Source organism: Zootoca vivipara, chromosome 3 (assembly GCF_963506605.1).
Source record: "Zootoca vivipara chromosome 3, rZooViv1.1, whole genome shotgun sequence".
In the NCBI taxonomy this organism is placed as follows: domain Eukaryota; kingdom Metazoa; phylum Chordata; class Lepidosauria; order Squamata; family Lacertidae; genus Zootoca; species Zootoca vivipara.
The window spans coordinates 92,246,952-92,366,769 of record NC_083278.1 but is presented as its reverse complement, the minus strand read 5'-3'; the positions used below and the strand labels follow the sequence as shown (position 1 = coordinate 92,366,769).

The 119,818-nt window shown below is 44.3% G+C and overlaps 1 protein-coding gene across 1 annotated transcript; it reads left to right on the top strand.

Moving 5' to 3' along the window:
• The first annotated feature begins 13,598 nt into the window (after nt 1–13,598).
• On the top strand, nt 13,599–98,280 carry TGFB2 (transforming growth factor beta 2). Its single transcript, XM_035111355.2, has 7 exons — nt 13,599–15,346; nt 74,956–75,119; nt 88,409–88,541; nt 88,657–88,767; nt 90,761–90,935; nt 93,237–93,390; nt 95,310–98,280. The coding sequence occupies exons 1-7, from the start codon at nt 15,001–15,003 to the stop codon at nt 95,466–95,468; spliced, it is 1,242 nt and encodes a 413-aa protein (XP_034967246.1). The 5' UTR covers nt 13,599–15,000; the 3' UTR covers nt 95,469–98,280.
• Nucleotides 98,281–119,818: the final 21,538 nt, after the last annotated feature.

Sequence of the window (119,818 nt, the reverse complement as noted above, 5' to 3'; positions counted from 1 at the left end):
GATTTCTATGCTACGTGATGCATCCCTTTAGAAGCCGATTGGAGTTTCAAAAACAATTTGTTGCGAAACAACTGTTTTTGTGTTTCTTTTCGAAAGCTTTGTTGGGTAAATAGCAAACAAAATAAAACAAGAGAAACAACGGTGTGTTAAACTGCAAATAAAATTTGGCAGATCCTTCAGCAGATACAGCAAGAAATAAAAGCCGCCGTAATCCAGTGCAAGGCCCAGTGTAGTGGTTGGGTTTTTTAAAAATACAAATAAAAGCCATCTAGACATGTGGAAGCTGTTTGGCCTAGCTAAAGGATATCTTTTGAGTCCTGCTCAGAATTTTCTCATTTCTGGAATGAAAATGATCCCAATGGATTGGGGGGCAATGATAACAACAGAAAAACTGAAGGGAGGAAGGTAACAGAACTTGGCATTCTTGTGCCTGTCCCATCTCCCGTCTGAGATCCTCACCCAATAGCAACATGATGCCTGGAGAACACACTCTTTGCTGAGGCTTCCCCACTCCTCTTCTGCAGGGCCATGGAATTGGAGTGAATTGCTCCCACTCCCTTTTCTGGCCAGAAGTCATTGAATGGGTTTGTCTTGGTCTTGGTGCCTGGCCACTGCTTGATGTGTCTATCCACTGAGTGGAAAGATCCCTCTAATTCAAGGAACTCTCTAAGAGTCGAAGGACAGTAGGATGAGCAAGATTAACCTCCTTCCACTGCAGAGTCTTTGCCTTGGTTCAAGTAGAGCAGGGCTGTCCAGCTGGTCGATCGCGATCTACTGGTCGATCGAGGGGTGCCCCTGATTGATCTTTGACCCCCAGTTTTTGCTGAACAACTCTGGCTCCCTAAGAAAAGCTCAACAACTAACTTTGGCTCCCCAAAAGAAACTCAACAACTCCAGTCAATACAATGGGTAGACCACTGACAGTGTTTTGGACATTCCTTTAGTAGAGGAAGCAGCTGGCCACTTTCATTCAGCCCTCCAAATGTCCACCCCAAACAATTCAGTGATTCCCACCTCCCCCCCCCCCCACTGGTGGCAGATACGGTGACACTGGGTGCTTTTTCCTGTTCCAGGGGGTACTTTTTTCATTGTCGTTAAAATGTGTGGCTCTTACTGAAACAACTTCATGGTGAGTGCCAGCACCTATTTTTTTAGGGGGCGGGGAGCACTGGTGACACTTTACCACGAGGTGCTTGTACAGGGAGTTACAGTGGTACCTCGGGTTACAAACGCTTCGGGTTACAGACTCCACTAACCCGGAAGTAGTGCCTCGGGTTAAGAACTTTACTTCAGGATGAGAACAGAAATCGTGCTCTGGTGGCAGCGGGAGGCCCCATTAGCTAAAGTGGTGCCTCAGGTTAAGAACAGTTTCAGGTTAAGAACGGACCTCCGGAACAAATTAAGTTCTTAACCAGAGGTACCACTGTATTTTGAGTGACTGTTGTGGTTCACCTCAGAGGTAAGCTGCAACAGTTACTCAAAACAACTCTACCACCAGAGGGCTGCTACCCGTTGTTAAAATGTAAGATAAGACTCAGGCGTCTCCCAAGTTTGGCTACGCAGCTTTATGATAGACCAATACAGTTAAAGATTGTAACAGGTTTTTTCTTGGCTCCCATCTGTCTCTGGAGACAAGGAAGGAGCGTGCCTTTGGGGGTGAGGTCAAGCCGTTGGACAGTTGTAGCTCCTGCTGTGGCTGTAGAGACAGACTGATGTGGGAGAGACCTACTTTGTTGCAACTGGGGCAGGTGAAGGTGTCCAGTTGTGCTGCTGCAGATGTACCAGGGGCTGCCTATTGTACCGGTTAAGGATTAAAAGCAACAGTTATTTTGCATTTAAATCTAGAGCCCATGACCCCCATGCTCACAAGCTTTGAAACCCACTTGCGGATCACACGATAATGAAGTAGATGGATGGGAATGTCTGTTATAATAATAGGCCTTCATGCTTGATAGCTAGGAGTTTTGGATGGACAAATTTTCTACAATTTTCCTACTGTAACCTATTTGAAACTAGATTCTCTAGGTTTGCTTTTTTTATATATTAGCTTGAAAACAGCCTCCTGCATCTTTAATCATTTAGTGCCAATATGGCGCTACTGATTTAAACCGCAAGAAACTTGCTCTCAATAAACAAGCCTGCTTTTGAATTCAGTAGAAAGGCACCAATTATACCTAGTGAAATCCTTGTTTGATGTTCCTAATGCATGGAGGGGTGAGGTTAATCTTCCTCTTTAGTAGGGCACCGAAGGAAAATTACATTTGAGCATCTGGATGGGATGGTAAATTGCCAGGTATTGCAGTATACGTCTCCTATAGCAGCAGATGCAAGCGCTCTTTAATTCGTGATATATATTTTTTAACTAAGGGCTTGGGGCAGGTTACAACCGTTCTTACAAGCAAAACGATTAAACGGAAACAGCTGAAATATAAAACATCAGAGTAAAACCCCAGACAACGTCAATACCAGTATTCCAAATACCAGCTTCAGCTTTTGACCAACCCTAGGGCAACCCAGATTCCACTTTGTAGCACTTCTTCAAGGGACGATTTCTGTGTGAACAGTCAAAAGATGGAAAGGGGACACACACATCAAAAACACCCTTTTTGCACCCTTGCTTTGCCGGCTTGATGCATGGATGGTGTGGTCAAAGCAAGGCAGCCCCCTGGCAATGTGGGGAAAGTAATTACGAGTTTGAGTATAAGCAGTCACTCACATATACATGCAGTGCATCGAAATTATACTTTGTTAAATTTCTAGAATAGAGAGAGTCGCTTTGTGTGGCCCTTTTCTCCCAAGCCTCCATGATCCATCCAGGAATACCCTACTAATTTTAATGTGAACTGTGCTATTTTTATGGTTTTGCTCTGACCTATAAGTTTGGAGCCTGTTACTGTATTACAATTTTTCCCCGATGCTGTTTTATCACTAGATGACACTTGGGTGCCTTCCAACTATAAGATTCTTCTTTTTTTGAAATAATTCTTTTTTATTGGTTTTACAAAATAATTAACACAATTAACACAATTAAAATTTGAAAAACTCAAACAAGATTCTTCCGAATATTAGGTCTCCCCTCCATGGGTCCTTTAAATATCTTAATCAGCTGCATATTATAGTTCACCCGAATTATAGTTCTCCAAAATCCAACTCTTAAGATTCTATGTTGGTATTTTTGCATACTGCTTAAAGATTCTTAAATATTAAGCAGCTTAGAAACACTTTTAAATAAATATACTTGTAGTTGAAGGTGCCACAGGACTCTGCTCCTTTACATATTGATCTAAAATAATCAGTTTTTGAAAAGTTGGGCTAGGGCCAAGTTCTTTTAATATCGATCCAACATTAGCTTAGCTTATGCATTTGTGAGGCATGTATAAAAGGTGCTGGGATTTAAAACCCAGTTTCAAGTTGTGAGTTTCATTTGTCTTCTTTCTTGCTGATAATATAGTGGGGCTCTGGGACAGATCATGAATCGGTTCCCTTCACGGATAGGCTGCTCAGCAACAAATAGTTCTTTGCTTTGGATCTTCAAAGCAATAAAATAAAGAGGAATACAATCTTTAAAAAGCAAAGTTAAACATATTTAGAATAAGCCATTTCCCCCAAAAGGAGTAGTTTTAAGAACTGCATGTCTGCATCTCCACTGTAGAGCATAGAATAGATTCTGGAACAGAACCTGATTTCCTAGGAGATGTTCTTCATATAATGAAAGGGTAGTTTGTCTTCATGGTGGCAGTGATTTGAAGCTGCATACCATATATGTCAAAATTATGGTTGATTCTTACGCAGTTTGACTTCTAATACATGCTTACCTAGTTTTACTGAAATGTGTGTAGCTAATACTGCTAATTCTTCTTTGGGGTGGTTTATGAAGCATTCCTTGCTCCATTCAGCATGCCCAAATAGTATTTGACCTCTTTGTTGCTCTCCTGTGATTTCCATCCTTGGGTGGGCCTGTGCATTCCTTACGTGCTCAATTTGGGCTCTGTAATTGGAAGCAAGGGGCTTCCATTGAACCAGATCCTTGTGCAAGTGGAACAACTTCGCTTTGCTTCCTCCCCCCTTCCCCTGGCCTGCATCTTGCGCCACACCCAAATTTGCTCTGGAGACTTGGGGGGGGGCAGGGACCCCAAAAACAAAATTTAAGAAGCATGCATTGGAAGGGGGAAGTCTGTTGGGCAAGAAAAAGTCATTCCGCTAACACAATGGTTTACTTATCGCTATCTTGAATACAACCCAAGGTCTGTAGTGAGCAATTTAGCCACCAGTGAGCCTTGCAGTAACCTTGTGAAATAGTTTCTCATCTGTAAAATGGGAACAACTTGATGTTGACAAGGTGCTGAAACCATTACAAATAAGGCTACGGCTGACTAAGGATTTGGACCAGGGTGGAAAACGAAGGTAGAGAGGGATGTGTAGCTGTGAACCTCTGGCTCCTGTGTGACTGGGATGCAGCGAATTGTACAAAGACAGTGGTGGCACCTGCTGTCCCAGCCCATTTTTGCCCCTTGATGGCTGCCCATGGCTGAGTGCTGCCTCTGAATGGAAAACTTTCCCCATCCCTGATTTAGACCCAGACGTCCGGGGTCCGTGTCCAACATCTGATGGGATGTGGGGGCCACTTCCTTTTTCATCTTGTGCTTGTCTGTTGCCCTGGCACATCATGAAATCAGTGCTGGTCTTTCTGTATTGAGCCAGCTTGAGACCAGTAATTGACTCTTTTTCAGCTCCTAAAAGGCTGTGAATAAATCTTAATTATTTTACTCCTTTCAGCCATTCATTTTGGTTTTTTGTTTAGGTTTTTTAAGAATCTTTCAGCCATGATGCAATCATCTGAATTCCAGGCCATTCCTCCTCCTAATTAGCCTGCTTTCATCATCCTAATAAAGTTATCCAAATGACAAAGTGTAATTTAGATTAATTTGCTTCTCCCTGCAAGTCATGTTATTCAAGTAGTTAGATTTTCCAGCCAGATAGCATGCATGGTTGGTGACAGTAAATGTGAATGTTATGTCAACAGCAGGGAGCAGAAGAATTAAAGAAAGCCAAGTGAAGACCATTTGGGTCAGGAACTGAGCGCAATGAGTGGATCTGAACATTTTCTTTAGAAGACATGAATCCTGTTGGGGATTGTTGGCCATTTGGATTTTGATGAAGCACAGATAAGGATAAACTTTTGTTCTCTTCACTGTTTCCCACAGGTAGACCTGTTGATTAAAAAAAAAACTAAATACTTGGCTGCTTGTGCAAGACTAAGAGTTAATCAGGGAATAATTCACTAGATGTTTGCATAAATGCTGGCTAATTTAAACAAACAATGAAGGATGTTTTGGGGCCAGAGCACAGAGTCAAAAGCCTTTCCATACAATGCAACGTGGTTTGTCATCAGTTTTGCCCAGACTTAAAATCGTATTATGTGACCCGGCAATGGTGCCTGTGGTCCAGTGTAACTTTTCCAAGCCATTGAGTCATGGGAAATGACCTTATTTCACTTTATTAAGCCAAGATAGTAATGATCCTTTTGACTATGCAAACCACCAACCAACCAAGTCTCCCATTAACTATAGTTTCCCATTTTGTTAACTATGGTTAACATCACTGGAATATGCCAGGAGATTAAGCCATGATTTGAAGTTGGCTTAACATCCTGGCTTGTTCCAGAGCTTGGTTTTTCTGCTCCCACCATAAAGGGAGGAACGAAAGAGCTGCAAGGCTGGCCAAAATGCTTGTTCATATCTTGGCTTGTTAAGATGAGAGATGATAATTGAACTCTCCCAGTATGTTGCCCGGCAATGATGCCTACGGTCCTAGGAGAGCTTTTACAATGCATTGCAACCACAAGAGTTGCCATCAGGAGGATGAACTGTGCCTGGATGTGCAAGGCTGCATCCACGTGGGTGGCAGGGATGCCTCAGGTGGAAGTACTTAGTTCGCCCCCAAAAGTAGGTTTGGGGAAAATCTAAAACAACGTTGAAATGTAATAAAGCAATATATTTATGTTGCATTTGGAGTGACTGGTTAAAATAGTTCCTGATACTGAGGTTGCATTTGTGCAAACCTGGCTCAGCAGTTCCTCTGCCAAATTATTCTACTTCCTTGATTAATCAAATCATTCTGCCAGTAATGATACCTTCAATCATTTTGTCCTTTCTGCATTTGAAGCTAGGGAAATATGCCAGTTCAACCTATGGTATTTATTTTTAATGTAATTACATCTATAGAACTGCCTTTCTTCCATGATGGAAGTCAAGGTGGAAGTTACAAGCTAATAATAATAATAATAATAATAATAATAATAATAATAATAATAATAATTTATACCCCGCCCATCTGGCTGGGTTTCCCCAGCCACTCTGGGCGGCTTCCAACAGAAAAATAAAATACAATAATATATTAAACATTATGTGCCTCCCTAAACAGGGCTGCCTTCAGATGTCTTCTGAAAATCTGGTAGTTGTTTTTCTCATTACATGTCTTTAGGTGTCAGGCGAAAACATTCCTATTTACCTAACAATCTATGGCCTTTAAAAAGGTTATGAGTTTTCCCCCAATATTGTTTTAATTTTTATAATTATTGTAATTATTATGCTTTGTAAATTAAATGTTTTAAATGTTGTACGCTGCCATGAGACCTTTGGATAAAGGGTGGTATATAAATTAAATAAATAAATATTTAAAAACTGCAAATTATATGTTGTACTGTAAAAAAAACAAATCCTGCCTTCCTTACACTGTTCACTATCACCTTCTGAGGAAACTCATTAATGTGAGATCAGTTTGTGGAAAACTACATATGTTGCATACAGGGATGTGGATGGCGCTGTGATCTAAACCACTGAGCCTAAGGGCTTGCTGATCAGAAGGTCCACGGCGGGGTGAGCTCCCGTTGCTCGGTCCCAGCTCCTGCCAACCTAGCAGTTCGAAAGCACGTCAAAGTGCAAGTAGATAAATAGGTACCGCTCCAGCGGGAAGGTAAACGTCGTTTCTGTGTGCTGCTCTGGTTCGCCAGAAGCGGCTTAGTCATGCTGGCCACATGACCTGGAAGCTGTACGCCGGCTCCCTCGGCCAGTAAAGCGAGATGAGTGCTGCAACCCCAGAGTCGTCCGTGACTGGACCTAATGGTCAGGGGTCCCTTTACCTTTACCTATGTTGCATAATAATGTTTCCACCCCTATATTTTATTGTGCCTGCTGTAAATGTTGAATTGGCATTTAAGAGGCTGTATTCTGTGAGCTGCCCAGAGAACTAAATGTTGGCCACAAACATTTAGTAAAGGATACAGTAATGTTCTCCCATTATGAACCAGAAAAGGACAGGTCCCTGTTCTGAGAAGCTTACAGTCTATAAAATTTGGCACAAGGGAAAGGGAGCCAAGAGGCCAATAGGTTAAGGTAGGACAAGGGATAGTTTTTTTGAGGATGGGAGATAACAGTATGTGAGAACTACCAACTTCCCTACGTTTACAAATACTTCAAGAGCAGTATCCAATGAAGCAGATTCATTAGAGCAACAATCTCCCTCTCCTTACACCCCTGCCATCAGCTCTCAAGGGTTGGGGGACCCCCAAAATATATACAGCAGTGTATGGGAAAGGCAGGGATATTCCATTGTGCAGCCCTTAAAAGAACTATGTCATAGGAATCCCCCCCTTTGTTTTTCACAGTTGAAGTTTCCAAGGTTACCATCTAAAAACAAATATTTCTTTCAACTTTTGTTCGTGGGGAGGTAGGTACCTGGGCTTAATTTGTCTCTACATTGGTCCCAGGTTTCTAAAAAAAATGAAGAGGTTTGGCCCATCTGAGTTTCTGAGAAATACATGGATCAGGAGCTTGAGTGTTTATAGCTGTTTTGAGGCACTTTCATCAAGCCACGGGGTGAAGTTACCTGCTGTAGGCTGTAGATCAGGCATCCCCAAACTTTGGCCCTCCAGATGTTTTGGACTACAATTCCCATCATCCCTGACCACTGGTCCTGTTAGCTAGGGATCATGGGAGTTGTAGGCCAAAACATCTGGAGGGTCGCAGTTTGGGGATGCCTGCTGTAGATGAAGGTGGTCATTGGTTTCTAAAGTCACATCAATATATTCTGAAATACTGGCACTGGGGGGGGGCTACGAAAACTCCAGATTTCAAGCCAGTTTCCATGTTTAGCAAAATGCAGTGACTGTACCTGCTCAATGTGCATTTCGTTCCTTGGCTCTTGTGTTCCACATGGAGCTCTACCAAAGTCATGGAGCCTGGAGTAAATGTGAGGTTTGAACGAGGGACAGCTGAGAGCCAACTATAAGCTTGGGTGGCCTTTGCAGCTGTTTGCCACTTTATTTTAAAGGTGGATTAATTTGGGAATGCTACAGAACAATCTCTCAGGATTCTAAACCGAAGAAGCAGAACAGCTGAATGAAAGTGAAAATACTGATTCATATGACAGGTTTGGTTTTTGGTTGTTTTTTTTTAAAAAAAAGTGTATATAAAAGAGGTCCTTCCTGTGCCTCTTTTTAGATGAGAGATGTGCTGCTGAGAAGGCAAAGCTATTATTGTCATGAAATGAGAGAAATGCTGGTATCACTGCTCACTATGCCAGCTTGCTGTAAGCTGCTGAGGCAGCATAGCTGAATCAGCCTGGCCTGGCCTCTGTCATGTCTCTTCTTCTCTCCTGTCTCCTGAACCACACTGTGGCTCTTGAATTGTCTAGAGCTGGCCCTATCATTAGGCAGAGTGAGGCAGCCTCCTCAGGCAGCAGTGTGGAGCAGAGCACATCTCTGCTGCTTATGGCAGGTGTGGACAGTTTTGCTTGAACCAGGTGTAGGAGCTTTGCTTCTCCAGATGTTGCTGGACTACAACTTCCAGAATGGTCAACGGCTGGGAATTATGGGGGTTCTAGTTCAGCAGCATCCGACGGGCCAAACATGGTTTATACCATATGGTCTGCCCTGTAGGACCAAGCTAGCCTGGTCCCCTCAGCTATGTTGCCCAGTGTTCCAAGTAAGATTTCACTCCCGGTTTTGTCAGTTTCTGTATGCAGGATGTGGAGTCCCAGTTTATCCTTTGCCCCAGGGCAGCAGATTATCTCTCATAGTCTGCCTTTTAAGACTGGCAAAGAGAGGATTTCTTCCTTGCGCGGCTTTCCACTGTTCAGTTTCCATACCTACCTTTCGAAAGCCAGTGTGAAGCTTTTCCTAGACAAACTTTCACCTCCCTCACTTGAAGCTGTTGGCAGATGGTCCATCCTCTATAATAAAGTCCAAGTGCCTCTGCGTCCAGTCCCTGTGTCCGTGGGATTGCGCTACTGCGCATGTGCCCCATGGACAGCCGTTGGGACTTGGAGCGCAGAGACGGAGCGCATTGGCCGGCGCGTAAGGGAGCTCAGCCTCTCGGCGTTTGGAGCAGCTCTCGCAAGAGAATCCAGAGGACGCGCGAGATAGCTCGCGAGCGAGCGCACTCTGTCTCCACGCAGGCGCACTCACGAGGCCGTTTACTTCTCACGTGGACTTACTTCTAAGCGGCAGCGGCCGTTACAAGTGGCGGCGGGCGAGCAATGTCAGCTCTGCGCATGTCCCCGAGGTTGCTAGAGCAACAGGTCTGTTCTAGCACCCGTTAATTTAACGGGCTTCACGACTAGTTGTTTAGAATTAAGCAGTTGGAATGGTCGTGAGGATGACACCACACCATTGCAGGCAATGATTGGGAAGGCTTCCACATTGCTGCCAAATTTCAACTTATGTCATTACAATGCGGGTTTTGTGTTCTAAAATAGTATTTGTTGGGGAGAGCCTTCTTTCAACTGTTTACAAGAACTATCTTAGTCCCAGCATATAACTTGGAGAGAGAGTGAGAGAGAAAGAACACAAATTACCAAGTTTTTTGAATAAGACTTCAAATCTGCCTTAGGTCTGTAGCTACCTTGCCACAGAGAAGGGAAATTGTGCAATTCTCTGACGCTTGTTGTCATTGTGCAGCGCATGAAAATTACCTCTTAAATTCCAAAACATATTTTTCCTCCAACAATGGTTTTTAGTGTAAGGAACATAGCCAGCCTTTTTATGTAATGACTTGGTCGTCAGCAGAGAAAGAGTCTTACTTTTACGTTTTTCATAGTGCATTTGCACTTAACAATGTAAAAAGAAACCACAAGATTGTTTTTAAAAATCTAGATCACTTAATTTTTAAGTTAACAGGAAACAGAAGATCCTTATGCTCAATAAAGTAACTTTCCAGGTGTCCCTATTTTTGACATGAGAGAGCGAGAGAATAATAATAATAAAAAAGTATGTGGAAAAGGACACCATTGTATTCACATGCAAGTGGTGGAATATGTATGTTAGGAAGTTGACTTTAGAAAAGTACACCTCTTTTCAGAATGCAGAGTGAAAATGAGTTTGGAGCTGTGCTCGGAAAGGGTTTCCAGTACAATTTATACTAATGACTTCAAATGCAAGAGCTGGTCCTCTAGACAGATGATCAGCTGAGAGCACAAGTGCCTTAACATGAAGGGTCTTACGCTTTCAAGGAAAGAGAAGCTGATGGAGAGGGAGGACACAGCATTTTAAGGGTGGTGGGTGTAATTACAACCAGGCAGTCAAACAACAAGAGCTCAGAAATGTATTAAAGTCAAGCCCCAGACTTCTTTTGGGACCTTAGGCCTAAATGTAACACAAACAAGCGAAAGGAAAGTGAAATTAAACTGCTTAATTGGGGAACATATTGCAATGCTATGAATGCTCAAAGCTACGAACATGAGTTTGACCAAACTGCGGGAGGCAGTGGAAGACAGGAGTGCCTGGCGTGCTCTGGTCCATGGGGTCACGAAGAGTCGGACATGACTAAACGACTAAACAACAACAATTGCAATGCAATGGTGGGCTTAGTTTGAGGATACATATGCTGTCCTAGGAGGCATTTGCTTTCAGGGCATCAAAGCCTGCATTGAGGCATCATCCAAACTGAAAAATGTCATGTCAGCCTTCATGTCAAGAGTTATTTCCTTTTGTCAAACTCATATTAGTTACAAAGGAACGAGATCTTTGCATATAATTTCCTGATAGAAATGTAAAAGCGAGTAAACCTCATTCTAGGAGTCAACTCCTAAGGGCCGAGGGGTCTTTGGGCCCCCAATAAAATATTTCACGGGGCTGCCCCCCAAGTTGATGGACATTGTCATTCAAATTATGTCCGTGCTCCATGTTATGTGATTGATTTATGCAGGGCAGGGCTTACTTGCCCCCCCCCAATATTTTATTCAAGTTGGCACCCCTGACTGTAAATTTGCTAGTTTTGAGGTATACCTCAGGATTTATTGTTATAAACATAGTACAGGATTGGGCACATAGGCTTGCCGCCCATCATGTTTGTGATATAATTCAAGTATATGCCATTTGTGCTGTCCTTTCTGAGGGGTCTTTATTTTTGTTGTTGTTTAGTCATTTAGTCGTGTACGACTCTTCGTGACCCCATGGACCAGAGCACGCCAGACACGCCTGTCTTCCACTGCCTCCCGCAGTTTGGTCGTACGCATGTTCGTAGCTTCGAGAACACTGTCCAGCCATCTCGTCCTCTGTCGTCCCCTTTATTTTTAGGGTTCACTTAAGTCTACGAGAGCTCACCTATGGCTTGACATTATCGTACCAAATCAAGCTACTGCGGGATTCTTGTTGTCATGCAAGAAGTATGGCCGTATGACTAAACCTCGGCTGCTATTTTTGAGTGCTGAGATATTTAGGATTCTGCCAAAGATAACAAATAATTGCTCTGGATTCTATGTTTAGGAAGAGGTCAACAGCCACACTGATTCACAGGCCTAATTCATGCACAGACCCTTGGTAGTTGTAGTAGGAGTGGGGGGTTCATGAATGGTTTACAGCCACAATATGCCAGCTTTTTGTCTCTGCGTGGGTGATTTGCTTGCTCTTCCTTTATCCCTCGGTTTGACGGGGACTTTAATACTTTGAACCATAAAGTGCAGCGAGGTGGTTTAAGCTGGAATGTTTCCATGTGATTCTCTATTCTATCTTGCATTTAAATTCTTCCTTGTGTGCCATCAAGTGGTCTGTATGTGATGATCAGGACATACACGTCCGGTAAGGGGAAGCTGTGATCGATCCTTCAGATGTTGTTGGAAAATAAATCTATATCATTCCAGGTAGCAACCATATGCAGACATTGTTCATGTGAAGAGATCTCCCGTGACATTAGGAAGTTTGTAAGCATTCAATAACTGATGGGCCTTATTGCATTTATACTTGGGGCAAGCTGTAACATCCCCCCCCCCAAAAACCCCCACACCACTCTACAAATGAAACCAAACCAATATAAGAACATAAGAATAGCCTGCTTGCTCTGGCCAGTGGCCCATCTAGCCCAGCATCCTGTTCTCACAGTGGCCAACCAGATTCCTGTGGGAAACCAGCGAGCAGGATGCAAGCACAAGAGCCCTCTTCCCTCCCATGCTTTCCAGGAATTGGTATTCGGAAGCATTGCTGCCTCTAGCTGTGGAGGTAGAATGTAGTCATCCTGGCTACTGGCCATTGATAGTCCTCTCCTCCATGAATTTGTCTACCTCTTTTCAACCCATTCAAGCCATCACTGCGTCCTGGGGGAGTGAGTTCCACAGTCTTGGCTATGGAGAAGTGGAAACAGGGTTTACATGCTATGCCAGCCTTCCCATACCTGGTGCCCGCCAGATGTTTTGGAACAACCCACCATACCATCTCCAGTCAGAACAGCTGTGCTGGCTAGAGCTAATGGGAGGTGCAGGCAAAAACATCTGGAGAACACCAGGTCAGGGAAGACTTTTATTGGGATCCTACTGCACAATAACTACCCAAGCAGTGTGTGTGTGTGTGTGTGTGTGTGTGCTCACTGGCATCCGTCTGCCTGGGAGGCAATGGAGAGGTGAGGTCAATTTGTTGGAAGGTTGCAACACCTGCGGTGGCTCTAAAGACGGACACGGGAGACATGTTTTATGTCATATATATGGCTCCTTCCGATGGCAAAAAGAGGTGGGAACCATAGGAGCCAACTCCCAGGAGCCGAGGTCCCTTTGGCCCCCTAATAAAATATTTGAGATGGCTCCCCTCCCCTCCAAAGTTGATGGGCTTTGTCATTCAAATGGTGTGCATGCACATGTCCAATTATGCAGGGCGGGGCTTACCTGACCCCCCCCCCCAAAAAAATTTATTCAAGTTGGCATCCCGGTGGAAACCAACTTTTTGCATAGCCTCTCATCTTTTCGAAGCTGACTTTAAAAGTAGGGGCTCCTTAAATCTCACCGCATTCCTTTATTTCATAAGGGGGGGGGGCAAGACGCGTGAAATAGTGTGCCCATTCTCTCCTTAAAGGAGGAAATTTTTAAGTTGAGAGCTCGCCTGGCCCAAGGAAACTTCTTCCCTTGGCCGTGGACGGGGCTCCCCGTCTCCTTCCCGGGCCCCGGGGTCGAGGGGCGCCTTGGCCCCACCAGTGACAGAAAGCGACGGCCGAGGAATCTTCCGCCGCCTCCGCCGGCAACCCCCGCGCGTCACCTCGTCGGGGAGGCCAAGCACACGCGCGCACACGCGGTGCGGGCAGCCCTTATAAATTCTCCCTCTGCCGGCCCAAGCCCGCGATGTTGCTCTCGGCCGGCGAAAGGGTCTCTCTCTCGTTAGGGCAGGAGCGGCGAAAGGGGCGGACCTGGGGCTGCGCTTCAAGCCGGGGAGGAAGAAGTCCTGGGCAGCAGCAAGAAAGCACCTACTCGGGGGAGGAAGGTGCCAAGCGAAGGAGGAGGAGAGAGACTGCCTGGAAGACTCCGGCTCTTGCAGTCCAGTAGAAAGAAAAAAAGAAAGAGGTTGGGGAAGGAGCAGCTCAGCTCGGTTGACTGTGTGTCTTGAGTTTTTCTTCTCCTCTCCTTTTGTTTTTTAATTGTGGAAGAGGAGGGAGCTCCTGGAAAAGTCGGGCAGCCTGAAGTAGCCAGAGGAGAGGAGGGAGACTAGCTGGCTGCTTGGGGAGCGCAAAAAGCAGCAGGAATAGCGAGAGGAGCAGCCCGCGGGCTCGGGGAAAAGGAGGAGCAGCTCCACGCGGGTGCAGGAGACGGCGGGGAACCCGGCGCAGCCACCTTAAGGCGCCCGGCCGCGCGCCCCTGGCACGGCTCGGCTGCTCCCCCGGCGTGCGCGCACACGCATCCATACAAACACGCACACACGTGGGCGCTTGCCGCCTCCCAGCGCGGTGGGGCGCCGGCCCCTCGGCCAAAGGGGGAGCTGCGGACTGTCTCTGGCAGGAGGAGGAGGAGGAGGAGGACCGGGGGGCGGCATCCCCCCCTGGACGCGCTTCCCTCCGACTACCAGCCGGTGCCATCTCAGTTGAGGAGCGCGAGAGCTCGTGGGAAGCCGGAGATCCACGTCTCGGAAGCCCGCAGTTGAACTGGTGGCCAGTTGCCTCTCTTTTTCTCTCCACCCGCCCAAACCTCTTCAGCTCTCTAAGAAACTATTGACGTGATTATTATTATTCTTTCGGGGTTTTTTTATTATCAGTCTCGCCCCTCTCTCCCCCCCCTTTCTGGCGGAAGCGCAGCCACCATTGCTGATTTGCAATCTGTTTGCTGTGGTGGTAACAACCTGCTTAAAAGAAAATCCTTGCAACCTGTTGCAGCTATTTTCGAAAAAAAGAAAAACCGCTCATCAACCTGTTGCAGTTTTTAATAAGAAGCGACTGCCGGGTTGAACTTGCTGCTTCTGCTGCCACGCCACGGCTGCTCGCGATCTTGCGACCCAAATCCCAGCATTTTGGAGGCCAGAAATCCGGTGCAAGCTACTGTTTGGACTAGCGATCTGTTGCATTCCTCCCCTCTCTCCAAAATCTATAATATATATATATATATAATCTCAGCCTTATTCTCACGCGTCCACATAAGGAAGAAGACCGGAGGGGGGAGGGGGGGAAACCGGTCACTTAATTTTTTTTGGTAGGTGAGAAGGTGAAGAGTGAAAAAGCGCGCTTTTTGGTGCTTTCTCTCTAAACCTTCCTAAAAATGCACTGCTACCTGTGGAGCGTCTTTCTCACCTTGGATCTGGCCACGGTGGCCTTCGCCCTGTCGACGTGCAGCACCCTCGACATGGATCAGTTTATGCGCAAGAGGATCGAAGCGATCCGGGGGCAGATCCTGAGCAAACTGAAACTCAACAGCCCTCCGGAAGAGTACCCGGAGCCCGAGGAGGTTCCTCCGGAGGTCATCTCGATCTACAACAGCACCAGGGACCTGTTGCAGGAGAAGGCGAACCACAGGGCAGCTTCTTGCGAGAAGGAGAGGAGCGACGAGGAGTATTACGCCAAAGAGGTTTACAAAGTAGACATGCAGCATACTTTCCACTCCGCAAGTAAGTGCGAATGCGCGCGCCTGCGCTTGTTTGGGGGCAGAAAACGCGCACGCGGTCACAGCGAGACTTGCTAAGGGCTGCTGCCGGATCAAAATCTCTAGAAAACAATAACAGTATAGGCTGTCCTGGCTGTTTAAACGCAGCCCAGGGGTACAGCTACCCAAGAATGAAATAAAATTTGGGGTTGCGTCTAAGAATATTTAATAATTTAAAATATTTCTGCATTTTAAATATTTTTCCAGATCTGGTTCTGTGATGCTGGGGTGGAGATGAGATACGGAGAGGGCAAGGTGAATGAAGCACCTTTGCACCAGAGGGAGGTCTAAGGAACTGAAATCTGGGATCTTCGCTGGGGTTTATGTTGAGATCAGGCTCCTGTGTCTTGGGGATCACACCCTCCCCCTTGTTTTTCCGTGTGGGACCTTAGGTGTGGCACATGACACATAGTCTCTAGAAGGGCATTCTCCAGAGCATGTGCAGAGTGCTTTTCCTTTGCCTCTCTACTGGACAGCAAATCCGAGATCCAGAGTTAAGGGCTTCCTGGGAATACTGCGCGACTCCCACCTAAGATTTGTCTCTGGCACCTCTCATTTTGGAATCTAAGCACCGGGGGATCACCCTTCGAAAGGAAGGGGACATCTGGCAATGCTCCTGCCTCACTCCCATAGTTTTTGGCAGTGCCTGGTGCCTTCCGATGCCAGATACATTAATAAGCCTCCTTATCTGTTCTCATCCTCAAATTCCCTCTGTTTATTTTTCAAAGCCCTCCCCTCCGCCCCCACTTTGGGTGGGAACAGTGGCTTCTCAATCTGTTCTCCCTGGATGCTCTCCATCCCGAGTCTTTGCCTGCCCCTAGCCAGGCAGCAATCAGTGTATGTTTCCCCTTAGTATTTTGCCAACACCTGGGTCAGCAAACTTTCCCCTTAATAGGATTAGTTTACTTTGTTAAAGCCACCCCACCCCACGGCAAAGTATTCTCTCAGCTCTTTTCTTATCACCTGCCTAGCCTCCCCCCCCCTTCAGTTCAGTTGGTAGCTTCCAAAGTTGATCACTTCACTTCCCACTGCTGGTTTGTGTCTGATATGAGCAGCAGTCCATTTCAATGTACTGTACCTTGGAGAGAGGGGCACAATCTAGCTCAGTAGTGTATCCACCCCAAAACCAAGTTTCTATTGAAGCTGGCTGCTGCAATTGGTACAAGCAAAAAAAGGACAGATCCTCCAGGAAGTGCCTCTTTAGATCCTATTTTCAATTTAGTCATTCCCATTTGTGGTGACCTTATTTCCAGGTACAAAATGATACTCCCTTAATTCTTTTTTTTTAAGTCCAGCTTCCTGGACGCAGTCTGTGAAGGCTTCAGCTGGAACTGATTATGTGCACTCTTTTCTGAAAAATAAATTAAAGCTTGAAAGAGCTGGCTCTGTGCATTGGGCCAGAGCCACTGTGGTCCAGAGACTTAGTGTTTGGAGGTGGGAGACGTGAATTCAAATCCCACCTCTGACTTGGACTTGCTGGTTTGGCTTTGGCCGGCCGACTCTTGTCTAGCAGCCTTTCTGAGGAATTCTGTGCATTTACTCAGAATATTAAGGCCAACGGGGCTTGTGCCCGAGTAAGTGTGCATTAGATTGCAGCCTTGCTGTGCAGTAATTTACAAGCTTACTCAGAAGTAAGTTCCACTGCGTTCAACGAGACTTACACATAGGATAGCAGCCTTAGTCTCTTCAGCTGTAAAATGGACCCGTTCACATTCCACTGTAGTCAGTTCACCTTTTTGGCCAGCTGGGGTGGGTGGATAGGAAGGAAGGAAGGGAAGAATACATAGAAAATTAAACCCCAATGTCGATCATTGTAGGAAACTTCGTATGAGAAAAAAAACGAGGCAGCTTTACTACATGCCTAGGATAAGTGTTTCTTTTCCCTGATTTGTTTTCCAGTCTTCCCCCCCAACCCCTATAACTTTATTTGATACTCGTATACTTGGTCTGTCTCTGAAAAGCGCATACCTCTTTCCGAAATGCGTAACGCAGCCACCCTGGCAGCTTTAGCCTAGACTTTCTAATTGTAGCCTCTTGTATTTATTTTGAAGGCAACCAAGGTGTAGCTTTTTGAGGCTTGCTGGGGCTTGCTAGCGAGAGTCCCAGGATGCCAGCCAGAGATCTCAGAACCCCCCCTTTCTACCTGTGCTGCTGCCTCCCCCCCTTTTTTATTTGTTAAAAATGACAATCTCTGGAAGAGGACACCGCTGGCAATCAAAGGGTTTTTATTATTGCAATTAAGGCACCATCCAGAATGTCTGTGATAAATGTGCTCCACCTTTGTTGCCCGGAGGGAAGGAAGACTTTGTCAAGTGTGCTGGAGCCAAGTGGGTATGCGCAGCGTAATTTGTAGCAATAATATTGAGACACAGTAGAGAACGGCAAGGCTGCCCCCCCCCACTTAAATAGACGTTTCACCCACCCACACTGATCTTCCGCTGGCTCAATGGAGATCTCTTTGTTTGTTCCGCATGAGTCTGTGCTCTGAGAATGTTTACCAGCCAATCTATAATCTTAGCAGCCTCTTGATCTAGGCTTATCACCTTTTAGCTGGAGGTTTTTTGTTTTGTTTTGTTTCGGACATCTTTCCAACCACACTTCTCCTCCCCGCCCCGTAAAGAGGCAACGCTAGCCTGGCTAAACATTGCCTTCTGGAGAATGTAAACGATCCAAGCTGCGATCCCGGGAATAATTAAAAACCCTGTGAGAATCTCCTCCAAAGCTTCGGCTGTAGGCGAAGCAGCCCTTGGAGGACAAGTGTGGATATTGCAGGTACCCGCCAATAGAGAGCATCATGAGTTTAAGAGCTGAGGCCCCTTCTCCAGCTTCAGCCAGCCTCACTGTGGAAATGCTTGGTTGGGAAGATCACAGTAAGTGGGTTAACTGTTTTTCCACTGTCTAGTTATATACGCTGGGCTGGACAAGCCATTCTAAGGAAGAAAAAAATATATACAGCCAAGAAGAAACATATAATCTGAATGAGTGAATTGAAAATGCAGGGTTGGACTGCTTTGTACAATTTCCTTCAGACTTAGGGGGTGGTGGGTCTCCCCCCCCTTTTTAACTCTCCAGTTCCTGCATTAGTTGAGAAGGCAGTGATGCGGGAAGAGAAAGGCGATCTCTGCAAACACACTGAGGTCATAGAGTGAAAGGCATGGGAAAGAGCCATCATTCAGAGTTCTTTTTTTTAAAAAAAACAACCCCCTTTTTACCACAGAGATGTTAGCATTTGGTAACTGACTATGGCCCAAGTATTGCAAATATGCTCTAATTATACTCACAGTCGGCTATATATCACTAAGCAGATCCCTGATAGGTCTTTGTGGGACATTTGTAACATTCAGTCTAAATATTTTTAGCAATGGAGAGATTTAAAAGGAAAACGCAAAGAGATATTGTATATATCCCAGGGCATATTTTGTCTTAAATATTATCCTTGGCCAACTGTACTATATAAATACAGTAAATATGAATAGCCCTGGCACGTTGCCAATCTCCTGGGATGAATTTTAGTCAAGAAGGTATTTATGGGATATAAATAATACTGTGTCAACATTTAAAGAAGGGATCTGATTAGCTCAGAATTTATTCGTATTAATCTTTTCACGTGCTGTTAGTTTAAGGCTCAAAGCGAAGTTGTGTTAAGGTTTTGCCCGATAGTTTGCACCAAGGGAATCGAAGGGCACTGGGCTTTTTTGCATGATGGTCTGTGGGAGCACAAAAGGAGACAGTGACTCGGGTTGGGCATGGAAATCAACGTGTATCAGGAATTAACAGGCCTAGATTTCTAAGATACAGGCAAGGAAATATCCATGAGTGGCTCGGGGCATCCTTTCATTAGCTGTGCTCTGGGTCTCCCTTACAAGTCTCAAATTTGCTGCAATTGAGGTTACACAAAGTTCACAACTACAGTATAATGGAGGTCAATGGAGGTCAATGGAAAAAGCTTAATGGACTTCCATGGGTCCTATAGCTGTGGATCAAGGGTGGGGAACCTTTGTTCCTCCAGATGTTACTGACCAACTCCCATGGCCAATGGTCATGTTCAGTGCTTTTTTTCTGGGGAGGTGCAGGGGTACGTATGCCCCTAAACATTTTGTGAATCTAAGTTTGGCCTCATCGAGAGGCAGTATTTCAATATGAGTAGGAAAATGAGAGTAGCCCTAAACATTTTTAAGAGAAAAAAAGCACTGGCCATGTTTGGTGAGGTAGATGGTACGGTATTTGTAGTTCAAGAACATCTAGAAGGCCAAAGGTTGCCACGCCTGCTCTAGATAAACACCACAAACATAAATAGCAGTTCTCTTTATCTAGGAATCATGTTGTTGTTTAGTCGTTTAGTTGTGTCTGACTCTTTGTGACCCCGTAGACCAGAGCACGCTACGCCCTCCTGTCTTCCACTGCCTCCCTCAGTTTGGTCAGACTCATGTTGGTAGCTTTGAGAACACTGTCCAACCATCTCATCCTCTGTCATCCCCTTCTCCTTGTGCCCTCAATCTTTCCCAACATCAGGGTCTTTTCCAGGGAGTCTTCTCTTCTCATGAGGTGGCCAAAGTATTGGAGCCTCAGCTTCAGGATCTGTCCTTCCAGTGAGCAGTCACTGGAATCATAGAATTATAGAGCTGTAGAGTTGGAAGGAACCCCAGGCAACATGATTGAGAACCCTGATCTCCCAGGCTTTCTCAACCCCCCTGGAGCCTCCATAGATACAACAGTTGTGAAGCCTTGGGGGAGGGGCTTAACATGTGTCCCTGCAGCCCCACTGTACCTGTGTTCCTCCTTACCTCTGAAGGACTCGTTGCTCTCTGGCTGCAAAACCTGTGTTGATTGTGTGTGGAATTATAATTTTAAGAACATAAGAAGAGATCTTGTTGATTGGGCCAAAGGCCCCATTTAGTGCAGCATCCTGTTGCCACAGTGGCTAACTAGATGCTCTGGGCATCTTGCAAGCAGAAGATGCCTTCATGGCTGGTGATTTGGTAAGATGCCCAGAGAGTAAGCTGTCCTGTATAGTGAGGACGGGCAACCTGGGGCTCCTCTGCTGTAGTTGGACTCCCAACTCCCATCAGACCCAGACAGAAGAGCAAATGGTCGGGGGAATGATGGGAATTATTGTAGCCCACTAACATCTAGAGCAGGGGTCAGCAAACTTTTTCAGCAGGGGGCCAGTCCACTGTCCTTCAGACCTTGTGTGGGGCCGGACTATATTTTGAAAAAAAATATGAATTCCTATGCTCCACAGATAACCCAGAGATGCATTTTAAAGAAAAGGACACATTCTACTCATGTAAAAACATGCTGATTCCTGGACCATCCGTGGGTCAGATTGAGAAGGTGATTGGGCCGCATCCAACCCCCGGGCATTAGTTTGGGACCCCTGATCTAGAGGTCCACCGGTTCCCCATTGCAGTCCTGTAGGATGACCTTAAACAGCTTTTAAATGAGTGAGAAATAAATGCACGCTTGATTACTTGTCCCCGAGTGTGCGGATGGAGTCTATTGAAAGTATTATGTTTGAAATGATGTAAGAGGATATAAAACATGATATTGGAAGGGCGAAATGTGGGGTATTACATCTTTGATGGCTATTATTAACACATGTAGGTCATCATTTGATAGGCAGTCCATAAACATGGATGCATGAATCACAAGCAGAACTGTGTGGGATAGGGCTGGTCTTGGTAGTTTAAGTGCTGATGAAGCAAAATCTGGTGCAGTATTTTGGTTCCAAACATCAGTCATCCATTTGAATGCAATAACAAAGCCTCTCTAGCTTTTAGTGGATGTGAATTGCATCCTCTCCCTCTTTTGGCATTACCGGTAGTTATAGGATCAATTCTCCTCTCCCTCTCTTCCTCTTCCTCCTCTTCTTCTTCCTTTAATAAACTTTACTGTATTTAAAAAAAATAACAGGATTACAGGAGGGGAATATAAAAGCAAATCTCATATCATACATAGGGCATTGAGGATAAGAGTTCATCAGGACAACCAGAGTTTCCTCATTTGGGGCAGATTTTTGTGTATCGGTTCCAAAAGTGTAAGAAAAAAATTCCCACCATGTAGCCGCGTAAAAACATTCCAGATCTTCTGATCCATTAGAGACCTTTAAATTATGGGACTGCATCTTTTACATAATTTCTTTTAGCCCTGAGGTTAACCAGGACCACATTCATGGTTTCAGTGTTAGGATGGAACACTGGAAGGGAAATTAGGATGGCAAGGGAATTTAGTTCCTCCTCCAGAGAATTATCAATGTACCTTTCCAGAGCCTGAGTTGTACACCTTGTTTCTAATAGCTATAAAAAGACCAATTATGTCTTTTCTTTCTCCTTTCACCGAGGAAAAACTTTGCTTTCTGTAATGAGAGTTTTGCTTGAGTAAGAGCTGGGCTTAAGTTTAGAGAATAACTTACCCCTTTGAAGTTTGGACGTTGGGATATAAATTTACAGAGTCCTGAAAAACTGCAACTGTTTATACTTTTCGTAGCAGTTCCACATGAAAGTTAACTAATTTAATGCAGAACAGTTCACCCCCTGCACAACCGTACTCCTTAAATTGAATCTCTAGTCTACACCTCAATTTTATGAGAGCCACTGGTGTGATTTATCCTTCCATTAGCTCTGTTGCATGAATATTTGCTTCACGTCGTCTCCCCCCCTTTGCTGAGTATTTTACCTAATGAAAGAAAACATTATAAACCAGCTACATACAATGGCATGTTTCTACTTTATCAACAAGGATTTGATTTACTAGTGTTTATATGTGTGTAGGTTTCTTGTCTTCAGAGGAATTGGGTTACTAGTACAGTACAGAAGTAGCTGTGGGCTTTTGTTTTCCAGAGGGTTACACAGCCCCGCCAGGGTGGAATGGATAATGGGGGAATTAAGGTATCAGCCCTAATCACACTTACTGGGAAGTAACTGGATTCTGTGGAACTCACTTCCAGTAAGGATTTGGGCTGCGAGGAATTTGGGTCATGGGAATGCGAGGTGGCTGAAGGGAATAGGAGACACTGAGAGTATCACAGCTTCAGAAAGTGTGCTGCTGCTGCTCTGGTGTTTGGAGGAGGGACGTATTGGTGTGGAGTGACATTCCTCTTCTTCATGCGGAAGTAAGATTAAGTGCTCCTTGTAACAGGTGCCCGATAGGTGGACAGATGCATAGCAAAGAACATAGGAAGAGCCTGATGGATCAGGCCAGTGGCCCACCTAGTCAAGCATCCTGTTCTCACAATGTCCAACCAGAAGTATGGGAAGCCTGCAAGCAAGACCTGACAGCGTTCTCCCAATTTGTGAATCAGAAACTTGCCTTGAGGGGCATACTGCCTCTGAAAGTGGAGCTAGAACAGGCATCCCCAAACTGCGGCCCTCCAGATGTTTTGGCCTACAACTCCCATAGATCCCTAGCTAACAGGACCAGTGGTGAGGGATGATGGGAATTGTAGTCCAAAACATCTGGAGGGCCGAAGTCTGGGGATGCCTGAGCTAGAACATAGCCACCATGGCTGGTAGCCTTTGATAGGCGTTATTTTCCACGAACCTGTCTGAATTTATTTTAAACGCATCCAATTTGGTGGCCAGTGCTACCTCTTGCAGGAGTGAATTCTAGAATTTAACTAAGATGCAGAGACTAGACTAGTCAGGAATCTGCTGGAATTTGAGGACATAATTTTTGATCAGCACATTTGAAGGAGATGGGTAAGGTGCAATGAGTTCTCAAGTCTTGCCAAAACAGATTTCGAATCATTAATACATGGTAGCCAGAGTAGTGCCCTCCACAACGGTGTATGGGCAACATGCCCTACCATCATAGCTGCCAAGTTTTCCCTTTTCTCGCGAGGAAGCCTATTTAGCACTAGGGAAAATCCCTTTAAAAAAGGGATAACTTGGCAGCTATGCCTACCATCCCTCTCCGGTGGCCATGCTGGCTGTTACTGATGGGAGCTGTAATCCACCAACATCTGAAGGTCACCAAATTGGCTATGTTTGTATTAATATGTTGCTTAGGAAAGTTGTGGGATCATCTTCTCTGAAACTTTGAATGCCCTGTGAGACAGAGAGGCCACCTTGACAAGTGAGTGAAGCATGGTGTGCCCCACAGTGGCCTGCTGTGTCACTCCATTGCCTCAGATGCTCAGATTTGGTACCTCAACCAGTGGAGGCTGGTCCACTTACTGTTGCTCTCCTTGCCTTCTACCCAAAGGGCAGCAGCCACCACTTCTCAAGGCATCTTCATCAGGTGACTATCCTTTTTCACCATTCTCTGCAGCTGGCAATGCTGCCCATATATTATCATTATAATATTATCATATATAATATTATCATAGAATATCACCGTGCATGACAGTTTACTATTCATTGTTGGCGTTTATACTATACCCTTTTAATAAAATATCTAAGGTGGCTTGCAAGCAAAGAAGCTAACCAATGCTGGGACCTGGATTCTGACCCTCCTGAGAAGTTGCCTGGAGTAACGTTTTGGAGTGGAGACTTAAATGCAGAGACTTGAAAAATGAAGTGCATCTTCTCCCCATTGTCTGCAGTTGGCACTGCTACGCAAAACATGCATTATGACATTTTCACGGGACACCACCACACGTGCCAATGGTAGAACATGTCTTTAATTCTGAGCCTATTGGGGGAATTGGCTTCAGATGAGCTTCTCTCATTTTGGAACAGAGACTTAAATCCAGACACTTGAAAATGAGTCATATCTGGGAAAGGTTTATAGGCTGTAAGTACAATTTGTACCAGAACCCTCTAGTGTAAAAAGTGAAAACTATAGTCACCAGGGACAGTGATCTGCTGAGAGGAAAAGTGCCTTCACATTAAATTGGCTTAGGCTTTTAGAGGAAGAGGGTCAGGGTTCTCCACTGCTCCTTATTAAATTATGAAAAGAGTAATTGGATCTCCAATAAAGAATATCTTAATAGAAATGGTAACATCTGGTGGGTCACAGGTTCCCTATTGCGGTGTTCCAAGATCCCAGCCGTCAAATGTATGAGCTGTCTCTGGGTGAAGTAGTCGTTGTTTTCACCTGGGGGGGGGCTATTGCCTACATGCCACTGTTGGAAAAGGGATGCCAGACTAAATGGACTTGGGGGTCTGCTCTTCTGACTGTTGGGGGTTGATGGACTTTCTCCCTTACCCTGATATCCATAGCTATTCTGCATAACCTAGGTGTGCTTAAATCAGGCATAGGCAAACTCGGCCCTCCAGATGCTTTGGGACTACAACTCCCATGATCCCTAGCTAACAGGACCAGTGGTCAGGGATGATGGGAATTGTAGTCCCAAAACATTTGGCGGGCCAAGTTTGCCTATGCCTGGCTTAAATATATGTGCTTAAAGCTAGGTGTGCTTAAATATGTGCATAGAATTGTAGAGTTGGAAGGTACCCTAAGGGTCATCTAGTCCAACCCCCTGCAATGCTGGAATCTCAGCTAAAGCATCCATGACAGATGACATGCCTGTTGAATCCACTGAGACTTACTCCCAGGTAGATGTGTATGGAATTGGAGCTGTTCATTGTAATCATTAGGATTTAGTCATGATTCGCCAAACTATTCCTATTGACTTTTAAGAGACTTCAGAATGATTTTTTGTGTGGAGTGGGAGCAAGGAGTGTCGGAATCTGCATGACCTGAAGTAACCTTTGTAGCTCATAAGAACCTGACGTTTCATAGAGAATTGCAAGATTCTTTGAGTTTTAACTCATTTCTGAGAAGAATATTGGCAAAATGCCCATCAATATAATGTGTGTATTGTAAAGTTTCTAGAGCTCATGAAGACAGAATAACAGAATAAAAACCTTGCAGTTTCTGCAAAAGCATTAAGAGTTAGAGAGGGCCATCCAATAGCCAAGAAATTCATCGGGCACAACTGTCTTCCATCCTTACCTCAATATCTGACAAAAATATTTATGAAATGACAAATGCTCAAGGGAGGGGAAGATTAAAGTACACAGTTTAAGAACATTTGTCACAATGATTTGTGTAAATAAACATTGACAAAATGCCCATCTACATCGGTGTGTGTGTGTGTGTGTGTGTGTGTGATATAGGGGACTTAAAGTATTGCAGTGACTGTCACACGCACAGCATTCCCCAGGGAACATTTTCGGCAGAGCCTGGGCCACCTCGCAACAGGGGAGGGGGCAAGTTTTGTGTGTACCTCAGTGTCAAACGCAGCAGTTTCCTTTTTATCACAGGAGTGAATGGCAGCCATTCCCTGATACAGGAGAAAGTAAAATTCTGTGCCTAGAGGGGCTCCATTTGTGGTTGGGATTACCCTTGTCCCTGGGAGATCCATTGGGGGGGGGAGGATAGGGTTCCCCCCACCCATCAGTCTTGCTGGGGGTCACCCACTTAAAGCTGTCCCATTCAATTTCATGAAAACCATGAAGACTTGAATTTGCTACCCTGGCGCTCAGTTCTCTAGCCGATTGATGGTGAGAATTGTGGGACTCCGCAGTGCACCCAGCCCCTCCCCATAGCAGGACTTCTTGTACAGCAAGCCCCAATGGAATCTGCTGCTCAAAGTGGTAAAAAATACTTTGGGTCACTTGGTACCACTGTGATGTCAGGTGCCGGCTCGATCCTAGAATCATAGAGTTGGAAGAGACCACAAGGGCCATCCAGTCCAACTCCCTGCCAAGCAGGAAACACTCAAAGCATTCTTGACATATGTCTGTCAAGCCTCTGCTTAAAGACCTCCAAATAAGGAGACTCCACCACACTCCTTGGTAGCAGATTCCATTGCCGGACAGCTCTTACTGTCAGGAAGTTCTTCCTAATGTTTAGGTGGAATGGAATCTTCTTTCTTGTAGTTTGAATCCATTGCTCCGTGTCTGCTTCTCTGGAGCAGCAGAAAACAACCTTTCTCCCTCCTCTATATGACATCCTTTTATATATTTGAACATGGCTATCATATCACCCCTTAACCTTCTCTTCTCCAGGCTAAACATACCCAGCTCCCTAAGCCGTCCCTCATAAGGCATCGTTTCCAGGCCTTTGACCATTTTGGTTGTCCTCTTCTGGACACGTTCTAGCTTGTCAGTATCCTTCTTGAACTGTGGTGACAAGAACTGGACACAGTACTCCAGGTGAGGTCTGAGCAGAGCGGAATACAGTGGTACTATTACTTCCCTTGATCTAGATCAGGCATCCCCAAACTGCGGCCCTCCAGATGTTTTGGCCTACAACTCCCATGATCCCTAGTTAACAGGACCAGTGGTTGGAGAAGATGGGAATTGTAGCCCAAAACATCTGGAGGGCCAAAGTTTGGGGATGCCTGATCTAGATGCTATACTCCTATTGATGCAGTCCAGAATTGCATCGGCTTTTTTAGCTGCTGCATCACACTGTTGACTCATGTCAAGTTTGTGGTCTACCAAGACTCCTAGATCCTTTTCACATGTAACTCTCTCAAGCCAGGTGTCTCCCATCCTGTATTTGTGGCTTTCATTTTTTTTTCCCCAAGTGTAGTACTTTACTTTTCTCCTTGTTAAAATTCATCTTGTTTGCTTTGGCCCAGTTGTCTAATCTGTTAAGGTCATTTTGAAGTGTGATCCTGTCCTCTGGGGTATTAGCCACCCCTCCCAATTTGGTGTCATCTGCAAACTTGCTCAGGATGCCCTCAAGCCCATCATCCAAGTCATTGATAAAGATCCTAATTTTCACCTCTGCTCTAGAGTGTAGACAGAGAACCCAGGAACTTTTTATGCACGATGAATCTAATATCAGAACTCCACCTCCCTTCTGAGGAGTGAACAGTTACCAAAACGCCTCACGCAGCATGGGCTACTAACCATCGACGACATAGGAAATGAAATACTAGGCCCTCCGTTTTTAGTTTTTCTGCTTTCAGGGATAGCGTGATCTGAGAGCAGGCTTGCCCAACTTGGTGCCCTCCAGATGTTTTGGACTACTATGACTGTGCCCTCTGGGGCTGACAGCTGTTGCCATCTGAAAGGGGTCAGGTTGGGAAAGGCTAAGGAGCCCCTTCCAGTTGGCCCGCTGCTGCCTTGGCCTGTACAGTGTCTCTCGCCTCAAAGTCTTTCTCTGTTACAGATTCAGTGGAAGTTCCCAGTGCATCTTTGACAAAACAAGTCATTAGTGAGAATACACAATGTTTCCACTCCCGTTGCAAAACCATATGCTATACTTTGTTCTCTCTCTCTCTCTCTCTCTCCCAACCAAGGCATTTTACAGCATGGGAATGATATGTTCCCCAGGTATTATTTTAATTAAATAAGTGCATCAACAGCATTGTTTAAACTAAACACATTTCTTTGCCCGTTTGTTTAGAGTGTGTAACTCTAACCCAATTGGAACTGTGGGCTGGGGTTGTTGTTGTTTTTTTGCTACTTTTTGCAAAGATGCTATCCATGATTTCTATCACTGTGCTTTTCAGCATGGTTCAGTTTCTAATACCGTAGTTGTTTCTCTTTGTTGACAAAATAAAATTTTCCCACATTATTTTGATTTAATGGCTAAGAACGCAACGTCTGCAGTGGACAAAGAGAGTATAGGAAGGGCGCCATTTAGTGAATGTGTATGATGGGGAAAGGAATGTCAGAATTAGAAGTCATAAATCCGTGCGTCCTCCCTCTCTCATTGCACCCTTGACTCTGTCATGGCAAATCCTAATTATGTCCAGTAACTACAAACTAAAGTGCATCTGTAAATCAGAAATAGACACAGTGTGGTTTCCAGTACTAGCTTGTACACAAGCAAACCATAGTTTGCTCAGCTTAATGTAAAGGCAAACTGTGGTTACATTCTAGTTCATAAATTTATTGGTCTAGCCAAAGGCCATGACAAACTCGTAGCAATAGTATTAATAAAACAATACAGACCACCCATCTATAGTTAGCCTGTGGTTACATAGAATCAAAGAATTATGTCATTGAAAAAGATCTTGGGAGTGCAGCAACCTAACTCAGTGCAGAATCTACAATGAACATATAAGCCCACAGCGTCTCTGACAGATGTCTTTTTGCAAGACAAGAAGGAAGGGAGTGTGGGAATCCATGATTCATTCACGTAACATGAACTGAGCTGAGCTGGTTCCCTAAACTTCATATCTGCAGCGTATTTCTTTTTCCTAGGCTGTAACTGGAATAGCACTTCACTTACTAAATTCAAAAAGATACACCTGCATTTCCTTAATCAGCTCCCAACAAATTGGTACCCATCCTCTTTGCAATAGCTGAATAAACTACAGTGGTACCCCGCAAGACGAATGCCTCGTGCAATGAAAAACTCACAAGACGAAAGTGTTATGCGTTGCGCAAGGTGTCTCGCAAGACGAAGTTTCCTATCGCAAGACGAATAGGAACGCATTAATTAAATAGGTAGACCGGGTAAACCGGGTAAATGGAAAACCGTGCTTTGCAAGATGAAATTTTTGCTATATGAAGCGACTCACAGAATGAATTAATTTCGTCTTGCAAGGTACCACTGTAGTTAAAATTGTCTCTTGGTGTTCTGTGTCTCCCTTTGCCTGGTCAGTCAAGGTTCAGGTATACACTTTGAAGACAGTCGCGCTGCTTCTGGGATTCCCTGCACCTACCAGGTATAGAACGAGCTGTCAGTGAATCCTGGCAGGAGCCTCAGGACAAATGCCACTATTCATATATTGAGAAGTGGCAGGACTGAATGAGCCTAGGATTATGGATGCTTAAGTTTTCAAGCAATGCTTCCATCCCTGTTGTGATTCACTAGAACAGGGGAGCTAAAGTGGTGCCCTTCAGATTCGACTACAGTTCCTATCAGCCTAGCCAGTTGTTAGGGATGGTGGGAGTTTAGAGCCCCAAGAACATCCGAAAGGAGCCACCACGTTAGCTACCCCTGCACCAGAGTGCTATGCCATGCATTTCACTGCTGGGCTTTCCATTCCAGTGACCGACATTGAATACACATCTGCGGAGTCATCAGTTGCTAAAAGTCAGGAGAGCTCTGATACTTGCAGAAGGTTACTCTGTCAGAAAGGAGCAACTCTTTCAGCGGAGGGAGCTCATTGTTCTGCCTGTGGATAGGATCTCCCTTTTGAAATGGGAAGCCCTGCGCGCACACAAGAACATGTGGAAGGGTGGATTGGGGCACTTTGTAACTGCACATACAGTATGTATAACTTTGCAAAGGCAGAAGTAAAGTCAATGTATTGCATAAACTATCCTTGAGTAAGAGTCTGTGGAAAAAACAAGATGATTTATTTACTTATTACCACCCACAATTGCTGTATGCCAGCAACTGCTTAACTTACCATTTGTGGGCGTTTCTCTGGGTGCCCCCACCAAAGAATAATAACAATTAATAATAATAATTTATTATTTATACCCCACCCAACTGGCTGGGTTTCCCCAGCCACTCTGGGCAGCTCCCAAAATAACAACAACAACAACGTGATAAAACATCAAACATTAAAAATTTCCCTAAACATGCCTTCAGATGTCTTTTAAAAGTCAGATAGTTGTTTATTTCCTTGACATCTGATGGGAGGGCGTTCCACAGGGCGGGTGCCACTACCAAGAAGGCCCTCTGCCTGGTTTCCTGTAGCTTCAGTTCTTGCAGTGAGGGAACTGCCTCTCGAAGACTTACAGTTTTGAGGGGCAAGGCAGATGGGGGTCGGTAGCTAAATCCTTGATGGTGGCCACAGCATCTTTGTATGATTATCTCTGGTGTGTGATGAGTGTTGGTATCTTTTTAAAAATACTGTATTCATGTAAACATGGGGTCTGTGATTAATTCTGTAGCTAATTCCCCAAGAACTGGCCGCCAGTATTGTGTCATTGTTCAAGTAGCTTGGTGTCTTTTAAAAAGAGAATTTGCTGTTTCAAGTGATCTCTCCATAATGGCACTACATTAGAGGATAAAACCTTGGAGTGTTCAGAGGACATTTGTCCTACTTGAAAGGCAATTGGTGGGAAGCGTTCACAGATTTCCCCAGTCCTCGGAATCCTGGGCTCCTGGTTGCAAGAATTGCAAGGTCAACCATTGTAATAAGGCAGGACCACTGTTGCTTTCAGCCCACTAGCAGCTCAAACAGCAAGGGGCATGCATACCCCTACAGGACTTGAACCATCCCACAACAAGAACATTTGGCCCCCCAGGCGTTGCTGAACTACAACTCCCAGCAGCCCTTGCAAGCATGACCAATAACTTGGGATGATAGGAGTTATGGTTCAGCACCATCTGGAAGGCCAAAGGTTCCTCGTATGTGTGCTATAAGAACCTGAGAGGGAATTGCAGAGCAAATAGTTTGAGGTACTTCAAGCATGTTATACAGCAGACATGGGGAACCTCTGGGTCTCCAGATGTTGTTGGGACTCAACCTCGCATCAGCCTGAACCAGCAGCTGTAGTCTAACCACATCTGGATGTTTCCTGCTGTAGAGGAAAGCACAGGGTTCTGATCATCTGTAGCCAATGTGACTTGAGGGGAAGATTCCAGTACATAATCATTTATGTACAAGGTCAGTCAGGCCTTGAGGAAGTCATTCCAAAGGAAATTTTAGTATGCTTAACTCTTTTCTACCTTGGCAATTTGTTCCTGTGGTCAACTCCAGAGTAGCAGTCTAGAGCTCTATTTGCATTGTATATTATTTTGCATTAAAGTCAAGCACAGTGGTACCTTGGTTTACAAACTTAATGCGTTCCGGAAGTCCGTTCTTAAACCAAAGCGTTCTTAAACCAAGACATGCTTTCCCATAGCAGCAGGGGACTCAATGGAACACACTCAACAGGAAGCAAAACATGTTCTTATTCCAAGGCAAAGTTCACAAACCAAAACACCTACTTCCGGGTTTGCAGCGTTCTTAATCCAAGTTGTTCATGAACTAAGCTGTTCTTAAACCAAGGTACCACTGTACTTCTTTCCCTGGAAGTATTTAAGCAAACGCTAGATGGCCATCATGTTGCAGATTCCTGCACTGAGCAGGGGAGGTGGGACTAGATGCCCTCTGAGGTACCTTCCCTCTTTAAATTTCTATACACTGTTCGAATGGTGTTTATTTTAAAGCTAAAAGTTTGAAAACAAAATCCTGTTGTTGATAGTAAAAAAAAAATACTGGCTTGCACATTGCATTTCAGTAACCCTGGTAACATTATTCTAAGTCAAATGCAAGAGGAAAGTGAGGGGAGGAAAAATGCTGTGAATTTGACCTTGGCCACGTTTGTTTGGCTCTTTGCCTCACTGTCAAATTCACACTGTACCGACAAATGCCCCATCTGCCCTGACACATCTGCAGGCATTCATTCATAACGCCAGGTTCTCGTAAGGATCCATTTGTTACTTCCTTTCACAATTTTGGATTTCATCTTTTGGGGTTGGATCCAGATCTCGTGATACGAATCTCCACTCGATTTTTCATGTCCAATTGATTCCTTTTTTAAAAAAAAAAGTTGTTGCAGAAAAATCCAAGAGGGAAGTCTTGCCTGGGAGAGAGCACTGTGTTATATATGTTTTAGATAGTACGTGTATATCTGTTTAACAGCATCAAAACATATGTTGTTGCCAAAGCCCAAATTGGAATGTTCTGGGAAAGATAATTTAATTTTTAGCGGTTGGATCAGTGTCAGCGATGGATGGGAATTTCGACACTTCCTGGGGAGAGTCTGCCGGTGGTGATTGTACACACGCAGCAAAATGCAGCAGTAAATCTCTCATTCTTTCAAACTCCCTTTCTCCATCTCATAGAAACCCATGATATTTTCCTTGTTTGGCCAGTGTCAGGGTGTTTACACTGGCATGCTCTCATTCAAAACTCTGCCCTGAAATTTAAAAGGGAGCCCAACTGCTGCCGAAGGCGTTTTGGTTTTTCTGATTCTGTTTTTTTGTTTACATTCAGCATTTGCAAGTCAGCAGCTTGGTCGACTCAGATAGAGTTTTGTGGGTAAAAAAACAGAGCATCTGTCGCACTGCCTTGCCTGGAAGGTAGGGAATTGCAGAAGTCTACGTCTCTTCACAAATATGAGGATGGTATCTGGTCTGTGAGGAATGGAAAACACTGGTGCCATGTTCCAAAGTGTGGCAGGCTTCTGATACTTAACACAGAGGTCCACAGAAATGATTTGCATCCTTATCAATAGAAACAGTAGGGATACCAAGAGAGGCACAAGGAATGTCAGGCACACACAAGGGCTCAGTGCCAAAGTGGGTTTGAGCAGATCCCTAGGTGACTGGTATCTGGGGTGTGTGTGTGTGTTTGTGTGAGGATGCCGGCTACTTCATTTTAAAACAGAAATCCCAAAAAGAGGAGAAATTGTGTGCATGTGCACAGTTGAAAGATTCACAGGACAAACGTTGGCATGTGAGTGGATGCACCAGGAAAAGCAACATGGTCTGTGAGGTGAAGAGGTTATAGCAAGTGGAATGCGATCAAAACTTACATTTCCGCTCAGCCTTAAAAACCTTCAGAGGGAAGCAGTAAATATTCCTACTCCAGTACAACATTATAAAAAGTTTGTGAACTGACTTGAAGCAACTGAGAGAATTGAGATATCTAACAGGCGCATTTTAATAGGCACAAAAGCGATGGGGAGGTGCCAAAGGAAATAAAAAGAGATACTGTACAGTGGTACCTCGGTTTTTGAACGTAATCTGTTCAGGAAGACCGTTCGAGTTTCGAAACATTCAAAAACCGAAAACTCAAGACAGAAAACTCAAGATCGAAGCCGCGTGGCATGTTTGACTTCTGAGGCGTGTTCGAAAACTGAAGCATTTATTTCCAGGTTTACGGCATTCAAAAACCGAAGTGTTCGAAAATGGAGACGTTCAAAAACCAAGGTACCACTGTAACACCTAAGGTGTATCTGTATGCCTTTTAACCATGTGATGTTTAACCATGGTTTAGCACTGTATGGATGAGCCTGAATGAGAACAAGGAAAGTGCTGGGCTTTCTACCTGTCACATGGGCAAGAGAAGGGGTTTGGCCAGGCATCCCCAAACTTCGGCCCTCCAGATAAAAATTCACTTTTGAAAGGATCTCAGCTTAGCCTTATGTTCAAACCTAGGAATACTGGTTTAGAACAAACAATGGTTAGTTCAATAAGCCAGCACTATAACTCATGGTTTGAAGTCATGTTGTTTAGCAACTTACCATTACTAATGCTCAACCAAGATCCTTAAAAAAGTGAAACTAAATACTTGCTGAATTCCTCCCTGCCATGTGGGGTAGTTTGTGAGCCTGATTCTTCACTCGGGCTTGCCTACATAGCACTGAGCTATGGTTTAGCATTATACAAGACAGCGGACAGAGAGTAGAACAGGAGAAGCAGGTTTATGGTGAAAGGAGAATAGCAGACAAAAATGTGGGATCACTGGACTTACATATATCTTGCAAGAAAAGGCCCCAATCTCCCCCCACTTTTTTTTAAAGAAGCACACAAGAGCATCTCCACTAGGCCAGAAAGTCTTGAGCTGCTATCTTAAAAGTAGATACCGTAATCTTCTTACCCATGACCACTAAGTCTGATTCATGCATTATCAGGGACTGTTATACATTTGGCTTCAATTTGTAACCCCCAAACTCAAACAGGTTGAGAATGCCTCTTCTGGGGGATAGTATATTGGCTACGACATGGATGGCGCTGTGGGTTAAACCACTGAGCCTAGGGCTTGCCGATCAGAAGGTCGGCGGTTTGAATCCCCGCAATGGGGTGAGCTCCTGTTGTTCGGTCCCAGCTCCTGCCAACCTAGCAGTTCGAAAGCATGTCAAAGAGCAAGTAGATAAATAGGTACCGCTCTGGCGGGAAGGTAAACGGCGTTTCCGTGTGCTGCTCTGGTTTCACCAGAAGCAGCTTAGTTATGCTTGCCACATGACATGGAAGCTGTACGCCGGCTCCCTCAGCCAGTAAAGCGAGATGAGCAGTGCAACCCCAGAGTCGTTTGCGACTGGACCTAATGGTCAGGGTTCCCTTTACCCTTTACCTTTATATTGACCACAGTAAAAAGCAGCAAGTTCCTCTGTGGTTTTCCATCAATGCATGAGCACAAGGCATTGTCTTTCTTGCCCTCATTCATTTATGGCAGTGCCCATGCAGAGAGGAGGAGAAAGCAAGGCTCTAGACGTTCAAAGCTATGTCTATCTCTTTTCCTCCTGCTGCTTTCAGATATCAGAGTTTGCCCTTTATTGTCATGCAGAACCAAATGGATGCGTGTGAGAGCTCCAAATATGGTGCAATTTTCCCCCCCAGTCCCCATCCCTGTGTGCCCTGCCCCAACCGCTCCTTCCCCTTGCCTTTTGCTCACTGAAAATGAAGCTCAGCAGGGAGAGACTAAGCACTTTCAAGCTGAACATGGTTAGAATCTCTCCCACAATTTGGGATTCCTATTGCACAGGGTTCCTGGTCACAGGGAGGGGAAAAGGAGCGGGTGGGCACTCACACCCCTACACAATTTGAACCCTCACACAACTCCTTTGAATACTGGCAGCACCTTCTACATCTGCTATTCTCAGAATAGTTCCAAACAGCCATTTGCAGTATGGCACTTCTGATTGCACAAAGTTCTGGTTGGTTGTAGATCTGATGCCAACATAAGCGTCGCCATGTCCTCTCCTCCCCCTGGATTTTTGAGCATAAGAACATAAGACCATTCTGCTGGCTCAGGCCCATGTCCCATCTAGTCCAGCGTCCTGTTCTCATAGTGGACAACCAGATGCTTGTAGGATGCCTGCTTGCTGCCCACCTGCGATTCCTAGCAAGTGCCATTCAGAGGCATGATGCGTTTGCAATGGTGTGGCCATTTGCCTCCTGGCAGTAGCTCAGTGGAAACGCTTGTGCTTTGCATGCAGAAGAACCTAGATTCAATCTCTAGCATCTCCATACAGGTCTGGGAGAGATCCTTTTTTGAAACCCTAGGAAGCTGCCACCAGTTAGTGTAGACAATATCGAGCTCTGTTGCACTGAGCAGTGGTCTGAACTTGTATAAGGTGGCTTCATGTGAGTCCTTCACTGTGCTACTTGAGCTGGGATGGGGAATCAATAGGAGTATAGCATCTAGATCAAGAGAAGTAATAGTACCACTGTATTCCGCTCTGGTCAGACCTCACCTGGAATACTGTGTCCAGTTCTGGGCACCACAGTTCAAGAAGGATACGGACAAGCTGGAACATGTCCAGAGAAGGGCAACCAAAATGGTCAAAGGCCTGGAAATGATGCCTTACGAGGAACAGCTTAGGGAGCTGGGTATGTTTAGCCAGGAGAAGAGAAGATTAAGGGGTGATATGATAGCTATGATCAAATATATAAAAGGATATCATATGGAAGAGGGTGAAAGGTTGTTTTCTGCTGCTCCAGAGAAGCGGACACAGAGCAATGGATTCAAGCTACAAGAAAGAAGATTTCACCTAAACATTAGGAAGAACTTCCTGACAGTAAGAGCTGTTCGACGGTGGAATTTGCTGCCAAGGAGTGTGGTGGAGTCTCCTTCTTTGGAGGTCTTTAAGCGGAGGCTTGACAGCCATCTGTCAGGAAGGCTTTGATGGTGTTTCCTGCTTGGCAGGGGGTTGGACTGGATGGCCCTTGTGGTCTCTTCCAACTCTATGATTCTAGAATCTCTTTCAGTCTGAAGGCCACATGACTTTCTGGAGCTGCAAGCCCAGTGGTGGGCGGGGCAATGCATGAGATGCTTACCTTTGTACAGCAGGTGACGTTCTAGCCAGGCAAAATCCAGAAGTTTCTACCCGTTATCCTCAAAAAATCTCTGCATACAGGCAGGGGGGAGGCTGTATCGCAGTTCAGGGATAAAATCTGGCCAGGCCAGGCAAAAGAGAGTGAAATGAGTGCCATCTGGGCTTGGTTGTGCTCCTGTTGAAGAAATGGCACTGTGCATTTGTAGTCACCCTTTCAAGAAAGAGCCCCAGTTGCAAGGTATTTTGGAACACCTTTTTGAAATGTGGTTCTTTGCCTTTGATGAATTACCATCAGAGCTGTAGTTCTACATGAGCTGTAAAAAAAAATAAAGGAAAAATAAACAGAGTGGCAGGTTACTGGTAGCAGCATTTGATTGCAGTTGTCATCTGGTAGCAACATATGGCAGCAAGATGGGAATAGCGTGTGGTTTCAGAATTCAGGGAAATAAGCACAAGTTTATGCACTGTACCTTTCTGGTATTCTACACGCACACTCCTTCCCATAATAAATGATAATCTGACCGTGAAGACCTTCCAAATAAACATGTTTTAATGCCTTTCCATCATTTCTTCTCCCAAAGCTGTTACTCATCTAAGAGTCGAAGTGGGCTGTATATCTGAAAGGCTCTCCAGGAACAAATGCAAACTCGCACCTTTTTTACGTGCATAAGCACTAAATCTTCCAAGAGCTACAAATAGGCAGCTATGATTAGAAAGAAAAGCAAGGATAACATCCGTCAGCCACTTTTGACCGAGAGAAATGGAGTCAGCTGGCAACAGAAGTACGAGCCTCGCCTGGCATCTTGGAAGCAATATGATTTCAGAACGAGGCCTGTGTGCCAAGGAGAAATGTGTTGTTTGGCTTTATATGGGGTAAACAGATGATAATCGTGATGATAGTTGCATGACGTGGTCTATAATATCAAGGAAGTTGCTTGGGAAGTAAACTGATGCAGTGGAAATTGTAGTCACTTTGGGCCATTTGGTTGGATTTGGGGGGTCTTCCATCCAGGTCATAACCTTGCATAATGAATCCTACCAAGGGATCATCCAGTCCAGCCAAGACCATAGCTTCAGATTTGTTACGGGTACAAACAAACCAAGCAGCTTGGTTGCCATTGGTACCTTTTATGAATGACCTATCAGAGCTTCCTGGGCCGCCTCAAAGCAGGACTTCTGGGCATACTGTGATTCAATCCCAGTGACATACAGGGATTTAACCCTCAAACCTGGGTGCAGTGTCAGGGATCAATCCTCTAAGGCAGGCATCTCCAAACCTCGGCCCTCCAGATGTTTTGGACTACAATTGCCATCATCCCTGACCACTGGTCCTCTTAGCTAGGGATCATGGGAGTTGTAGGCCAAAACATATGGAGGGCCGCAGTTTGGGGGTGCCTGCTCTAAGGTATATTGTAATAAAGAAACTGTGTGAGAGAGCACTTCTCTGTTACCATTGATTTAATGACTTCCAGGGATCACCAATGAGGGATGGGTGAGGGAGCATCTCTAAGTCAGGAACTGGTCCTTCTTGGTAGGCATTTACAGCTCATTTGGTAGAGCGTGAGACTCTTAATCTCAGGGTTGTGGGTTTGAGCCCCACACTGGGCAAAATATTATTGCACTGCAGAATCCCAAGGAGACCCTTGGGGTCCTTTCCAACTCTATGATTCCATTGGCATTTCCATCTGAAAAAAGTCATGCTGGTGTATATAGATATATGAATGACATTTTCATGGTTACTCTTTTGGCAGAGCGCAGGATTTTTAAAGTCTAAATATGATGTCCCATGTATCTGAATGGATGTGGGGATGCTTAGTATAAATGGGGGAGGCCCCTATCGTTTCCTGTTCTAGTGGAAGACTGACTAGCACACTGGTGTTTAACTAATCTACTTACGACTGCAGAGAACAGCCTTTGCTCAAAACACTTCCAAAGCAGCCATTTCTATAGCTGCTAATTAACTGACACCATTCCTGTTTTGAAATGGAAGAAAATATTTTGTGCATGTGCGTACGCCAGCCAAGCGTACAACCTGGGAGTCTCCAAAACAGCAAGAAATACAATGTAACTCTGAAATGATCTGGGATTCGCATTGATACAAGGCACCGCCTGCCAACCATGTCATTCTGCCATTTATACACAGGCCAAACAGGTCACTCGTTATACATGGACACAAACCAGTAACATGAATAGCACCGCAGGGGAGCATTTCGATCTTCCAGGAGATTCTGTAGCTGCTGTGCGCCAGCAATAAATTTTTTTAAAAAAGTTTCAAAGGACACGTTGACCTGAAACCGCTGATTTGGAATTCATTAGCAATTTTGACACCTTGAAATTGGGTCTCAGACGCTGGAAATGGCTAGCTCCATACAAACTCAATAATAATGCAAAGGCTGGCTCAGTTTTCTCCCATTGAAAACAATGCCGGATTTTACACTTAAGTAATTTGACACACTTCATTTGAACTTGCACTGGAACCATGATTGGCTTTGCACTAACAGAAATGGTTCTTGTTACCGATTCCTCCCAGAACAGTTTTCCAGGGTGATGCAGCGGGTGGGGCCAGTGAACACCTTGTTCCCCCTCTGGTGTGTGAACAGAAGGTTTTCTTTATGCACAGTTTGTAACTGGATACAACACTGTATAGCCATGAGTGATATAGTAACTAACCAGTAACACTGGGTTCTAGCTCATCCTACTCAGTGTAGACCCCTTGAAGTTGATGGACTTAAATGAGTCATGGCCATTCATTTCAATGGCTCTACCACTGAGTAGGGACTAGCATTGGATGGGCTACAACTCTGTTTCACTGGCAGATCCAAATCTTTAAATAGACTTGTGGAGGAATTCATTGTCATGCAATTCTGATCCTTCCATCATTGCAGATGGAATGATTCTCCCGCTCCCCACTCCTTGTGCTGTTCTTGGGCTTCTCCTGATGGTGGGGGGCATGTGGGGGGGGGGAAACTCTGTTGAGCAAGCAGAAGTCCTTACAAAGGGCTTCTACTGATGGGACCCATTAAGTGACCCCTGCCCTTGTTTTTAATTGAATTTGCATGGCTTATAAATTTGTTCTCTGTATTGTCATGAAAAGTACTGGTAATGCCTGAGATACAGTTCATTTGGAAAATTCACGGTGAAGTTTACAAGCAAGTTTCCCCCTTTTAAACAGATAAATCCAATGTCTATTTATAGTGTACATTGGTTTCTTTGGTGACTTTTGGAAAGAAATTAGAAGCACCAGGATTTTACTGCTGTTAAAATATTTGCATTTTTTTTTGTCTGACTTGGCTTGGGTTTATTCAGCGTTTAGTTAGCCATCACCTACGTTTGTTTTTCAGTTTCCTAGAACTTTTCGAATTTGGTTCTTTGGTTGACGTGCTAAACTTCCCCTAAAGTTTGCTTGTAGTGCGGTCCTCCAACTATAGACACCGGCGGCAAACTTCGTGTTGGTTTTAATGGCGCAGAATAGTAACCTTGGACAGTCCAACCTGCTTTTCTTGAAAATGACTGACTTTCATTTCCTTCTGTAGCCAGGGAATGGTTTGGAAATTCTGTTCTTTGGAGCCCTGGAGAACTCTCCAAAGCCAGCATTACTGCAGCGTGCCAAAGAGAACAGGAGTTCTTCCTGGCAGAGAGCGCGCGGGGAGCGGAGGTTTGATGAACAGAATTTATCTGTGCAACAGAAACCTCTTGCATCATTCTATCTCTTTCTCCATAAGGATGCTACGCTTTCGCCGATGACTTCAACGTTTTCTGTGCACAGATTACTAGACAACCGAGGTCCCGTTTTGAAAAGATAACGGGAAAGCTACTTGGTTCTCCCCCCCACCCTTTTATAAATAGTAATTGAGTAAAAATGTTAAGTTAGCCTGTGCCAAAGGGGCAGGCATCCAGCTTAAGAGTGAATTTCTCCATCCCGAGTGTGATTTTGAGGACTCGTTAAGGGAAAATATGCTATGCCAAGTACCATCAGTATCACCTTGCATGAACTGGCTCTTCTCAAATAGCTGTGCTCAAAATGTCTCGCTTATAGTAGGGACAATGGTATAGTTTGCACATCTCCCTGCCCCCCCTCTCTCTCGTATTGCGTTACTTTAACTCTTTAAAATGCCATGCTAATCAAAGTCGCTCAAAACAAACAGCAACCAAGTATAAGTACATTTCAAGGCAGGCAAAAGCCCCTCGATTCAGAATCATTTTTTCCTATCGTGCTGCCAGTTAGTCATAACTGCACTGCAAGTCAGTTCAGTTTGTGTTTCATGCTTGTGTTTCAAAGACCCTGGTGCTGAAATGGCTAAAATCGCAGCTTCTTTTTTATTATGTGAATAAAAGAACAGGGGAATAATTGCCCCTGAGGGGGGGGGCCTTCTGGGGAAGCCACATTTCAGTGGGGGCAAGCAAAGGAGGGCATGCCCCTGGCTTGCTTTCATGACTGTAAGGAAAAATTTGAACATGCAAATGTAGCCCATGGTGAGCAGGCAAGACTATAGCAGTTGCGGGTTTCAGGAAACCACATGGCAGTATTAATTGCTGAGGAGGGTTTTTTTTGGGGGGGGGAGGGAATCTCTCCCAGGATCTTTTGAGGTCTGGCTAAATTCAGTGCTCTAGAAGATACTGTGTTCAGGGTGTTCTAGAAGAATTAAATGGTAGCTGTAGGACCACCACTGTTTACTGCCAGGTAAGCTTATTGGGGATCCTAGTGGGTGGCACCAGGAGACCAGGAGACCTAGAGAGTACAGTGCAATACTTAACATAGCCCGTCAGCCATGGTGGCACACCAGAAGCTCGATGAAGCTCTTGGCTTCGTTGCCTGACCAGTCTGCAGAAATGGCAAAGGTTTTGCCAAGCACCTGGCAGGCTACATGGCATGGCTAGTGGTTTGCTCTTTGGCTTTGCAAGCCGTGCATGCCTCTGTTAGACTAAAGTAGATTTTGCACTTTCCATCTGCTTTCACGAAACCAACGTATCACACAAGTAGCTGCTATGGATGCAAAGGCAAGCCAATTCCCCCCCCCCGCAGCTATGCTTTTTAAAAAGGCCTTTTCCTTCTTCCTGCTTCATTTTTATAGTGGACCCTCTGGATACGAACTTAATTTGTTCCAGGGGTCCGTTCACACCTGAAAATTACGTAAATAGAAGTGCGCTTCGCACGCACGTGGCGCGATTGAGTGTTTCTGCACATGTGGCGAAACCCGGAAGTATACACTTCTGGGTTTGCCGTGGTCGTAACCTGAAGTTTCCGTATCCAGAGGGATAATAATAATAATAATAATAATAATAATAATAATAATTTATTATTCATACCCCTCCCATCTGGCTGGGTTTCCCCAGCCACTCTGGGCAGCTTCCAACAGAAAAATGAAATAAAATAATCTATTAAACATTAAAAGCCTCCCTAAACAGGGCTGCCTTCAGATGTCTTCTAAAAATCTGGCAGCTGTTTTCCTTTTTGACATCTGATGGGAGGGCGTTCCATAGGGCGGGCGCCACCACCAAGAAGGCCCTCTGCCTGGTTCCCTGCAACTTGGCTTCTCGCAACGAGGGCACCGCCAGAAGGCCCTCGGTACTGGACCTCAGTGTCCGGGCAGAATGATGGGGTGGAGATGCTCCTTCAGGTATACTGGACTGAGGCCATTTAGGGCTTTAAAGGTCAGCACCAACACTTTGAACTGTGCTCGGAAACGTACTGGGAGCCAATGTAGATCTTTCAAGACCGGTGTTATGTGGTCTCGGAGGCCGCTCCCAGTCACCACTCTAGCTGCCGCATTCTGGATTAGGTGTAGTTTCTGGGTCACCTTCAAAGGTAGCCCCACGTAGAGCGCATTGCAGTAGTCCAAGCGGGAGATAACTAGAGCATGCACCACTCTGGCGAGACAATTTGCAGGCAGGTAAGGTCTCAGTTTGCGTACCAGGTGGAGCTGATAGACAGCTGTCCTGGACACAGAATTGACCTGCACCTCCATGGACAGCTGGATGAGCTCTCCCAGCGGCTGCATGTAGATGTTAAAAAGCATGGGGGAGAGGATAGAGCCCTGAGGCACCCCACAAGTGAGAGCCCAGGGGTCTGAACACTCACCCCCCACCACCACTTTCTGAACATGGCCCAGGAGGAAGGAGCGGAACCACTGTATGACAGTGCCCCCAGCTCCCAACCCCACTAGATGGTCCAGAAGGATGTTATGGTCGGTGGTGTCAAAAGCCGCTGAGAGATCCAGCAGAACTAGGAAACAGCTCTCACCTTTGTCCCTAGCCCGCCGGAGACGGGCAACCAGTGCGACCAAGGCAGTTTCAGTCCCATGATGAAGCCTGAATCCCGACTGGAAGGGATCCAAATGGTCCGCTTCTTCCAGGCATGCCTGGAGTTGTTCAGCAACTACCTGCTCAATCACCTTGCCCAAGAATGGAAGATTTGAGACTGGGCAATAGCTGGCCATATTGGCCGCATCTAAAGATGGTTTTTTAATAAGCGGTTTAATAACTGCCTCTTTCAGCGGGTCTGGAAAGGTTCCCTCACAGAGAGAAGCATTCACCATCCCGCGAAGCCCATCGCCCAGCCCTTCCTGGCTAGCTTTTTTATAAATGGGCAAGGATCAAGGAGACAGGTGGTTGGTTTCACTTGTGCAAGCAGCCTGTCCACATCCTTGGAGGTAACAGATTGGAATTGATCCTACACAACTGGACTAGACAGGACTCTAGCACTCTCCCGCCCCGGCCCTGCTCCCATGGTGGAGTCTACCTCTTCCTGAATCTGAGCGACTTTATCTGCAAAAAACTTTGCAAAATCGTTGCAGGAGATCATGCGGCTGCAAAATCGAGATCATGCGGCCCATACGTAAGCAGAGGTGCGACTGTACTTGTAAGCTGCCTCAAAGAACTTTGGATGAGGCAAGGTGAATAAACAAATGAAATGTGCAAATGTTGTGCCCCTGCTTAGCATTGTTATTTGTTATGTTGCCCCCTCAGTCTCTGTATTTAGAACTTCTTTAATTTCCCCTCTGGATCTGCTAGCATTCTGTGGATCTACAGTGGTACCTTGGTTTGCAACCGTTTTGGATTACAACCACGTCAAACCCGGAAGCACGTGTCCCTTTCTTTGGATTACCCCATTTTTTTGTGTGGATTACAACCCCCCTTTTTTGGGGAGGCCCCATTGGGGAAAGCGCGCCTTGGGTTACAACCTGTTTTGGTTTACAACCGGACCTCCAGAACGGATTATGGTTGTAAACCAAGGTACCACTGTACTCTTATGTAGTGCCCTGCATTGATTAGCTGTTCCTGTGGAGAATATCCAGATCAGTTCAAGTTACAGGTAGGTAGCCGTGTTGGTCTGACGCAGTCAAAAAAAAAGGATTTTTTAAATTTTGTTTTGACTAGATCAGTTCAGTTCTCCTCAGAAGAACAGCCTCTTGAGCTGCAGCTTGGAAGTCCTGGCCTTTCATTCTCTTTTCTCCTCATCCATACTATCTCTTTTGTGTCACCGAGACTCAACCACCCATTAACCAACCAAGTATTTGATCAGCTACGCCTACTAGTTGTGTGTCGCTTGAGTTGTGTTATCAACAAAGTTGAAGATGAATCTGCATGAGCGTCTGAATTGCATGTATGTTTAGCTGACAGGATAAAGTGGTTCGCACCCCAATGTGTGTTGATACCAGAACCCTATGTGTGATGGAGAAACTTTTTAAAAATATGTTGTGTTACCCCAGCTGTGGGATGGACCATAGATCTATGTTGAATTAAATCCCTATCACCTTCAGTTAGCCCACATAACTGGGCACCAAGACATGTTTAGATTTAGAAACCTTGTCAAAATGGAGGTGGTCCCATTATCTCAGATGGATGTCTCATGACACTATCTCCCTGGGAAATAAATTAAAAACAAAAGTACTCTTGATTATTCAAGGTTGTTGTATGATGTCTTTGTGTGGGTTCTGGGAGCACCTTTATAAATTTTCTGTGTAGGAGAGTGTTAACTCCACTATCCGTGGGGTGTCCTCTAACCTGGGGATCACTGTACTACTGCCAAGTAGAAGAGAAAATTGGGAAAGAGAACATAAGGAAATCTATTTGCAGTTGTTTATTCAACGTTGGGTGTTTTTATTAGCACACTAGATCAGAAGCAGCAGTCAGTTACTTCAGAATGCTTTTAGTCAAACAGTGTGGGAAGAGAAACCCTACCTCTCCATTTCTTATGCGCTTGGCCTGTGATTTATTATTTTTTAAATGGAAATGTTCTGACATTCTGTCCCCATTAAGAACGAAGAAAACCTTTGGCACACCAGAACTTTCTTTAGGATGGAAATTCCATTTTTGAAGCAGATCTCAAGGGTGTGCGGGGCTATCCAAGGGATGAATCTACCCTGATAGAAGCATAAATGGTGCTGTTTTGATAGTTGCATACTGAATGAATTCAGCAGCTGTTTAAGTTTCCAGCTGCTGACCCAGTAGTCTCACAGAATATCATGCCTGACCTCGAGCTAACCAAGATCCCTGGAGCCTTTGCCTGAAATATTAACTTTTCATCCACTTGAGGGAAAGGGGGGCTGGGCTAGGGGAGGCATTCACGTTCTCTGAACATATCCCTTCAGCCTTATTTGGGGCCTGCACTACTTTGCCTTTACCCGTTCACTTCAAGGGGAGGTTTTTGTTTTCTTTTTCTGTCTCCACTGCTGTGGTCGCCATCTTTCTTTACAAAGGACACATAGTTCTTCTTGTCAAATCAGCAGTGTTCTGTACGTAATTCTTTTAGCGCCGAGGAACATGCCGAAAGGAGGTATTTAGGTAGCTTTGACAAAATGTGCATTGAATTGATCGGTTTGAATGGGCAAAGTGCAACTCGAGGTGGCAATTGAGATTTATAGATAAATAATGAAAAGAGGCCATTTAGGGTTTGTTTTTGGTTTGTTTGTTTTTTTGTTTTTTTACCCAGTGGCCTCCAGTGGTTTTTAGTGGGTAGGCTTGTTTGAATGTGCGTACTCAGCAAATTGTCATGGAAGGATAGAATTTCTGTGGAAATATATATACAAGTCAGGTTGAAGAAATAGGAAAGTAAAACTAGTTTGTTTCCCTCTTTATTCAGTGTTTCCATTTGAACAGATTAGTAAGCCATAGTTTGGTGTTAGATGCTTGAACCTACTGTCCCATGGAATGGCCATGAGGAAGAGAAATGAAGCATCTGCTCCTTTCTTTGACTAAATATGGTTTGTCATCATGTCAAAACTTGGAAATGTGGCTAGTTTTAACTATGGTTTATCTTGACAAGCCAGTTTGAAATTGATTTATTACATTAGCTGTAATATAGCATAGTATACAGGCAGTGACTGGTTTAGGCACATCCAATATGTGCCTGACTGCGCATGTGCACATCACACCAAATCCAGAAGTGACCGGAAAACGTCACGAAAGGGGCGGTGCAGGGTGGAATGGGAGTTTGCAGGCGTTTTCAATGGTGTTTCGAATATACATGATTTCATTTAAACGTGAGGTGCTTTGGAATGTAACACCACATAAATTGGGAGTTGCCTGTAGTATAGTATCAAAATAAATAAAACATTTGGATGTACAACCAGATGCAGTACCCATGACTCCAAGAGCATTGGCTATTCGTCTACAGTTCCCCACGACATATTGTTGTGAACAGGGAATTTCAACTCTGACGAATATGAACTATCAGAGAAAATTGTGGTTCAGAGAGAACCACATTTGAGAACAACTGCCTTAAACTAATGACACACTATGGTAGTTGGAAATGGCATCCCGCCCACTAGCCAGAGTTGGCTCACTGAAGGAGCGTCTCCACCCCCATCGTTCTGCCCGGACACTGAGGTCCAGCGCCGAGGGCCTTCTGGCAGTTCCCTCGCTACGAGAAGCCAAGTTACAGGCAACCAGGCAGAGGGCCTTCTCGGTAGTGGCACCCACCCTGTGGAATGCCCTCCCACCAGAGGTCAAAGAGAACAACAATTACCAGACCTTTAGAAGGCATCTCAAGGCAGCCCTGTTTAGGGAAGCTTTTAATGTTTGATGGATTTCTGTATTTTAATATTTTGTTGGAAGCCGCCCAGAGTGGCTGGGGGAACCTGGCCAGATGGGCGGGGTATAAATAATAAATTATTATTATTATTATTATTATTATTATTATTATTATTATTATTATTACTGAGGTGGTGATCTACCTTTATCTAGTTTTGCGCAAACCTTCCTTGATAGGTCCATAATCACTGAGGTTTTCCAAGGCCTCAAAACTCCTCCCTGCAAAGAGTTTCTAAATCACCAGTGTAATGGTATTTAATGCAACCCTCTAGAAACTACAACTCATATCATCCCTGACCATTGGCCATGCTGGCAGGCACTGATTGTAGCTGGAGTTCAACAACATAGGGATGTTTCCTTTCCCTACCCTAGCAGTCAGGTTCTTGGCCTAAGAAATTTTGCAGGTAACTCACCTGCTGAACTCTGGGGTGCTTCCTGAGCTTTCTCCTGCCCAGGTTTCCTTTACCTCTGCATCTGAATAACTTCTCGGCTTTGAAAGAAGACCATTGTTTTTTGGGAGCAGGAGTTTGACTTCATTTCAAGCATTCCTGAATAAAGCCCAGTGTCGACTGCCCTGCACTCCACAGCACAAAATGTTAGGCACTTGCATCCACATTCAGTTTGCCACCTTATCTTTCGCTTGTTTGCTTTCCTCTTCTGTTTCCTTTAGCCCCCTTGAGTCAAACTCTGGGGTCTCCCTTCTCTTAACTTTCCAGCTCAGTGGGAGCTTTGCTACGGACACCAGTGTGCAAGCCAGCACTTCCCTCTATATTTCTTCAGGCACACTCGGTTTCTCTGACCCACTGAGTGCCAGTGGTGGAGATTAATTCTCTCCAGATGTAGCTGAATTAGACAGCATTTTTCCAGGTCCGGGACATAAAATACACAGGCCTCTATTTGATACCAGAAAAGGGACTTCTGAAACATGCGTCGTCGTAAATATTCATGATGCATCAGATGAATTTCATGACAGCATCATGTGAATTTTCAGAGCACTGCCGTCAGGGGCTCCTTGCTCATAAGTTGGCATAGCTCATCAGCTCTCCAACCTCTTGCACAATTCCATGCTTCCCAGCCTAGCTGACTGAACGATGCCCTTTATATTTCAGTGTATCCCTCCTCACTTCAGACAGTGTAAGCTTTTCTCCAGAGCTGTTTCGTAACCTGAACAGTAGAGGCGGGGTTTTATTTCTCCTGTCAAAGGCTGCACTCCCTTGGGGGACTCTGATTGGGGCTACTTTCTGGGAGTGTACTGTACTGGTTGCATTGCCCTTTCATACACCAGGCCTAGTTTCCGGGCAGCTCACAAAATAAAAACAGTTTAAAGACAACTATAAAAAATATGCAGCGCAGTAGGCAGATTGCAGCATTAAAACAGCTCCGAGCTAAAATTCAGAGCAAGATGAAAGAGCAGGGAATAAAACAGCTAAGAAACAAAAAGTCGCAGCCAGCTTTTGAAAGCCTAGGAAGAGAAGAGTTTCACTTGGTCCTGAAAAGACAATAGCAGTATGATCCTAGACATGTCTACTCAGACGTGTCACTTAGAATTATTTCCAGGCAAGGAGCCACAAGACTTTGCTGCACTCCTGGGTAGTGATACAGAATTACTGTCCAAAAAGGGTGCCAGGTGAGCGTTCCTGGGAAGTACAGGTATATTCCACAACCAGGGTTCCACCACTGGAAAATCCCTTTTAACTTGTAAAAGAGGTACCCAAAGAAGAACTTTGAATATAGATTTCAGGTTCCAGGTAGGTACATGTGGAAAGATGTCTGGTCTTCCGTGTCAAGGTTCTTCTTCTTCTCCCTAAACATGTATTCTTCTAGGCAACAGCAAAAGTAGTTTTTGTGCACAAACTGGCATTGCTGTGTAAAGACGCTAGGAAGTAACTTTTGCATCACTGAGCACAAGAAGCTGCTTTTATGGCCACAGGTTCAATGTCTTTATCTGAATTCTGTGCAGCCGGTTGAATACAGTCTGGCACCAGGCAACCATGTCTGTGCAGTTAGATGCCAAGAAGAGACTCTGCCTGGATGCTTTGAATTCCAAACCTGTTTTCTTGCAAGTGTAATATTTACCAGGTTTCACTTCAGCTGGGAATGCAGAAAGACCATTTGGGGGGTGGGGCGGGGGAGGAGGAGAGCAGGGAGAGAACAAAAGAGTGGCTCTGATATAGATGGAGTTGGTGCTTTTGTCAAATTAGTGCTGTGTTGTTTTCGTTGCAATGTTCACCTCTCATTTACAGCCTCCAGTTGCTGATTCATTTTGTAAAGGAGGAGTGGAAAGGGAGCATTCACTTAGGGACTGTCACCGCTCCTCTGGGAGTGGGGGAAGTGGCAGAAATCTAGATTATATTCATTTATATATCTTCATTTATTGAAAGGTTTGCCTGTCCCAGAATAAGGAATTTGAAACAGTGCCCTGCTGACAGTGGAATAAATTTATTGGATCAAACCATTAAAATCAAAATCCCTATTATGCTGGTATAAAACTCTGTAGGAAATCAGCTTGTATGTGAAAGCATACATTTGCACATAGCACAACTAGCCACAATACTTTCCAAGGATGGAAATGGAGAAGGTAGTTCTTTGATCATCACTGGAACATTTGTGTTCAAAAATAGGATCAGCAAATGAATAATGAGCCCAAGTCATTTTCCGTTCATTTGCTTAGTAATTAGAATCACAACGACTGGAAATGGCTGCCATAAGCTGATTTTGTTTGTGACAGTCTGATGTCACGAATCTTGCATTGTGTTTGACCATCTTTGCAGTTCTAAAAGAAGAAATATGGCCATTTCCCAGGCTTTAGAACTGAAAGGAATTGGAGGAAGTTGCCAGTTCTCCCCCAGACAAGACAAACATATTAGCTTTTTCAAGACTGCAGTTTGTGGAAGGTGCTGCAAAAAATAAAATAAAATGATAAATTGAAAAATAGCTCTTAAAGAACAAGGGATGTTTTTATTGTAAGGAATTAATTAAGGAGGGAAGTGACTCAGTGCTCAGAGGGAGGAACGTTTAGTTATGTATTTATTTATTTATTTATTTATTTATTTATTTATTTATTTTCTTGCCATTATAGACCATCCTTTTTTCCAAGCTGGCACACATGTGGCTTCCAGGTGGCCGCCCATCTGGACACTGACCAGATCCAGATCTGCTTAGCTTCAACAAGGTGGTGGCCTCATGTGCCTTCAGACCATATCCTGGGAATAAGGCTTTTCCAAGGGAGAATGGGTTCATAACTCAGTTGACCCACTGGTCAAGTGGAATAAGTGCCACTGAAATTGACCATACCACTCTAATTACTACCCTACCCCAGAGGTCAAGAACTTCTTAGTTGAAATAGAGCCAGTGCAGGAGAACTTCTCTTTTTTAAAAAAATAATTATTTATTAAGTTTTCCAAATAAACACATTTAAGACATTATACAAAACAAACAAACAAACAAACATTCAAAATACATACATCACTCTTTTTACCAATCTTATTACAGTGGTACCTCGGTTTATGAACACAATTGGTTCCGGAAGTCTGTTCATAAACTGAAGCGTTCATAAACTGAAGCGAACTTTCCCATTGAAAGTAATGGAAAGTGGATTAATCCGTTCCAGATGGTCCGCGGAGTAACCATTCATAAACTGAAGCGAACTTTTCCATTGAAAGTAATGGAAAGTGGATTAATCCGTTCCAGACGGGTCCGTGAAGTACTTAAACTGAAGCGTTCATAAACTGAAACATGGGTGTAATTGGTTCCGGAAGTCTGTTCATAAACTGAAGCGTTCATAAACTGAAGCGAACTTTCCCATTAAAAGTAATGGAAAGTGAATTAATCCGTTCCAGATGGGTCCGTGGCGTTCATAAACCGAAAATTCATAAACCGAGGTGTTCATAAACCGAGGTTCCACTGTATTCTTAACCAAAAAAAACATGCTCCGCCGAGCTTGACTTCCCTCCCTCCCTTCAAAAGGTTTTCTAATCAATTCTTATCTCGCAGTTTCTTTGTATCTAATCTTTAGAATCAATTCGTAGGATTTATTTCACGCCTGCAAGTGTCTTCAAACCTTTACAGTTCATTTCCATATAATCCACAAATTTACTCCAATCCCTTAGAAACCTTGTCTCCCTCTGGTTTCGGATCCTGCTAGTCAGTCTCGCTAGTTCTGCATATTCAATCATCTTTGTCTGCCAGTCTCCAATTGTCGGTAAGTCCTGGGTCTTCCATTTTTGGGCTAATAATGTCCTCGCCGCGGTTGTCGCATACAAAAAAAGGGTACTGTCCTCCCTAGTTATCTCTTGGCCTATCAGTCCTAACAGAAAGGCCTCTGGTCTTTTGGGAAAGGTATACTTAAATATCTTTTTCAGTTCATTATATATCATTTCCCAATATCCTTTAACCTTTTCACATTTCCACCACATGTGATAAAAGTCCCCTTCCTTTTCATTGCATTTCCAGCACATTCTGTTACTCATTCTATACATTTTTGCTAATTTCACTGGAGTTAAATGCCATCTATACATCATCTTCCAGACATTCTCTTTCAAAGCAGTACATGCTGTAAATTTTATTGTTTGGTTCCATAATTTCAACCACGCATCATATTCAATATTATACCCAAAATCCTTAGCCCATTTTATCATTACCTCTTTCGTCAACTCATCTTTAGTATACCACTCTACCAGCAAATTATACATTTTGGACAACAATTTTATTCTGCCCCCTAGCAACTCTGTTTGAAATTTGGACCTTCTCTCCTCAAAACCAATTTTTTTATCTTTCACAAATACATTATTAATTTGATGATATTGCAACCAACTCGTCAAATATACTTTAACCTCTTCATACGGTTTCAATTTCCAACCTTGTTCCGATTGTCTTAAAAATTTTTCATATGTTGGTCTCTTACCTTCCATGTTCACTTTTTTCACTATGATCACTTCCATTGGTGAGATCCACCATGGCGTCTTAGTCTCTAACAAGGCTTTATTTCTTTCCCATACTTCAAATAGCGATCTTCTTATCACATGATTCGTAAATCCTTTATGGGTTTTTTTCTTATCATACCATAGATATGAATGCCAACCTGCTCTGTTGTCGAATCCCTCCAAGTCCAACAAGTCCGTATTTTCCAATGTTATCCATTCTTTTATCCAACAGAGACATGACGCTTCAAAGTATAGTTTCAAGTCTGGCATGGAGAATCCGCCTCTTTCTGTCTTGTCTACCAATATTTTATATTTTATTCTTGGTTTCTTCCCCTGCCAAACAAATCTTTGTAAATCTTTTTGCCATTCTTTGAATTGTCTTGTCCCCTTTATAATAGGTATTGTTTGAAACAGGAATAACATTTTGGGTAATACGTTCATCTTTATAGCTGCTATTCTACCAAGGAACGACAACTTCCTCCTATTCCATATCTCTAAATCTTTCTTTATTTCTTTCCATACCAATTCATAATTGTCATTAAACAGATTTATATTTTTTGTTGTCATCCATATTCCAAGGTACTGTACCTTTTTTTACGATTGCAATACCATGTCTTTGCTGCAAATCTTCCTTCTCTTCTTTACCAAAATTTTTTATCATCATTTTCGTCTTTTGTTTATTCATTTTAAATCCTGCCAATTGTCCAAATTCTTCAATCACTTCTATCACTTCAGCAACAGTGCAGGAGAACTTCTCAACAGAGCTTCACGCTCCGGCCTTAATAGCAGTGCAGACAACTGTGGAAAGCTGCCATTATACAGAGGCAAACCTGGACCCACGTGTTTATTTCACCTGCTACGTTTTTAGATGTACACCTGAAAACCTAACCTGTGCCAAAAGTCAGAGTAGAGTTCAAGTCTCTTTAAGAAGGAACCTTACAAGGGGAAATAGAAGCCCAGTAGGTACTATAGATATTTGCATGTTGGTTGGCATCTGTCTCTCAGGAGGCAATGAAAGAGTGCACATTTTGGGAGTGAAGTTAAACCGTTGGAGAGTTACAGCACCTGCTGTGGCTGTAGAGTCCGATATGGGAGAGACATGTTTTATTGCAGGTGGAGCAGATGAAGATGTCCAGTTTTGCTGATGCAGGTGTACCATGGCATTTTAAACCCAGAAATATACGCTGTTTTGGAAAAAGATAGAAAAACAGGTCCAACTCTGCTTCAAAACTAAAAGCGTGTTGTTAAGTTCTTTGATTTGCTTTCCAGGATGGAAGTCATCTTTTCTGTTACGTGGACTCAGGCAGCCCAGCAAGCAGTGAAGTTAGTCTATATCAGGCATCCCCAAACTGCGACCCTCCAGATGTTTTGGACTACAATTCCCATCATCCCTGACCACTGGTCCTGTTAGCTAGGGATCATGGGAGTTGTAGGCCAAAACATCTGGAGGGCCGCAGTTTGGGGATGCCTGGTCTATATAATATTGTTGACCAGTAAATATTTTAAATTAATTAATACATTTATATCCTGCCATTCAATGCATGTGTTTCCAGCATGACTAAGAAAGTAACATAATCATCATAATCATCATCATTATTTACAAACAAAAAACAATAAAAGCTTTTGGTTAAAAAACAAAACAACTGTCAGGAGCAGGTCAGCAATGACTCACATGGCGCCAGTGAAGTTAACTCTTTATTCAAAGAAGCAAGACACCTCAGGAGGCCAGGCCCAATGAGCACAGCAACTCTTCCTGGTAGATCTTGCCCCAATGTGTGGACTGAAGTTTCTTGTCTCCCCACAATTTCCTAATTCTCCTCCTTCCTCCAGTTCCTTCCCAAGCAAACTGATACTTCGCTGCCTTGCCTTCAGCAGCCTTCCTCACCTCTGCCTTTTGGCGCCCCTCCTCTCCAGTCTCCTTGGGTTGTACAATCCAGAAGACAGGAACCCAATCTGAGAAGACCCTTTCCTAGTCATTGCCAGCCTTACCTCAGACATTTGGGGGGGGGATTCAGGAAAGGGCCTCTGCAGATGATGTGAAGTGCACCAGCAGGTGGATGTAGACAATCATTTGTATTACTGATTCCCCCCCCCCACACACACACCAAGTTGATTCAAAGGCAGCCCCACATACAACACATTGCAGTAATGTCATCTGGAGGTTACCTGACCAGGCTATTTTCTGCCTCCCATTCCAAACAAAGCAGCACCCAGGCTACAGATCAAAAGCAAATTCTTTGTTTCAGGAGGTCCAGGTACCTACTACACACCCAGGCTTCCTTTTCCTCTAGTAAATGTATCGTAATATACACCACTACAAAAGAAATGAGAAATGTGCATGTTAAAATTAAAAATCTTATATTCATAGGGTTTGCAGTTAAACCAACCTCTGGAGTAAGAATTATTTACAGAAACTACTATGATAGAGCTAACACTTTCCTCTGTTCTTTGTTTATGCATTCAGGAAGACCAGTGTTTCCCAACCTTGTGCCTCCAGCTGTTTTCGGACTACAATTCCCATCATTCCTGACCACTGGTCTTGCTAGCTAGGGATGATGGGAGTTGTAGTCCAAAAACAGCTGGAGGCACAAGGTTGGGAAACACTGAGGTAGACAATTAGGTTTGACTGATTTGATTTGGTCCACTTTCAGCTCTAATGAGGGCCCACAGTATGAAGGAATCCACAGCTCTCCTGCTTATCTGTTTGCTTCCTATCAACAGCACATCATTCATTCTATCTCTAGGCCCCTTGTGACTTAGACTCCCATTTTTCTTTGGATCCTCCTTTACCATCTTTTGATCTCCCCCCTCTTCCGTCCCTTTATCTCTCACGTCCCTGCTTCTATTGCCTTGGGTGTGGGAACTACGAAAGAAGTGTGCATGCACACGAAAGCTCATACCTATGACAAACTTAGTTGGTCTCTAAGGTGCTACTGGAAGGATTTTTTTTATTTTGTTTTGACTGCGTCAGACTGACACGGCTACCTACCTGTAACCATGGCCAAGGTTATGCCTGCTTGATGATGTTGGTAAAGAAGCACTGGAGGACTGTGTAGTTCAGTGCATGCAGATCGCCACAGGTTCACACCTAGGCCTGCGAAATAATCTGGAACCATAGAGAGATCTGTAGCTAGCCATTGTAAAGTCCCAGGCGGACCATTGGCCTGAGTCCATTATTAAGGAAGCTTCCTATGCATGCCCCTTCGTGCCGTTGCTAGAAGGATATGGATACTGAAGGATTTGGATACTGTGACTGGATTACGGGAAAGGAATCAAGAAATAATGACCATGGAAGAAGGATAAGAAACTGTGAATTAGAGTAGACAGGTTAAATGGCATGCTGGCAGAGTTTTTCCTCTGCTCTGCGGAGTAGTATTGCAGTACACTATTGAAGGATGTTGGCAGGATAGTATTACATACAGCTTTGCATTATGGACAAATAGAGGGATGCAGTCCAGCAGTTTTTTTTAAATCACTAAAGCTATCTTCTACCCCCACTCCTATCAGCCTTGGTTTTAAAAAAGTTATAAAAATAATTAATTCAGTTTATTAGTTTTTAGGAGAACCCTCAAACTGAAGTTCATTTGGCTATATAGCTAAAGGCTTGAGTTTTCTGTAAATGTAAATTATTACATTAGTAGTAATAATTATTCTCACCATCATGCTGTTCATCATGATTTTATTCATCTATCCATCCCACACACATTTATTTCCAGTTATCCAGATGTCCCTGGAGGTTAATCAAGAAACAGTTAAAATGTTTCTAGGGTTTTATTGTTTAAAAACATTTTACAAAAGCAAGAACATTGTGAGGGTTGAAAGAAGCAGATTTGGGGTGGACTCCCCTGCGCTAAGGTGGAGACACATAAACACAACAGTATAATGAGCCCAGCTGAATTGTGAAATAGCTTGAGAATGTCGTTTTACTGCCATTTCCTTGATTTCAACACTACCAAGTTTGTCATGGATGACGGCTTTGTGGTTCTTGTGACACTGCTGGAGAAAATTGGATTTGGAGAAAGTTTATTTAGCTCTCTAAATAATTCAAAATGTTTTCAATTTGTCTTTCCCCCAGCACAGCATGCTTCAACTGTGCCTTATATTTCATACAATGTAAGAAGAGCAAGTATCTGTCCTCTTCTTATTACCTCCGGGTTTGGTTTGGTTTCCCAGGCGTGATGTGGGAGAGAGTGGTGTTCAAAGCATTTTCTTGGACGTGGAACCACACTTGTAGCTACAAGTCCTTTGACACAGGCAGCTATAATAATGAAGTTGTGAGTGTTTGTTCAAAGAGGGAGCCCACTGTCCTAGGAATACATAAGAAAAACTCAGCTCTATGAAGTAAGTCAGGTTGTCTGATCTTGGGTCATGGCCTGGCAGGGCCACAGACAAGCAACAGGGTTAAGGACAGGTCAGAGGTCAGGTTTTAGAGTGGACAGACAAGGATCCCAAGGGCTAAAGACGGATGTGGTCTAAAATGAGCTGGTGGTCAAATTCTAGAAGCAACCTTGAAGAAGTATCTATATAGTCTGTCAGGCCACTCTTGAATCCCAATGTCACATGGTCTGGCTGGGCTGATGGCGTCACACTGCCCCTTTTGGCCATTATATACTGGTAGGTGATGCTGTTCCTCAGCAAAGATCAGGCCATTAACTCCCCAAGCCTGAGTGCTGTCCTGGTGGCGTAGAGTGTAAGGAGCCTGGATCCTACTCTCGTGCCTTGTTTGTAAGACTTGGGATAAAGAACTCCTGTGAGCCCAGAGTAGCCATCCGCAGATACATTTCTCCAGGGTTCACAGCTTTGCACCTGGACTACATAGGAACTTGCACTGTGCCAGGCCAGACTTATTTTTCCCATCTCCCCAATATTGCCATTTTGACTGGTAGCAATGCTGCAGACTCTGGCAGAGATCTTTTGCATCAGCTGTCAGGGGCCGGAGTCAGGGGCAAGACAGCAATAAAACACCCAGTATCAGTAAAGTTAATTCCTTATTCAAAGAATCTAAAAAAGCTCAGGCCTAGTGATGACAGTAGGTCTTGCCCCAAGAAGGCAGTTGCAGGGACTGAAGGTCCCCGCCTTCCAACCACTCTCTAAGACTCTTGCCTTGGATCCTTCTCCAGCAACCTGAGGCAGCTTCGTCTTGCCTCTCTTTGCTCTGCCCTCTTCATTCCTCTCTGTGTTCTGGGAGACCACAGGTGAGGGAAGCTGGTTTCAGAGGAGGGGGGACCTCCCTGGCTTCTTCAGCACTCTGCCTCTTGACCCCCATCTGGTGCTGCCTCTGATTCTGGACTGCTCTCTGCAACACTCTTCCTGCTCACAAAACCTTGTTACCTCTTCACCTTCCGACACCCCCTTCTCCTAGCCTGCTCCCTCTTCTCTCTCTGACCACTCACCGCCATCCCACCACCAGTCCCCTTCCCTTGGGGGTTCTCCAGCTGGTGCCACCCCAATCCTCTTTGTCCAGCCAGTCCCTGACACCACGCAAGCCTTTTAACTAGAGATGTTGCAAATTGGACCTGGGACCATCTGCATTGAAAGCTTATGTTCTACCACTGAGCCATGATTCCTTGATTGGAATGAGGGCAAGCCCAGAGCACTCCAGGGCCCAGCTTCCTTTGAGGGTAAGGTGGTTTTTTTACTCCTGCATATTCTAAAAGAAAAATGTTCAGGTGAAAGAATAAAGTGGGCTTCTGGTTTTAATTCATTATTTTCTTTAAAAAACCTAAGTTCCTCACTCATCTCCTCCTCTAACGTTTGAAGTCGGGGCTGAGGCATGTGTTCACTTTTGTAGCCGAGAGGAGTGGTGCAATTTCTGGAGACTTTAGGAAGTTCCCTCCCAACCTCCTGGATGGCCCCCAGAATCCTCAAATATTATGACCTACATACTGAACTGAGAATGTTTGTGTAGATTTCGGCTATTTCTAAAAGCAAATCCCAATGCCATGTTCCCTTTCTCTGCCTCATGACTCCTTATATCTAGAACATATAAGCAAATGGGCAGGAAGGAGCCAGCAAAAAGTAAATTGATGATCTTATATAAGCTAGCAAAGAGGGTAGGCACATTACTAGCTCTGTAAGTGGGCTAGTTTGCAGGTAATGCTGAACTATGATTTAGTGCTGTGTGCACGAGCTGGAAAAGGCCTAAGCCTTTTCTCTTTCCACACTGGCCGGAGAAGGAGTTCGTTTGCTGTTAGCTTCACTTTCCATGAATCTTGGCTTGTTGCGATGCACAAATTAGAGACGATGGTTTAAAACAAGCAAGCGTACGTCAGCCTACCATTCAAGAAACTGTCTTGTTAAACTCCCTACAATTTAAGTTGCAATCTTTTGTGCATACGTAATGACAAGTCAAAATTCATGGAAAGTGACACTAAATGTGAACACAAGCCTTCTTCTCTTGGGCACATGGCAGGAGGAGAGGGAGGAGCACACAAATTTGGGGCTTCGTTGAGACTTAATTCCTGTTTGTTTTACCATCTGAACCAGCAGGGATGCTCCCAACAAACCACAGTCTCGTTCTGATCCAACTAATTGTGGTTTGTTGGAGCAAAACCAACCACTATCTTTGGTTTGGGTACAACACTAAGCCAAGGGTCGTGGTTTGTTCCAGCTATACAAGAGCATGGTGGAGTAAAAAGGACCTGAAAGGTGCAGTTGTGGTGAAGCCCTAAGTGTGGTTTCTCATAATGTGCAAATGAAGCCAGAATTGGTCAGCATAGATAACACAGGGACAGATGAACAAATTGTAGTCTGACCTGTTATAAGCTTTCTTTGTTCCTGTTTTCCAGCGGAGAAAGAGAACCCTTGAAAATGTCATTTTAGATGCCATGCCATCAAGCCACTAGGAAAAGGCTTTTACTTTAGAACATTTCTCCTCCTTGCAAATGTGGCAGTGGGTGAATCTAATAATAATAATAATACTTAACATATGTTTAGCACTTTGGAGTGCATTATGTAGTTGTAATCCTTAACAACCCTGTCAAGATTAGGATTACAACTAGATAATGCACACGAACCACTTTGAACACCCGAAAGCACTGTGTAGATGTCAAATATTATTAGATTTACCCACAGTGTAAAGTAAGCCAGTATTATTATTTCCCCACATTGCAGAGGGGGAGAGTGCAACTGCATTTGGATGGTTATATGTCGGTTTAAAAGCCAAGATATAAAGCATATTGCAGTCCTTGCAGCCCCTTTGTCAGGGCCGTCTTAAGCGCCCCTGGCGCCATGGAGTGCCGGATCCCTCCGATGCCCCCCCGCCCCGTTTCCCAGTGCGGTGGGCGGGCGGGCGCAGCACGGCTGCCACAGGTGCAGCTGCGCGTCGAACCGGTGGACCGGCCGGCCGGCCGGCCAGCGGGCAGGCGCAGTTTGCGGCGCCCTCCTGGCGGGCCGGCGCCGTGGTGCCCTGCGCCACCACTCTGCTGCTCCAGAGAAGCGGACACGGAGCAATGGATTCAAACTTCAAGAAAGAAGATTCCACCTGAACATTAGGAAGAACTTCCTGACAGTGAGAGCTGTTCGGCAGTGAAATTTGCTACCAAGGAGTGTGGTGGAGTCTCCTTCTTTGGAGGTCTTTAAGCAGAGGCTTGACAGCCATATGTCAAGAATGCTTTGATGGTGTTTCCTGCTTGGCAGGGGGTTGGACTGGATGGCCCTTGTGGTCTCTTCTAACTCTATGATTCTATGATTCTACCTAGAGCCGGCCCTGCCCTTTGTGCAAAGAAGCAGGGATTCTTCCATTAACCGTAGTTTGCCATTTCATATGAATCAGTAAACCATGGTTAACTGTTTGGAACAAGTCTGAATATTAACTCATGGTTTGAAGTTGGGTAGTAGCCTTCCTGGCTTGTTCTGAAGCTGTAAACCACAGCAATCGTTCAAACAAACTGGGAAACGTTAGATAATGGGAGAAGAAATCCTGGTTGGCTGCCTTGAGCAAAGATTCCAGGTCATAAGGATCAATCATATCTCAGTTTCTGAGCCAATATATGACCATCCATACTCACCCTGATGTTGAGAGAGAGAGAGAGAGAGAGAGAGAGAGAGAGAGAGAGAGAGAGAGAGAGAGAGAGAGTTGCCAAAGGCCACCTAGTGCAGGCATCCCCAAACTTTGGCCCTCCAGATGTTTTGGACTACAGTTCCCATCATCCCTGACCACTGGTCTTGTTAGCTAGGGATCATGGGAGTTGTAGGCCAAAACATCTGGATGGCCGCAGTTTGGGGATGCCTGACCTAGTGAGATCATGGCAGAGTAAAAGTTTGAAATGGGTATTTATGGGTTCAAAGCTCAGTTTCTCAGCCATTACACTACACTAGCTCAATGGCCATCTCAACCAACTTTGCACAACCAAGCTAGAAGATCTACCTTTTGCCAGCAAAAGGAGGGGCGGCTTGCACCCTCCTCCTCCTGTTTCCTAGGAGCAGATAGGAGACAGGGTTGTGACTCAAACACATTAATCCAAGCTGGAAAAGGAGCAGCACTTCGTGGAAGAAGATGAAAGTGTTCTGGATATATATTTTTATTTGATTTAGAGAAGAAGAAGAAAAAGATTCCAGCATAAGCAGAATAGCAAAGTGCATACCTGAGAATTTTCCAAACACAACACACATTGACTTGCATATTTGATTTCGGCAGCGATACATGAGAGCCTGGGATATTGCAGGCCAAGGATGCGAGTCTGATGGTGATTTGGAAGGAGCGTTGCCTTTCTCAGATGTTCTGGCAAAACGTGAAGGACTTTTTGTTGCTCGTCTGAAATAGCAGAGGAGAACATGGACAGCCTAGACTGTGCTAGAAATGCCTCTGCCAGCCTCAGTTGCCAAGAACTTGACTTAGGTGCAAGAGAAGCTGCCTTATACTTTGCTTTATACCCGTTGGGTCTTCTAGCTTAGTATCTTTCCATACTGACTGGCTGTGGCTCTCCAGATTCCCAGCACTGCATAAGAGATGACGTCGATTGAACCTTGGAGCTACTACTTACAAAGTAGATGTTTCGTCACTGAGCTGTAGCCCTTTCCAGAGAGCCTAACTCTCGGGTTAGTAACATCCTAACCTCCCTTATTAACCAACTGCTGTTCATCAGGAGAGGTGTAGTGTCAATCATGGTGGAGAGTCTTCCCACTTCGTATGTGCTTTTACTTGTCCCTGCTGATAAGTCCGGGGTGGGCTCTTATTTTATGCCAACTCCCACCACGGTAGTCGAATTTCAAAGCCTTCTAACTCCTGCCACCATGTATCTAAACTGTGGTGTTTGCCAAAGCCTTAATTTATAACCCAGGAGACGTGGTACAAAACCAGCCCAACTCAAGTTTTAAGTAAATCAAAGGAAGAAGTTGCTTTTTCATTATTATTAACTATAAAGAGAGGGGGAAATGTAAATACTATACATAAATTGGTTACAGTTTCTTTTCAGACTTGCACTTGTAAGGTTACTGTTATAAATGGCAGCTGCTTGCAAATACAAAAGCTTGCATGAGGCTTGCTGTTAAAATCTTAGTTTATCTTCCTATTAAATCCTATATGCTAATTACATACCCTCCAAAATTTCTCTGATCAAAATAGGGATGACCCATTACATAATGATAATTTTACTATTTGTACCCCACACATCTTACTGGGTTGCCCCAGCCACTCTGGGCAGCTTCCAATATATATTAAAACATTGAACATTTTTTTTATTAAAAAAAACACCATTCCCTATACAGGATTGCCTTCAGACGGCTTGGGGGTCCAACATTTCTCCAATGAAAACAGGGGCATCCTAAGGAAAAGTGGGACATTCCGGGATCAAATCAGAAACCAGGACGGCTTCTCTAAATCAGGGACGTTCCTTGGAGGGTCTGTAATCACCCTTAGCCCCTTTTCTCGGGACAGTCAGTCTTCCTAGCAGTCAGTCTCACAGAGGCCTTCTGCTGGTTTTCTATAGCCAAGCTTGCAAGCAGTTCTCTCTCTGGTCCTTGCTGAACTCTTCCTTGCTGCTCACAGCCCTTTGATGACCTCTCTGCCAATCTTCAGTTTAAGATAGTGATTCAGCTCTTTTGTGGGGAAGGCAGGTTATTTTACCAGGCTAGCCTCTTCAATAGTTGCTTTCCTATCTTCCACCTGCTTCAACTCCAGCCTTCTCTCCTAGCTGCTTCTTGTCAGATGGTCACACACTCCCTCTGAGCAGAGTCAGAACTATCCAGCCCACCTACCATTCAACCAATCAGATTTGAGTGGCTTAGAATTCTCCCCCCCCCCCTCATTAGACCAGTTTTCCTATCCAATGAGTGATCAATAATTTCTACCCGGCAAGCAGAAATTGGAGACAGTGGCAATCAGAAGTAAAGATTTACAACCCTCTCCAGAGTGGCTGGAGCCGCCCAGAGTGGCTGGGGGAACCCGGCCAGATGGGCGGGGTATAAATAATATATTATTATTATTATTATTATTATTATTATTATTATTATTATTATTATTATTATTTAACTCGGTGCAACAGGTGTGGTGGGGGTTGAAAAGGTCCAGACATGGGCAACCGAAATGATCTGGAGATTGGACAACCCTTCTGCAAGGGAAGGTTCTGCTGACAGGCTCCCCATAAGTATCTGGTTGGCCACTGTGAGAACATGATGTTGGACTACGTTGAAACTTTGGTCTGATCCATCAGGGCTAGTCTTACGTTCTTTTGCTTTTACCTCCACTGCATCACACAGGTTCTTTACTTATGCTTAGGATTACAGCCCTAAAAGTTTTAACCTTTCTGAGAACATGCTCTTCATTATTTTATTTGTTTATTGCCTGCCATGCCTTCACCACCAAAGCCCATGGTGACTTGGAAAGCTGCTTCAGGGCGAAAGCTACCTGAATTGAGCAGTGTGGTGAGTCGGGTTCACTTGCAAGCTCTGCAGTTGGCAAAGCAATTGCCCCAAAGCTAAGTTTTCCTTGAGGGCATTTCAGCACAGATCTGCTCCACCCACATTCGCGCTAGGCCACTTTGATCCAGGCAACAGGCCCTCAAGATTCTTATCATTACCAAACTCTTTTGGAGACAGTGGCAGAATATGTGGAAGGAGGGGTAGCAAATGTGGTGCCTTCTGGCTTTTGTTGGATTTCAACTCCCATCCTCCCCAGTCAGCACAGGCGACGATGAGAGTTGTAGTCCAAAAACATTTGGAGGACACACCATGTTGGCAGATGGAAGAAGGAAAAATCCATGTTTGGTTGGCAAGAAATTTACAAGCCTTTACAGAGCGGCCACCAATGGACCCTTCTGGTTTTGCGAAGGGGGTGAGAAGGGGCAGGTGTGGGAAATAACATAATTATTAAGCCCTCCAATGAATGCTTTCCCTGTCGTGCTCAGCATGGAAAGTGCAATGTAGTACGGGAGATGCGTAACCTGGGAAAGGCTCCACATTCACCACTGGCCACGCCAAGCCAACTCTCCAATCTGTCACTGCGCCACCAGCAGTGATTGCTTAGTCCCAGATGCATTCCCTGTTCACTGGGCAGGGATATAGAACTTCATTAATCATTCTGTAATCCCTAAAATGCAACATTATCCATCACTCACATGGCAAATATCATAGTCTAGCACAGTGGTGAAGAAAGATGAGACCTAGAAGATGGATAACTTGGGGAAAGAAACATAGTTTTTCTGGAGGAGACTGCAGACAACTTCCCGCTCACAGTTCAAAAATGAGAAAATCCGCAGACCTGGCTTTCTAGAAATGTTTGGATATATTATACTGATTAAGAGTTCCACTCGTAACCAACTCAGGGTTTTGCTTTGTTTTTCAATAGCTGTAAATGTTTTGCTTTATAATGAATCTGTCCTCTTAATCTGGCCCTACTAGAAATTAACTTTATATTGCTAAAGCAAAGGGTGTTTGTTTAGTTGCTCCCCGCCCACCATCAGAAACTGAAATCTTCACTGGAAAATACAGCTCAGACTTATAAAGGGAAGATAAAGCATCTTTTTGCTGTTTAGAAATGACAGGCTTCAGACTAATGGACTGAATTTTTGAGCTACTGCTGCAAAGGTGGCCACCTTGTTTGTTATTGGTTTGTTGTGGTCTGCCAACAGATCACAAATAATACCAGTCAAGGCCCAATCAGCTCTTGCTTTAAAAAAAAGCCCCCCCCCATGAGTCCTGAGATCTCTATTCAAGGGACAACGCAAAAGGAAATGGACTGCATCTTGCACCTCCCCAGTAGCAGAAACACATGTCTGCTGCTAAGGCACTCGGGTAATTTTTAAAATAACAGCAGTTGTACCAGTTACTTGTTATGTTCAATGCCAATTTTCTTCTTAATTGTAGCATTACTTGAACAGTAATGCCCTACATTGTGTATCCTGGTTTAACCTCTTTGTTCTACAAAGCCCCAAATGTCGTAACCTTTCCTTCTAGGGGAGTTGCTCCAGCCCCTTGATCATTTTCCTTTTGAATCTGGACAGTATCGTTTCTCAGTTGAGGCAAGCAGAACCATACAAAGTATTCCAAGTGCAGCCACACCATAGCTTTCTGCAATCTCTTCTTCCTCTTTTAGCTCGTCTTTGGCTCCCTTGTAATCCAAAGGTCCAATGGCCTCCTTTGCTGGCCTCCGTGTGTGTGTGTGTGTGTGTGTGTGTGTGTGTGTGTGTTAACAATGTGTTCCTTACTTCTTCTTTTGCATCCCTTATTGCCTGCTTGCATTACTTCAGCCAAAGTTTGCGTTCCTTTTTGTTTTCCCCATTTGGGCAAGTCTTGGACATTTTCTGAAGGAAGGCTTCTTACCTCTGCTTGTTAGCCCTGCAGGCATCTTCTTGGTCCCAGTGGTTCATTTCCTGATCTGCGCAGCTGAGCTTCTTCTATTGTGGTTTTGAACAACACCCAGGCTTTCTGGAGAGATTTGGCCATCTCCATTTTCCCTTTCACCTTCCTTTTTACCGATCTCATTTTGGGAGAGTTCCTTCTTCTGGAGTGACTGTTGTGTTGGGCTTCCTTGACAATTGGCAAGTTGATTTATTCTCAGTTGAAAAACTAGATCTTAAATTATCTATTAAATGAGCCTTTGTCAATCTGGCGCCTTCTGGATTTTACTGAATTACAACTCCCATCCTTAACCATTGACCATTTTGGCTGGGGCTGAAGGGAGCTGTAGTTCAAAATGTCTGGAGAGCACCAAATTGGGGAGGATTGTACTAAATGTCCTTCTTGCATTAATCCATCAATGACACAATCTTATGCATGTCAACACAGAAGCAAGTCACACTGGGTAGAACAGGGTTTGGTCTTAAGTAGCTTAGATAGACACTATGTTTGATAGGGTTTGCTGCCCAGTAAATGGGCTTAGGATTGCAATCTAAGTTGACTTGCCATATAACTCAGGCATATTTCAGCAAACAATAAAAGTTCCAGATTTATCTCACTTCCATTCTACTACTGTGTTTCCCCCCTCTTACTCACTTTGAGACCACTGCTGTTGCTTTCTGTGGTGGAAATCAAAGAACGCAAAATCACAGTGCTTGCTGGGAATGAGCACAGCCCACAAAAAACCTCAGGAGAACTGCAGGAGAGATGTGAAAAATTGCTGATCAATATATAACTCTGCATGCTGTAGTGTGCTAATGGAGGTCCAAATAGAAGCTTTTGTCAGACCACCCTGAATATCCAGCTACTGGACAGAGAATTGGAAACAGTCTTCAAACATTTCTGCTGTACATTATAATCTAGTGAGGAAAGCCAGCTACAGAAAAGACAACTCTTGCCAAGTTTAATGTAAAGTCCATGTAGTATGATCTGTTGTACCTTTGGAAGATCAAATCATTTGCCTGTTTAACTTTCCAAATGGGAAAATCCTTACTTCCTGTTTTCTTTCCACACTTTCTCATTTCTCTCTCTCTCTCTCTCTCTCTCTCTCTCTCTCTCTCTCTCTCTCTCTCTCTCTCTCTCTCCCCACAAAAACTATTGTGTGAATGCATCAATGGATTATCAGTTCCATCAGTGGTTTGCAAATATTTGGCAACCAGTGCTTAGAAGATACACAGGTTTAAAAGAGTCAAGATGTAGGTCTGTCTGCATCTCAGGATCAAGACAGAACCACAGTGGTGTCCCTTTCCTGAAAGCCCTCTACTCTTAGGGCTGGGTCCACACACCTGCTTTCCCTTACGAAATGATTTCTAGGTCAAAGAAGAGCAAACGTTTTCCCTGTAGGGTCCTGCAAATTTCTTTGTTGTTGCAGTTGGCAGCCCTGAATGGCTTGCAAGTCTGCCTTGTCAGGTGGCAGCCTGGGGCACATGCTTGTGTGAGGTCCATGGGTGAGACGAGTGCCAGCCTGCAGCTTGATGAGACAGGCAGGGACTCTTCAGCGTAAGATCCCTGAAAGCCATGCCATCATCTCCCCTGACCCATCCCGACCAAGCAAATTCCAGCCGCAAAGGGAATAATTGCTTGGGAAGAAGTTGTCGGTGAGCCAATCAGTGTACATTTTGGGGAAGCGAATCTACTAATGAGTCAATATTTCCATGTGACTAGGAAATATGCAAAGGCACCTGAGTAGGAGCAGGGTTTTCTAGTGCTGTGTTTTGCCTGTACATGGCCAGGAACACTGTGTGAAAATTTATTACCTGCTTAAGAAGCATTTATTGTTCAGTGAGACAGAGGTGACTTGGAATGGGGATGGGGGACCCTATCATCCTTTGGTACTGGCTGAGGCCAAAGAGCTTGGGAAAAACAACATATGGATGACCACTTGTCCCCCAGCTGTTTTTTTAGAACATGGTGGAGACCACATCATCAATTCCTGGGTGTTTGCTAATTCTGAAGATGCCTACTCAAAACAACCACTGGGATGTACACAGAAGCCTTTAAAAAAAAGAAGAAGCTCTTTAGCTAAAGTAACAGCAGCTTGTGAATATGGTGAATGTGCCATGTAAAGTAGGGAGCAGCTATTTTTAACTCAAAACAACAGTCCCTGGAAATGTGGTTATTAAATTCGAATGATCTGGTGGGCAGATGCTTTGCTGCCACTGTAAACAGATTAGGGAAGCATCTCTTCAGTTGCCAATCACAGATTTCGCCAGAGAGAAATAAAAACATCCCGTCCTCTTGGGGATGTGGCCTCCCCACCCCCCCCACCCCATTGGAAGACATTTGAAACACATAGGCTGGCATGTGACAATAGGTTTTAAGATACTTGGAGGAGGTTGTCATTGTTTCTCCGTATGCACAAAGTCGTTTCTTTTGTCCCACTGTCACCTCTGGCCGAATCGGTTTTGCGGGTTTCGAAAAAAAGCCAAGTTGAGGATTGGCAAACGAAATCCTTCACCTTAAATTAGTTGTTTCCCTCCCATCATGAATATGTGTGCATGCCCTGAAAACATTCAGGTAGCTGCATTCTCCCTGGCAGGTGCCTGCAAAACAAAAACAGCCTGCACCCAGTACCAGTCAGTTTCATAGAACTACCCAACCCAACCCCAGTATCTCTTTCCTGGGTGGTCACAGCAAGTCTATATACACATTCAAACTAGATGTTACCCCCAGACACTTGTATTATTGCATCAGATATGGGAACCTGTGACCCTTCAGATTCTGCTGGACTACAAGTCCCATCATCCCTGACCATTGGCCTTACAGGATGGGACTGATGCAAGGTCGAGTCCAGCAACATCTGGAGGCGCACAAGCTACCCACCCCTGCATTGCACCCTTTTAAAACAGGGAAACCTGCTTTGCCCCTCTCCCCCCCCCCACTTCAAAGTAGCTCTCCACTACAAGGTTCGCTGATGCAAACATCCTATTGGAACTCATTTGAAGCGGTGAACCCACTTGGGGGAGGGGGGACTTGAAAATGGCAGGCTGGGGGGAATTAAAAATTCTTCCCTCCCCTCTGCTTGTCCAATCTCAATCGCCCCTTCAGAAGTGGTCCTTTTTTAATAAAAGGGACGGCATCACAGGCCGTGATTTGGCCATGTGTGATTTGGCCCTGAATGTGAAATTCAGAATTTTTTGTGGGGGTTGGGTTTTTTGGCTCCTTTTTGGCTCCTTTGTACATATATTTTCATATATGATGCATGCCTGGGACACTTCTCCCCCCCCCCAGCCAGACCTCACAGGAACTCAGTTCCAGCACCTCTCTCAGGTGGGCGTCATTGCCACTCTAAGAGAACAGGGGAGGTGTTCCTGGTGAGTTCTGGCACCTCTTTTTTCTAGAAAAATAGCCCTCTGTTAACATCAGGGTCACAAGGGGTGAACAGTGGCAATTAGCAGTTTTTGAAGTCCAGCTGCGCTCCACTCAGTTCTCATTTCTTGGAGAAGCCTCCTATGAAAGAGGGGAGAAGGTTTGTGACCCTCGCATGCCTCACAGCGAGGAGAGGATCTTGCCGGGAAGACCTGTGGTGACGGCCTAATAACCTCTTCCTTTGGATTTGCCTTCCATGCAAGCAGTATCAGTTACCGTTGTTTCATTGTTGTGGAAGGAGGAGATGTTTCTGGATGGAATCCCATATGCAGATCAGGGAGCAGGCTTTTAAAAACAGAGGGTGGGAAGTAGCTCTTCCACCTTGTACAGAAGTTCTGCTTTGTTTTTGAAACCGTGTGTGTGTGTGTGTGTGTGTGTGTGTGTTATCGGCTGAAACTTAAACAACTGAAAGATCTCTACAAGGCAGAGGTCTAGGGAAGCCAGCCAGAGCAAAGAGAGCTCTGCAAACCACTTTTAATCACAATCAAGTGACTCTTATAAATATTTGCATATATGCCGCATCAAAGCCTCGTACGTTCATGTGATTCAGTCATGAAAGAGAAAGGGGAAAGCAACAGGACCGCCATGGCTTGTGGCTGCTTGGATTAAGGATGGGCAGAGCACCAGGAGAGAGCAGACGTGCGGAGGAAGAGGGGGAGCCCGCCAAAGTTTTAACAAACACGGAAAGAAATAAAAATAAATCTCTGGAACATTTATTGCCCACTTTCGTTGGAAGGCTTGGGTCGGGGCTCTCAGCTTTCCCTCTCTGTGTGTGGATGCGAGATTGCAAAATAGTAAAAAAATAAAAATCAACCCGGATGGTCTGACTCCCTACCCTCCCCCCTCCCGCCCAAATAACAAAGAGAAAGTTGTTTATGTCTCCCCAAAACAGGAAACATATTGAATTAGTTCCACTCACTTAGGATAGTCTGTCAAAGAGTAGCTGGTGTGTCTGCTCTCTAGCAAGAAAAGCTGCACTTGTAGTTGAAATGGACCAGGCGCGCATCAGCTGGGATTCTCATCAAATCTGAAAGATTTCCAGAGGGCATAATGACAATAATGATTTGTTTCGCCATTGTTGTTCATGTAGAACCTTTGTGGCCCAGCACCGTGGCACTTTGCTGCAGTCCAGTGGGTCTAAGCAGCTTCAAATTGTCACTAGAGGTGACTGTACCAGGAGACAAACGGAAGTGGTTGCTCCATATGGGTGCCACCAATGACAGACTAGGAGACAGAGAAAGGACTTGGTGTGCTCTATCAGAAAGTACGAGACAAAGCCCAGTGGAGATACGACGACTGGAACACCAGCGTAGTGTCGTGCTCCTGCACAGCTCTTGTTCCTTTTGCAAGGTTTTTTTTGCACAGGGAACCTTTCTGGCAGATTGTGCCCCTTGTAGATTAGCATGCATTGGAGGGGAAGGGGCCAAGGTAGGCCACCAGCTGGATTTCTGCTTCAGGGGTGGTGACAGAACAAGTTGTGCATGCTTGGGAAATTGCATTGTTGTCCCCTTATAGTTTCAGACTGTGAATATAAGTAGGGTTCACACCAGCATCAATTAGCTGCTTTTAAATAAGAAGCAGTTTGATTAAATTCATGTGTGCATGGGGATGGGGCACTCAACATCTCTTTAAAACAGTAGTAAAGAACATAATAAATCTTTTTTCTTGTCTGCCATTGCATCTGAAAGTGTTGTTCTGTGGAGTTTTTCCAAGTTTTGGTGAACTTTGGTTGCGGTGACTTTGCAGACTTTATAACTCCTGTTTAGTGTGATTTGGGAGCTTCCACTTCAAATACTGAGCCAGACTCATAGCTGTCCGGGGCTTTGACTTCTTACTTGAGGTGTTTTTACCCCAGTCAGTATCACTTGTTGAGATGGAACCATGAACATAACTGATACATATTTCCACGATATATATCAGATTTCTGATGTTATCTTTTAAATATTGTTTTTATGGTACCATTTTATGTATATTTGTTGCGAACCGCTTCGATGTTTCCTTTATGAATTAGTGTATGTGTATATCTATCTATCTATCTATCTGTCATCTATCTATGAGATGTAACCATTTCCTTAGTAATCTGCTGTTGACTGTCCCAGGATCTTTAGAAGCTTCCAAGCCAGATGGACAGGTGAATAGGTAGATAGTCATTTCCCCCTTATATTCATAGTCCACCTTTCCTGAGATGGAGCCCAAGGTTGGGTACCTGTGGTTCCCAAGCAGTCATCCATCCACACATTGACCAAACCCATAACTGCTTAGATTCAGCAAGCTAGCAGCTCCATATGCATTCAGACCATACCCTGGGACAGACGGAAAGCTGGTGCAAGAGTTACCTGTCCATGAGCCAACCACTGTAAGCAGCAGTGTTGAAAAGGGGGGAGGGGTAAATGGATAAACTGGTAGATTGGAAGAGAACATAATACTTGAGGTGGCATCCATTGAAGTAGTTCTGCTAGTGCAAGGATTTTCCCAGGGCAATTGAACTCCCGCCCCCCCTCTCCTCTCCCCTCATGACTTCCGTACCTGCTCCAGATCTGCTCTGGATGGCTTGAGGAACCCACAGAACATATTTAAGGTGGATCAGGGAGAGGAGAGGGCAAGTTCCGTTGCCCTGTCAAAAGACCTTGCACTAGTGGAGCCACTTCACTGGATACTGCCCATGACATAAAGCAGCTGTAAAATCAGAGTTGACTTTCATGCACTTTTGCACTGGAAGCAAAAAAGAGGGACAAAATTAACATGCAGAGCATGCATTTTGGTATTAGCTTCCTCAGTCAGCACCAAATCTCACATGTTAGTCATGTAACACTAATTCCGTATGAGTTGCACCATTGTATTTCCAAGCCTAAATTAAAGTGGCTGCTTTTAACCGTATAATTCACCAGAGCTGCTAGAACTGATAGGCTTCCAATAACATCTGGAAGGCCAAACTTTTGACCTTACCTACTCCTGCTTCCGGTTCGCCAGAAGCGGCTTAGTCATGCTGGCCGCACGACCTGGAAGCTGTCTACAGACAAACGCCAGCTCCCTCGGCCTATAGAGCGAGATGAGCGCCACAACTCTAGAGTCGTCTGCGACTGAACCTAATGGTCAGGGGTGCCTTTACCTTTACTCCTGCTTTATAGCCTTAAATGATCTGGGTGTAAGTTATTTGGTTATTGGCCTTTATTGGCGTAGGTTTAAAAAAATAAAATCATATAAAGGCATCCAAATACATTAATAATACAAACACATACAATATATTAAAAAACTAGATAGCCACCATTGAATAAATCAGGCAACTTTATATTTAGATTTAAAGATCTCGGCTAAATACCCCAAAACAATTTCGGTAGTTTGGGGAGTATCATCCCTAAAGAAATAATTGGATTACAGACTCTTTGTAAATCTATATTTTAAACTGTAAGGGAGTCACTAGGAGATCTCTGCGAAGGGTGTTGAGAAGAGGGCAATCCAAAATTTTGTGATGTATTGTATCTGGTGTCTTCTTATTACAGGAGCAGAATCTGTTCTGGAGGGGACTTTTTTGAAATCTTCCAAACAAAGCAGATGAGGGGGATGCATTTAGATGAGCTTGCTTAAAAGCTCTGCGATGCTATGGAGTATCTAATTTATAAAGGTAATTAGGCATTGCTCCATGGTGGAGCTGCAATCCTAAGTAAGCAGATGAACATACAAAAGGCTGGGGGGGGGGTAGAATTTTTGGATTTCATGGTCTCACAGTCTTTGCTTGGTGACAGAGAAGATTTGTGACTCATCCGATAGAAGAAGGGAATCTATTGCAACCACTATTTGCCTGATAGGGTAATATCAGAAAACCATGTAAAATTATGTGTATCTCTCAATAAAGAAGTTAGTAAACTTTCTGGGTCTGTAATAAAACGAATTTTTAATCAGTATTTGAAAGTCATAACCCAGTCCCTAGATTCTAAGAGATACTGGCCTAACTCTGCACAAGTAGCAAGATAGGAGACGTATTTTTGAACTCTTAGAATTTGTCGGAAGAAAGAGGCCTGTATACCCTCAGTTATCCATAAAGGAGTTGTGAAACGGTTTTTGCACTATAGCCCCTAACCGCTGCAGGCACATCACCATAAAAAAAAATAGAATCATTTAATTCATGCTCCAGAGCATTTAGCTAAGTCGGTTATCCTGTTACTACCTATGGGTCACCCATTTTAGATTGTAATAAAAGGTGATCCCCAAGTCTTTAAAGCTTTTAACTTGTTTGATTTCTTGATCACCAATACACCGTTTAGATGAATGCCAACTCTTTGAAAATACCAAGATATTGGATTTTGAGTAATTAATCACTAGGTGATTTCCTTGGCAGTAATGAAAGAACGTTTTTAGACATCTAAAAGTGCCCAACTCTGGTGCAGGAGAGGAGGACAGTGTCATCAGCATATAAAAGTATAGGAACCACCTTAGGACCTAACCTAGGAAGCTAGCTTTCACAACAAGTAGATGTTGTTTCATTAAATAGATGTCTGGAGCAAGAATACCGGTTTGTTTGACTTCTTTAGTAGTTGTAAAGCTAGGTGATAAGTGGCCATCTGGGGAAATCTTCACCTGACACATAGTATTCCTATGCAGTTTTTTAATCAAGAAAAGTAATCACGGTTCTAGCCCAACAGCATTCAATTTCTCCCATAACAGCCCTCTGGGTATCAAGTCAAAAGCACTTTACAGGTCAATAAAAGCTACATATAACTTTCCCCTTTTGGATTTCATATACCTATCTGCTAAAAAGGCAAGTGAGAGACAGTGATCAATAGTTGATTACTGTTTTGTAAACCGCATCTGTTTAGGGCCAATAATTCTGTTCATTTTAATCCAATCCAATAGATAGTGCTCTAACTGTTTAGAGTAGAGTATACTTATAGTGGACAGAAGACTAATAGGGCAATAATTACACGGCTGCCCAGAATCGCCTTTTTTTAAAAAAAAAAAAAATGAATTGGGATTATTACAGAAGTTAACCATTATTTTGTAACATTTTGTCCATGTCCAGGAATTTGGCGATCACCCCTTCGAATTGTGGGGACCATCTAATCCTTTTCAGAATACTATGAGAGAGGCCTGATCTGAGTTACCAGGCTTCAAGATCTTATTAGCCACATTGTACTGTATACTCAGAAGTAAATGGGGGTGCTCACTTTCTGTATGGACTACAGTAGAAAAGAAGTTAACATCAGAATATAGGTTTAGAGCAGGCATGGCCAAACTTGGCCCTCCAGCTGTTTTGGGACTACAATTCCCATCATCCCTGACCAGGTTTCTTGAAGTAATATACAACCAAAGCTTTTAAGATCATCTATGAAGTCAGGGTCACTGCCCCCCCCCCATCCAGCAATGTTCCAGGAGATGAGGTGAAGAATCCCAATAGGGGCACCTGCTGATTGCCAATCAGGATCTACAATTTGATCCAGAGGTCTATGACCATCCTGAGGGACATAGACATTTATTTGAGGGGCACAAGGGAAGCTTGGGCTAAGTTCCATATCCTCTGAAATCAGATCTACCAGTGGGGTTTGCATTTCAGTCGTGGGGATTCTTGGTTTTCAGGGGAGGGTGACTTTGCACCATTGCTCTCTATTTGATGGGCCACTTTCACTTCTGTCAGCCTGCCAGCACTTGAAGATATCAACAGAGGCCTCAAATTGTCGCCGAGTTTGTGGGTATGAAAGACAAAGAGAAGGCCTTTTCTATGGTAGCCCCACATCTCTGAGTCACGTAACCAACTGCACTGGGACAAGTTTTATCCCTACAACTATTTAGGAGACCCCCTAAGTTGCTCTGTTCTCCTAATGCTAATTTTTGTTATTGATAACTTCTGTCTTTCAGATTTTTTAGGGTTGTGTGTTGTTACCGCATTCATGATAATGGTTTTGTTGTTCTAACCATAGCTGCCAAGTCTCCCGTTTTTCACGGGAAACCCCCGTATTTAAAACTGTTTCCCGCTGTTATCCCGAATAGAGAAAAATCCCGTAAATCCCCCGGATTTCCTACCTGCCAGGGAGACTCCTTCTGCGCATGTCTGGACATGCGCAGAAATGATTTCGGGTGCCGCTCTGCCCATATCTGGGCACTGGAAGTCACTTCTATGCATGTCTGGTCATGTGTAGAAGCGACTTCCAGTGCCGCTCTGCCCATGTCTGGGTACCAGAAATCGGCACCGGAAGTTGCTTCTACGCATGTCCAGACATGTGTAGAAGTGACTTCCAGTGCTGCACCGCTGCTGATCCCAGATTTTTCTTACCGGGAGTTGGAGGGTATGGTTCCAACCGTGGTTTCGTATACTTTTTTAATAAAAAAACTTGAGATAGTTTCCCCAGCTTTAAAGGAGTCTGAGAAACATTTTAAGTAAATATAATTAATTCTGAATCCTTGACTGAGGAGCTCATAGTAATTGCTAGGTATTTTTGTGGTCAGTCTCTTTTGACCATGTAGCACAGGCATCCCCAAACTTTGGCCCTCCAGATGTTTTGGACTACAATTCCCATCAACCGTGACCACTGGTCCTGATAGCTAGGGATCATGGGAGTTGTAGGCCAAAACATCTGGAGGGCCGCAGTTTGGGGATGCCTGATGTAGCACGTTCTACTTTACTAGTACTTAATTCAGAGAGATCCTTCAGAGAGCAGCTTTCCCCCCTATGGAGTTCCAGATCTGTTTTTTGGGGACATTTGAAACATTCTGGAATGTCATGGGGTAGGGCAGGGCAGTTTGGAGCAGGGAAATTATGTGCGGAGAAAGGGTTAAATTGGGCACCCCCCAAAGTGTGGCCCTCCAGATGTTTTGGCCTACAACTCCCATGATCCCTAGGTAACAGGACCAGTGGTCGGGGAAGATGGGAATTGTAGTCCAAAACATCTGGAGGGCCGAAGTTTGGGGATGCCTGGGCTAAATCTTCCCTCCCTTGCCACTTCTGCAATCCTGATCACCTCTCCTCAAGGAGCACTTCCTGTTTTAGAAATTGCCATGGAGACAATATGGCGCGCTACCATCTAATATTGACAATGGCTCTTAATCTAAAGTGAGGCTCACTTGAACATTAAAACACTTAACATTTTAAACCAGCAATTAATATTTAAGTATAGCTACACAAATTGTTAAAAGGAGGCACCTACATTGTTACTCTGGTGCGTGCAGAAATGATTTTTTTTTCAGTTTCATGATGAAATACAACTGGTTATCCCCCCTTCTTTAGAGGAGAGGGACTTTATTGCTTTGTGTAAAGTCTTAGATTTGTTATGCAATTGTCTGTTTCCTTTCCTCTTCTTTGAGATTCAGTCGGACTATTTAAAAGACAAAACATATTGTCAAGAGTTTGGATATTTTTTCCTCCAGACTTTTTTTTCTTTCTTTCATAAAGCTACCCACAGCAAACTGCTTGTCATTAAATTCTATTTTCTTGGCAGCTGCTATTAAGCGTATGCAAGTCTGGAGTCATTTGTGAAACATCAGCTGTCATGAGTTTCTTCCAATTTATAATCATCCAGGATTTTCCACGTTGCTTTCAAAGAACAGGGTTAAATGCATGCCCTGAAAGAGAGTTGGAAATGGCTCGCTGATCTCTATTAATCTGCTGTTTCTATAATCAAACACATGTGTTTGTTTATCTGGTTAAATTGTTAATGATATCGAAATTGGCTGCTGGAAGCTGAATCATCCAGCAGACATTTCCGTCGCTGTTTCTTGAGTCTGCCTTGTGCTGTGGCCTGTAAAAGAACAATATATTCATAATTTTAAACCATTACACTAACTTCTTGCAGATCTCATCTCAACAAACCACCCCATCCCCTATTTTAGACGAGTGAGATTTGATGTCTCGGCGATGGAAAAAAATGCTTCCAACCTGGTGAAGGCAGAATTTAGAGTCTTTCGATTGCAGAATCCAAAGGCTCGGGTCTCGGAACAACGGATAGAACTGTATCAGGTAAAACTGTGGTGATCATTGCTATCTCATGACTGTTACCTGTTGTGACCCTTTCTGCGCAATGTAGAGTTCGGCTGATTTTAATGTACGCCCTCTCTTAACAGGGAACTGTGAGAAATGTAGTTCATGTGAGGCAGTTCTGGGGGATCTGCAACAGAATTCTCACTAGCTCACCAAACTACAATTCCCAGGATCCTTTGGGAGATGCCAGACCAATGAAAATAGTATAAAGAATAAAAACAGTATAAAGCAGATCTAAGTTTGTAGTGTACGTGTTAACATGTTCAAGCATCTCTTGCACGTTTTCTGTCAGCTATAAGAGAAATGGGAAGAACAAATTGAACATGTAGCCCAGGCAATTCAGTTTCACACTTAACTTTAGAAACCACAGTTTAAGCCTCAGATGTGAAAACAACCATTATCTGTTGAATTCTTTTGATTGGAGCTCATTGTCTCCCTCTTGCTGGGCTAGATGGGTCTTTGCTTTGATCCAGAAGGGATTGTCTTATGTTCTTGGGAGCTGGAAAAGAAGGTTTCTCCTTAAGACGCCTTTACGGTAGAATTAAACAAGTGGTATTAGGTGGTCTGAAACTAAGTAGCTGCGTGAGTATTTTATTAAGGAACACTGCACTATATTACTGAAGAGATGCCCTTAACAAAGAAATGGTGGAGTCTTGTCAACCCCATGCATGCAGAAGGTCCCAGGTTCAAACCCCAACATCCCCAAGTATGGCTGGAAGAGAACCCTTCCTCAAACCCTGGAGAGGTGCTGACACCCAACATAGTCAATGCTGAGCTAGATATACCAATGATAGTATAGGGCAGCTCCTATATTCCTCTGCGTGAATAATGCTTCTTTCTTCACTTGTGTCTTGCTCCTGTTGGCATGGTGATAGCACAGCACCCCTGAACAGTGAGGTTTAGGGCGAGCACTTTATAAGAATCCTGAACTAACGGTAATATCAAACATAGTATTAATGAGGGCTGCACCCATGTATAATAATATAAACACATATAAATAATATCATACATTTATATTATACTCAGAACTATGCCCCGCTGATTTCTACAGTTAAGCAACGATGGGATCCCAACTTTACAGCTGTGTCTTATAAACTTTTACTCAGAAGCCAGTCCAGTTCTTATTCCCAAGGACATGTGCTCAGGATTGGAGCCTTAGTTTGTTAAAAATCAGAGCTGAAAGCTGGGTGGAGTCTTTATCTCATCCTCAACCCATCTGACCCCATTTTGTCGTCTTTGATTATTGATGCTGCTATACATTCCTGGGAGGTTGTTTTATTTTTGTTTCTAACCATTCCGTCACTTAACTGACTTTAAAAGAAGAAGAAGCATTGACTCACTTATTTGTTTTTTTAACACATTTATACCCCACCCTTTAGCAAAAAAAATAAAAATAAGAAAGACTCTTAGAACAGCTTACAAAAAATCAGTGCTGTACTAAATTAGTTCCTGCCCTCTCAGGCTCACAATCTAAAAAGACATGGCACATAAGGAAAAAGGAGTGGGTGGGAGGAGGAAAAAGCAAGCTTCAGAACAAGTGCTTTAAACACAGTTATATGATTCTATTCAAGCAGATTTCGGCCGTCTAAAGTAGCAGCTCCTTGCCAGTGTCAGTGGTTGTCTTTTCCGTGATAAAGTGCAACCTCCCCCCCCCCCCCGGACGCACTCTTCCTGCCCCCTGTTCAGATCCAGGAGCAGAGTCAGTGACAGTGTCCAGGCCAGGAGGGCAGTTCTTGCCATACATTCACTGAGCCTCTTGGGCTTGCTGATCAGAAGGTCGGCGGTTCAAATCCCTGCAACGGGGGGAGCTCCCGTTGCTCTGTCCTTGCTCCTGCCAACCTAGCAATTCAAAAGCATGCCCAAAAGTGCAAGTAAATAAATAGGTACCACTCCGGCAGGAAGGTAAATGGCGTTTCCATGCGCTGCTCTGGTTTCGGTATTCTGTTGCACCAGAAGCAGCTTAGTCATGCTGGCCACATGACCTGTTTGTCTGTGGACAAACGCCAGCTCCCTCAGCCTGTAAAGCGAGATGAGCGCCGCAACCCCAGAGTCGTCTGCAACTGGACTTAACTGTCAGGGGTCCTTTACCTTTTTCTCTTTTTTTACTCCCCCTGAAACCAGCAACAGGGACATGGCATTTTCAGCTTAACTTCACTTTGATTTTCTGTGCGTTTGTGTTTAGCCATTTCCCTCAAATGATGTCTGTGAAATGATTAGTTGAAGTTAGGAGCCTGCCTTACACTCTTACATCTTCAACCAGATAATATTAACAACACCACCCCAGAGCTAATAGGGGGGAAGGGGGGCTTTGGGGAGGTAGGGGGTTTGTGTGGATAGGCAGGGTTGGTGAGCGAAGAAAGCAGGGTTACAGCCCCTGCTGTGTGTGGAAGTGTCAGTGGCTTAGAATCATAGAGTTGGAAGAGACCACAAGGGCCATCCAGTCCAACCCCCTGCCAAGCAGAAAACACCATCAAAGCATTCTTGACATATGCCTGTCAAGCCTCTGCTTAAAGACCTCCAAAGAAGGAGACTCCACCACACTCATTGGTAGCAAATTCCACTGCCGAACAGCTCTTACTGTCAGGAAGTTCTTCCTAATGTTTAGGTGGAATCTTCTTTCTTGAAGTTTGAATCCATTGCTCCGTGTCTGCTTCTCTGGAGCAGCAGAAAACAATCTTTCTCCCTCCTCCATATGACATCCTTTCATGTATTTGAACGAAGAGCTGTTCGGCAGTGGAATTTGCTACCAAGGAGTGTGGTGGAGTCTCCTTCTTTGGAGGTCTTTAAGCAGAGGCTTGACAGCCATATGTCAAGAATGCTTTGATGGTGTTTCCTGCTTGGCAGGGGGTTGGACTGGATGGCCCTTGTGGTCTCTTCCAACTCTATGATTCTATGATTCTATGTCATTCTAACCTCAGAGCTACACAGCATTGTTGTTAAGGAATCATAGAAGGGACACAAGGGTCATCTAGTCCAGCCTCCGTGATGCAGGATTCAACTGAAGCTTCCAAGACAGATAGGTGGCCACCCAACGTCTGCTTAAAAACCTCCAGTGAAGGAGAGTCCACAACCACCCGAAGAGGTCCATTCCACTGTCGAACAGCTCTTACTGACGGAAAGTTATTCTGGATGTTTAGTTCCTTTCTTGTAACGTGAAGCCATTGGTTCGAGTCCTACCCTCCGGAGCAGGAGTAAACAAGCTTGCTCCATCCAGGCAGGGTGCACAGGATTCCCCTGTCCCTCATAATAGTAAAGGGTCGTGTGAACACCAAAACATATTAAAGAGCCTCCCACCGCCCCGTACCCTTCCTGTGTTTGTCTCTTCCCATTAATGGGAGCTTACATAAGAGACTGTCCTCAAAACATAACTTCTAACAAAAGACCGAGACTTTAGGTAATATAAGACGGATAAAAGTCCTTTAAAAGAGGGAAGGGGGAGGGAAATAAAATGATTAAACAAACAAGCTCAAGCATCCACCAGTGTCTCTTGCTATGTTTTGAAAGATTGATGCCAAATGCGGGATTTATTGGAATTTGATCAGATAAAAATTTGAATGTTGTGGGAATGTCTTTGAACCCGTCGACTTGGCGGCCCCTTTGGTAGCCTTCACCACATCTTTATTTTATTAAGGTGCTTCTGTATTTAGAAATAAACCACTGCTCCCATTTTTCCTTTTATGAATAGGCATCCCCAAAAGGCACCCTGGCAGAGTAGGACAAGGGGGGGGGCTGTGGTGGGGGGAGGGGAGGAAGCAGAGCGGGGCACAAATCCTATCCGTTGTTTGGAGTGGTTGCAGCGAGGTTGTTTTTATGGCAGTTTATTAGCTACAGACTATAAAACAATAACGTCTTCAAATGACTTCCTATGGAAACAGTGCCATGTTTTGGTAACACATCATAAAGCATCATGAGGAATGGAGCTGAAATTCTGGGTTTTATTACTACTGTTATCTGAGGCTTTAGCCTGCTTAGGTACCTGATAGGCTGCTGGAAGGGAGGAATGCAATGATATGATACAGGGGAGGAGGAGGAGGAGGAGGGGGGTCGCATTGAGCTGCACTGGGCTTCCAGCGGCAGCTCGGACCCCAGGGGGGACATTATATTACAAGGAAGGACTTGAGGAGGCAAAAGGTTTAAGGCATTTTTCTGCTCTCAGTTACACTGGTGTGGGATTTCGTATCACCAGTACGATTCCTTCAGATCCTGCTGAAATAGACGGGAAGAGATCACCCAGGAGGAGCGGGATTGCAGGATGGGCTCCACAAAGAGCAGAATAAGGTGGAATGGTTCGCATAGCTGCCAAGTTTTCCCTTTTCTCGCGAGGAAGCCTATTCAGCATAAGGGAAAATCCCTTTAAAAAAGGGATAACTTGGCAGCTATGGGTTCGGGGTGTGAGTTGTAGAATGGATTGTACCACTTGGAAGTGGGTGGGGGCCATCTTTTTTTGAATTCTCCCTGCACCAGCAGGGAATGGACTGGCTGGATGCAGAGGAGTGGTGAGAGGTAAAAGGTAAACGTAAAAGACCCCTGGACGGTTAAGTCCAGTCAAAGGCGGCTATGGGGTTGCAGCACTCATCTCGGCTTTCAGGTCGAGGGAGCCGGCGTTTTTCCACAGACGGCTTTCCGGGTCATGTGGCCGGCATGACTAAACCACTTCTGGTGCAGCGGGACACCGTAATGGAAACCAGAGCGCACAGAAACATCGTTTACCTTCCTGCCACAGTGATACCTGTTTATCTACTAGCACTGGTGTGCTTTCGAACTGCTAGCTTGGTAGGAGCTGGGACAGAGCAATGGGAGCTCACCCCGTGGTGGGGATTCGAACCGCCAACCTTCCAATCAGCAAGCCCAAGATGCTCAGTGGTTTAGACCACAGCGCCACCCGCTGGTGGGTGGCACCAGCTGGGGAACCCACAAAGAAGAAGGCTCAGAGCCAGGGGATTAGTGATGGGTCGACGATGAGTGGTCAGAATCTGAAGAAGTAACAGGATTTAGTGAGCAGGAAGAGGCTGTGGCAGAGGGCAATCCAGAATCAGAGGCAGAAGTGTAGCCAAGAGGCAGAGATGACGCAGGCTGCTGAAGAATAAGCCTTCTGGAATAAGTTACCAGCTGAAATTAGACAGGCTATACAGGGGCCTTGTATAGAAATCAAGATTGCTGGTTGCACCCACTTATCATCTTAAATGTTTGCTACTATTGCTCCTTAAGATATTGGTGTTAATGCAGCTGTGAGACTTGGCAGCTGTCCACAGGATTCCTCTTGTGTAGCCTCACTTGTTTGTCACCAAAATGCTGATGACTAAGCTCTGTCTCTTGGCTACATCCAGTCTTCCTGCAAGCAAATGTATGTGACTTAGAGGAAAGCCAAGACAGGGTTGTGCAAGAGCCATTCCACACCAGGCTTTATATTGGGCATAAAATCTAGCATCAAATTATCACCCTAGTTTATTTATTAATTCTCCTGTTGGGATGCAATGGCACTGAATGGTGACCTCCAAATATTGGAAGAGGTGTGTCAATCAGCACCCCTAAAAACAAAACAAAAAAGTGGGCTTGCTCTGGTTTAGTGGCTTTGCCTTCTATGGCTTGATGTTTTAATAAAACACACCCCGCCTCAGGCGAGCTACAGCTAAATGCTCGTGCCTTTTTTTTGCCAAGGTTTATTTGTTTTGCTTTGCATGACATCTTCGTTCCTGACAATCTCAACATCTCCCTAAACTTCAGGAAATTGCACCGAGCATTTCGGCATTTTCCTGGGGTGAAACTTTGTTTGTCTGTTTTTTGCTTGACGGTACTGAGACCGCTTTGTGCTGAAGTGTAAAGTGAACAAGACAGAAACGAGGGCGAGTTGTTGGGAAGCCTTCCCAGCTTTGTAGACATTATTTTGCTCCACTAGCTAGATCAGAGGTAGCAGCCAACCAATGTGTGGTGGCCTCCAGATTTTACTGAACTACATCTCCCATCATCCCTGACCATGGGCCATGCTGGCAAAGGCTGATGGGAGTTGGGGTCCAGCAACAACATTTGGAGGGCATAATATTGCCTACTCCAGAGCCCAGATGGTCAGTGACTTCTTTGCAGTGTATTCCCACAATTGATAACTCATTCCATTACCATGAGATTATCCTGCAACATGATTAAGGAAAATGTTTTGCATGGATCTCCACTTGTTGAGGTGCGTGGGTGTTACCAGATCATGGAGGTTAGTGAGAAATAACCTCATTCACATGGAAGAATACTGATGTCATGTGGTATTTATTTGCTTAATTTTCAGTTTCAGCAAATTCATACAGTAGTTTCTAAGCGGTGTACAATGAAGATACAAAAGAGGTGCAAAGGATAAAATGTGTTAAAATGTACTGTTAAACTGGGGACGTGGGTGGCGCTGTGGTCTAAACCACTGAGCCTAGGGCTTGCCAATCGGAAGGCCGGCGGTTCGAATCCCCGCAACAGGGTGAGCTCCCATTGCTCAGTCCCAGCTCCTGCCAACCTAACATTTCGAAAGAACATCAAAGTGCAAGTAGAGAAATAGGTACCGCTCCGGCGGAAAGGTAAATGGCGTTTCTGTGCGCTGCTCTGGTTTCACCAGAAGCAGCTTAGTCATGCTGGCCACATGACCCAGAAAAACTGTCTACGGACAATCGCCGGCTCCCTCGGCCAGTAAAGCGAGATGAGCGCCGTAAACCCAGAGCCGTTCGCGACTGGACTTAACTGTCAGGGGCATAGCTGTCAAGTTCTCCCTTTTTTAAAAGGGAAATTCCCTTATGCTGAATAGGCTTCCTCGTGAGAAAAGGGAAAACTTGACAGCTATGGTCAGGGGTCCTTTACCTTTACCTTTTTACTGTTAAACCAGAAAAGCTTACTTAAAATGCCTGTTGAAATCTTTAAAAGTCTTCATCAGACACCTGATGTTCAAAAGGGAAGGGACCTGTCTAAAAGGACCAGCTTCTCAGGATGACTGAGGGGGCCCTGATGTCACGCATGGAGCCAGGGGGTGGAACCAAAAGCCCTCTGAACAATGTGGGGCTCAAAGTGCCTCAGCCCACAGGAACTAGCACCTATGGTAGAGCTTTTCCATTTGTTTGTCACGCAACACGTTAGTATGTCAACTGCAGTGTGTAGGTATGTTGCACAAATGCTCCCCACACTCCTCCTGGGGCTGGACAGGGTTCGTTTAACTTTCGGTTTGCTAGTAAAACTGAATTACTGTGTCATGAAATGATGCGAACTGAATTACAGTGGTACCTCGACATCCGAATGACTTGACTTCCGAAGGTTTCGACTTACAAAGTCGGCCAACCCGGAAGTCTTTTCGCCGCGTGCACGTTCTGCGCCTGCGCAGAAGCGGCGCACGCGGTCAGCGCCTGCGCAGAAGTGCAAAATCGCGCTTCGCGCATGCGCAACACAGACGCTTCAACAACTGAAGGATTCGACTTATGAAGAGCGGCGTGGAACGGATCGCCTTCGTAAGTCGAAGTACCACTGTACTGTGTCACAAAATGCCTGTCCAAAAAGTGTGTCGCCAACTTGAAAAGTTTGGAAAGCTCTGACCTACGGACCTGTGTGATCTCAGCCGGGAGAGAAATCCAGAGAATTAGGCCCACAAATCTGAATACACAGTTTCTAGTGGAGATGAGCTGTGCGTCTGACCCAGGGGTCCCCAAACTAAGGCCCGGGGGCCTGATGCGACCCAATCACCTTCTCAATCCGGCCTGCGGACGGTCCGGGAATCAGCATGTTTTTACATGAGTAGAACGTGTCCTTTTATTTAAAATGCATTTGTGGGGCGTAGGAATTCGTTCATTTCCCCCCCCCAAAAATATAGTCTGGCCCCCCACAATGTCTGAGGGACAGTGGACCGGCCCCCTGCTGAAAAAGTTTGTTGACCCCTGTGACCCATGAGAGACTACTAACAGTGACTCCCCTGAATAGCTCAGTTATCAGGCACCAGACAGGCCTTATGATGTCCTGGACCCAAGATTTTACCTTGAACTTGGCCTGGTAGCATATGACAAGCCCATATGATTGTGTTACTGTTGTGCTATGGTTGTTGAAGTACCACTTCCTACATTTTCTGCCACACAGGTAGTTGTCATGTGTTAAGGATACAGCCTTGCAGTTCCAGCCCCTCCTCATTCTTTATTGCTCTCTACACCAGGGGTCCCCAGACTTACCGGGCTTCGGGCCGGTGCCCGCCGGGCCGGAGAGTAGGGGAGTGTGCGCGCAGCGGGCCGGAGGGCGGGGGAGTGCGCGCCCGTGCGCATGCGCACACGCACACGGTCGGGAAAAAAATAGCTGAAAATCGCTTGTGCACATGCGTATGGGCCTCCCCCGACCCGGAAATGCATCGGAAATGACCTCTTCCGGGTCGGGAGAGGCCCATACGCATGCGCACAAAGGATTTTCGGCGATTTTTTGCCGATTTTGAAGATCGCCGCCGCGTGCCTTAGGAGCGGGCGGCGGCAGCGGGCGGCGGGGGTCGTCGCGGGCCGGATTGGGCGGCTAATTGGGCCGCATCCGGCCCGGGGGCCGTAGTCTGGGTACCCCTGCTCTACACTTTCCATATATACCTGCCTCTTAAACACACTCTCTGGCAATATCGAGAGTAATCGTTTCCAACGTAGACTAAAATTAGACAGTATAGTGTTGTAGCCGGCAATGAAAATGGGATATTGTTGGCAAATGTGGCTCTTTGATCAGACTGTCCACTCCAGGAAAAAACTGACACAGAGCCGTTCTGTATACGTAGTGTTACCTTTGCAGGTATTAAGAGCTGGCAGTGAAAAGATGGGGCGCCCAAAGGAAATAATAATAATAATAATAATAATAATAATAATATATTATTATTATTATTATTTATACCCCGCCCATCTGGCTGGGTTTCCCCAGCCACTCTGGGCGGCTTCCAACAGAAAAATGAAATAAAATAATCAATTAAACATTAAAAGCCTCCCTAAACAGGGCTGCCTTCAGGTGTCTTCTAAAAATCTGGTAGCTGTTTTTCTCTTTGACATCTGATGGGAGGGCGTTCCTCAGGGCGGGCGCCACCACTGAGAAGGCCCTCTGTGGATGGAGACAGGAGACCCACCAGCCCATTGTAGTTTGTCAGCAGATCTCTGCACACTTTGAAACCCATTTCTCGCAGTCATGAGGGCTAGTAACATTCAATTTTTTAAAACGTGTCTGATTTTTACTATTGTTCAACATGGGTGCAGAGGATGGAAGCAACCCTGTTGTGACTGTGTGAACTAATGTGGCTGCTACATCCACCCAAGCCGTAATTGGGTTTGGGCTGTGTCTCCAGTATGTTCTCTTTATTTGCAAACTTGCATGATGAACGTGCTTGGCAATTTCTCAGGAAGCGGATCACAGAACTATAGGCTTTAAAACATTTGGCAAGTCATATGTACCTTTTGTATTCTGGCAAGAACTCTGCACCTCGTACAATAGTTTATAAGGACCACATTCTGCTCTCAATTATTGCCAGATCCAAACCTCGTTGAAGCCAAGGGAAAGACCCCTGTTGGCTTCCGTGGCTGCAATGCCATTCCCCTTTGCAATCGCACACCATTACGCAAGGCTGGCCGGGAGATGAGCAGGACGTGGATGGTTTGGCAGGTAGGCCTGGTTGCCTAAAAAGGCCTGCTTGAACCCCTGTTGAATGACGTCCGTGCAAAATGTGCTGGAGTGGCTTTGCAGCGAGTGATGGACAACCTGAGTCACTTTCCCAGAAGAGAGAGAGAGAGAGAGAAACACATAAGATTAGTTGACACCAGAGCTGAAAACTCAAGTTTTTCCCCTTCCTTCCATGAAACATAAATGGTTCTCTGCCACCCCTGCTTTATCTTCATAACAGCTGGGATAGTTTGGGTGGTTTTGAGATGCATTTTAAATAAAAGGACACATTCTACTCATGTAAAAACACGCTGATTCCCAGACCGACCACGGACCGGATGTAGAAGGCAATTGGACCACATCTGGCCCCTGGGCCTTAGGTTGCCTGCCCCTGCACTAGATGGTCCCTTCCAACTCCACACTTCCATGATTCTTCTAACCCTCTGAGGCAGGTTATGCTGGGGGTTAGAGCTTGGCCCAAGGTTATCCAATGGGCTTCAGGGCTGAGTGGGCAGCTGAACTGGGATCCGCTCCCATCATAGTCCGGTGCTCCAAGCACTGCAACCCAGGTGTGGCATGGGCCAGCCTTTAGCAATTAAGATGGTAGGTGAAGGTACTCGCAAGTTAAACTTACCAATTTGTTTTGAACACGTTTTCCCCACCCCTGTGCATATAAAATCTGAAAATCTGTCAGTTTCATGTAACGTTTGTATTACCTTTTCATGCTGTTTGCCTACATTTGATGATGATGGTATTAAATTATTATTATTATTATTAATTTTATTTGTATGCTGCTCATCTGACTGGGCTGCCTCAGCCATCCTGGGCAGTTCCCAACAAATTATTAAAAACACATCAACCATTAAAACAGTCTGTGAACCAGAAAATCATTGTGTGGTTTCAATGCATATGTGTGGAGTATATTGGGTCCACAATGCACAGAGGGCATCTTTAACCCCCCACCAACCACATGCTGCAGTCCCAATGAAAATCCTTGCACACACAAAGCTGATATTAGTTCTGGATTTCATTTGCACCACAGTATTGGGGGTGGGGGGGGAGAGAGAGGTTAAACTCCTCCTCTCTTTGCACCATTATCCTGACAGGGATAAAATCTTGAAATGCAGCCACACAGCAGATGCTCTCTAGTTTGTCCTTGATGTACCTTATTGGAAAGTTTACTAGATCGATAGAATCAACAGTTCCCTAGTGCCATCTGCTCTCTCTGTGTGCATGAGTCAGTGTTTATGGTGCGCCCAATGTAACTTAGAAGTCGACTTGTAGTTTAAAGTTGCATTCATGTCTGTTTATCAATGGCGCTGGGTTCAGAAGAGCATTCCTGGGGATGTTTGCTCACCTTGGCGACCTTAAAGAATGTACAGCCGAACTCTGTATTCTCATGATACACTGCTAACAAATAGTCGGTTATATAACCAAATAACCATCACCTTACAGCAGGGGCCAGCAAACTTTTTCAGCAGGGGGCCGGTCCACTGCCCCTCAGACCTTGTGGGGGGGGCGGACTATATTTTGAAAGAAAAAAATGAACGAATTCCTATGCCCCACAAATAACCCAGAGATGCATTTTAAATAAAAGGACACATTCTACTCATGTAAAACCTGTTGATTCCCGGACCATCCGCGGGCAGAATTTAGAAGGCGATTGGGCCGCATCCGGCCCCCGGGCCTTAGTTTGGGGACCCCTGCCTTACAGTATAGGTTTTTGAGGTTTGTATGAGGTCATCATTTTGTACTTTGGGTGTGAAGCAGAGGGAGGGGTGGTGGTTCCCATAATGGTGGTTGTGGGTAGGGGGATGGGGCACTAAGGTGGGGACACTATGTGGGGAGACTCAGATGCCTACAGGCCATCCCACTAGGCAGGCACCTTGTGGAATGGCTGCTGTGCCCTCTGGCCTGCTAGTATTCTATTGGTTCACAATGAAGTCTCATGCATCCACCTTTTGATTGTAGATGGAGGCGACTTGGCATGTATTACTGAGATCTGGATGGAACTTATCTAACCCAGCTTTGCCCACATAGGTACTTGGTGCAGTACGGATTTGTCACTCTTCCTTTTTTCAGCGTTAAAGTATCTTATTTTGGTATTGCATCGTATTGCAGTTGTAGCTCATTGTACTTCCCTTGACACATAAGAAGGGAAATTTGCATGCATGGATGTTTCACTTTTCACTGCAAGTTAAAACATGTCAATGCGACACTGGTAGTGCAGGTCAGGATTGCCAGTTTTACAAGAAAAAGCACTGGGAAAGTTGGGATGTCACAACAAACCATGGTTTATCTTGACAAGAGCGAGCAGCTGTGGGCCTTGGGTTGGTGTGTTCTGTTCCCCACCTCTTCTTCCAATGCAGTCATGAGGCGGAGGTGGGAAGGTCTTGTTTCCTTTTTAGATTTCATTTTGCCTGAATCCGACAAACTGTGGTTTGAAATTGGCTTGTTTTAACAAACCACGGTTACATTTAGGGTTTGGACAGCACACAAAAGTGTGGTTAATTTTTTTAAAAAAAGTTAGAGACCCCGACTCACTTTGTCTCTTTCCCATCAGTGTTCTGTAATGGTTAGCTACGGTTTGGGAGACTAGGGTCTAAATCCCCACTTGGTGACCTTGGGCTAGTCACTTCCTCTCAACCTAGCCTACATCATAGGGTTGTTGTAGAGATTAAACAAGAAGGTAGGGAACCATGTATACCTTGAGTTTTTTGGAGAAAAAGATAGGATGTAAATGAATGGACCATGGTTCAAACTGTTAGTACTATTTGCCTCAGCTGATCACTGTGGGACAGGGGAGTATCTAGCCCATGAAAGGCATTTCCCAAGCCCTGTGCAATGCAAGCCTGCCACCTGCCACTAAATCTGGCTCTGGGCAATGGACAATGGTATCTGGGCGCAGATGCTGCTACACTGTTAAAGCTAAGCAGGTCATGTCTTAATGATGGACATTCTGCTAGTAAATAAATCAGTGAAAGCAAGACCAGCGTTTTTATTTTCCAAGATCTTATTGAATTCAATGAATCACATTGTCCTGTGGAGAATTTTATATGCTTTTTGAAAAGCTAACACACTCTGGGTTATATCAGAAATACGTAAAGCAGGTCAACACAAGTGAAAGAGGATGTAGTCTGGGTTTGAAATGTGCTTTTATTTTCCTCCAGTGTCCCGGCAATGATGAAATTCTAACCCACTTTGCTGTGGTTTGTAGTAACTTCTGGCCTTGAAAGCCTGGATCTCAGTTCTGTTACCTCTTTGTAATGCACAGAGAGATTGAGCCAAAGAATGGGATGAGCAAAGAATCTTGGAGCCATGAGTTAAAGCTACTCTGATCTTTAAAACCCTAACCATCCTGCCATATTCATTGCAACACAGGAACATACACAGCAGCCCAGATGAAAAGCAGGATGCCACCAGGTCTGGTTGCAACATGAAAATTTGCAGGCTCAATGTTGGAATCCAATTTCATTCTATATATTTATATCCATATCTACTGTATGTGATTGTTTGTAACCTGTTGGGTGCTGCAATTATTTTCTGTACCATTGCCATCTTGTTTTGAACTAGTTTTGAGCTAGTTTTTCTTCTCAGTGAAATCCTGAAAGCCCATAACCAACAGAATGCATGTTGTCTTTTCTCGTTTGCAGGTTCTGAAAACCAAAGATCTAACATCACCTATGCAGCGCTACATTGATAGCAAGGTAGTTAAAACCAGAGCTGAAGGCGAGTGGCTATCTTTCGATGTAACTGATGCAGTACACGAGTGGCTCCACCACCGAGGTGACCGTATCCTAAGCCTTTGATCATTTAGAGCCTGCCTATGCTAAATCTAAATAGTTTCAGGTCTGCACTGGATCTAAAGGCAATTTCCCCTCCCTTCCCTTGTGTTTTGCAGACAGGAATCTTGGATTTAAGATAAGTTTACACTGTCCATGTTGCACGTTCGTGCCTTCAAATAATTATATCATCCCAAATAAAAGTGAAGAGCTAGAGGCAAGATTTGCAGGTAATGACAAAGCATAAAAATTAAAATTGTTATGTGATAAGTAAGAGGAGTTTTTACAGTACATGGAAAATACAAAAACCCAGTTCATTGAAAAGATTGAGATCTGTGTGTGTATTATGTGCATGTGTGTGTGTGTAGAAAGAGTGATATTGGTCTCCTTCCTGAAAGAAAGCTCACCACATTTCTCTAGTGCAGCTAAGAGGGAAAGCTCATCATAACACCAAAGTTTATTGAAGCCAAATATTATTTGGATGATAACTGGGATTCCCAAAAGCGTGATGCAAATTCCTGACTGGCTCCAAAATCCAAGTGGATGCGTCAACTGAATCAAGTGGAAGCAAGTGGATCGTGGTTATTGAGTACTAGCAAATGAGAACAAAGGAAACATTTGTGGATATATTTTTTTAAAAAACTGCAATCCACAAGAGCATGGTGGAATACTATAATAATAATAATAATGATAATAATTTATTATTTATACCCCGCCCATCTGGCTGGGTTTCCCCAGCCACTCTGGGCGGCTTCCAACCAAATATTAAAAACAGTACAGCATCAAACATTAAAAACTTCCCTAAACAGGGAAGATTGTCTTCAGTTGTCTTCTAAAAGTAAAATAGTTACTTATTGCCTTGACATCTGCTGGGAGGGCGTTCCACAGGGCGGGTGCCACTATTGAGAAGGCCCTCTGTCTGGTTTCCTGCAACATGGCTTCTCGCAATGAGGGAACCGCCAGAAGGCCCTCGGTGCTGGATCTCAGTGTAATACATTGGAATTAAATCCATCTTGCAACAATAAAGGAACCCATAAATCGATTTAACAAAAAATTACAACAAAATTGAGAGGAATCAAACTCAGGGATAATTTAAATTGCCTGAGAAAGCAAGATGAAGGGTCCCCATCCCATTGTCCATCTTAAATCATGCCCTGAGTTTGTTGCTTTTGCGTGTAGCTTAATTTACAGGGCCTCAAATAATGGGATCTGGAAGGATGAGTGTGTGTTTGTGTACAGAGATTGGGTTGTTGTTTTTCCTTTAGTGATGATACTTGGGTGGGTTTCGGTATCCTGTCGAAATTTATTTCCTGTTATCTTCTATTGCAATCTAACCCCATACAAACCAATGAGTCAGACTATTGTTTTCAGCCTTAGACTGCAGTCCTAAGCATACATATTAGGGTGTTAGTCCTATTGTGCTCAGTGGGACTTGCTTCTAAGTAAGCATGCTTAGGAGTGGACTGCACAGCATTTTTAGCTTGGATGAGTAGAATATATCAGAAGCATAGAGTTAATATTTGAATTAAATAAATATCTAAATGCATGTTGTACTGAAATAACTGCGAAAGAAAAAAAACTTTAATATATTGTATTACAACTGACTCAGTGACTAATCATGAATGCAGATGAAGTTTATGATATAGTTCATCCCCTGGCATTGTTATGTGCTGAAATTGCATTTTATTTTATTTTATCTGATTGAGGGCAGAATACCACAGCTTGACAGATTAGGAGCATGCCATGGGTTCACACAGCCTCCATCTTCTGCTGTACACCAGTTCCAACTTCCGTTTCTGGGTTGTTCTAACCATAGTTTGCCATGATATCCTACGCCGAACCATGATTAGTGCTAACCTACAAAGCATGGTTTACAAACACGTTTCAAATCATGGTTTGGGGCTCAGCATTAACCGTAGTTTCTACAACTCAGACGTCATACTATAGTAAAATAAAGATGAGTGTTGGTGTGTGATGAAGGAAGGCAGTGCTATAGAACTCCCCAAACAAAGGTTTGGAAGGTTGTCTCAAAGGAGCCACAGCAATCAGCATAATGAGAACTTCTTATGAAATTTACATATGCATATCAGCATGCGATAAATGCTCCCACCCAATGCCAGTTCCCCCTGATTTTTTTCCTGTGGTTTCTTGTAAAAGGTTGGTTTATATAATTTGTTCCAGAAGAGCAGCACAATATTTATTACCAAAATGTATTTTTTAAAGGTATTGATGACTACTACACATATCCCAGTGGTGAGAAATCTTTAAAGCCCAGTAGGAAAAAAAACAGTGGGAAGACCCCACATCTTCTGCTAATGTTATTGCCCTCCTACAGACTTGAGTCGCAACAGTCCAGTCGGCGGAGGAAGCGTGCTCTAGATGCTGCCTATTGTTTTAGGTAATTATGGATTGAGGCGTTGTCTCTGCCTGTCTGCCTGCATGCATAGAAATAGGTTAACATTCATAGAATATAAATACAGCCCCATAATTCATTGATTCTGTAAAAAAATGATAATGCCTCTTGCTGGGTATGAACAAAGAGCAGTAGTTGAACACCCGGGTTCTTATAGTCTTCTTACAACTGATTTAATGTATCAAAATCTGAATTTTGTTCCCAGTAAATTCCTTTATCTCCTACTGGCCTTAGTTATAATGAAGGGAGCACATTTACTTCCCACTACCCCCACCCCACCCCTGCGCAGAAAACAAAAAAAACTGCATAGACATTGTGGCCAAGTTTAGATGTAGCAGGAAACAGTATTTTCTGGCAATATGGAATGACCTGTGATGAGCTTTGGGCTTGCATAGTACATTTGTATCTCTCTCCTACCCCATAAGCAAACTGGTTTGCTCTAATAGCCCACCCACACTTCTGAACCCAGAGTTCTGAAACAACAGTTTGAACCTGGTATATCATCACTAACCATAAGTTAACTAAACCATCGTTCCCTGAGTTCTGGTGTCATGGGAAACAAGCTAAGCTAGCCCACATCCTATGCACACCTGCTTAGGAAAAAGTCCCGCTGAGCTTGTGAGATTTTCTTTTTTAATACAGTGCACAGGAAGGCGCTGCAGTATGCCAAGAGAGAACCCCTGGTGTACCCCTAAAACTTAAGTGAATAAAAAAATATGAAAGTCCTGTAAGTCCCTCCGCAGAGCAGGCGGCCCACTGCATCTCTGAATGATTTGCTGTTCTAGTCTTGCTTCCCTCCGACCAACCTCCATTGGAGACGAATAATGCTGTCATGTTTCTGCGTTGCATTTGTTTGAATCATCCATTCACTCCTGATGGAAAGAGTAGGGATTTAAGAAGGCATTGATTTCCGTTCCGACCCATGTTCATCGCACGCAGCACTGTTTCTGTTCTCCTGCAGTTCAGTTTCTGATTTAAAGTCATCTCTCTGCCTGCTGTGGTGGGACTTTATGGAATTAATAATGTAAATAATTATTTGCTGGATTGATTACTGGCCATTTCCGCTCCATTTTCCATTGCCGTGAGATTGCTTCAACATCCCTAGCAGCGAGATAGATCAGAATCAACAGTTTTTGGAGGAGATGTACCCAGAGGAATGACTCATGCAGAAACACCATTGGGCAAGTTTCAGATGAACTGCCTCGTGTATTAAAAGTGGGCATGAGAAGGCCGTGGAGTCACCACAGGCTAGCTGTACCTCCTTTTTTAAAAAAATTATAATTTTTATTCATTTTTTACATTAACAACAAACAAAACATACATACAAATAACACATAATTTTTTTCATGATTATTCACATTGTTATTTTAATGGTATAGGGGTGAGCTCCCGTTGCTCGGTCCCAGCTCCTGCCAACCTAGCAGTTCGAAAGCACGTCAAAATGCAAGTAGATACTGTAAATAGGAACCGCTACAGTGGGAAGGTAAACAGTGTTTCCATGTGCTGCTCTGGTTTGCCAGAAGCGGCTTTGTCATGCTGGCCACATGACCTGGAAGCTATACGCCGGCTCCCTCGGCCAATAATGCGAGATGAGCGCCGCAACCCCAGAGTCGGTCACGACTGGACCTAATGGTCAGGGGTCCCTTTACCTTTACCTTTAGCTGTATCTCCTAGGGGCCAGTGATGCTTCCATCATCCATGGCTACACATTTGGCCCATGTGAAAAGGACCCTACTTGCATATCATATGGAACTCAATCAACCAAGGAGAGGATCCTGGTAGGTCCAGAGTCCACTCCCAGCCCTCTGGTTTCAAGTAGGAGTTCTGCAGGGGCCTTTTCTCGCGTTTACTGAACAGGTAACCAACTGGAGGTTACAGGGATGGCCCACATGCTTTTATCTATTTCATTAACAGAATTTATATACCACTTCCCCAACAGAAGACCTAGAAGTGACTTAGACTGGACAATATAAAAGATTTGTTATATGATACTAATAAAAGTCTTTAAAAATGCAAGGGGGTTATTACTATTACCGCAGGGATAGCAAACATGGCACCCTCAGATGTTGTTGGACTCTAGCTCCCATCATCTGGTCTAACCCCCTGCAATGCAGGAATCTCAATGAAAGCATCCATGGCACATGGCCAGCCAGGTTTGATGGAACACTGCATAGGGCTTACCAAGAATCTCTGTCTAGAGTTGCATTGAGCTCAGCTTCTTGCTCCCCAGCCCAGTTTTGGTGGTTGTGACTCTAATAATATGCTTGTCTGCAATTGCATTTTCAGGAATGTGCAAGACAACTGCTGCCTGCGCCCATTTTATATTGACTTCAAGAGAGATCTGGGATGGAAATGGATACATGAACCTAAAGGATACCATGCAAATTTCTGCGCAGGAGCTTGTCCTTATTTATGGAGCTCAGATACTCAGCATAGTAGAGTAAGTCTCTTCCTTTGCGGGGGGTGGGGTTAGAGTTGTTTCCTGATAGAATATTAACGCTATATTGGGTGGGGGTGGGTGCAGAAAAGCAGGATTTTTGATAATAAAAATGAGTTTTTCTTTGTCCTCCCCCTGTAAAACAAAAACAAAAACCTGACAGCTAATGTATTATACTAGTGTATTATTGACATAATACATTTCCAATGCAATAAAATTTGGTGCTGCCAAAGTTTTTTTAAAAAAATAACTGGTGCAAGATGTCTAGTCTGCACACCAACTGAACATATTTCAAACACAGGTCTGCCTTAACAGCTTGTATTTTTAAGTCCAGTTGCACAGCACACTCTGGCAGAATATCCTCCATCTCCCATCGCGGGTTTTATGGGATTATGGGAGTTATAGTCCGGCAACATCTGGAGGACCACAGGTTCCCCAGCCATGCCCTAAAACAGTCAATGCCCAAGCAGGGCCAGGGCGATTTCATTCCGACCTCAGTGCCTTCTCCCTGCTCAAGCAGATGCCTGAGGAGTAGCAGCAACAGTTTCCTGGGCCTGTCCTGTTCTAAAATCAGTTTAGGCCCTTCTGTAGGCCAGGTTTTGATCCTCCACACAGCCCTAATGCACTGACTCCACCCATGGAAGTCATTCTAGGGCAGGCCTGCGCAACTAATAATAATAATAATAATTTATTATTTGTACCCCGCCCATCTGGCCGGGTTCCCCCAGCCACTCTGGGCGGCTTCCAACAAAACAGAAATTCTAAAATACAGAAATCCATCAAACATTAAAATACAGAAATCCATCAAACATTAAAAGCTTCCCTAAACAGGGCTGCCTTGAGATGCCTTCTAAAGGTCTGGTAATTGTTGTTCTCTTTGACCTCTAGTGGGAGGGCATTCCACAGGGTGGGTGCCATTACCGAGAAGGCCCTCTGCCTGGTTCCCTGTGGGACTTCTATGTTGCGCAGGCCTGTTCTAGAGAAAGGAATTCTCCTGGGCGGCTGTGATCAGGATTGGGTGTGTTCCCATGTGCTGGCTTGTGAAAACCCAGCACAGAATCTAGGGTCTGGCACACACTTTGGCATCCTGAAAATCTTGGCTTTTGTTGCTAACACAAAAGCCAGCTTCTCTTGGTTGCAGAGAGAAAGCTCGAAAGATTTGGGGCAGCGCCTGCTTATTTGAGGAGCTAAGGAAAGGTTGGGAAGGGTGGCTCTCGGTCTGCCCTTTGTAATTCCTCTGCCCCCCATTCTACACCTCAAACCCCCTTGCCATTTTTTTCTCTGCTCTGTCCCAGTGCCACCTCAGCCCGTTCTCTGTGTCCTATTCCAGTGCCATCCTACTCTCCTTTTTAAACAGAAACAGTTTAAGCCCAGGTTTCAAGAGATCAAAATGCTCACAGGAAGCTGCCTCATCCAGAGTCAGACCATTGGTCCATCTACCTCAGAGTGGGGAACCTTTTATGGCCAGATCCTTACCTCTGCGTGATGGAACCTAGCACCTTCTGCAGAGCACATGCTCTGTTCCTGAGCTATGCCCCTTTCTAAACTGAAAGTGGGTATAAATTATTGTGGAATTCACTGTTAATGGAGGTTAGAACTCTCAGTGGCTATACGTCACAATGGCTATATGCTGCTTTTAGTATACACATGCATAAAAAGCTGTTGGATGGCAGCTATGCGAGAGGGCAGTTGGCCCCGTGTCTTGCCTGTGCTCTTCCCAGAAGCAACTGGTTGTCCACTATGAATGAATGAATCAATTGATTATGGCCCACTATGGAAACAGGATCCTGGTCTGATAAGCCTTTGATCTGATCCAGCGTCCCAGTTCTTAACGTTTGTAAAACCAAGCTGAAACCCATGGAACAGCTGTGCTGCTGAGCATCTGGAGGAAATGCCTTCATCTCTCTTTCCTCTCTTTCCAGGTTCTCAGCTTGTATAACACTATCAACCCAGAAGCCTCTGCGTCTCCATGCTGTGTATCCCAAGATCTGGAGCCCCTCACCATCTTGTATTACATTGGAAAAACGCCCAAAATCGAACAACTTTCTAACATGATCGTAAAGTCTTGCAAATGCAGCTAAGGGATATTCTGAAGCGGCACAGCAAGTGCATCCCCCCCCCCCCCCGGAAAAGAAAGGAAGAAAACAAAACATAAGAAGAAGAAGAAATGTAAAGAAAAACATAGGGTCTAGCAGTGATTTAAAAAAAAAAACAAAGGAGAAAAAAGCGGTACTAGTCCAAATCGTTTGAGAGTTTGTTTCATTGTTTTGTGTTTTGTTTATTAAAAAAAAATCACCTGAAGCAAAAACCGTGAAGGCCTTATCCTACATTTCAACTACTTGGTTAGTGAGATAGACAAGAAGGAATTTTCTTTTTAAAAAAAACAAAAGCAAAAAAAAAATACTAACAAGAAAGAAAAGAAAATGAAAAAAAAACCTTTTAAAAAAATAAACACTGGAAGAATTTGATAGAGTTCTTATGTGAAAGGAAAAAAACAGGAAAACTATCCCATTCAGTGGAGTTGCTGTATCTGTTCCATGGCTTACTTGACCTCCGTGTTACGCCATAGATGCTCTACCCATTCCCTGTAGTTCTTAGAAATTAACAGCGCATTATTTATTTTTGTGTTATATGATCAAATGAGGGTGCATGTCATTGCCATGGGAGGGGGGACGGGATGAGGGAGCAAAACAAACAAACAAAAAACGGGCAGACCAAATAAACTGCAAGAAACCTGGTTTAATCCCTTAGGAACCTGAGCTCAAAAAAAGAAGAAGATTTTTTTTAAAAAATCCTGCAAACCATGATTTGCTTAGCTCAGTTCAAACAGTAGTTCGCTATTTTTAAGGAAGTCTACCTTAAAAAGAAAAAGCCACATACACCGTTGTTTTTCTTGCCAAGAGCCTAGGAAGGCTTTATACAAAGCCTCGCACCATTTGTTTTTATACTGAAAAGCTTAACAATAAAGGACATTTTTGTTTCAGTCTCAAAGACAAGTCTATTAGGATTCTTTTAAACATGCAAACATACCACCACCAACGACTGTAAATGAACTAAACCGTCAAGTTTAGTAAACCAGTGAAATATTTAACATGTACTGGTCTAATCTTCAGACCCTAATATGTTGCTGTACAGCTATTGCTTTGGGATTGTTTGTTTTATTTGTGTTTGTGCGCGCGGTTTTTTTTTGTTTCTTTGTTTTGTATATGTAACCGTACCTATAGTATTACAATAGGTGGGTAGTAAGAAGCCAGCTTAATTGGAAACATATCTGTAGATCTCTATTGTAAACTATTAAAAAATTAAGTACTTTATGTGTAACGTGTAAATTTTCACCATATTTTTGTACTCTGTTAATACTGTCAACTCTGAAGAGTTTGAACTTAGGGGCTCTTGTTTATCACTTGGAATTGTCTGTTTCCCTCTAGCTGGCCAGTATGAGAGAAGCCCCTGTTTTTTTGTTTTCTCCCCCCCAACTTGCACTACAAATACATGTTTTGTAATATTTGCTATACATGAGCTTTGTATGTGGTTTTTCATCCTGACGATATAAGCTACCTGACTCCAATTTCATTCTGTTTCAGAAGAAGAAAATAAGGTAAGAGTAAAAACAAAACAAAACTAACAGAAGGCGAGGCAACCCCCCCCCCCTTAGTCATACATTTGAAACCGGGAGGCTTCAAAATGCTGAAGTTTTAAATCTCTCTTTGGGTGCTGGAACAGAAGGCAATTTTTTCCCAGATGGCAGGGACAACACAGAAGCAAAGACTTCTGGACTTATAATTGATCTGCTTGTATAAGCATTCATTGGCCTGATCAGGCTGTAGTCAGTTCAGCCAGTCAAAATGAAAAGAGGAAAGACACACACTACACCCCTATTGTGATATAGCAGGCGCAGGGGGGTTGAATCTTGGCTCTGCTGTAGCACCCACTGGGTGACCTTGTGCTAGTCACCTTTTCTCAGCCGAGCCTACCTCACAGGGTAGTTGCAAGGATATAACAGGCATGTGTGCCGCCTTGAGCTCTTGAGAGGAAAAACCATCCCATTTTGCAATACCAGACAGTCCTGTATTTGAAGGGCTGCTGGAATAGGCTTCTATTTGAAGGAGTCCTCTGCTGCGCTGGTCCAGGCCAAGCTTGGCTTAAAGAGAAAAACAGGAAGGAAGACTCGGGGGCCCATAAAGATGCCCAATAACTCTTAGCAGCTGAGTGCAGGGTTCTACACGTTGGCAATATGTATTGTATGTCTATTTAAATTAGAAATTATTTCCAAAATTTGCATCGCGACATAAATTAACACATGCAAAGTCCATGCAAATCTCTTGTCTTTTTTGTGTGTGTGATGTGTAACCTAGCTGCTAGATGGGGAAGGAGAAGCATCTAGTTTGCCTGGGAATATTTCAGGTTTGTTTTTAAAGAAAAGGTTTGCAGCTGGCTCAAATGGGGGAATGGCATTTGTATACCGCACAGTTGTGCTCACACTTCCCCACATAGCTCAAACCTGCTTCCCTGCACACACAGCCCCAGCTAGGTTTGTGCATCACATGCCCATGTCTTTAGTCCTAAATAATCCAGGGTGTGTTTAAAAAAATCACAATAGTGCCTTTAAATTGATGCAGTCAAGGGTGTGTTAGGTTTCAAGATCGAGGTTTGATTCATACTTTCAGGAAGGTTTGATAGTTTGAGAGGAACACAAGCCATGCATATTGGGGCTCACAATAAGGTAAATAAATTCAGCCACAGGGTGCATAGGTAAAGGTAAAGGGACCCCTGACCATTAGGTCCAGTCGTGACCGACTCTGGGGTTGTGGCGCTCATCTCGCGTTATTGGCTGAGGGAGCCGGCGTACAGCTTCCAGGTCATGTGGCCAGCATAACAAAGCCGCTTCTGGCAAACCAGAGTAGCACACCTAAACACTGTTTACCTTCCCGCTGTAGTGGTACCTATTTATCTACTTGCACTTTGATGTGCTTCCGAACGTCAATAATAAATAAATAATAAATAAATAAATTCAGCCACAGGTTGCATTAGCTGTATGCTATAATCCACATTAAAACTACATTCCTTTTTAGGCATTGTCGACATCAACCAACTTTCAGACATCCACTGTTACTTTAATGATATGAATGGTTCTGCGTTAGTTCTCTATAACAGTGCTTCTCAACCTTGGGTCCCCAGATGTTTTTGGCCTACAACTCATATGATCCCTAGCTCACAGGACCAGTGGTCAGGGATGATGGGAGTTGTAGGCCAAAAACATCTGGGGATCCAAGGTTGAGAAAGGCTGGTCTATAGGAATATGGTAATGAAATGAAGATGTCATTTCCCTCTAAGAAAACAGTCCAGAAATAGGACTTCCAGATATTTTATTTGGAAATGGGGATTTGGTTGGGTCTTACTTGTGTGATACATTAAGCAAGTACATTTACTCTAACTTTCTTACATAAGAGGATTACTTGCACTGGGCCAAATCATGATATATGCTGAATCAGTTCATGAAACACTGAAACCGAGGTACAAGTAAGTCCTCTTCCCAAGAACCACTCACACGTTGAAGCCATGTTCGCATGATAAAGCCACACCAACCAGCCCTGCCCCCAGTATCCTGCACGCTGACTTGGCTGCTCTTGGCATCCCTAGTACAGCATGAGCACCGGGAAGTCGGGGAGGAGTCGCTTGGCATGACTCCACTCGCACATTGATTCAATGTGTGGGTAGTTCTTGTGAGGAGGGCTGTTGTTGCAATAAGAATGACTGGAAACTGAAACAAGTTTTCCAGAATAATGGCCACACTCTCGTTCTCCGGAGGCTCATAAGCTTTGGATCAAATGTTACAGCTCTCGTGTGGAGACTGCCAAAAAATGGCTCGAGAAACATTGCACTCCATGCCGGCTGTGATGTTTTGAAAGCTGCTTTCCTCATGGTTCAACCAAATAATGTGCAAATGCTCAGAATCAACACTGTGCGAGTTGGCAGCTGCAGAGGCTGATGTGGAAGCTCTTCACATTCCTCAGGACAACCTTTTGAAAAGTGGTTTCCAACTGTGATGGCTGCCATGTGGATTCCCACATTCTCCACGTGGAGCTGGAGGTCTAAGTACAAAATCCCCAAGAGAAGACCAGAAGGACATTTCTATTCCAACTCTAGTCTTGGCAGTAACTCTTACTGAAGTCAGTGCAGGTTACCTGGAATAGGTATCTAATAGCTCAGTTTCTAAAGAAGCCTGCTTCTAGCAACAGGGTTAAATTCCACACAAAAAACGGTTTATTACTACAGATCTTGGATTGTCGCATTATATCAGTGGATATAACTGAGATATTTGAGGCAGCTTGGTCGTTCTGTCTTGGATGTTCTCCATATAGAAGAGGTCTGCTGGATTCTGTAATGCTTTATTTTCAAGGACTGGCACAGAAGTACAGTGGTACCTCAGTTTTCAAACGTCTCTGTTGACGAACGTTTCAGAACTCGAACGCCGTAAACCCAGAAGTAAATGCTTCCGTTTTCGAACGTGCTTGGGAAGTCAAACAGCTTCCAGTGAGGTACCACTGTATTTTTCACAATTTTCTCTATTAAATTTGCAGGCCGCCCTTTGCGCCTCGGTTTTCAAAAATTTCAGAACTCGAGCTTTTCTTCTGGGACGGAAGAAAAAACCGAGGTACCACTGTATGTAATCAAAACCATTTGGATGCTTTAAAATTTGAGAGATTCCCCCCCCCTACAGCTGAGATGGGGTCCCTGAGGCCCTGCAACCATTTCTGCGGGCTTCAACTCCCATCAGTTCCAGTCAGCACTGCCAGTGGTGAAGGGTATTGGGAGTTGTAGTCCAGTAATATCTGGAGGGTCACAGGATAGCTCCACCCCCTCCTGCTCTGTTGACATGGAGACAATGGAATCTCGGCTCCTATGCCATTAAAGAAAAGTTTAAACAAGTTGCACTTCAACTTGTGATCTCCAATTAACATATGTATGATTCTCAGACTGAACCAGGACATGAGATTCTGAACTGGGTATGAATTTGCTTTCTCTTGTGAAAATGGATTTATGTGGAAGGCCAGTCTCAATGGGACCAAAATGAGGTCCCACACAAGTCCATAGCCATCCTGACATCTCACTGCTCGTGAAGGATACAGTATATGCATTTTTGCCTAAGTGACCCAAGCAGCAAAATGTACTACTATAGTCCAGGCTTCCTCAAACTCAGCCCTCCAGATGTTTTTGGCCTACAACTCCCATGATCCCTAGCTAGCAGGACCAGTGGTCAGGGATGATGGGAACTGTAGTCTCAAAACATCTGGAGGGCTGAGTTTGAGGAAGCCTGCTATAGTCCATAGAATAGAAGACTTTAGATCAAGGCGGGGGGCATTTCACAGGTTTATATTAGACCTTGAGCGGAATCCCCTTTATTTAGTTTAAAACTGAAATGAAAATGATTTGCTGAAGTAGAGACAAGGAGAATAAACCTTTCTGAAGCAATCAAAGTGTTACGTATTTTTGCTATTCTTTTCCGATTCAGAAAAGCAAGAAGCTAATTGCGCTTTGCTGGAAATGGCTTTCTGGCATGACTTAACAACTGATAAAAAAATATCTATGAGTGTCACAATTTAAAATGGAAAATTAAATATCATAATAAAGGCAATGGCTGTTTTAGGCAAGAAACAGGGCAGGGTTCAGGATTCATGGCCAGCACAGCTGCTTTTTAACTGGGAATGCAGAATGTGCATGGTTGCATGTGCCCTGACCCTTGGCAATCCCCTCTTCCTGGCATTGTAATGTTGGAAGTGTAGTGGGATTATTGCCCATCGCTTGCGCATGACCTCAGTGTATAAAGTGCTTCTTAATTACAGGAGACTGTCAGTGTGGAGAGAGCCAGTGTGGTGTAACGGTTAGAGTGTTGAACTAGGACCTAGGAGACCAGGGTTCAAACCCCAACTTAGCCATTAAGCTTTCTGGCCACAGCCTCTCAGCCTAACCTATTTCACAAGGATGTTGTGAGGATTAAATGAGGACGGTGAGAACCACGTATGCCATCTTGAGCTCTCTTTGGAGAAAAGGTGGGATGTAAACACAATAAATAAATAAATAAATAAATAAATAAATAAATAAATAAATAAATAAGGTATGTTTCAGTTACCCTACATTATTCCATACTCTATACTAACTGCTGGGCTCAGCTACAGAGCATAATAATAAAAGTATTTTCCACCTTCTCATGAACCATATTATTTTGAGAGAGAGAGTTCTGCAACCTGGGCAACAGTGCCAGGAAGGTCTGCATTGAGCACATCTCCTAAGGTGGTTGGAAGCAAAGGACACAGACATTGAACACAGTGCACAAACAAGTTGATGCAGGAGATGGTGTTCTAAGTGAGCACTTCTTGTATTGTATCCTGTCCTTCCTTCAAGAATAGCAGGCAATGTACATGGGGGCTTCAATTTGTCTTCCCAAAGGTTAGTTAGCTTGAGAGCCCACAATTAACTCAGTGAGCTTCATAATTGTGTTGGGATCATAGCCAGACACCGGAGAGACCTGTCAGGAGTAAGCATGGAGTAGAACAATGGTACCAAAGAGTATGCGAAACAGCCTTATTAGAAAAACTAACCAATAAACTGAAACTGACACGGGGACAAATCAAAGAAGATGCCTTCACCCCAGTATAGCTCCCCTTTATCACATCACAGCCCAACAAGACAACGACAAGAATCCACCAACAGCATATGAATCCATATGGCTAACCTGATTCAAAAACACCCACCCACCCACCCCACTCACACCTGAAAACAAAGTTCACCACAGCCAATCACAAACAAACAACCACACCCTAGGCCAACCCCAACCTCTCTCACCACCAAAGGAACACAAGCAAATAGTAAAGAAAACCCGCACAAACGATGCTGACACAAAACCCCACACATACATAAGAAGAATAGAAACATTGCCACCCCCCACTCACCATGCCTCTTTCCCCCTTTTAATAATAATAATAATAATAATAATAATAATAATAATAATAATTTATTATTTATACCCCGCCCATCTGGCTGGGTTTCCCCAGCCACTCTGGGCGGCTTCCAACAGAAAAATAAAACACAATAATCTATAAAACATTAAAAGCCTCCCTGAACAGGGCTGCCTTCAGATGTCTTCTAAAGGTCTGGTAGTTGTTTTCCTCTTTGACATCTGTTGGGAGGGCGTTCCACAGGGCAGGCGCCACCACCAAGAAGGCCCTCTGCCTAGTTCCCTGCAACTTGGCATCTCGCAACGAGGGAACCGCCAGAAGGCCCTCGGTGCTGGACCTCAGTGTCCGGGCAGAAAGATGGAGGTGGAGACGCTCCTTCAGGTATACTGGACCGAGGCCTAATGTAACACTAATGTCTCAACAAATGAAACTGATATGTAGAAAATGTAACTTGAAAAAGAGACATGGCACATACTTCTGTAAACCAAGAAATCTTTAATCAAAAATATGTTTAATAATAATAATAATAATAATAATAATAATAATAATAGTGTTGGGATCAGTGATGTAGTGGTCACTGGTTATGTGAGGTCACGATTCCTTACTATTTCTGCAGGAGGGACCCTCTCACCAGCATTCTAGAGGCATCCAATCAGCATTTAAAGAGGAGCTTTATACTCAAAAACTTAGCACATAGGAACACTGAAAACACAAGGTGCTTCAGTTTCAAGACAATGTACAACGTTATGTACAACGGAACTACATGGAAAACACAACTTAAGTCACTCTGAAAGAAGATACAGGAGCACTCCAAATCATTTGCTCATGTATGACCACAGAAAATAATAGATCCCATTGAAGCACAGGGAGATCTGCACTGATTTTGCAATGCATTTCCTAATCTTAGAAGATTGTATATAGTATATATAGCAGACGGTTGCCTGTTCCAAGACATCGAAGCAAGGGATGGAGAGAAACTTCGATATTCAGTTCCGCCCCAAGTCACGATGAGAGAAAACAACAGCTAGGGAGTGAAAGAGACATCACCATGGATATAATAGTTTTCACGCACAGGGCAAAATAAAGATAATAGTTTGAGTTCCTCACTTGAAGCTTTATAAATGTATATATTGTAGCATCAGGAATAGAAATTAATTATGTAGCTGTTGGACTAAGGGATTATTATTATAACTGAAATGTAACAGACATTCATTAAGATTATGGAACGCAGTGATATAACATCAGAAATACACCCAAACCGTCATGCACTTTAACTAAAATGTATTAATTGGAAGTTGATTGGCACTTTGATAATTGTGTAATTCGGGAATTAATTGTTTTTCTTGTAATTTGGCTATTATTGGGGGTATATTGGAAAACTAATTAAAAAAATCTTAAAAAAGAAGAAGATTGTATATAACCTTAGAAAGGATGTGGCCATGTACCACGAAGGGATTCTCCACTTCTGAATTTGCAGGGCTTTTTTTCAGCCGGAACTCGCCAAAACTCAGTTTCGGCACTTCTCAGGTGGGGGCCATTGCCATTATAAGAAAACAAGGGAGGCATTCATGGTATGTTCTGGCACCTCTTTTTCTAGAAAAAATAGCACTGTGAATTTACCACTACAGGTTAAGATCATGTCCAAAACTGTATACGCTACAAAAAACATGCAATACATATAAGTGGGGGAGGGGACTTTCATAAAGTGAACAGAATGTACCCGGAAAAGAGTTTATGATGTAGGATTGGAAATACGAGAACTGTCCCATCAATGTGAACAAGCAGCTATGTGTTATTAAAAGGTGGGTGCATGTGCCAATTTTTCTGCTAGCAGTGCTTGTCTTTTCACTTTCCCTACACTCCTTCTATATTGGTTGAGTCAATATGTCGTTAATAAAAGTAAAATATTTGATATGGAGGGTGGGGGAGGAGAACCTAATTGTATAAGTGCCTTGAAAACTTTCTTTTTCCAAAGAAGAAGAAGAAGAAGTCCAGAATCTGCCTCTTAGATCAGACAGAACAAAGTCTATCAGGAGCCATGAGTTCTGGGAGAAAATAAACTGCAAGGTTATGTAATTATATGTGGTTATAAAGTAGATGTGAAGTCATGTAGTTGGCTTGTCACTGGGTATGGGTGTAACAGTAATTTCTTCATCTGTATATAAAATAAAATAAAACGGAACAGAAAACTATGAGAACTCCCAATCAAATTTGATATGCTAGTTTAATGAAGTAACCTGCTGGAATCCAAGAGTGAGTCTCCGGGGAATAAAAGAAACCACACTGTGTTGGTCCAACAATCTAATCTTCCCTTTGAATGAACCATTTAATGCCAAACCAAAAAGTTGGCAAGAAAGGTCCAGTGACCACTATTTCCTGGGTTTTTGTTCTGCTTGCACATACTTCAGCAATGCTTACTATTTATAAAGTAGATTCGGCATCCAGAGCCCCCCCCCTTTTTTACAGTGTTTAAGTAATTCATCTTTTGTGTCTTAAAGCTGTGAGATTGGTTGCTATTATTTAAACTAGCCACATGCCAACTAAATAGTAGGGTATGGAGTGCTTACACAATACAGAATGAGGGGTGGGTAAAATGTATGGGGTGGTCCTTGGTATTCTACACCCTTATTCTTGCCAAATTCAGAACATCATTCTTGTAATGGGGAGGCTAGCAGATGGTATATGTGAATGTAAATAGCAATCGGTACAGTACTTGGTGATGGTGGACTATTTCACAAACTACATAGAAATAGTATGTCTGAGATGAATCATGTCATAACAGGCAGGCTGCGGAGCATATTTGCACATTGTGGACTTTCTGAAAAAGCTTATGGCAGACAATACTTCTCAGTTCATACCTGCAGTCTTAAAAGCTGGTGACCAGGTTGTTACTAATGATAGTTGGGATTTCAGGACATTGGTTCATTTTGAGGACTATTAATTGCTAATTTGATACATTTGAATTACTAAAGTAGGACATGATTATATATAGCAAGGGTTAAATGTAACTGGAGGAGTGGAGATGTAACGGAGAGCTTAACTGTTATGCTGCTATTCCAAACCACAGGTGGTGCTGTATCTGAATTGCTGCTGTTCTAGACTATTTTTTAGCAATAAAGTTGTTGTCCTGTTAGGCATCCATTTTGGCCTGGCCTCTTCTCTAAAAATAACCTGACAATTTTGTAGATTTACCTTCTTTCCAATACACTGATTTGAAATATGGTGTTGTACCAAGTTGTACTACTTGGAAGACAGAGAAACCCTATTGCTGAAAATCCCACACTGATGCAAGTACACATAATTAATTACGTGATAACAATTTACTTCTCAGACTTAGAAAAATGCAAATATGGAAACTCTATAGAACTGACATTCGATTCAGATACCTTCTATGCTAGATTAGTTGCCTGGATCAGTCTAGGAAGACTCGGATACAATCATAGAATTGTAGAGTTGGAAGGGACCCCAAGGGTCATCTAGTCCAACCCCCTGCAATGCTGGAATCTCAGTTAAGCATCCATGACAGATGGCCATTCAACTTCTGCTTAAGAACCTCCAATGAAGGAGAGTCCACCACCATTCTGAAGGTGTTCGTTCCACTGTCAAACAACTCTTACCGTTGGAAAGTTCTTTCTGGTGTTTAGTCAGAAGCGCATTTTTTGTAACTTGAATCCATTGCCCCCCCCCCAAATCCTTCCAGTAGCACCTTAGAGACCAACTAAGTTTGTCATTGGTATGAGCTTTTTTGTGCATGCACACTTCTTCAGATTTTGTTTCAACTACGGCAGACCAACACGGCTACCTACCTGTACCTTGAATCCATTGGTTCGGGTCCTAGCTTCTGGAGCAGAAGAAAACAAACTTGCTCCATCTTCCATGTAGCAGCCCTTGAGATATATGAAGATGGCTATCATATCTCCTCTCAACCTCCTTTTTACCAGGCTATATTACAAACCTAACTCCCTCAACCATTCTTCATAAGACTTGGCTTCCAGACCCTTGATCATCTTGGTTGCCCTCCTGTGCACACATTCCAGCTTTGTCAATAATATTCTTAAATTGTGGACATAGTACTTCAAGTGTGGCCTAACCAAGGGAGAATAGAGCAGAACTATGACTATGACGTCCCTTGATTGGGCCACTATACTTCTGTTGATGCAGCCTAGAATTATTCAAAACATGCAGTTCTGTGAAAAGGAATGAAAGCTTTCAGATTATTAATACATTACAATTCAAAGAAGAATTACTCAACTACTTTCTGTATATGGAAAATTAAGCACAACTTTGGGGGGGGGGGAAATCCAGTGGCTGTGTAAGAATGCAGGCCTTCATAAATCAGTAGAAGGGTTTTTTTCCAGGGGTAGATGGTGGACATGTAAATGCTGCTACCCAATCCCAGACCATGTTGTTGTTGTTGTTTAGTCGTTTAGTTGTGTCCGACTCTTCGTGACCCCATGGACCATAGCACGCCAGGCACTCCTGTCTTGCACTGCCTCCCGCAGTTTGGTCAAACTCATGTTCGTAGCTTCGAGAACACTGTCCAACCATCTTGTCCTCTGACGTCCCCTTCTCCTAGTGCCCTCAATCTTTCCCAACATCAGGGTCTTTTCCAAGGATTCTTCTCTTCTCATGAGGTGGCCAAAGTACTGGAGCCTCAGCTTCACGATCTGTCCTTCCAGGGAGCACTCAGGGCTGATTTCCTTAAGAATGGATAGGTTTGATCTTCTTGCAGTCCATGGGACTCTCAAGAGTCTCCTCCAGCACCACAATTCAAAAGCATCAATTCTTCGGCGACCAGCCTTCTTTATGGTCCAGCTCTCACTTCCATACATCACTACTGGGAAAACCATAGCTTTAACTATCGTGTTTCTCATATTATAAGACATGTCTTATATTTATTTTTTCCTCAAAAAAACACACTATGGCTTATTTTCAAGGGATGTCTTATTTTTTTCCTCCTCCTCCTGCCGCAGCCGGCATTGCTGCTGTGCCTATCACTATGTCTTATTTTCGGGGTATGGCTTATATTCCTTGAATGCTTAAAAATCCTGCTATGGCTTATTTTATGGGTATGTCTTAAAATATGAGAAACAGGGTATACGGACCTTTGTCGGCAAGGTGATGTCTCTGCTTTTTAAGATGCTGTCTAGGTTTGTCATTGCTTTCCTCCCAAGAAGCAGGCGTCTTTTAATTTCATGACTGCTGTCACCATCTGCAGTGATCAAGGAGCCCAAGAAGGTGAAATCTCTCACTGCCTCCATTTCTTCCCCTTCTATTTGCCAGGAGGTGATGGGACCAGTGGCCATGATCTTGGTTTTTTTGATGTTGAGCTTCAGACCATATTTTGCGCTCTCCTCTTTCACCCTCATTAAAAGGTTCTTTAATTCCTCCTCGCTTTCTGCCATCAAGGTTGTGTCATCTGCATATCTGAGGTTGTTGATATTTCTTCTGGCAATCTTAATTCCGGCTAGGGATTCATCTAGTCCAGCCTTTCGCATGATGAATTCTGCATATAAGTTAAATAAGCAGGGAGACAATATACAACCTTGTCGTACTCCTTTCCCAATTTTGAACCACTCAGTTGTTCCATATCCAGTTCTAATTGTAGCTTCTTGTCCCACATAGAGATTTCTCAGGAGACAGATGAGGTGATCAGGCACTCCCAAGAACTTGCCATAGTTTGCTGTGGTCGACACAGCCAAAGGCTTTTGCATAGTCAATGAAGCAGACGTTTTTCTGGAACTCATATTAAGACCATATTAAGTTACTATTAATCATTATTTAAAATTCTCTCCCCTGTGCAATATTGATCACGTTTAGAACTGGCTGCTTCGAAGTCCCAACTGAAGAAGAAAATAGAGGAATGTTTTTCCCCCAGCCATTAGGATTCTATAATTTATCCATGAACAAACTACATGGCTGTTATGAAACTGCAAATCCAACATGTACAAAGTTGGCACTGTGAGGATGCTACTGAAGAAGAAGCACGTGCCAAGGTCTCAGTGTTCCAGTTCTCAAAGGGAGCTCTCTCATTTTGAGGCATGAATCAGCCAGAATTCAAATAACCAAAGTCATTTATTTCATGTAAGCCTATGCTCGGACCTCCTACTGAAACTAGAGGGCTGTAAAAGTGCATACATGTGACTGGATGTGGTGGCTGAGCTAGACCAACCTCACTGGTCCATGATACCATCGACCAGCCATGCATATTAATCTCTTAGAGCACAATCTATCCCTACTCAGAAGTTCAACTGGATTTATTCCAAGCTAAATAGGTATAGGTCTGGCATCCCCAAACTGCGGCCCTCCAGATGTTTTGGCCTACAACTCCCATGATCCCTAGCTAACAGGACCAGTGGTCGGGGAAGATGGGAATTGTAGTCCAAAACATCTGGAGGGCTGAGGTTTGGGGATGCCTGGGAATAGGATTTGCTTTTCTCTTTCTCTTGAGTAGTATCAATGTCCTCAGCCACTTCTCTTTATGCCATTATTATATTGCCTTGGACAACTTCATTCAATACTGGAACATTATTTTATTTCCCTTTATTTGTGTTGGTGCTGACCTTTAAAGCCCTAAACGGCCTCGGCCCAGTACTGTATACCTGAAGGAGCATCTCCGCCTCCGAGGGTCTTTTGGCGGTTCCCTCACTGTGAGAAGTGAGGTTACAGGGAACCAGGCAGAGGGCCTTCTCTGTAGTGGCACCCGCCCTGTAGAACGCCCTCCCATCAGATGTCAAGGAAATAAACAACTATCTGAATTTTAGACATCTGAAGGCAGTCCTGTTTATGTTTGACGTTTTATCGTGCTTTTAATATTCTGCTGGGAGTCGCCCAAAGTGGCTGGACAAACTCAGCCAGATGGGCAGGGTATGTATGTATGTATGTATGTAGAAATAAATAAATAAATAAATATTATTTGTTCATTATAATAATTTGCCATTAGAGGTGATAATCCTTGATTTTGCTTAGCTTTAATATTATATAGCCTTTTAATTGTGTTTGTGGGAGGGGGGGGGGCTATGACTTTGTTTTGTTTTTGTTCTAACTATTTATTTGTGTTTTTATCTTGTGAACCACCCCGAGATCTTTATGGTTGCTGTTGCTTTCAGTCCACAGATGATTTGAAACTGATCACGTTCCTCACTATTTATATTGCATTTCCTTTGCACCGAAATGCATGGGTGGACAACTTAACAACGTCACTTTCATAATTTCACAAATTCTGTAAGTTTTGTAATTTTGCCACAGTGGACAGCGAGATGAGCAACATAGTTTTGGGTGGAAGACAAACTGCAGTAGAACAGAGACAGTGCTTTATGTGACGAATGCAGGGCAGGCAGAAAACAAGGCCTTCTTACATTCTCACACCTGTGTGCTTGAAAGTGGCATCCATCCTGGGAAAGTAGCATCCACATTATACATTTTATATCAATTTTTAAGAGTCATGGTTGTCCCCTCCCCTGACGCACAAAGAATCCCGGGAACTGTAGCTTGTTAAGGGTGCTGAGAATTGTCGAGAGACCCTCGTCACAGAACTACAACTCCCAGAGTTCCCTGGGAAGAGGGATTGGTTGCTAAACCAGTTTACATCTGTGGTGTGGACAGGGGCAAGCCTGAGGTGTTTTGCTCCACTTCTGCCCCCACGACGGGGGGAGCAAACTCCGCAAGGCCTTCTCCATGAGGTGGGGGGAGATCCTTTCTGGACCCTTCCGCCTGGAGGTGGGGTTTTGCATTGGCTGTTTCCTTCAGGAGAAGCCAATTGTAACGGTCCGGTCGGCGGGCGGTTGAAGCCCTGGCTGGGGACGTCAGGACCAGAGGCAAGATGGAGGTGTAGAAGCAGGAACAGGTGCAGGGCTGAGGGTCCAGCAGCAGGCAGTCGCAGGGTCAAGGAGCAAGGCGTCGGCAAGGCAAAGGTCCAAGGGTCGAGGATCAAGGCGTTGGCAAGGCAAGGGTCTAAGGGTCGAAGATCAAGGTGTCGGCAAGGCAAGGGTCCAAGGAGCGAGAGGCCAGAGGCAACCAGGCAGGGGTAGCGTTGCTGTGGCAAAGAGCTGACGGGAAATGCTGAGCTTTTATCCCTCCCAGCTCCTGCCACCAGGTGCAGTGAGGTATCAAGTGGCCTCACCTGAGTGACCACTCCTTGCCTCTCCAGCACAAGCTGAGGTCTTCACCTAAGTGGCCACTCCTTGCTTCTCCAGCACAAGCTGAGGCAGGCCCCAGTCCTGCAAAGCACTACAGGCCCCAGAGCCTGACTCCTGCCCATACTCCTGACACCAATGTAAAGCCCTGCCACCCTGCTAGGTGGTGGGGAGATCTCCCCACTCCACCCCACCCAGTGGTACAGCTGGGTGGAGGAATGCCTCCCCTTTCACTGACAGCAGGAGGGCTGAGCTTTGTCACTGGTCTCTCTCTGCCCCTAGAGACTTGGGAGACCAGCGGCACAGCTGGGCGGCAGTATGGGGGGTGCTGCCCCCTACAGAGTGCCGCCCAAGGCAGCTGCCTCCCCCTGCCTCATACATGGGCTGCTCTGGGTGTGGATGTGCCCAAAAGACCGATCTCAAAACTTGACCCAGTAGGTACGTAGCCTGACAGAGGCCTTGGAATGAACTCCGTGTAGTCAATCTCTCAGCTCAAGACCAACCGTAGAGAAATGTATTAGCTGGATAGCTCCTCCTTAGCAGAAAAGCTGGAGAATGATCTGTATTTAAAGAATTTCTGCGTGAAGAATTTCAGAGACTGAGCTTACCTTCTTGTTGAGAGGTGGCTGTGGGTTGCGTGACGGGATGGATGGTGCTGTCAATTGTGGTTTCAGTTTCTCACTCTTCTAATCTTAACTTCACCTCTTACCATTTCAACATCAGTTTGCTTTTTAATTAAAAGAAAGAAAGAAAGAAAATATTCTCAAGAATTTGTCAAGAGTTTAGTACACATTTCTCCACTTCTTCTTTTACTTGTATCATATGAAATGATGACATGACAGCCTCCCATCAGGGTGGGAAGTTCATGGAGCAAATGCAGCCTGGCTTGGAGTTCCTCTCACCTCTTTTATAATCCAAGTCCTGTCCCTTTAGCTTGATGGACTCCTTTGAAAGACTGCCAGTTGGCAATGATAACTCCTCATGGTACCGGCTTGTAGACTGAGCTGAAAAAACAACGACAGTGTATATATCTCAAGGAAAAGTGGGAGGTCAGCCAGATTCTTTCAGGACCTTTTTATAAGAATCAGCTCCTGGTATCCTAGGGCAGCTGCCAGGACCCCTGTTGAGCCCACCAGACACCTAGTGCTGTGCCGAAACCTGTTCTCCAATTTCTCAAAAGTTTTCTTGGCCTGTAAAAGAGGCTGCAATTCCTATTGCCTCTAAAAGACGCCCATGCAACATTTATGACTAGTGGTAATGGCTGGCAGAGCAGAGAGGGGTGAGACTGTGTTTCCTACCTGGCTTCCGAACGTGGAGGTTGTTGCCAGTTATTAAGAGGGAGAAGGGCAAGTTGCTGTGGAGTTCATTGTGGTGAGGGAACAGCTCCTCGGTGCAACTCTGTATCTCTGGCCTTCCTGCCACCTCACCTCTCCCACTCTGCCTCTTGGTTACCAGCCGTGGCCTCCATGTTGGGAAGCCTTGTTGGCCATGCTGCCCTGTTGGCCATTACTGATGATCAGCTAGCTCAGTGTTTCCCAAATTTGGGTCTCCAGCTGTTGTTGGACTACAACTCCCATTATCCCTGACTACTGGTCCTGCTAGCTAGAGATGATGGGAGTTGTAGTGCAAAAAACAGCTGGATACCTAAGTTTGGGGGACACGGAGCTATACTGAATGTAGCTCACCAGGTAGAGAGACTGACCTGTTTTTGATCTCTGCACAGGACTTAGCGGGTGGTAATTGGTGTAAGTGAGTTCTGCTGGATTGAGAGTGAAGGTTGTAATCAGTGATGGATCCAACTTTGGTGAAGGCTTGGGCAAGAGGATCTCAGTAGGCCCTGCAGCTCTCAGTCGGGCCTGCTCCTCATCTTCACACAGTCACTGCTGCCCATCAGCTTGGTTTCACCCACACAGCTGCCCAAAGCAAGTGGATAGGGCTGCCATATGTCTGGGAATCATGTCGTGGTGGATTTTTGCCCGGCACGACCTACACGGGTGGTGCTGTAGGTTTAAACCACAGAGCCTAGGGCTTGCCGATTAGAAGGTCAAATCCCCACGACGGGGTGAGCTCCCGTTGCTTGGTCCCAGCTCCTGCCAACCTAGCAGTTCGAAAACACCTCAAAGTGCAAGTAGAAAAATAGGTACCGCTACAGCAGGAAGGTAAACGGTGTTTCCGTGCGCTGCTCTGGTTCGCCAGAAGCGGCTTTGTCATGCTGGCCACATGACCTGGAAGCTGTACGCCTGCTCCCTCGGCCAATAACGCGAGATGAGCGCCACAACCCCAGAGTTGGTCACGACTGGACCTAATGGACCTATTTATCTACTTGCATTTTGACGTGCTTTCGAACTACTAGGTTGGCAGGAGCTGGGACCAAGCAACGGGAGCTCACCCTGTCACAGGGATTCGAACCGCCGACCTTCTGATCAGCAAGCCCTAGGCTCAGTGGTTTAACCACAGCGCCACCTGGGCCCCATCGTTTCAAAGTGTAAGTGCTGCCAAACTAAAAGATCTATAGAGATGCATGTACTGTCCAGAGGTGCAGCTCCACATTGAACAACACTGAATGTCAGCGACTCCTAGATCGTGCCAACAATTTCCAAAGGACTCGCTTGCCTTAGTTTTGCCAGTTCAGCACTGCAAATGAACCGAGATCAAAGCATCTTCAGGACCCCATCTAATTACAAGCGCAGCCACAAACGTTAAGAGTGAAATGGGACTTGTTCCTGAAAGAGAGCACAGTGGAACAATATTATGCAGTGTACAAATTCCATCAAACCACTGTACAAATAAACAATGCTACTGAATCACACAACAAATCATCGTACAATTAGGCCACACAAGACCATCTGGTTTACAAAGCAGCCTCCGAGCCAGAGGAGAAAACTTTGAAGATAAATATTCCCATATGTGAAAGGCAAATAAAACAAAATTACTACTCGCATGGAGCATCATTCTGTAATGTAATTCTCCGTGGGAATAGAGGGTTTCATACAGGGACCACTCCGTTTTGAACGAAATTTGACAGATGCAGAAGGGGATGGAGTTACAAATTGGTTTGGGCGCCGTAGGAGCTTGACTAACTGGCAGTGCTGTTGGCTCTCTGGCTGTTTGTTTTCTGCTTGAGCATATCATTGTGGATAATGCTTCAGAAGACAACTCAAAAGTGCACAATATATTTTAGCTTCTCTCCCCCCGCCCCAGTCTAGGGGTGGATAGGTGCATACATCAAGTTCGTCTCTGCTTTTCTAATAAAAACAGTCTTTATGTCATTTCAGACAACTGTGAGGTAAAAGTGCCACAACACTGAAGGCCCAATACCTTGGCATGTGGAGGTCCCCAAAACCACCCCTCAAATAACTCACGCCATAGACAGAATTTTTGTTCAATGGTTTTTGGCATGAATTTGGCCACAACTTTTATTGAATACAAATATCAAACCAGTGAGTGGTTGCGTAGGCATTGGTTCTCCAACTCATAGCTGCCAAGTTATCCCTTTTTTAAAGGGATTTTCCCTTATGCTGAATAGGCTTCCTCGCAAGAAAAGGGAAAACTTGGCAGCTATGCTCCAACTGTCACCCAAGGACAGAAATAAACTCGCCTTGTCAACAAGGGGAAACCCTACAGGGAGAGACAGGGAGTCGGGTCCAATAGGCTCTCCCCTCAGGCTCCCAGGGGCTCATGCGTGTTGCTGGTCCCCGACCGGGGTTATGGACACTGCATAGAGCCCCTGTATTCCTGACCGGAATCTCCCCTAACTCAGGCATTAACACAAGGGGCCAATGAAGTCAACCGACCCCATATACAACCAATAACCAATGCCTAACCGCCAACCTTACAAGTTGTGACTTATTTGCTATGCAGTAGGCAAAAACCAGATAGCACCAGCCAATCAGCCAAATGGAAAAATTCCTACCAGGCCCCTGAATACAGGCGACCCCATGAGAGGCACAGCAATGTCAATACAGAGGCCTAAAAACAGCGGAGGGAGGGCAAGGATCCGAAAAACGCAGCCAAAGAGAAAAAGAAACTTCTCCCTTTGGCTTTTATACCAAGGGGGCTGACCCATCAAATTGCAACATCCAAATTTGCCCAGCAACAGCCGAGTGACCACTCATGCCCCCACCTTTGGAAACCCAGGAGTGGTTTGCTAAGCCCCCACCGCAAATCGTGCTAGTGAACCCGCAATATTGTGTGGAAGGGACCTCCTGAAAAGATGGCCTCTACAAGTGGCCCTCACAGGAACACAGGAAGTTGCCTTCTACCGAATCAGACCATTGGATCATCTAGTTCAGTCTTTCTACATAGACTGGCAGTGTCTCTCTGGTGTTGTCAGGAAGGAATGCTCTCCCAGCCCTACCAAGAGATGCCAGGGAACTTGGGAACTTCTGACTGCAAGGCAGCGTAGGTTAAATCACCACTAATTATGTTAAATCAACATCCACCACCTCTAATTTTATAAAGTTAAATTGTTTTCTTGGATCACATGCAACACTTCCCGAGATGACACGGCAGCCTTTCCTTAAGCCAGCCTTAAAAGGGTCATTTTTCCTCAGTCAGAGCCTGATTGAAATCTTCATGAAAGATGAAATCTCTGAAATCTCAGTGAGGCCTTTTCCCTGGGTCGACTTGCTCTGACAGCTCTTCCCTGAAAGACGCCATTGACCTCTTGAGCTTAGGGCTGTCCTTTGCCAGAAACCTCCAAGGTTTCCAGAATCTCCATTTGTTTGCATAATGCCTGACATTTAGTAGCTTGTTTTCTATTTACCTCATTCCATATCGAACTTTATTTTATTTGACAGAGGAGGAATTTCTTGTCTTTTGGGGTCATGAGCCCATGGAGGGCATTTTGGAAGCGTAAAAGGAATTCTCTGTGCTTGTTTATAAAAAGAAGAAAAAATCATGCAGGCAAGCCGAGACTTGAGTTCTGTTTCTCTATTTCTTTCTTTCATTTATATCCCACCTTTTCCTCCAAAGAGCTCAGGGTGGCATGCATGGTTCCCCTGTCCTCATTTAATCCTCACAACAACCCTGTGGAGTAGGTCTGAAAGGCAGGGACTGGCCCAAGTGAGCTTCATGGCCGGGAGGGGATCTGAACCCTGATCTCCCAAGTCTTTGTCCAACAGTCTATACCACACTGGCTTTAAATGACATGGTTCTGTCATGTCTTCAGTAGAGCCTGAAACTGTGTGATGTTCTCCTTGTTTAGAATCTAATATGAACAGAGGTCACTTAGCAGCAATGGCTGGCGCTTATGCCCTAAAGCAGGGAATGTGGAACCTATGGCCCTCCAGATGTAGCTGAACTACAATTCCCATCATCCTTCACTTTGGCCATGCTGGCTGGGGCTGATGGGAACTGTATTAGCTGCAGCCGGCAAAATTCTTGCAAGGATCTTAGCAAACCATCTTGTAACAATATCCGAGGTGACCTTTTCTGAAACCCAAAATGGTTTTCGGCCTTCTAGGGGGACAGTGGACATGATTTTCACCGCTCGACAGCTTCAAGAAAAATGCAAGGAGCAAAACCAACCACTGTATATTGACCTGACTAAGGCTTTCGACACTGTAAATCGTAATGCCTTCTTGCAGGGGGCTGTGGTGGACCACCTAATACGCAGTGTGTGTGTGTGTGTGTGTGTGTGTGTGTGTGTGTGTGTCTACAATTCAACCTATATCCATAACTCATATTTTGATAACCATAGTTCTGCCTTTTAGCCAATAATTTTCAGGGGAGGAAATTAGTAGACTGCTCCAGTTACACTGTGAAATTATCACAGGTCCCCAGTTCTGGGTGTTGTTATGCTGCTTGCTAAATCTGGCCCTGGACAGAACAGCCTTAATTTCTGCCATCAAAATAAATAAATCTAATGTGATGTCAAATATATATATATATTCAACTGTTCTGCATTTTCCCCTGCATGGATAGACCACGGTCTGAGAACCTCTCCAATAGAATGCTGTAATTTATCCTTCTTGGCAAAGCACATTCTCCTTATTTTGAAACATATAGTGAGTCAGAACATTGGTCCTTCTAGCTCAGTATTACCTACACTGACTGGCAGCAGGCCTTCAGGGTTTAAGGAAGGAGTCACTCTGCACCACTCTAATCCTTTGTTCAGGTAGGATGTTGATTATATAGATTTCATTTCTCTGAAATGGCAAGCATCATGAGGAGGGACAAAGGAAAGGGGAGTTACCTCATAATTTCCCCCTTCACTCTTCCCATCACTCTTCCTCCAACACCATGTAAGCTACGTTATTCACTCTGTAAAGATACTTGGGAAACTTGCTAAGTTTTTCCCTCAGGCCTGCAGTGGATGTACGCTGGGGAACAGGAAATGTGGAGTCTTGTGATGCAGATTGTTATACCAGATGACAATCATAGCACATGCTATTTGTGTAGATCAGTGGTGTAAGTGAGTCATCATGCAGAGCTGACCTTAGCTGCTGTGAAAATGGGCCTTTCAGTCATCATTGCCATAAAAATTCCAGAATCTTAGAAGCCAACGCTATGCTAGAATTTCAAGTTCTTCTCCAATAAGCAATGGTAATTCGTTCGGAAATAGTCGCAACATCCCTTAAATCAATGGCAATCTTTTCAGGAAGGGTGGGCTAAGACTAGCTACTGAATTTGGCCTCTGGTAACAGCCCTGGCTAGATTTTGAGTCAAAATCTTCCTTCTCACTCAATATTTCTTAGCTTCCACTTATGAAAGAAGATTGAAATCCAGTATCTCAGAGAAAGCAAGTCATTCTTCTTTGAGATCACCTATGCTAGGGTGTGGCTCTCCAGAGAAGTGTCCCTATTTTTCAGGGATGTCCCTGATTTAGAAAAGCCATCTACTGGGGAAATGTTGGAGGGTATGCAGATGTTGATGGTCTACAACCTCCATCATCTCTAAATATTGGCTCACCTGGCTGTGGCTGATGGGAGTTGGAGTCCAACAAACAACTGAGGGCCCACAGCTTCCCCACTCCTGACCTTATAGAGTTGTACTTATTCCTAAAAGGTGAGAGCTGGGCTGGGCAAAAGGTCCTGGAGGGCCACAATGTGGAAGTAGACCAGAAAAGCTACACTAGCTGGGCAAGATAGGAGCCTTAGACACACTTGAGCATGCTTGTGACTTGGAACTCCTTCTGGGCTTCCAAAGATGCATCTGATTGGCTACTGTGGGAAACAGGATAGTGGACTAGATAGGCCATTGGTCTGATTCAGCAAGGATCTTTCTTATGTTCTTGTAGCCTTACTGAATGTGTGCAGTGATAAAAGATGAGTCTTACAGGCAACAGCCTGCAACCTAAAATAGTAGACACTATAATCCTCGACTGTTGAAGATCTGTGTTATGAAGGACATTTAAGTTTGTAACTGAAAATGGTTGGGATGGTGGTGTGGTTCAGACTTTTGAATTGGGCACTGTTGCCAAATGATGAGTCAGCCTCTGCCATTGTGACGTTAACAGCAGCCTCTTGCACAGGAATGAGCAGGCAATGCTAATGCACCTGGTTAGCCATTTGAGGACCAGCACAGCTTCACTGGAGCCGCAGGTTCCCCATCCCTAGCTCAAACCATTGCTAAGCATTCACATGTCGGTAAGATACATTTGAAATGTGCACAATTTGGCCTGCCATTAGTAAACCCCCCAGTGATGGCATGTTTTGAGAGCATGGTGTTCTTACAACTTATTTATTTGGTTCAATGCACAGGCAACATCTGGTTTCCAGTTGAATCTGGGGCTAACCGAGGCTCAGCGAGCATCAGATGTCTTGCCTGAGGTTGCACACTGATTGGTGCCTCAGTCCCCCATTTGAACTCAGCAGCTTCTTAGTTCCCAAGCTCAGATCTGAAGGAATGACTGGACTGCGCGGGCCTTTCTAATCCACATTCAACATTATGAGGCCATTTCCTCCGGCTCTGCCTTGGATGTTGTTGTTATTGTGGTGTGCTTTTTAAAATTCTCTTTCCCTTGCATCAGTTGTGCCAGGCCATATTATGGAACTCACCATTTGACACTTGGGGCCGGCGGCTCTGATTTTGCTTCTTAATTGTATGTTGCTGCAAAATGTCAATCCGCTTGTCCAAGAAGAGGGAGATAAATTGTGCAGGAATCAGATGATGTTTTGCTGAGCTCCACTCAATCCTGGAGTATTCAGAACGAAGTTTCCTAATGGACATATGCAGAGTGTCTCTCCATAACCATGATTACCACTTACACACATGCTGTGGGGAAAAGTAATTCAAAGCCAAGGCAGTCATGGCTTCCCCCAAAGGAGCCTGGGAACTGTAGTTTGTTAAGAGTGCTGAGAGTTGTTAGGCAATTCATTTCCCCTCAGAAAGCTATGGTTCTCAGGGTGGTTTAACAATCCATTCCTCTTCCCAGTGAACTCCTGGAATTGTAGCTCTGTGATGGGAATGGAGGGCATCTGGGACATAAGAGGTGGGAAGGAGCCACATGGGAATGAAGTGAAAGCCCTGTGGGATCCTCCCCCATTCTGCTTTGCACCTCTGACATCAGAGATGCAAAGAAGAAGCCCTTTGCAAATGTGCTCTTTGAAGCAGCCACCTCCTCCTTTAAACATTACAGCAAGCAGGTGGATGGTGGTGTTTAAAGGAAAAGGGGCAGCTGCTTCAAAGAGCATTTTTGCTCAGACAGGAGTGCAGGAGATTTGCAATGCAGCGTAAGCAATTTTGACAGGTGGGCAGCAAGACAGATCAATGCAGAAAGATTTATTTCATAGTGAAACGTTTGCAAACCACTACAATGGAGCTGCTCTAACCATGCAGTCCTTTTATTTGTATAGACAAAAGCCTCCTCATTCTACAGAGCCTAAAGGGGGGAAATGGTTTCTCCTGAGCCACTGATAATTTAGAATCTGACACATCAGCTGGCTTCAGAGCCATGAAAACGCTCTGATAATGGGTTTTGCTGGGGCGGGGGGTTGGTAGGAAAAAGAAATATTCCAAGCTGTAATGATTAATGAGCAGACATAAAGAGGGAACACAAACTTATGGGAAACCATTTCAAACGGTGATGTCAGCAAGGAACAATTCACAGACATAATTGCTAAAAAATTATCAGAGACTTCCTTGTCAAGTATTTTGTATGTTTATAAAGCTGTTGGTGACTCATTGAAAGCAGTCTGGGAGACTTATTTGATTTGGAATCAGGGTTTTATTATAGCTTAGCTGTTATGTAATAGTTTATTCAGACTAACGGTCAGCTATTCTTTCATGTCAACAGAGCCCGTGTGTGTGTGTGTGTGTGTGGCAAGAGGCTCCTTGTAATTCTTTCAGCAAAATGATATCTAAATGCTTTTCCATACTTTTGCATTTCGGATGCTG

Bases quoted from the DNA above. Each gene is read 5' to 3' on its own strand.
- TGFB2 (XM_035111355.2), top strand. From the start codon at position 15,001: ATGCACTGCTACCTGTGGAGCGTCTTTCTCACCTTGGATCTGGCCACG. The intron at 75,120-88,408 runs GTAAAACTGTGG...TCTCGTTTGCAG, and splicing joins AACGGATAGAACTGTATCAG to GTTCTGAAAACCAAAGATCT. The intron at 90,936-93,236 runs GTAATTATGGAT...TTGCATTTTCAG, and splicing joins GATGCTGCCTATTGTTTTAG to GAATGTGCAAGACAACTGCT.